The 144179-nt window shown below is 43.0% G+C and overlaps 2 protein-coding genes, 1 non-coding gene and 1 pseudogene across 3 annotated transcripts; 2 read left to right on the top strand and 2 right to left on the bottom strand.

Annotated features, from left to right (window-relative positions):
- Window positions 1-19319: 19319 nt before the first annotated feature.
- Window positions 19320-19372, bottom strand: LOC139540568 (U7 small nuclear RNA). The gene has a single exon (XR_011668229.1). It is a non-coding gene; the product is annotated as a U7 small nuclear RNA (small nuclear RNA).
- A 24484-nt stretch (window positions 19373-43856) lies between these two features.
- nmur1a (neuromedin U receptor 1a) lies at window positions 43857-98995 on the bottom strand. The gene is made up of 3 exons (XM_071342401.1): window positions 98809-98995; window positions 84032-84944; window positions 43857-47783 (listed from the first exon to the last, which is right to left on the bottom strand). The coding sequence occupies exons 2-3, from the start codon at window positions 84924-84926 to the stop codon at window positions 47422-47424; spliced, it is 1257 nt and encodes a 418-aa protein (XP_071198502.1). The 5' UTR covers window positions 84927-84944; window positions 98809-98995; the 3' UTR covers window positions 43857-47421.
- Window positions 98996-109728: 10733 nt separating this feature from the next.
- On the top strand, window positions 109729-109785 carry LOC139540567 (U7 small nuclear RNA; annotated as a pseudogene).
- Window positions 109786-134646: 24861 nt separating this feature from the next.
- On the top strand, window positions 134647-136728 carry LOC139540513 (uncharacterized). Its single transcript, XM_071344399.1, has 2 exons — window positions 134647-135079; window positions 135758-136728. Exon 2 carries the CDS (start codon window positions 135838-135840, stop codon window positions 136726-136728), a length of 891 nt encoding a protein of 296 aa, XP_071200500.1. The 5' UTR covers window positions 134647-135079; window positions 135758-135837.
- Window positions 136729-144179: the final 7451 nt, after the last annotated feature.

Below are 144179 nucleotides of genomic sequence, written 5' to 3'. Positions count from 1 at the left end.
GAACCATATTTAGGCAGCCATATTCATTAGGTAGTTCGTGGGTGATTGTCTATATGTAAGTTGCCTGTGTCTGCACTTATTGTAATTATAGCTTCACGTTCGTTTGTTGTTTTTGTATAGTTTGTTTAAGTGTTCTTCGTCTTCGTTATAATAAATAGAAGATGTATTGTTATCACGCTGCGCCTTGGTCCTCCTCTCTTCCACCATACGACGATCGTGACAGTAGTCAAGACGACTAGCTTGATTAAGCCTCTGCCATGTATATCTCACTAGGTCAGGGTATTTAAGTCTCCATATATCCACTAATTCCAATATATCCATGACATTCATGATTTCCTTAAGTGCCTGAGGGTGATAGTTTGTAGTGTGATTTCCTTTCCGGTCCATAGAGGTATTTAAGACCGTATTAAAATCTCCCACCATAATAATAGACTCTAGTGTTGCTTGTAGAGTTGATAAATTCTTATATGTATTGTCAAAGAAGCTTGGATCATCATTATTCGGACCATATAGGTTAATAAGCCATATCTATTTATTGTCCAATAACATATTTAAAATAATCCATCTACCTTGAGGATCTGTTTGGACAATTTGTACATTTGGATCAAAATGATTGTTAATTAAAACCATCACCCCTTTTGAATTTCTTTGCCCATGGGAGAAATATATTTCACCCCCCCAGTTCTTTTTCCACAAAACTTCATCTAAAACGGTTGAATGGGTTTCCTGTAAACAATAGATGTTATATTCCTTCTCTTTTAGCCAGGTAAATACTGATAGTCTTTTCTTATTATCTGCTAGGCCATTACAATTGTAACTGGCTATACTTATTTCACCACTTACCATAATGAGACACAACTTTCAATTATTTTTATCAAAATATGTTTGTAAACGTACCATTAAAACGTACCATGATGATTGAGTGTGTATATAGCTGTACCATGATATTTGCATTGCTACTAAGTAAACCTCCAATTGGTCCCTACTATTCCACCCGCTAAAAGCCCTCCTCATCCCGAGTTGGTTTGAGGGTTGTAATTAAGAGTTGTGAAAATTGCACCAATGGCCTGCGTTGTGTCATGTGGTCTGCGTTGCGTCTGCGTTGCGTCATGTGGTCTGCGTTGCGTCATGTGGCCTGCGTTGTGTCATGTGGCCTGCGTTGCGTCATGTGGCCTGCGTTGCGTCATGTGGCCTGCGTTGCGTCCTTTCAGTTTGTTTCTCAGCTAAAAACAAAAATCTTATGTCTAACTCTTAAATCTGAAAATATCTTTCTATATCCCTGTTGATTGATTTGTGTTGTCTCCATATACCACTGTCATTATTGGATTACTACTTGAATACTTGAGTTCTGATTTATTTTGTGTTGTCTCCATATACCTCTGTCATGATTGGAATACTGCTTGGATTACTGCTCGAATACTTGAGTTCTGCTTATCGTTGACTGTTTGAATTGATTGTTTCCTACACTCAATAGCTTTTGGCTCAATTTATTTTCAGTCTGCAGTGAACCTGCATCTAAAGGAGGACAATGTAAGAAACGCTCTTGCTATGTTCAAATGATTTAATATTTTGCACTCTAATATGGTAACAATGTTCAATCCTATAGTTAAAATATTTGCACATGAGCAAACACCATTAGCACCTATCTCTTTCTGATTACAAATAAAATGAAACCTAGTATGTTCTCAGCAAATGGATTACGCATCCTCTCATCCATATCATTTGTTTCTCAAATAGACAATGATTGCAGTGTTGTCTCAATCATGAGCGAGGTCATCCTCCAACTAGTTCTGTGCCTTTTTCATAATTGCTGACTGACAATAACACGTTTCACACTGCCGTTTATTTCCAGGTGTAATTGGAAAGTCGGACGACTCAGATAGAAAAGGTGTAACGGTGCACAGTAAGGAAGTTCCTTTTTAAAGAGCAGGATGTTTAAGACAATTAGACAATTTGTTGTTGGATGTACTGCAAATGCCAAGTGACTACTCAAAGCACTTTTATTTTGGTTGACAATTTTGGCACACAACTCAAGCTAGTCATAAATAGCATTTCAGAAAACAGATCATAGTCTCACTGAATAGCAATTACCCTAAGGGCAGATGGCAGCGGTTTTATTTTCAAATGTAAAAAAATAGAGCTATTTTGATGTTGATGCATGTGATATTGGGAATGGAACACTGCCTCTGTGTGGTTGTAGGCAATCATTTGAATGAGTGTGAATGTGTTTAGCAGCTAAATCTCTCTTACATCACACTTTTTTTTCTGAGGATTAAATTTCAGATGTGATCAAATATATAGGCATCCTTGATGATTCACTATTTATTCTAAAATAAGTTGAATTTGAAAACAACTTTTGGTGTTTACATGTGTATTGCCCAGCACTAAGAATATAAAAAAAATCTAAATGGCCTGGACTAAATTATCTAAAATTCAGATGAATTTGGTTGGAGGCAATGATTCTGGTTAACTGTGTAATTTATTTCACCTGTGCAAAGTTGCAGCAGGGTCTACAGGGGGAAAAAAACAATACATTCAAGTTTTAAATAGGAAAAACAGAGCATTCTGCTCCATTGCACAAGTGCAAGTGTATCAATACATTTGACCTAATCTGTATCTGTAACACAGAACACTGGGTTCAGTGATCTCATTCCCCTAGATTGAAGTGTGTTACCTATTGTGTTGCCCTCGTATGGCCATATGGATTGTGAGTTCTACTATGTGACCCTAAATGCATTCTATCCTGTAAGGACTCACCTTCTGAAGAACTTATGTGCTAAGGGATTTCTCCGTAACGCAGGGCCCTGGAAAATTCTATGAAACTGTCTCCTCGGTTCAGGTCTGTGATGGTTCACTAGGCAGTACGGACTAACCGATTATGGAAGCTTCAGAGAACAGAGCGAGCTCAATCACCCACTGCTCATTTAATATGCACATTTCTGCACACCTTAGGTGTCCTGAGCAATGTAGTGTAAATACAATGTGACAGTATAGTTTTATTTCTGGCATAGGTAATTGGATAGGTAATTGGCAAGTATTAGCAGGATACCTGGCACAATGTGAGACTGAACACTACAGCTGCTTTTTAAAAATTAGTTAGCTGTCCCAAAATCTTCCCCTCTTAAATCTTTAATGTTCAAATGGTAAAGGTTCAACCGACATGTTCCCAGCAATAGACCAATGCCTTTTCTTATTTTAAACCAACCATACTCCTGAAGAAACACTAGTACATAAACTGGCAATATTATTTTGTCATCTGAGAATTCAAGTGCATTGAAAATTGAAAATCACTCTCTTGCATAAATGCACAACTTTGATGAAAATCTAGATCGAATCAAAAAAAAATGGTCGGATACACATGTTTAGCAGATGTTATTGCGGGTGTAGCGAAATGCTTGTGTTTCTAGCTCTAACAGTGCTATAATATCTAACAATTCACAATAATACACCACAAATGTGGGCTGGGTGGTAGCCTAGTGGTTAAGAGGTTATTAACCAAAAGGTTGCTGGTTCAAATCCCCGAGCTGACTATGTGAAATCTGTCAGTGCCCTTGAGCAAGGTACTTAACCCTAATTGCTCCTGTAAGTCGCTCTGGATAAGAGATCTACTAAAATGTAAAAAGAAATGTATAAATATTAGGATGAGCAATGTCGAAGTCCGGATTGTGTATGTGAATAGAATATTTAGTAGATCTGTAGAATACATAGGATAGAATAGTATATGTACAGCAATAGTTGAATAGGATGGCATTAATGAGAATACATTATATACAGTGCATTCGGAAAGTATTCAGACCCCTTCACCTTTGACATTTTGTTACGGTACAGCCGTATTCTAAAATTAATCAAATTGTTTTTTCCCCCTCATCAATCTACACACAATACCCCATAATGACAAAGCAAATGTATTAAAAAAAAACTGAAATCACATTTACGTAAGTATTCAGCCCCTTTACTCAGTACTTTGTTGAAGCACCTTTGACAGCGATTAGTCTCGAGTCGTCTTGGATATGACGCTACAAGCTTGGCACACCTGTATTTGGGGAGTTTCTCACATTCTTCTATGCAGACCCTCTCAAGCTCTGTCAGGTTGGATGGGGAGCATCTCTGCTCTGCTATTTTCAGGTCTCTCTCGCTCTCTCGCTTCCATCTGGCCACTCTACCATAAAGGCCTGATTGGTGGAGTTCTCCACAGATGAAATCTGGAGCTCTGTCAGAGTGACCATCGGGACACCTACCTGACCAAGACTCTTCTCCCCCGATTGCTCAGTTTGGCTGGGCGGCTGTAGAAACATCTCCAAGATGATCAATGGAAACAGGATGCACCTGAGCTCAATTTTGAGTCTCAAAGCAAAGGGCCTGAATACTTTTGTAAATAAGGTTTTTCTGTTATTTCTAATACATTTGCAAAAATGTCAAAAGAACTGATTTCACTGTCATTGTGGTGTATTGTGTGTAGATTGAGGGGGATTTTTTTTTTTTAATCAATTTTAGAATAAGGCTGAAACGCAACAAAATGTTAAGTCAAGAGGTCTGAATACTTTCCGAATGTACTGTAGATATGAAATAAGTAACGCAGTATGTAAACATTATTAATGTGGATTACTGACACTGGGTTGAATTTCTCTCATAATCCACACCTGTTGTTTCCAGGAGCTTTAGAATAAATGTAAATAATATTATTTATTTTTATTTATTTTTTGTAGACGAGGGCATCGGTTTTTAACTGAGATGGTCAATATAATTCCCCTTTCCTTCAGAAAATATCTTTACATAACTTCCATGTCAAATCCATTTTCAAAACTCACAAGGCCTTAAATCTAGCTGAATGAAAATCAGAGATCATTCAATATTCAAAAGTCTGCCCTTAATGCCACTAGAGGGGAAAATCATTGAATATGAATCATGGCTTTTCCAATAAGACAAAACTCCGCTTATTCAGTTCACATTGCAAGTATTTTGACCAAGTTAATCATTCAAAGGCCACTCTTGCCAGGGAGGCAGTAAGGCAACTGGCAGTTTGCCATGACAACAGAAACTCAGCTTTGAATTTGCACACACCCACCCAGCAACGGAGGTTGTTTATCAGTCCCACTCCCACCCATCCATTCCCTGAGACTCCGTTAGACCCCCCCATACTGCCCCCCAGGTGGAAGGAAAGAAAGTAGCAAAAGTCTAAATTCACAGAGTATTCAAAACATTGTGTTTCTATAGGCTGACCGGGTGAATCCAGACACAAATTCAATTGTATTTGTCACATGCGCCAAATACAACAGGTGTAGTAGACCTTACAGTGAAATGCTTACTTACAAGCCCTTAACTAACAATGCGGTTTTAAGAAAAACAAAATAAAGTACAAAATAAAAGTAATGTACTGTATACTGACTATACAAAACATTGTGTTTTCATGACATAGACTGACCAGGTGATTCCAGCTCAAAGCGAAGATCCCTTATTGATATCACTTTGTTAAATCCACTTAAATCATTGTCGATGTGTACCATTTAGAGGGTGAATGGGCAAGAGAAAATATTAAAGTGCCTTTGAACCGGGTATGGTAGTAGTTGCCAGGCGCACCGATTAGTGTGTCAAGAACTGCAACGATGCTGGCTTTTTCACACTCAAAAGTTTCAAGTGTGTATCAAGAATGGCCAAACATCCAAAAGACATCCAGCCAATTTGACACAACTGTGGGAAGCATAGTCTCAGTCGGTATTCACGTAATAATAGGCAATTCCCCTCGACCACGCTCACAAATTGGGATAAACCAACATTGTTTTCTATTGATTTCATTGTAATAGAGGCAACTTCGTTGTCAATTTAAAAAAAAAAATGGTTATATAGAAAAACATGCCGAAAAGCTGCTGTGTTCAATGTACATGTAGCCAGGTCAAAAATCCCAACCTACGGTTCGCAATGCTCCCACGTAGGTATATGGAGCCTGCGAGAAGAGCCCTGTGGCGTCAGGCTATTCAGAGTGCGAAATGTGGGGACCCGGTGTCCAAGTAGACTATTTGCGTCAACATGAGCTTTCGACACCTTGTGGAGTCCATGGCCCCGACGAATTGGGGGTGTGTTCCAAATGTTTTATCCACTCAGTGTGTATATACAGTACCAGTCAAAATTTTGGACACGCCTAGTCATTCAAGGTTTTTTTTTTATTTTTAGTATTTTCTACATTGTAGAATAATGGTGAAGACCTCAAAACTATGAAATAACACATATGGAATCATGTAGTAACAAAAAAGGGTTAAACAAATCAAAATATATTTTATATACTTCAAAGTAGCCACCCTTTGCCTTGATGACAGCTTTGCACCCTCTTGGCGTTCTCTCAACCAGCTTCATGAGGTAGTCACCTGGAATGCATTTCAATTAACAGGTGTGCCTTGTTAAAAGTTAATTTGTGGAATTTCTTTCCTTCTTAATGCATTTGAGCCAATCAGTTATGTTGTGACAAGGTAGGGGTGGTATACAGAAGATAGCCCTATTTTGTAAAAGACCAAATCCATTTTATGGCAAAAACAGCTCAAAGAAGCAAAGAGAAACGACAGTCCATAATTACTTTAAGACATGAAGGTCAGTCAGTCCGGAAGATTTCAAGAAATTTGAAAGTTTCTTCAAGTGCAGTATCAAAACAATCAATCGCTGTGATGAAACTGGCTCTCATGAGGACCGCCACAGGAAAGGACGACCCTGAGTTACCTCTGCTGCAGAGAATAAGTTCATTAGAGTTAACAGCCTCAGAAATTGCAGCCCAAATAAATGCATCAGAGTTCAAATAACAGACACATCTCAACATCAACTGTTCAGAAAATACTTTGTGAAACAGGCCATCATGGTCAAGTTGCTGCAAAGAAACCACTACTAAAGGACACCAATCAGAAGAAGAGACTTGCTTGGACCAAGAAACCCGAGCAACGGATATTAGACTGGTGGAAATCTTTCCTTTGGTCTGATGAGTCCAAATTTTTGATTTTTGCTTCCAACCGCCGTGTCTTTGTGAGACGCAGAGTAGGTGAATGGATGATGAAGGATGAGATGTGATGGTGCGCGAGTGCTTTGCTGGTGACACTGTTGGTGATTTATTTAGAATTCAAGGCACATATAACCAGCATGGCTACCACATCATTTTGCAGCGATACGCCATCCTATCTGGTATGCGCTTAGTGGGACTATCATAAGGGCTATTTGACCAAGAAGGAGAGGGGTGAAGTGCTGCATCAGATGACCTGGCCTCCACAATCACCCGACCTCAACCCAATTGAGATAGTTTGGGATGAGTTGGCCCGCAGAGTGAAGGAAAAGCAGCCAACAGGTGCTCAGTATATGTGGGAACTCCTTCAAGACAGTTGGAAAGCATTCCTCATGAAGCTGGTTGAGAGAATGCCAAGAGTGTGCAAAGCTGTCATCAATAAAAAGGGTGGCTACTTTGAAGAATCTCAATATAAAATATGTTTGTTTAACACTTTTTTGGTTACAACATTATTCCATATGTGTTATTTCATAGTTTTGATGTTTTCACTGTTATTCTACAATGTAGAAAATAGTAAAAAGAAAAGAAAAACCATGGAATGAGTAGGTGTGTCCAAACTTTTGCCTGGTACTGTGTGTGTGGGGGGGCTTTAGCTGAGAATGTTCTTTACAGAGTCAAGTATATTTGTTCAGGCCTCAATTGTTCCTTGACTAGCACCATTCATTCTCACTGTCAATAGTTCTGATGTTAGAGCTTCTAACAGTAACTGTATCCACTGGTTAAATGGGAGAGAGGTGGTTGCCATCTTAGTCCCCCCAAAACATTTGCAGCAGTGCTGCCTGCCAGTGCTGCCTGCCAGTGCTGCCGTCCAGTGCTGCCGTCCAGTGCTGCCTGCCAGTGCTGCCTGCCAGTGCTGCCATCCAGTGCTGCCTGCCAGTGCTGCCTGCCAGTGCTGCCTGCCAGTGCTGCACGCACCGCTCCTGGAAATGCTAGAGCCTGGAAATACAATTTAAAGTTTGGTACGGTTAGGTTTTAAATCTCAGAGTAAAAACTTGACGGACACTATGAAATCTTGAACCAAGTTTATTCTTCCCAGAGGATCAATACAGCTGCATTAGACAAACACATTGTTCACACAAGCACTGATATTTAAAACACTTTCTCTTAGGCTGATCTGAACAAACATATATTTACTGCTAGGCAGGAAACTAAGTAATACGGCCATAAACTTTTCTTTCTCTCTTAATGTGACCTGACCCCTTCATCAGTAATCCATGTCTCTCTCCCTTTATCACTGCCTGCTACGTGATCACTTTCCCTGCACTCAGCACATTCCAAACTTAATTTCACCCACCATATACCTTCCTCCTACAGATAACCATTAACTTCTGGTGTAGACTCTCTAAACCTAAGCACTCAATATTTCAATAGCATACCTGATAATTAACCCTATCCCAAGTTTAGGAGTTAGTACCCAGAATCCATCAGTACGGATAGTCCTCCTATGTCTTTCCCTCTTTAGAAATGTATACATTTTATCTTTTACCTTGCGTACCTTGCGTATGCATTTTTAAAAACCGCACTATGAATTTTTCCCAACAGCCTGAAGGGGGAGTCATGGGAAGCATTGAAATACTGAAATTCAGCCTTGGCAATATATTAATTTTGACAATAAATATTGTGCCGGGTTAAAGCAACTGGATATTATTCCATCTACTGAGGTTGGATTGAAATGATTTGAGCGTTCTGTCAAAGTTTCTTGCAAAGGTTTTATCTAAAGAAGGAGATAATCTACTCCCACATATTTAAAATGGGAAACTATTAGGATTCCATAAGTAGAGATGGAGTCTTCCATCGGGGTCTTGAGAGGTAGTAGAGCTGATTTGGTTAGATTAATTTTATAACTTGAGATAAAGCTGTATTTATCTACGATCTTCAATGCGTTCGGGAGCGATTGATACATTGTCTAGATTCTCTGCTTCTAGTGATTCTGAAACAGAGTTGCCTGTTATAATTATGGCTGAGCGATTTGGCATATAGTATTTTAATCATATTAATTAAATTTGGAGACATTTCCCATATATTCCAAGACAGAGCAGAGATCCAGTGAGCTGAAAGTTTTGGGACGATGGCACATTGGTTGTTTTGATTCTCTACTCCAGCACTTTGGATTTGAAAAAAATATATTATAAATAAAAAGCTAACCTCCCCTGTTATTGTAATGGTGAGAGGTTAGCATGTCTTGGGGGTATGATATAAAATACTAACCTCCCCTGTTATTGTAATGGTGAGAGGTTAGCATGTCTTGGGGGTATGATATAAAATACTAACCTTCCCTGTTATTGTAATGGTGAGAGGTTAGCATGTCTTGTGGGTATGATATAAAATGCTAACCTCCCCTGTTATTGTAATGGTGAGAGGTTAGCATGTCTTGGGGGTATGATATAAAATACTAACCTTCCCTGTTATTGTAATGGTGAGAGGTTAACATGTCTTGGGGGTATGATATAAAATACTAACCTCCCCTGTTATTGTAATGGTGAGAGGTTAGCATGTCTTGTGGGTATGATATAAAATACTAACCTCCCCTGTTATTGTACTGGTGAGAGGTTAGCATGTCTTGGGGGTATGATATAAAATACTAACCTCCCCTGTTATTGTAATGGTGAGAGGTTAGCATGTCTTGGGGGTATGATATAAAATACTAACCTCCCCTGTTATTGTAATGGTGAGAGGTTAGCATGTCTTGGGGGTATGATATAAAATACTAACCTCCCCTGTTATTGTAATGGTGAGAGGTTAGCATGTCTTGTGGGTATGATATAAAATGCTAACCTCCCCTGTTATTGTAATGGTGAGAGGTTAGCATGTCTTGGGGGTATGATATAAAATACTAACCTTCCCTGTTATTGTAATGGTGAGAGGTTAACATGTCTTGGGGGTATGATATAAAATACTAACCTCCCCTGTTATTGTAATGGTGAGAGGTTAGCATGTCTTGGGGGTATGATATAAAATACTAACCTCCCCTGTTATTGTAATGGTGAGAGGTTAGCATGTCTTGGGGGTATGATATAAAATACTAACCCTCCCTGTTATTGTAATGGTGAGAGGTTAGCATGTCTTGGGGGTATGATATAAAATAATAACCTCCCCTTTTATTGTAATGGTGAGAGGTTAGCATGTCTTGGGGGTATGATATAAAATACTAACCTCCCCTGTTATTGTAATGGTGAGAGGTTAACATGTCTTGGGGGTATGATATAAAATAATAACCTCCCCTTTTATTGTAATGGTGAGAGGTTAGCATGTCTTGGGGGTATGATATAAAATAATAACCTCCCCTTTTATTGTAATGGTGAGAGGTTAGCATGTCTTGGGGGTATGATATAAAATAATAACCTCCCCTTTTATTGTAATGGTGAGAGGTTAGCATGTCTTGGGGGTATGATATAAAATACTAACCTCCCCTGTTATTGTAATGGTGAGAGGTTAACATGTCTTGGGGGTATGATTTAAAATACTAACCTCCCCTGTTATTGTACTGGTGAAAGGTTAGCATGTCTTGGGGGTATGATATAAAATACTAACCTCCCCTGTTATTGTAATGGTGAGAGGTTAACATGTCTTGGGGGTATGATATAAAATACTAACCTCCCCTGTTATTGTAATGGTGAGAGGTTAGCATGTCTTGGGGGTATGATATAAAATACTAACCTCCCCTGTTATTGTAATGGTGAGAGGTTAGCATGTCTTGGGGGTATGATATAAAATACTAACCTTCCCTGTTATTGTAATGGTGAGAGGTTAGCATGTCTTGGGGGTATGATATAAAATAATAACCTCCCCTTTTATTGTAATGGTGAGAGGTTAGCATGTCTTGGGGGTATGATATAAAATACTAACCTCCCCTGTTATTGTAATGGTGAGAGGTTAGCATGTCTTGGGGGTATGATATAAAATACTAACCTTCCCTGTTATTGTAATGGTGAGAGGTTAACATGTCTTGGGGGTATGATATAAAATACTAACCTCCCCTGTTATTGTAATGGTGAGAGGTTAGCATGTCTTGGGGGTATGATATAAAATACTAACCTCCCCTGTTATTGTAATGGTGAGAGGTTAGCATGTCTTGGGGGTATGATATAAAATACTAACCTTCCCTGTTATTGTAATGGTGAGAGGTTAGCATGTCTTGGGGGTATGATATAAAATAATAACCTCCCCTTTTATTGTAATGGTGAGAGGTTAGCATGTCTTGGGGGTATGATATAAAATACTAACCTCCCCTGTTATTGTAATGGTGAGAGGTTAACATGTCTTGGGGGTATGATATAAAATAATAACCTCCCCTTTTATTGTAATGGTGAGAGGTTAGCATGTCTTGGGGGTATGATATAAAATAATAACCTCCCCTTTTATTGTAATGGTGAGAGGTTAGCATGTCTTGGGGGTATGATATAAAATAATAACCTCCCCTTTTATTGTAATGGTGAGAGGTTAGCATGTCTTGGGGGTATGATATAAAATACTAACCTCCCCTGTTATTGTAATGGTGAGAGGTTAACATGTCTTGGGGGTATGATTTAAAATACTAACCTCCCCTGTTATTGTACTGGTGAAAGGTTAGCATGTCTTGGGGGTATGATATAAAATACTAACCTCCCCTGTTATTGTAATGGTGAGAGGTTAACATGTCTTGGGGGTATGATATAAAATACTAACCTTCCCTGTTATTGTAATGGTGAGAGGTTAGCATGTCTTGGGGGTATGATATAAAATACTAACCTTCCCTGTTATTGTAATGGTGAGAGGTTAGCATGTCTTGGGGGTATGATATAAAATGCTAACCTTCCCTGTTATTGTAATGGTGAGAGGTTAGCATGTCTTGGGGGTATGATATAAAATGCAAACCTCCCCTGTTATTGTAATGGTGAGAGGTTAGCATGTCTTGGGGGTATGATATAAAATGCTAACCTCCACTGTTATTGTAATGGTGAGAGGTTAGCATGTCTTGGGGGTATGATATAAAATACTAACCTCCCCTGTTATTGTAATGGTGAGAGGTTAACATGTCTTGGGGGTATGATATAAAATAATAACCTCCCCTTTTATTGTAATGGTGAGAGGTTAGCATGTCTTGGGGGTATGATATAAAATAATAACCTCCCCTTTTATTGTAATGGTGAGAGGTTAGCATGTCTTGGGGGTATGATATAAAATACTAACCTCCCCTGTTATTGTAATGGTGAGAGGTTAACATGTCTTGGGGGTATGATATAAAATAATAACCTCCCCTTTTATTGTAATGGTGAGAGGTTAGCATGTCTTGGGGGTATGATATAAAATAATAACCTCCCCTTTTATTGTAATGGTGAGAGGTTAGCATGTCTTGGGGGTATGATATAAAGTAATAACCTCCCCTTTTATTGTAATGGTGAGAGGTTAGCATGTCTTGGGGGTATGATATAAAATACTAACCTCCCCTGTTATTGTAATGGTGAGAGGTTAACATGTCTTGGGGGTATGATTTAAAATACTAACCTCCCCTGTTATTGTACTGGTGAAAGGTTAGCATGTCTTGGGGGTATGATATAAAATACTAACCTCCCCTGTTATTGTAATGGTGAGAGGTTAACATGTCTTGGGGGTATGATATAAAATACTAACCTCCCCTGTTATTGTAATGGTGAGAGGTTAACATGTCTTGGGGGTATGATATAAAATACTAACCTCCCCTGTTATTGTAATGGTGAGAGGTTAACATGTCTTGGGGGTATGATATAAAATACTAACCTCCCCTGTTATTGTAATGGTGAGAGGTTAACATGTCTTGGGGGTATGATATAAAATACTAACCTCCCCTGTTATTGTAATGGTGAGAGGTTAGCATGTCTTGGGGGTATGATATAAAATATTAACCTCCCCTGTTATTGTAATGGTGAGAGGTTAGCATGTCTTGTGGGTATGATATAAAATACTAACCTCCCCTGTTATTGTAATGGTGAGAGGTTAACATGTCTTGGGGGTATGATATAAAATACTAACCTCCCCTGTTATTGTAATGGTGAGAGGTTAACATGTCTTGGGGGTATGATATAAAATACTAACCTCCCCTGTTATTGTAATGGTGAGAGGTTAGCATGTCTTGGGGGTATGATATAAAATACTAACCTCCCCTGTTATTGTAATGGTGAGAGGTTAGCATGTCTTGGGGGTATGATATAAAATACTAACCTCCCCTGTTATTGTAATGGTGAGAGGTTAACATGTCTTGGGGGTATGATATAAAATACTAACCTCCCCTGTTATTGTAATGGTGAGAGGTTAACATGTCTTGGGGGTATGATATAAAATACTAACCTCCCCTGTTATTGTAATGGTGAGAGGTTAACATGTCTTGGGGGTATGATATAAAATACTAACCTCCCCTGTTATTGTAATGGTGAGAGGTTAGCATGTCTTGGGGGTATGATATAAAATATTAACCTCCCCTGTTATTGTAATGGTGAGAGGTTAGCATGTCTTGTGGGTATGATATAAAATACTAACCTCCCCTGTTATTGTAATGGTGAGAGGTTAGCATGTCTTGGGGGTATGATATAAAATACTAACCTCCCCTGTTATTGTAATGGTGAGAGGTTAGCATGTCTTGGGGGTATGATATAAAATACTAACCTCCACTGTTATTGTAATGGTGAGAGGTTAACATGTCTTGAGGGTATGATATAAAATACTAACCTCCCCTGTTATTGTAATGGTGAGAGGTTAGCATGTCTTGGGGGTATGATATAAAATACTAACCTCCCCTGTTATTGTAATGGTGAGAGGTTAGCATGTCTTGGGGGTATGATATAAAATACTAACCTCCCCTGTTATTGTAATGGTGAGAGGTTAGCATGTCTTGGGGGTATGATATAAAATGCTAACCTCCCCTGTTATTGTAATGGTGAGAGGTTAGCATGTCTTGGGGGTATGATATAAAATACTAACCTCCCCTGTTATTGTAATGGTGAGAGGTTAGCATGTCTTGGGGGTATGATATAAAATACTAACCTCCACTGTTATTGTAATGATGAGAGGTTAACATGTCTTGGGGGTATTTGTATGTCTGTATTATATTTGTGCGTCTACAGACAATTACATTGACAGAAGCCACGATCTATCTGCAACATTAAAGCTGATCTACCCTCTAAAATAAACAAATGAAAACACTTTTGACTACTTTAAATCACATGTGAATTCGTCCCAATATTTTTTGTCCCCTAAAATGGGGGGACCCCAAAGTGCTGTGATTTTCTAAATGGTTCACACGATATGGATGAAATACCCTCAAATTAAAGCTGACTGTACAATTTCAAAACAACAAAACATTTGTCACTGTCCCAATACTTTTGGCGCTCACTGTATGACCATTCTAGTCTATCAAAAGCTTTTTCTGCACGGAGAGAAAATACAGCCCAAGGAGATGTTGTTTCATCATTCTTGTTTGACAAAAAAGGATGGAGTCATTCTCTACACGGAATGCATTATAGGTCTGGACACAGATAGTTGTTGAGCTAGTGAGTAGAGCAGCGTTTCCCAGCTCCGGTCCTCCAGTACTCAGATGTCCTTTACCATTCGGCCATCAGATTTGCCACCAATGCTCCTTATAGGACACATCACTGCACTCTATCCTCCTCTGTAAACTTATCATCTCTGTATACCCGTCGCAAGACCCACTGGTTGATGCTTATTTACAAAAACCCTCTTAGGCCTCACTCCCTCCTCCTCCACATACAACACCTGTTCTGCCAGTCACATTCTGTTAAAGGTCCCCAAAGCACACACATCCCTGGGTCACTCGTCTTTTCAGTTCGCTGCAGCTAGCGACTGGAACGAGCTGCAACAAACACTCAAACTGGACAGTTTTATCTCAATCTCTTCATTCAAGACTCAATCATGGACACTCTTATTGACAGTTGTGGCTGCTTTGTGTGATGTATTGTTGTTTCTACCTTCTTGCCCTTTGTGCTGTTGTCCGTGCCCAATGTTTGTACCATGTTTTGTGCTGCTACCATGTTGTTGTAATGTTGTGTTGCTACCATGCTATGTTGTCATGTGTTGCTTCCTTGCTATGTTGTCTTAGGTCTCTCTTTATGTAGTGTTGTTGTCTCATTGTGATGTGTGTTTTGTCCTATGTTTATATATATATTTTTTTTTTAAATCCCAGGCCGCTGTCCCCGCAGGAGGCCTTTTGGTAGACCGTCATTGTAAATAAGAATTTGTTCCAAACTCACTTGCCTAGTTAAATAAAAAATGCATAAATACCCCCAACAGCACACATTATTGTTGTATCTCCAGACAAAAACACCTGATTCAACTTCTCATGGGCTTGATGATTAGTTGACAAGTAGAATCAGGTGTTCTTGTCCGGAGCCACGACAAAAATATGTATTGTTGGGGGGGTAGTCGAGGACTGGAGTTGGGAAACACTGGAGTAGAGAGTAGAAGTTTAATGCTGCATGCACATGCTAATGTGGGTAATTTCACTTGAATGACCCTCAAAGTTGTAATTACAAGTGGGGGAACTCAGAGAAAATGTTGTTGCTTTACCATTAACCTTTTTTTTTACCTTTTGTTGTAATTGTCAAAAATGTATTTGTCGTCATCTTGTCGTCAATAACATCACACTAAAGATGACGACAAATACATCTTTGACAATTACAACCTCATCATTATGGATGATGTAGCTAGGTCTGACCATATTGTCAATGTTAAGCAAGCTAGCTAACTTTATTATTAGCAATGTTAGCAAGCTTATCAAGCTAGCTAAAATCTTATTGGTTGAATAATTGTTCCGACTTCAAAAAGCACTTGAACACAATCATGTCAGACTTAACAGTTCCCAGTTTCTTATTTCCCACAAGCATGTGAAGACTTAGATAAAAAGGCAATCAGTAAGTTGGATTTCTGGTTGAAAAGTATTGCCCTGACACTATCTGGAGGAAAAGAACAATTGAAAAACAGGGACAAGCACACGGTTTAGTTCTAATGTATCTTGATGCCACAGAGAAAGTCTGGACTATGGGAGAGAACGGGCTGAGACGGAGTGCTGGCTTTATGAACAAATATTGAATATGATGAATGGAGAAACCATTACAAAATACACTCACTAGCTTGTGAGTTTCCATCCAATTGGTGACAGATTTTCATGAGAATATGAAAAAAAAATCTGCATAAAAACAATATGCACATTTGCCATAAAATGTACTTGTTGAGGATAACAAGATGTGTGTGATGACGTTATGCATAAAAAAACAACTTTTGCGGTTAAATTCCTATTAAATAAATAAATAAAAAACAAGCAAATGTGTTTCCATCGCATTTAACACTCTACTGATGGTTTTGTAACAAGTTTCTTTTAGTTATATAGTGAATGGTCTTTGCATATGCGTTCTAGCCCAGGGTTTTCCCAAACTTGGTCCTGCCCCTAGGAAACCCTGTTCTAGCCGACAGCTCGCAGACTGTGCAGGAAGGCTACGTATACGATGACATACCTATTATGGACCAAAGAGCTCGATTATTTGTCAAACGGCAGCATCAAGCATCGATCGTCATGTCACCAGAATAACACCCTATTTATGGGAAGGCGGCATCAAGCTCGTCACCGTACGCTTTCACCAACCTGTGAAGTTCATCAAAACATATTTCATCTGTAGCCTAATAAACTGCCGGTTTTGGAGCAGTGGCTTCTCCCTTGCTGAGCGGCCTTTCAGGTTATGTCGATATAGGACTCGTTTTACTGTGGCTATAGATACTTTTGTACCCGTTTCCTCCAGCATCTTCACAAGGTCCTTTGCTGTTGTTCTGGGATTGATTTGCGCTTTTCGCACCAAAGTACGTTCATCTCTAGGAGACAGAACGTGTCTCCTTCCTGAGCGGTATGACGGCTGCGTGGTCCCATGGTGTTTATATTTGCATATTATTGTTTGTATAGATGAACGTGGTACCTTCAGCCGTTTGGAAATTGCTCCCAAGGATGAACCAGACTTGTGGAGGTCTACAATCTTTTTTCTGAGGTCTTGGCTGATTTCTTTTGATTTTCCCATGATGTCAAGCAAAGAGACACTGAGTTTGAAGGTAGGCCTTGAAATACATTCACAGGTACACCTCCAATTGACTCAAATTATGTTAATTAGCCTATCAGAAGCTTCTAAAGACATGACATAATTTTCGTGAATTTTCCAAGCTGTTTAAAGGCACAGTCAACTTAGTGTATGTAAACTTCTGACCCACTGGAATTGTGATACAGTGAAATAATCTGTCTGTCAACAATTGTTGGAAAGATGACTTGTGTCATGCACAAAAGTAGATGTCCTAACCGACTTGCCAAAACTATAGTTCGTTAACAAGAAATTTGTGGAGTGGTTGAAAAACGAGTTTTAATGACTCCAACCTAAGTGAATGTAAACTTCCGACTTCAACTGTATATATAAAAGTATGTGGACACCCCTTCAAGTTAGTGGATTCAGCTATTTCAGCCGTTGCTGACAGGTGTATAAAATCGAGCCCACAGCCATGCAATCTCCATAGACAAACATTTGCAGAAAAATCGCCTTAAGAAGACAGTTTGTCAAATTTCCGCCCTGCTAGAGCTGCCCCGGTCAACTGCAAGTGTTGTTATTGTGAAATGGAAATGTCTAGAAGCAACAACGGTTCGGCCGCAAGGTGGGAGGCCACTCAAGCTTACAGAACGAGACCACCGAGTGCTGAAGCGAGTAGCACATAAAAATAATATGTCCTCTGTTGCAACAGTCACTACCCAGTTCCAAACTGCCTCTGGAAGCAACGTCAGCACAAGAACTGTTCGTCACCATGCGCAATGCCAAGCGTCGGCTGGAGTGGTATAAAGCTCGCCGCCAGTGGACTCTGGAGTGATAAATCACACTTCACCATCTGGCAGTCCGACGGACAAATCTGGGTTCGCGGGATACCAGAAGAACACTACATGCCCCAATGCATAGTGACAACTGTAAAGTTTGGTGGAGGAGGAATAATGGTTTGGGGCTGTTTTTCATTGTTTGGGGTAAGCCCCTTATTTCCAGTGAAAGGAAATCATAAGTCATACAATGACATTCTAGATAATTCTGTGCTTTCAACTTTGTGGCAACAGTTTTTTGTTGTTGAATTTTTTCCCTTTCCTGTTTAGCATGACAATGCACAAAGCGAGGCCAATACAGAAATGGTTTGTCGAGATTGGTGTGGAAGAACTTGACTGGCCTACACAGAGCCCTGACCTCAACCCCATCGAACACCTTTGAATTGGAATGCTGACTGCGAACCAGGCCTAATCCCCTGCAGCAATGTTCTAACATCTAGTGGAAAGCGTTCCCAGAAGAGTGGAGGCTTTTATACCAGCCAAGGGGCACCAACTCCATATTAATGCCTATGATTTTGGAATGAGATGTTCCACGAGCAGGTGTCCACATACTTTTGGTCATGTACTGTACTTTACTCGCATAAAACGGTTGGAAAAATGTAAATTAGCTTTCACTAACCAGGTTATCTAAATATTTGTTGGTTGATGAATGGGGACCTTACTTGGCATTATTTACTTAACGCACACGGTCCCCACTGAGATCGATGAAATTCCCCTCAAATAACTAAAATGGCAGACACCTCAAGATGATATGTAAACCAGCTTTTCAAAGTAAGATATTCTTCATGTGGCATTTAAACTGAAGAAGCCAAGTTGTCTGTTTACTTCATTCTGGCATTTTGTCAATTTTATGCCCTTATCACAAGTTGGCTCTGTAACTCCTCTTGATTTTGGGAGAACTCGATTCACAGTAGAAAAGCTTTCAAAGGCCAGAGGACATTTTTAGCAGTGTTGCAGAGACAGAACAACATCGCAGGGGTTAGGAGAAACAGTAGAACATCGCAATTTCATGAGGCTGCTGGGATGTGAAGATCAAAATTCGAACCCCCTTGCCATTGTCACTATTAGCATCATCAAACTAGCTGAACTCTCTCCCATGTCTGATGGAAATCGTGCTATAGGGGAAATGGTATGTGAAGAGAATACATTATCCTCCCCCACATGAAAGAAATGCTATAGTATAAATACTGTAGTATTCACTGTAGTGTTTTTGTAGACTGAAGTCAGCAAAACACTACAGTCAATACTGTAGTATTGACTGTAGTGTTGCGGATATGACTGTAGTATTTACAGGTTACTATAGTATAAATACTGTATAAAAAAAACTGTAGTGTATATACTACAGTAATTACTGGTGTTTTTGCGGACTGTAGTATACTGTTCGTGTTCAATGTAGTGTGTTATTATCTTTGACATAGCAGTAGGGGCTTTCTTCTTAAGAAAACCTACTGGAGAAATATTAAAATTGAAAATTGACCAGTAGGACTGAGGGCTGAACGGAGAGTTCAGAGCTTCTGCTCTTTTCTATAATCTGTATACAGTATATGGTCTGTCCTTGACTTATTCCACATTTTGTTGTGTTACAGCCTGAATTCAAAATGGAATATATATATATATATATATATTTCTTATTTTTCTCAACCATCTAGACACAATACCCCATAAGGACAAAGAGAAAACATGCGTTCAGAATTTTTTTGCAGATTTATTGAAAATTAAATACAGAATCTCATTTACATAAGTATTCACACCACAGGAGGTTGGTGTCTACTTAATTTGGGAGGACGTGCTCGTTGTCACGACTTCCACCAAAGGTGGCTCCTCTCCCTGTTCGGGCGGCGCTCGGCGGTCGTCGTCACCGGTCTACTAGCTGCCACTGATTCCTTTTTCTTTTCTGTTGGTTTTGTCTTGATTGTTTTCACCTGTACCTTATTTGTTGTTAATTCGGTTTAAACCTCCAGGGCCCGCCTGCTTTGTGCGGGCTTATTCCTCTCTGTCAGTGGTATATTTTTGTTTTGCTCATACTTATTTTTGCTGTTCGTTATTTTCCCTGGTTTTTGGGGGACTTAACTGTTTATTGGTCATTGTTGCCTGTATGTTGGCTAGACCCAGCTGAATAAATACGTCTACATTGGAAGCTTTGCTCTCTGCGCCTGACTCCACACCCACCACTCCTAGCTTTCGTGACACTCGTGGTAATAGCTAGAGCGGAATAAGTGGAATGGTATCAAATACCAAACACATGGGTTCAATGTGTTTGATGTCATTCCATTCGCTAATTTACAGCCATTATTATGAGCCGTCCTCCCCTCAAATAAAATGTTATTAGTCACATGCGCCAAATACAACAGTAGTTATCTAGTGATTATGTTAAGATTGATTGTTTTTTATAAGATAAGTTTAATGCTATCTAGCAACTTACCTTGGCTTCTTGCTGCCCTCGCGTAACAGGTAGTCAGCCTGCCATGCAGGCTCCTCGTGGAGTGCAATGTAAGGCAGGTGGTTAGAGCATTGGACTAGTAACCGGAACGTTGCAAAAACGAATCCCCGAGCTGAGCACGCACCCACGTACCTACCCTTACCACCTGGGGGGACCCGTCAGGAATTCCAGGATCCAGTTGCAGAGGGAGGTGTTTAGTCCCAGGGTCCTTAGCTTATTTGGGCAGCAGGTAGCGTTGGGCCAGTAATTGAAAGGTTGCTGGATCGAATCCCTGAGCTGACAAAGTAAAAATCTGTCGATCTGCCCCTGAACAAGGCAGCTAACCCACTGTTCCCCAGTAGGCTGTCATTGTAAATAAGAATTTGTTCTTAACTGACTTGCCTTGTTAATACAATAAAAAAATATTGATGAGCTTTGAGGGAACTATGGTGTTGAACGCTGAGCTGTAGTCAATGAATAGCTTTCTCACATAGGTGTGAAAGGGCAGTGTGGAGTGCAATAGAGATTGCATCATCTGTGGATCTGTTAGGGCGGTATACAAATTGGAGTGGGTCTATGGTTTCTGGGATAATGGTGTTGATGTGAGCCATGACCAGCCTTTTCAAAGCACTTCATGGCTACAGACGTGAGTGCTACGGGTCGGTTGTCATTTAGGCAGGTTACCTTTGTGTTCTTGGGCACTCAGCAGCCTCCACTGATTCACATCCTTTAGTTTACAGCTGTGAGTCTTTCTAGGTAAGTCTCTAAGAGCTTTCCACAATTGGATTGTGCAATACACATGGATTTATGTTTTTAGACATTTTTACAAATGAATAGAAAATGAAAAGCTGAAATGTCTTGAGTCAATAAGTATTCAACCCCTTTGTTATGGCAAGCCTCAATTAGTTCAGGAGTAAAAATGTGCCTAACAAGTTGCTTGGACTCTGTGTGCAATAATAGTGTTTAACATGATTTTTAAATGACTACCTCATCTCTGTAGCCCACACATACAATTACAGTGCCTTCCAAAAGTATTTACACCTTGACTGTTTCTACATTTTGTTGTGTTACAAATTGGGATAAAATGTATTTCATTGTCTTTTTGTTGTCAACGATCTACACAAAATACTCTGTAATGTAAGTATTCAACCCCCTGGGTTAATACATGTTCGAGTCACTACTTTGTTGAAGCACATTTGGCAGCGATTACAGCTGCGAGTCTTTCTGGGCAAGTCTCTAAAAGCTTTCCACAGCTGGATTCTGCAACATTTCCCATGATTATTTTCAATATTCTTCAACCTCTGTCAAATTGGTTGTTGATCATTGCTAGACAACCATTTTCAGGTCTTGCCATAGATTTTCAAGTAGATTTAAGTCAAAGCTGTAACTCGGCCACTCAGGAACATTCACTGTCCTCTTCTTGGTAAGCAACTCCAGTGTAGATTTGACCTTGTGTTTTAGGTTATTGTCCTGCTGAAAGGTGAATTCATCTCCCAGTGTCTGGTGGAAAGCAGACTGAACCAGGTTTTCCTCTGGGATTTTGCCTGTGCTTAGCATACCCATGACATAATGCAGCCACCACTATGCTGTAAAATATGGAGAGTGGTAATGTGTGTTGTATTGGTTTTGCCCCAGACATAACATTTTGTATTCAAGACCAAAGATTAATTGCTTTTCCACATTTTTTGCAGTATTACTTTAGTGCCTTGTTGCAAACAGGATGCATGTTATGGAATATTTGTATTCTGTACAAGTTCCTTCTTTTCACTCTTGTCAATTATTTTAGTATTGTTGAGTAACTACAATGTTGTTGATCCATTCTTAGTTTTCTCCTGTCACAGCCGTTAAACCCTGTAACTGTTTTAAAGTGACCTTGTCCTCATGGTGAAATCCCTGAGCGGTTTCCTTCCTCTCTGTCAGTTGAGTTCTGAAGGACACCTGTATACACCATCCAAAGTGTAATTAATGACTTCACCATGCTCAAAGGGATATTCAATATATGTTCCAAAGATTGCACATATTGGTACATGGATAAAAAAAAAATTAAGTAGGAGAGGCATTGGGAAACTTCCCTGGTCTTTGTGGTTGAACCTGTGTTTGAAATTCACTGCTCGACTGAGGGTCCTTACAGATAATTGTATGTGTTGGGGTACAGAGATGAGGTTGTCATTCAAAAATCATGTTAAACACTATTATTGCACAGAGTGAGTCCATGCAACTTATTATGTGACTTGTTAAGCAACATTTTTACTCCTGGACTTATTTAGGCTTGACATAACAAAGGGGTTGAATATCTATTGACTCAAGACATTTCAGCTTTTCATTTTGAATTATTATTATTATTTATTTTTTTAAATAAGCAAAACCCATATTTAAACTTTGACATCGTGTCATATTGTTTGTAGGCCATTGACGAAAAAAAGCTTAATTTAAACCATTTTAAATTCAGTCTCAAAATGTGGATAAAGTCAAGGGGTGTGAATACTTTCTGAAGGCACTGTAGGTTTTTCTGGCCCAATTTGGGATATGGTGGAGGGGAATGGGCAGGTTATATGCAAATTAAATACTGTTGTATATACTATTGTAATTACTGTAGTGTTTTCTGCAGACATTACCGTAGTATTTACTGTAGTGTTTTTGCTGTCTGTAGTATTTACTGTAGTGTTTTTGCTGTCTGTAGTATACTGTAGTATTTACTGTAGTGTTTTTGCTGTCTGTAGTATTTACTGTAGTGTTTTTGCTGTCTGTAGTATACTGTAGTATTTACTGTAGTGTTTTTGCTGTCTGTAGTATTTACTGTAGTGTTTTTGCTGTCTGTAGTACACTGTAGTATTTACTGTAGTGTTCTACACGCTACAGTGTGTAGTAGTGTATACTACAGTTTACTAGAGAACTCTATAGTAAGTACTGTAGTATTCTATAGTGAACTGTAGCATTTTTTCATGTGGGCCAAACGCTGTTATGAAGTTTGTCTAATAATCCATCAATTCTCCTGCTCCCCGTGCAGTCTGATAATCCTTGTGGATTAAAGAGATTCTTAATGACACCTCCGTCTGCCATTCCGTTCCAGCAGAGTGGGCGGAAGCATCACTTTGAGACTGAGGAGCACTGTAATGTGTTTTTTTTACATTTTATTCTGCCACTGGGAATAAGTGGGCTCTTGTTCTCTGACTACTGAGTGGCTGGGCACAGGTGTCCCTGCACAGTCATTCAATATACTCCCATCCATGCACCCACACCTCCTGGCTTTAGGTTTACACATCCACAGACAAGTCACAGCACAGCTGCTAATCTCCCTCCTCCAGTCAAAAACACATGTACGCACAACAAACCTGAATCCATATATATATGCACATACAAACATCCATTCTGTACACTTTTCACTTCTTTTGTTTAGCAGGTTTACTGTACACTCTTAAAAATAAAGGTGCAAGTTGGATCCAAATAAGTTTATTGGGAGCGATGCCTTAAGGGAATCATTTTATGGTCTCTGAAGAGACATAAATGGGATGGTTCTTTGAAGAAAGATACAAAAATCCAAAACCATAAATGTTTTGGTCCTCCAGGACTGGAATTGAAAAGCACTGCTGTAGGGTTTTAAACCTTATTTGCATATTTCCCAGGGTGCCTTTGAAGTGATATTTTTTGGAGTTGACTGTTTGCTAATGACAGAGACATGGTTAATTTTCAGTCCTGTGGCCTTAACCAAGTGAGAGCCAAAGCGAATATGTTGTCATTCAAATAAAATGATTAACATTACATTTTACAAGGCCTCATTTTGAGGGCCTAGTTTTAAGTGAATCGCCAACGATTCGTTCTTTTTTTTACTGACCCGAGTCATGATTTGTTTTTCAGAGTCACTTGTTCATTTTAGTCATTTGTTTGACCTGCTGGCCGCAATGAATTCTACAGTAGGTTTAATACGCACTCCTCCAGTGCCTGCGGAGACGTGCTGTCTGTCATACAGTATATGCGTGCAAAATAGATCATGCTGCAGGCAACGTAGAGAAGAAATAGACATGTTTGGAACTGATAATTGATCTCGTGGTGCAAGAATGATTTGATTATTGAATTCTGCCCTCAATATGTGAACCGTAAGTGTAAAGTTTGGTAGACTGTACAACTCCCAATAAAGACCACGGAGGCAGGAGTATCGTATTGAATCTTCAGTGAGATATAATTTTTTTGCAAAACTGTAAAATACCCAAAAGAGAATGTTGTCTTCCAAACTGTTCTGCATACATTCATTCACAAATGCATACGAATAAAGAATAGCATGACTCCATACATTTAGCTCCCATCACAAGCTAATAATAGTGGCCTAGCTAGCCAGTACAACAAATTACTTGCAGAATTGACTTCACAAGTGCCACAAAATGACTAAAATACCAATACACAAGTTATGTATACGTACAACATAATCACAACAGTATAATCTTGTAACACAAAGATACGTAGGCACTCACATTAGCCAGATACATTATAAAGTAAAGGAAGCTTAAATTGCATGTAGGAACGATAGCTAACATAATAACACCCAATGTATTCCCTATGGCGATTAGTTAGCACACATTAGCTTAGCATCATCGCGACTCTAAAGTCTAGAATAAACATGTAAAAATGTAACTAAATCTTCTAGAAGGCACAGCTTTAATTAACAAAATCATATACCAAACACTTGAAAACAAAGGTGATCTACTTACAGACTATCTTTCAAAGGGCCTAGGGAGTCAAAAAAGATTGAGCTCGTCTGTGATGCTGCCTCTCTTCAGATCTGATTGGATAGGAGTGATGAGCTCTTGAACAGAAAGTTAGCTGATTTAAAGCGACAATATTACATTTTGCCACTAGATAGAAGTGGAGAGCTATAGGGCAATACCGAAGTAAAGTATGAAGGTAGGAAGAACCGCGCATGTGCAGGCCATCAAATCAAAGCATTCCTTCAATATAAAGTTGTTGTTTTTTAACGAAAATTAAACATGTCGGTGTCATTTTCACGAAGTTGGAGTAATAACATGTTGAAATACTTAAGACATTGGCTCAAATCTAGGTTGTGCCTTTAGATTTGGAGAAAATTAACAACTAAGGAGGAATTTGTCACTTCTCTCATTGAAGTCTCTCATTGAACCCCAAACCCCGGCCTGGCTATCTACGTCTAATTCAGAGCAGATCGTAGAAAACTGATCAATTTAAGAATGCTCAACCCCTGTTGAATATGACAGGTGTCAGTTAGTGAAGGTCTGCAAAAGAATTGAATTACATTTTTGCTAGCAGTACAGTTAGTCATTAACGTACATGAACACAGTCTAAACAGCTCTGCTAGGGTGAGTAAAATGGTCAGAGTGAGGTGTTCTCAAAGTTCTGTCTGGAAGTAGCTAGCAAGCTTGCCAACTTTAGCCAGTTAGCTTGGGTGCTTGACAGCCATTGTGAGGTCCAGTGGCGACCCGTCATTCGGTTAATAATGCCGCATACAAACATGTATTTTTTTGCTTTCCTGAGTAAGGCAGCTCCAAAATGCAGATGTTTCAGCCTAGCTCAGTGCTTTCTGTGATGGTGGGGCAGAAAATACGAAGCATAGGGGTTGGTAATGTTCTCTAGTTGCGCTGTGATTGGCTCAGTGTTCTGTCAGTTGTGGGGACACTACGTCACCACCAAGTCTAAGGGTATAGCTCGAAAATTCATAGCGTTACATTAGAAGTGCTCATCCAAGAAGGTTCAAGATCATTGGCCACAGATAAAATGCCATCAAATCACGTTATATCTACAGTAGCTTTGATTGGACTGTAGAAAATGGGATAAAAAAATAATAATAATAATTAAAAAAAAAAAAGGATCTGCCAGTAGATTGTCGATTTGATCATGATGATGACTGCTAGCTAAGATTTTTATCCCATCTTAGCTAGCAGTCATCATCATGATAAAATCGACAATCTACAGGCAGATCCTTTTTAAATTGTATTTATTTATTTTAATTTTTTTATCCCATTTTCTCCCCAATCGCTAGTAATTACTATCTTGTCTCATCGCTACAACTCCCGTACGCGCTCGGGAGAGACGAAGGTCGAAAGCCATGCGTCCTCCGAAGCACAACCCAACCAAGCCGCACTGCTTCTTAACACAGCGCGCCTCCAACCCGGAAGCCAGCCGCACCAATGTGTCAGAGGAAACACGTGTACCTGGCCCCCTTGGTTAGCGCGCCCTGCGCCCGGCCCGCCACAGGAGTCGCTGGAGCGCGATGAGACAAGGATATCCCTACCGGCCAAGCCCTCCCTAACCCGGACGACGCTATGCCAATTGTGCGTCGCCCCACGGACCTCCCGGTGCGTCGCCCCACGGACCTCCCGGTCGCGGCCGGCTGCGACAGAGCCTGGGCGCGAACCCAGAGACTCTGGTGACGCAGCTAGCACTGCGATGCAGTGCCCTAGTCCACTGCGCCACCCAGGAGGCCCTGGCAGATCCTTTTTTATCCTTGTCATATGAAGATAAATAATGAAGGGAAATTATAGATAAAACGTAACTGTGCTCGTCGGCCATTGGACATAAACATTACTCAGCAAGTTGGAAATCGTAAATTCAACAATGAGTGGTTTGGAAGGAATCAGTGGCTAACTGCAACCGTTGCAAAGCAATCATTAGCCTGCTATTCAGTGGAGTGGCTGTGTGGCTGTGTGGTCTCGAAATCTGACTTCAGTGAGTTCAAGACAACTGGGAACTCAAGGGGGGGGGATATCCGACTGGGAAAATATGTTTTAAGCGGTCATCCAACTCGCAATTGTAAATTGGGACCTCAGGCCTCTTTCTAGAGCTGCGACCTAAAGATCACTGACAACATCATGATTCAACCTTGTATTTTTCACAACCAAATTTCGAACTCGCATCTTGTGTATTCTACTATTCTAACTCTCAACAGTAAGTTCCAACTGAGTTCCCTAGCGGCCGGGGGCCCTAAAAGACCGCTTATGTCGCCTATGCCTGGAGCCGGCCCTGTACAGATAGATATACAGCTTTGTAGAACCAAAACATACACAGCCACTGCTCAACAAACTCAAACTCCAGAAGGAATGATTTGGAGTGCTGCAGTTGGAATGATATTGTGCTTACCACCCTCACGGCAGTCAAGCAATGCATTCCTCCAAGAGTCGTTCACAATCTGGTCCAGTTGCGGCCACAACTAGACATCGTTTCAAATGTACAAGAAATAATATTATTGGTAAGCCTAGCAATTTAAACAATCAACATAGTTTAACTTTTACTTGGTACTCATCCCGGATCCGGGAGCACCCCCATCAGTAAAAAAGCTGACTAGCATAGCCTAGCATAGCGCCACAAGTAAATACTAGCATCTAAATATCATGAAATCACAAGTCCAAGACACCAGATGAAAGATACAGATCTTGTGAATCCAGCCATCATTTCTGATTTTTAAAATGTTTTACAGGGAAGACACAATATGTATTTCTATTAGCTAACCACGATAGCAAAAGACTCTTTTTTCTCTCCACCATTTTCTTACTGCATAGGTAGCGTTCACAAATTCGACCAAATAAAGATATAAATAGTCACTAACCAAGAAAAAACTTCATCAGATGACAGTCTGATAACATATTTATTGTATAGCATATGTTTTGTTCGAAAAATTTGCATATTTCAGGTATAAATCACAGTTCTACATTGCAGCTGCAATCTGAAATAGCGTCGATGCAGCCAGAATAATTACAGAGACCAACGTCAAATACCGCAATACGCATCATAAAACATTTCTGAAAAATACACAGCGTACAGTAAATGAAAGACCAACATCTTGTGAATCCAGCCAATGTTTCAGATTTTTTAAGTGTTTTACAGCGAAAACACAATATAGCATTATATTAGCTTACCACAATAACCAGAAACACAAGCAATTTACCAGCAGCAAAGGTTAGCGATCGTAACAATCCAGCAAAAGATATATAATTTTTGACTAACCTTGATAAACTTCGTCAGATGACAGTCCTGTAACATCATATTACACAATGCATATAGGTTTTGTTCGAAAATGTGCATATTTAGCAGCACAAATCGTGGTTATACAATGTGATCAGTAGCAACATTTCAGGCATTCTGGGCGGCGCCATCTTGGAGAGGCACCTAATCTAATCGATAACTAATCGTAAACTTGACCAAAAATACAGGTTGGACAGCAAATGAAAGATGCATTAGTTATTAATGCAACCGCTGCGTTAGATTTTTAAAATTAACGTTACAGCCAGACCATTTTACATTTTTCCACAGAAATACGGATTAACATCATAAATAGCTCTTACTTTTGGAAGAGCTTCCATCAGAATCTTGGGCAAGTTGTCCTTTGTCCAAAAGAATCGTTGCTCGGTTGTAAAACGTCCTCTTCAACTTTGGAAATAGCAGCAAACATTAGCTATGTGGCGCAGACATGCCCAAATCTTCAAAACGCAATACAAAGGAAATTCCGAAAATCGCAATATACTCACATAAACTGATATAACTCGGTTTAAAATAACTTCGTTATGATGTTTCTAACACCTATATCGAATAAAATCAGAGCCGGATATATCTAAGGCCTATAACTTGAGCTTTTGAGAATGCCATCCTGAGGTCCTTCTTTGCGTCATGACGAAGGTTGAAAAGAGTGCACCCCCCATGCCATGGGCTTTTATAAGGTCTCAGACCTGCCTAGAAACTCCATTCCAATTCTCATTGGTTACTGACATCCAGGGGAAGGCGCGTGCAGTTCATGTCGACCCATAGGATACATACAGAGTTTTAAACTGATCCTAGAACAGAGTCTACATTTTCAGATTTTGCAGTACCTGTCAGGAATTTCGCTGCCAAACGAGTTCTGTTTCACTCAGAGAAATAATTCAAACGGTTTTAGAAACTAGAGAGTGTTTTCTATCCAATAGTAATAATAATATGCATATTGTACGAGCAAGAATTGAGTACGAGGCAGTTTAATTTGGGAACGATAAATGGTAACGTTGAAACAGCACCCCCTATATTGAGAAAAGGTTATTAAAGAACGCTTTTATAAGTCGCAGTCATAAATTACTCCAATAAGCCCCTTATGGTGAACGACGTGAATGAGAGGCTTGTAGAATCCAGTGGCGTGTAGAATCCAGTGGCGTGTGTTCATGGATGACAAAGGAAGCCAGGCTCCCCTAAATATTTGACCAATATTTTTTTTTTTACAATTTATTAAATAATTTATCTTTTGTCCGTATGTGTTTTTACAATTTTCCGTAAATTCTCAGTGGTTGAATCTCACCTGAAAAATCATCCGAGCGAGGAAAACAGCACCCCTCTGTCTCATTTATAGGTAGACCATGTATCTGATACTGGAACAAAAGCTTATGACATGTTGCCGCCATAGCATTTGATAGATTGATGCCAGCAAGCTTTTGGCCTAACTTGATACAAAAACTATGAAATAATTAGCTAATCAGTGTTGAGCTGAGCTCATTTGTGGGTTGTCCTGGTGCAGCAGTAGCTAACTTGCTAAATCAATCCTTTCCTAAGCCATGGATGGAAATGGGGATTTGGACTTAATTCTCTGTACAGGCCAATGATTATGACGCCGATTTTGATCTAACCATCAATTCACATATTGTGCCACTGTCCTAAGCCGATTGAAGTTCAATATGTAGTCTGGATGTAGCCTAGTAGGCTCACGTTAACTAGCTAGCTAGCTTAGTTGGTTCATTGTTGCCCATGCGAAGAAGTTATGCTAGCAAGGGTTTTTGCCAGGTAACCTAGGACAACAAAAACTAAAAGTGTACTGTATGACAGAGCCACAGACCGTTTTGCCAACATGAAAGAGAGGAGAATGGCATTGACATTCAACTAGTCTGCAAGTCCCCAAAAAGTGTTTTACTTACGAGCACACAGAAAAAATTACTTTTAGCAACATTGATTGGATAAATAGTTTTTGGTATCTTTAAGTTTGTTTTCAGTGTATTAACCAAAGCATAAATTCAGCCCCAAAAAAAGAAACTTCCCTTTTTCAGGACCCTGTCTTTCAAAGATAATTTGTAACAATCCAAATAACTTCACAGATCTTCATTGTAAAGGGTTTAACTTCTTATGGCTGCGGGCAGTATTGAGTAGCTTGGATGAATAAGGTGCCCAGAGTAAACTGCCTGCTACTCAGTCCCAGAAGCTAAGATATGCATATTATTAGTAGATTTGGATAGAAAACACTCGGAAGTTTCTAAAACTGTTTGAATGATGTCTGTGAGTATTACAGAACTCATATGGCAGGCAAAAACCTGAGAAAAAATCCAACCAGGAAGTGGGAAATCTGAGGTTTGTAGGTTTGCCTATCCAATATACAGTGTCTATGGGGTCATATTGGACTTCCTAAGGCTTCCACTAGATGTCAACAGTTTTTAGAACCTTGTTTGATGCTTCTACTGTGAAGGAGGGGGGAATGAGAGCTCTGGCAGAGTGCAACGAGCTCACTCAGGCACGCCCCGTGAGAGTTAGCTGTGTTCCATCGCGTTTCTACAGACAAAGGAATTCTCCGGTTGAAACATTATTGAAGATTTATGTTAAAAACATCCTTAAGATTGATTCTATACATCGTTTGACATGTTTCTACGAACTGTAATGGAATTTTTTTACTTTTCGTCTGGCCTGCGCGTCATCAATTTGGATTTTGGAACTAAACGCGTGAACAAAAAGGAGGTATTTGGACATAAATTATGGACGTTATCGAACAAAACAAACATTTATTGTGGAACTGGGATTCCTGGGAGTGCATTCTGATGAAGATCAGCAAAGGTAAGTGAATATTTATAATGCTATTTCTGACTTCTGTTGACTCCACAACATGGCAGGTACCTGTATGGCTTGTTTTTGTGTCTGAGCGCCGTACTCAGATTATTGCATGGTGTGCTTTTTCCGTAAAGTTTTTTGAAATCTGACACAGCAGTTGCATTAAGGAGAAGTTTATCTAAAGTTCCATGTAAAACACTTGTATCTTTTATCAATGTTTATTATGAGTATTTCTGTAAATTGATGTGGCTCTCTGCAAAATCACCGCCAATGTAAACTAAGATATTTGGATATAAATATGAACTTTATCGAACAAAACATACATGTATTGTGTAACATGAAGTCCTATGAGTGTCATCTGATGAAGATCATCAAAGGTTAGTGATTAATTTGATCTCTATTTCTGCTTTTTGTGACTCCTCTATTTGGCTGGGAAAATGGCTGTGTTTTTCTGTGACTAGGTACGGACCTAACATAATCAGATGGTGTGCTTTCGTCGTAAAGCCTTTTTGAAGTCGGACACTGTGGTTGGATTAACAACAAGTTTATCTTTAAAATGGTGTAAAATACTTGTATGTTTGAGGAATTTTAATTATGAAATTTCTGTTGTTTGAATTTGGCATCCTGCACTTTCACTGGCTGTTGTCAAGTTGATCCCGTTAACGGGATCTCAGCCGTAAGAAGTTTTAAACACTGTTTCCCATGCTTGTTCAATGAACGATAAACAATTAATGATAATGCACCTGTGGAACGGTCGTTAAGACATTAACAGCTTACAGATGGTAGGCAATTAAGGTCACAGTTATGAAAACATAGGACACTAAAGAGGCCTTTCTACTGACTCTGAAAAACACCAAAAGAAAGATGCCCAGGGTCCCTGCTCATCTGTGTGAATGTACCTTAGGCATGCTGAAAGGAGGCATGAGGACTGCAGATGTGGCCAGGGCAATAAGTTGCAATGTCCGAACTGTGAGACACCTAAGACAGCGCTACAGGGAGAGAGGACGGACAGCTGATTGTCCTCGCAGTGGCAGACGACGTGTAACAACACCTGCACAGGATCGGTACATCCGAACATCACACCTGCAGGACAGGTACAGGATGACATCAACAACTGCCCGAGTTACACCAGGAACGCACAATCCCTCCATCAGTGTCAGCAATAGGCTGAGAGAGGCTGGACGGAGGGCTTGTAGGCCTGTTGTAAGGCAGGTCCTCACCAGACATCACTGGCAACAACATCGCCTATGGGCACAAACCCACCGTCGTTGGACCAGACAGGACTGACAAAAAGTGCTCTTCACTGACGACTTGCGAAGAGCCTGGATCTCAATCCCATTGAGCCCGTCTGTGACCTGTTGGATCGGAGGGTGAGGGCTAGGGCCATTCCCTATTAACATCTCACAGCAAGAACTGGCAAATCTGGTGCGGTTTATGAGGAGGAGATACACTGCAGTGCTTAATGCAGCTGGTGGCCACACCAGATACTGACAGATTTTTGGGATTTTGACCCCCCTTTTGTTCAGGTACACGTTATTCCATTTCTGTTAGTCACATGTCTGTGGAACTTGTTCAGTTGATGTCTGTTGTTGAATGTTATGTTCATACAAATATTTACACATGTTAAGTTTGCTGAAAATAAATGCAGTTGACAGTGAAAAGATTTTTCTTTTTTTGCTGAGTTGATATACAATTTACAAAACATTAGGAACACTTACCATATATTGAGTTGCACCCCGCCTCTTGCACTCAAAACAGCCTCAATTAGTCTAGGCAAGGTGTCTAAAATGTTCCACAGGGATAGTGGCCCATGTTGACTCTAATGCATCCCACAGTTGTGTCAAGTTGGCTGGATGTCATTTGGGTGTGTCGTGGAAATTCAGTACTGAGAGAGATTTGGTCATTTCTTCAGCCAATCATCTTTATTTAATATTGATTAATTGTTGCAATAATGAGGCTGGTCGAACCCCCCCCACACCTTTGAGTGTTGGACCGAGTAACCTAATATTTACACAAATGCAGAGTACTATATATAGCTGACACTAACAATGTGATGAAACAAACATATGTGTTGCTGAATTTATTCCGACATTGTGTGACTGTTGTCTTTTTGTTGTCACGGGCCTTATTGTATATCACGGTGTATGAACGTGGTGCAGCAGTCTAAGGCACTACATCTCAGTGCTAGAGGTGTCACTACAGTCCCTGGTTTGATTCCAGGCTGTATCACAACCGGCCATGATTGGGAGTCCCATAAGGCGGCGCCCAGTGTCGTCCGGGTTAGGGTTTGGCAGGGGTAGGACGTCATTTTAAATAAGAATTTGTTCTTAACTGACTTGCCTAGTAAAATAACAATAAATGAATGAATGAATGGATTTTAGAGCAAACAACACAACATAGGTTGTAATATTGCTTTATTATAACTGTCTTGGCTTCCTAAGGGATTTTACCCATACGCCGCTACTGGTAGAATCATTACTATTTTGAGTTTTCAGTTCATCGTTTGCCGATAGGCGGTCCTGCATGCTCTGGACATTACTGACTCAAATAAACTAAATTAGTTGAAAGATGAATTATTTTGACTGAACAAGTCTAAATAAATTCTCATCACTACTAGTTTTTCCCCTAATAGAGTGGCCTGAAAGTCATAGTTTACAGGCCACATCAGGCCTGCAAAGCACATTCTGCTGGTTTGTAAAGTGATATGTAATAATTCCAATTGGAATCCAGCCGGAGTGGGCATATTAAACATTTAAAATGTTTTATTCACCCGCAAGGTGCATTCATAATTACTGCCAGGATTGGGAAGATTACGATATAAGACTACCTTAAACATCTAAACTGGACCAACCATTTCAGTAGCGGATGCAATAAGTCCAAGTAACTGATTGGAATAGTTTAGAAAAATATGTTATTTATTTTTGAGTTGCATAAGATTCAATCAATGTACATGCAAAAACACAGATATTGAAACAAACAATTCAAAAAAAAATCTACCTGCAATAGAGCATGCTGGGAAATATGATGGGCATGGTTTTGGTTCAACTTTGGTTATTAACACCAACATTGGGGTTCTTTTACACCACTGGGTGTTAATTGAACTCTTTACAGTGTTAATTTAACTCTTGAATCAACACTAGAAATGTTACATTGAAAAATCAATGCTAGTTAACACTGGCCATTTTGCTGTGTGCTATGAAAGGGACACATCGGCAGACTTCCAGAACCTTTTAGAATTCTAAAGAACCATAGATGCCATGTCAAGAACTACACGCTTAGCTCAAAGGTTATTTATCAGGCAAGAGTTCTCCTAGGAACCTTAAGAGCTAACCTTTATTTATTTTCAGTCTAGCTTCTGGTACACACTTAAGTCATTCTGATCATTTGCAACTCTTATCCCCAAACATCACCACCCGCTATCCTCCAAGCCTCTGCATTGGGCTAGATTGCTGTCACTTTATCACAGTTGGCCCCACATGTAACCTCCATGGTGTGATGATGATGACAAATACACCCTGACAGGGGCGGACTGGGACCAGACACTTTTTTGTTTTGTTTCTTGAGGCCCCCACATCAACCATTTTTTTTCCCTTGAGGCCTCCATTATGAGCCAGAAAATGATCATTTGTTAGATAGGCCCACAGGGCTAAAAATGTACTAGCCCATCTGGCATTTTCCCAATATACCAGATGCCCAGTCCACCCTGCTGTCATCTTCCTATGGTTCCATAAGAGTTTGTCCAAGCAGGCACTGGCAGCGTTTGAGTTAAAACACTCAGAGACCTCTGTCCATCTATATTTGTCTGCCATGTCGTTGTTAAACAGGGTGTGTCATTGCCAAGCAGGGTGCATTTTAATTTATATATATATGTGAGTCAACCTTTCTAGGAGCAGAGACAAAGCATCGCTACACAGAACAATGTAGCCCAATGTACTATGAATAGACCTCTTGGGGCCACAGGGGACTGCGTTGTAGTGGCTCCTTAATAAATCACCTCAGTGCCGAAGTACACAGGGCACAAGGTTTAATCAACTTGTTTGTTTCTGAAGCATGCCCCCCTTTGATGATGGACATTTTGGTGTTTCTTGTTGTCAAGATGGCTGGTGTATGTGGCCAATTGTGTTGCCAGATTCTTGAAGAACAGAAATAGCAGAGGGGTGCTTCAGTCATTCCAAAACAACCACAGGTGCTCCTGGAGGGCAATCAGAATTGAAAAGCAGAAGGAAAAATTCAAACTACAAAAAGTGGCATAACAAATCCAAGTCCAGGTGCTCGTTTGGCTTTGAAAGTTAAAAAGCATCAGGCCTGCAAAGCCTAATCATTAAAATCCAGACGGAAAATATTTACTGTATGGGCTAAGACATTATTAAAATACACCAGGCTTATGCCTTCATCAGGGTGTCTCAATTGTGTTGGCAGATTGTTAGCAATTTTTTGGGCTGGCCCAAATCGGAACCCGCTCATGTGGTGACCTCACCTGTGTCACTTTTTATTTTGATCCTCTTTGGACCCAACCAGCCCTACTTAACTCCCAACTTCATACTGCAACAAGCTGCATCTCAATGTAAATAAAATGTATGAATTGTTGCCTATATCGAATACATTTTTCCCAGAGTAAGGTATTCTACAATATGTAAGTAGTCAGAGCTCAATGATAACAACGTATTGGTATTTATTTGGAAAGTCAGTGGCCAATGTGCAACAGACAGCTGTGTGTAATTCATTCATAAAACAGAATGTTTTTGGTACATTTTTAGACCACAGCTTTTTTCCAGCAGGTAACCAAACATGGTTTGTATACTTTTGTAGTTGCACTCCTGAGATCTCTGGAAGATGGCTGTCACTAGCGTCCCAAATCCGAAGATTGTTACATATTTATTTTACTGATGGATCCCATTCAGCGCTGTGTGTCTGCATTCAAGAGGGCATAGTTGCATACAGTTTTCTCCAGCTAGGGGGCAGAAACCTTTAATAGGCTCAGGGAGGTAAAGATAGATTCTGCAGTGACAGCAGAGCATGTTTGGTGAAGGTTGACCTGGCTGAAGCTCCTAAGTCTCTGTCAAAGGCTGTAGGTTGTCATCCCAGATGATGCTCTGAGCTGCTGATGATCGCCCTCGATATCAAATTGTATTTGTCACATGCGGCGAATACAACAGGTGTAGACCTTACAGTGAAATGCTTACTTACAAGCCCTTAACCAACAACGCAGTTTAAAAAAAATACCAACAACAAAAAAAGGTAAAAGATAAGAATCACAAATGATTAAAGAGCAGCAGTAAATAACAATAGCAGGGCTATATACAGGGGGTACCGGTACAGAGTCAATGTGCGGGGGCACCGGTTAGTCGAGGTAATTGAGGTAATATGTTCATGTAGGTAGAGTTATTAAAGTTATAGATAATAACAGAGAGTAGCAGCAGCGTTCCTGGGGGGGTGCAAAGCAAATAGTTTTGTAGCCATTTGATTAGCTGTTCAGGAGTCTTATGGCTTGGGGGTAGAAGCTATTTAGGAGCCTCTTGACCTAGACTTGGCGCTCCGGTACCGCTTTCCATGCGGTACCAGAGAGAACAGTCTATGACTAGGGGGGATGGAGTCTTTGACCATTTCTAGGGCCTTCCTCTGACACCACCTGGTATAGAGGTCCTGGATGGCACGAAGCTTGTCCCCGGTGATGTACTGGGTCGTACACAATACCCTCTGTAGTGCCTTGCGGTCGGAGGCCGAGCAGTTGCCGTAACAGGCAGTGATGCAACAAGTCAGGATGCTCACGATGGTGCAGCTGTAAAACCTTTTGAGGATCTGAGAACCCATGCCAAATCTTTTCAGTCTCCTGAGGGGGAATAGGTTTTGTTGTGCCCTCTTCACGACTGTCTTGTGTGCTTGGACCATGTTAGTTTGTTGGTGATGTGGACACCAAGGAACTTGAAGCTCTCAACCTGCTCCACTACAGCCTTGTCGATGAGAATGGGGGCGTGCTCGGTCCTCCTTTTCCTGTAGTGCACAATCATCTCCTTTGCCTTGATCACGTTGAGGGAGAGGTTGTTGTCCTTGCACCACACGGTCAGGTCTCTGACCTCCTCCCTATAGGCTGTCTCATCGTTGTCGGTGATCAGGCCTACCACTGTTGTGTCATCAGCAAGTTTAATGATGGCGTTGGAGTCGTGCCTGGCCGTGCAGTCATGAGTGAACGATATGCTGTCACGGGGCGAGAAAGGCCCCTTGGAGAAAGTGTAGATGCCAACTTTGTATCTAATCCCTCACTGAGGCACGAACAGTTGACATGGTTTTGAGGGGGTGAAGATTGGGGTGGCTAGATAAAGAGGTCAAGAGCCTTTGAAGTAATCCTCCAGATCAGAGCCTCAATTCTGCGCGGACAATCCTACCGATATCCTATCTTAATTAGAGCAGTTTCTCACAGCCCGAAAATAAATCTGCAGCAACAGGAAATGTGAATTATTATGTGGATCGTAATTGTTACGGATACAGGTATCCTGTGTGTGTGTATTTATTTTCTCTCCTTCTCCCCTAACAGGTGGCAATCATCATTCCCCAATCAGTCACCAATCAGTCGCTAATCAGAAGACACCTGCTCCTTTTCCCTTACCCAATCACATTCCCTTTCCCTTGGTTTAAAAACCCTGTCAGTTGTTTTCTCTAGAGCTCGATCTCTGTCATGCAATCTCTCTCTAGATCTCTTGTGTGTTGTGTGTTTGCAGAGGATAAGTTCATTAGAGTTAACTGCACCTCAGATTGCAGCCCAAATAAATGCTTCACAGAGTTCAAGTAACAGACACATCTCAACATCAACTGTTCAGAGGAGACTTTGTGAATCAAGCCTTCATGGTTGAATGGTTGAATTGCTGCAAAGAAACCACTAAGGACACCAATAATAAGAAGAGACTTGCTTGGGCAAAGAAACACGAGCAATGGACATTAGACCGGTGGAAATCTGTCCTTTGGTCTGATGACTCCAAACTGAGGGATTTTTTGTTCCAACCGCTGTGTCTTTTTTTTAATTTTAAATTTAATTTTATCCCTTTTTCTCCCCAATTTTCGTGGTATCCAATCGCTAGTAATTGCTATCTTGTCTCATCGCTACAACTCCCGTACGGGCTCGGGAGAGACGAAGGTCGAAAGCCATGCGTCCTCCGAAGCACAACCCAACCAAGCCGCACTGCTTCTTTAACACAGCGCGCCTCCAACCCGGAAGCCAGCCGCACCAATGTGTCGGAGGAAACACCGTGCACCCGCCCCCCTCGGTTAGCGCGCACTGCGCCCGGCCCGCCACAGGAGTCGCTGGAGCGCGATGAGACAAGGATATCCCTACCGGCCAAACCCTCCCTAACCCGGACGACGCTAAGCCAATTGTGCGTCGCCCCACGGACCTCCCGGTTGCGGCCGGCTGCGACAGAGCCTGGGCGCGAACCCAGAGACTCTGGTGGCGCAGCTAGCACTGCGATGCAGTGCTCTAGACCACTGCGCCACCCGGGAGGCCCTAACCGCCGTGTCTTTGTGAGACGCAGAGTAGGTGAAGGGATGATCTCTGCATGTGTAGTTCCCACCGTGAAGCATTGAGGAGGAGGTGTGATGTTGTGGGGGTGCATTGCTGGTGACACTGTTGGTGATTTATGTAGAATTCAAGGCACACTTAACCAGCATGGCTACCACAGCATTCTGCAGCAATACGCCATCCCATCGGGTTTGCGCTTAGTGAGACTATCATTTGTTTTTCTACAGGACAATGACCCAACACACCTCCAGGCTGTGTAAGGGCTATTTGACCAAGAAGGAGAGTGATGGTGCCGCATCAGATGACCTGGCCTCCACAATCACCCGACCTCAACTCAATTGAGATGGTTTCCTTCATCGCAGAGTGAAGGAAAAGCAGCCAACAAGTTCTCAGCATATGTGGGAACTCCTTCAAGACTGTTGGAAAAACATTCCTCATGAAGCTGGTTGAGAGAATGCTAAGAGTGTGCAAAGCTGTCATCAAGGCAAAGGGTGGCTACTTTGAAGAATCTAAAATCTAAAATATATTTTGATTTGTTGAACACTTTTTTTTGATTCCATATGTGTTATTTCATAGTTTCAATGTCTTCACTAATATTCTGCAATGTAGAAAATAGTAAAAATAAACAAAAACCCTTGAATGAGTAGGTGTGTCCAAACTTTTGACTGGTACATTATATACAGAAAAATATATCTCATAATTTAGAAGAAACTGTTCCAGTTCTTTTAGTTCAACCATTTTTATGTGAATGGCATCGGCCAGCTCTCTCACACGTGGTGGCAGTGGTGAGATAGGTTCACTATTACCCAACGGCAAGACCCAAGATTTAACATTTTTCGAAGAAAAGGTTTGTAAGGAACAGTGTGCTATTCAACGGTGTAAAGCAATATGGTGGGTGACAGGACTTCATTCAGGAGATTGCTGGACCTGAGGAGTGGTTTGTCTGGAGGATGGAGCGTGGCCAGTGCCCAAGGGGTGAGCCGTTCATGAGTCCACTGGTGCTAAAGCGAGCTAGGAGAGCTACTTCCACGGCTTCATCAGGTGACGCTCAGAGGTCCATGGGGGCAGTTTCCCGGGGCTCCAGAGGGAGGCAGCCTAATGGTCTAGTCTGGAGGCCCAGCTTGGGAAACCCCAGTTCATTCTGCAGAGGGCGAGCTGGTGGGGCTGACACTCGTCGTCTGGCGTGAGGAGCTGTCTTCCGCGGTCCAATGTAGTTGTCTTAGGCAACGTGCCTCGCGAGAGGTGCATGTCATCACCACCATACCATCAAATGGCAAGAGCTGTGTCTGTGTGGCCTGTTTGTTACAGGCTAAGAGTAGCTTCACATCACTTTTGTCTAGCTAGGAAGAAGGGAATGATGTGTGATGCCAACACAATCCTTTGAACGTTGCTACTTATTTATATTGTATTTGTGTTTGTATTGTATTCCAGGTTCCTGTTTAACGTACGTTATTCCTATCATGCCATAGTTGTGATCACATTTCACCTGAACCAGTTAAGTGTCTAGTAATTGAGTGTTTGTGTCTGAATTGGTATTGGCTAAAGAGGTAATTGTAGGCCCCTCTCCCTACTGTAAATGAGATAATGAGCTACACTTGTGTTTGTGGGAGAGTGCCAGTGGGAAGAGAGGAAAGCAGGGATAGACTGGCAAAAATGATTCTTGGTCTTGATTTTAATGTTTTGCCATTCCGAAGCCTGTTTTCATATTTCAATATTATTGAATATCTCCAAATTTGTAAGAAACTGGTCCAATTGTTTTAGTAAATCCCTTTATGTGAAGGGCATCGGCCAGCCCTCTCACACATTGCCATTACCGTTGATGTTACACAAAGGGGGAGAATTTTTTTTTTTGTTTGTTTGGTCTGGGAAGAATCGTTGCATGAAAAAGCAGATCAATTAATGGCATACTGTGTTCACTTCTCATATGGAATCAAGTATTATTTATCCCTGGACTATCAAGTCACTAAGGTCATTATGTACAATGTACCACTATAAAACGTTACTGAAAATGAGGAAACAACCAGTGGTCCTTAGCACACATCATTAATTCACTTCACACACTGCATGCAACCCATGTGTTTTGTTCTTGTTCACCACAAGAGGTTGTTTTTAATGGTGTAGCCAGGAGGGGGGCTATCAATGGTGGACTAATCTTCACTCACATGCCGCAAATATCACAGAAAATGTTGGCAAATCACTTGACTGGCCCCTTAATCTTTAACAGCTTACAATATTCAGTATCTATCACAGTGACAACGTGATGCATCCTCCATGAATGCTTTCTCAAATAGAAATCAGATGATCTAAATACTGTAGATGATTACTGTAATATATAATATATGCCATTTAGCAGACGCTTTTATCCAAAGTCACTTAGTCATGTGTGCATACGTTTTACATATGGGTGGGTCCCGGGAATCGAATTCACTATCCTGGCGTTACAAGTAGCCATGTTACAAGTGCCTCGCTCTACCAACTGACCTACAAAGGACTACTCTGAGACAAAATCTGTATCTGCATTGTTTATCAAATTAGAAGTGGAATTGTAATTAGACACAAGAGAAAAGGTTATTCGTAACTGCAAATATTAATGTCATTAGCTAGGTTTCCATCTAACTGATGACAGAAAATATGCACATTTTCTACCCAGTGGTGTGTTTTCGCCAAACTGAATTGTTGCGGATAAAATCTGTGCGTGATGAAGTAGTGTACACAAAATGTACTTTTTTAACTTCATTTTTCATAAACCGAATTAAAATCTAATGTTCAATGTTTTTCTATTGCATTTTCAACTCTACCAATCATTTTGTAACCAAAAACTGTTGCGTTAAATAGCAAATGTGCCTAGTCTGGTCTCGGGCACGTGCTCTCTAGCCAACAGATATGCAGATAGGCTACAGTGCAGGTACAGGCTAGTCTACAATACATGATGAGATTATTATGGAAAAGAGCGAGAATGTGTATTTGTCAAGCATCAATCATCATCACGTCACCAGAAAGAAGACCCTCAACATTTACTGGAAAGGAGCATCAAGCTCATATCGCCCCAACTCTCCCCTGTAACTATTCCCCAGGTCGTTGCTGAAAATCAGAATGTGTTCTCAGTCAATTTACCTGGTAGAATAAGGGTTAAATAAAGTAAAATATTGTGCACTTTCACCACCCTGTGAAGATAATGTTAACTTATTTAATCTGCAGCCTAAAACTATTATATCAATATTTGCTCATAAAGGTGTTTCCTTCGCCATTTCTCTAATACAATTTGTTCTGAAACTTCCTCTTTCCGTAACAGCGGTCTTTTCATATATATTTTTTTATACGGTAATAAACTCTGTGGATGGAAACGTGGTCAGTTGGTGTTTATATTCATTAGTGCTGATCGAGTTGAACGTCATTTGCATTCCACACACCACAGTTTGACTTCTTGGCAAACATCCCACATTGTGAAAAACAAACAAACAAGCCATCTGTTCTCTGTGCTGCCTTCACACGATATTCACCACGACATTCTGATATTCTAAGGAAGTTTGGGACATCCCCTATAGGACTGTCGGGGGAAAATGTGTGGAATATGAAAGGTTTTAAAAAGCACTGTCTATGGGTTCCCGAAGGTCGCATGATATGTTCTTCTGGAAAGTACTTAAATGTGAAAGCCCTCCATTGGCACAGTGTGACATGGTATTGGAACACCGTAAGATTGGCATAGTGTGAAATGGTATTGGAACACTAAGATTGGCACAGTGTGAAATGGTATTGGAACACTAAGATTGGCACAGTGTGAAATGGTATTGGAACACTAAGATTGGCACAGTGTGAAATGGTATTGGAACACTAAGATTGGCACAGTGTGAAATGGTATTGGAACACTAAGATTGGCACAGTGTGAAATGGTATTGGAACACCGTAAGATTGGCATCGTGTGAAATGGTATTGGAACACTAAGATTGGCACAGTGTGAAATGGTATTGGAACACTGTAAGATTGGCACAGTGTGAAATGGTATTGGAACAGTGTAAGATTGGCATAGTGTGAAATATAATAAGATGGATTTAGAAAATGGTGTAATGTAAAAGAAGCTTTAGGCAAAGCTTGAAAAGTAAATTACTCATTGAATTTCTGCTAGTGTGAACTGAAATTTGCACTCTGACTTTACAAGGGCAGTTATCAGTAGGATACAGTTCAGAGAGATGGTTCTCAGGGGGAACAAGAAGAGGACAGGCTGTAGGGCAAAAAGGGTAGCCTGGGCGATAAACTATGTTCCTTGATCTGACGTTGTGAGAATCGAGTAAAGGTTATTGTTGCCACTTGTGTATTCTGGCTAATATTCTGGCACTAGGCTTGTAGCAGTTGCCACTATCGAGAATGTTGTATATGTGCCGCGGTATATTGAATGGACATTTTGCACAAATGTTTTTTCACAGTTATCACCACTGAATGACTAACTGATTTGTTCCTGAAAGGAAACCCGGGGTGACAGGGATTTAGCAGTCTTTGTATATGAATAGAAAACAGGAAGAACCCCCAAGGACAGACCTTCATTTGGATAGGGTCTACGTGACTGCCAAGGTTCAGCATTCTAAAGTGGTTTGTTGAAATACTGTACCTTTTCAGAATATGGCCCACTGTGCGCAAATCCACCCCTATGAGTTCTTCTGACAGTGGCTCCACATAATGTAAAGGCTTATTTTTAAATCAAATGTATTAAACAGTAAGTACTTCTCAGTCTCTGAAGATTTTTTTTTAATAACGCGTTGCAAGAATCTGCGTTGGTTTCATTCCAGTGGGCCTGAGTCATCTTTGTCCAACGAGAGAGAAGAAGATGAGATGGTCAAACCCACTTTAGATAAAATGTTGTTAGTGAACTATTACATATAGTGCAGTATGAAGTCCCAGTGGTTAGTACACCATTGCCTTGACCTCATGGTGGAAGCTTGAGTCATTGCCCCCCCCGAAAAAGAAAAAAAAACACAATTTGTCTGAAGAAAAGAGACAACCGTTCTCTGTGCCCTTTACCATTGATTTACAAATTCCCCTTGGGTACAGTTTGGAGCTTGGGTCATAAAAAAAAATCTGAACTATCACTGCTGAGACAAAAAAATTTAACTGTCTGTAATTTAGAAATATGGAGAATATTTTGTCATCAGTAAAATAATTGTGTGTGGGTCAAAGTCCTCTTTTATAGTTTGTCAGGTACAATTAAAATGTCTTTCAAACAAAGGAATTAGAGGAACATTTAGGTATATTAATTTTATTTTCCAGACAGAAAAATACCATACCTTTAATACATAAAATAAAGTTTTGTTGCTTTATGGTTGGTAGTAGCCTCTGTCATTTGCATACTAAAATCCAGTTCAAATCAACCTACACAATATTTGTAGACTAGTTTCGACATTAAACAAAACAACTTTTTAACAAAACCGTGTCAATGCAGGTCCGGATTTTACTGACAGTTAATGTAATGATTATTGTTTAGGGGGAGGGGATGTGTTCTCAGAAGTTCCTGATGTTACCAATAGATCAACATCACTTTTATAATGCATTCAAACACAGAAGTCGTCTTACAAATGCGACATTACATTGTATGAGTTTAGATTATTTTTGGCATAAACTGTTTGGGTAAAGCTTTGCATTTTGGTAAAGCTTTTCCACGACATGTTCCAGTTTTCCATGACATATAGCAAAACAGAAGCACAACGCATATTTTAAGCAAAAACAAATAATTCATTTTGTCCTCGTTAAATACCCTGTTGAACACAATAACTCAGTACAGCGCTTGACTTGGACTGAAACAGATTCCCGTACTGATTTTTTGCAGCCGGTACTTTTTACATTTAGGTGCAGGAGCTATACAACACTTTTGAGCTAATATTTTATAAGAGGAACAGGTGCTCAAGCAGTAGACTATTTTAGGTGCCGGTAAAAAGTCAAGCATTTTTTTAAATATATATTTTTTAATTCACCCATTGTTTTCCAATGTACAATATTCCTCTCTTGCAGCTTTATACAGTAGTGGCACTACAGCACAAATCTCCGCTCCACTGGAGAGTCGTTTCCCCCCGGGAAACTCTTCTGCACTGAAACAATCACACAGGTATACATTTACAAGAAGAAGAAGCAAAGAGCTGGAATCATGCAGCTGCATTCAGTCAAAATCTCCACAGTGAGAGTCTGTACACGATTGTTGATCAGTCTGTACCCACTGTTGACCAGATGGTCACTGGTACATCTGTACATCTTAACTGTAAAAATGTATACATTCAGGGGCGGCAGGTAGCCTAGTGGTTAGAGCCTTGGACTAGTAACCGAAAGGTTGCAAGATCAAATCCCCTGCTGACAATGTGAAAATCTGTCGTTCTGAACAAGGCTGTTAACCAGGCTGTCATTGTAAATAAGATTTTGTTCTTAACTAACTTGCCTAGTTAAATAAAGGTAAATAAATACATGCCTTTAGTGGAGTAGTCTACTCCTTAATAGAAAGATTGATTGTTTAGTAACAAAAACAACACGTGTGCAACTATGGTGCAAAACAGACAGGGTTGGCTTAGATTGTTGACAACGTGTAAACTATATTTTGTCTCCAATATTTAAGTTGCACAATGAGCACTTGTTGTCTCTGAAATACACTGTTACAGTTGTTGGTAAGCTAGCTAGCAATTTTTTTTGCAACGTTAGCATAGAAGTGACATCAGTCAAAACAACTCAAAACAAGGCATGGTATCAAGAACAAGATAAAACTAGCTGAAACGACCTACCTACGAGTCCCCACTTTCTTGTCATCTGGCCGTCCAGAATCACAACAACACACTGACTTGACTGGAAAGAAGATTAATATTCATCTGAAGCTTAAACTCTTGAAGGGATACTTCAGGATTTTGGCAATGAAGCCCTTTATCTATTTCTCCAGAGTCTTGAACTTGTAGATACTTTTTTTTTTAAATCTCTGCATGCAGTTTGAAGGAAATTGCTTACTAGCATTAGCACAACTGCTAACTAGCGTTGGAGCAATGACTGGAAGTCTATGGTAACTGCTAGCTTGCTGTACCATAGACTTCCTGTCATTGTGCTAACGCTAGTTATCATTGGCTCGCAAAGCTGTCTCTAACTTCCTTCATACTGGATGCAGAGACATGAACATTGTATCCATGAGTTCGTCTGATTCTGGGAAAGTAGATAAAGGACTTCCTTAACAAAATACCTTTAAGAGTAATGACTTGGAATTAATAGTTTCAGATAAAGGCAAATCAAAGTCATAAGTCAATGCACTGACTAAGTCACTCTGAATAAGTGTCTACTTTAATGTCCAAAAATTTAAATGTAAAGGCCAAAATAATAAAATAAAATAATTATGATGGTACAAAAAGTTAAAACAATTCAGTTTGATTTTGGAATTAGCACGAGGTCCTTTATTTCATGAAGCCAAATACCCTCGGCTGTAAAGATTAACTTTCCCCATTCACATTATGTCAGTGCTCTTACCTCCTAATGATTGTCCATCATTTTGGCGGTTCCAGACAGTGTATCTTTTTCATCTGTCTAGACCAGTGGTATTTAGATCCGAGCCAGGTGTGTAGTACCGCTGGTTTTCTGTTCTACCTGATAATTATGAACCGTTCTGACTCTCACAACCCAAGGCTCGTGCAAGGCTATATACTCTTACTTACTAATAATTAATTGCACCCAGCTGGTGTCCCAGGTCTAAATCAGTCCTTGATTAGAGATTCAGATTAAAATATTCCTGGTGTTTTTACCTTTTTTTAATGAATACATAGAATTGTTAAATATGTGTTTGTCTACTGTGAATCTATACATTATTTTTGTACATAGTCGCGGTCATGATTGTACGTTTCACATTAGTGAAACAGATCATCAGAGATCATTCACCAGATTGTTGATGGAGACATACAGTGTCTGGGAATTTAAAAGCTACTTCTTCAAAATGCCAATCTGCAGCAGGATACCTCTGTTAATAATGTGACAAACTCTCTTGAAGGGAGGCGCCAAGTTCACTGGAAATATCCAACGGCTCGTGCAATGACATACATTTCTGAAAATATGCAGTTGACGGTGCAGCTACATCTATTTTGAAGCAATTGTTGTTGTTTTTTAACCTGTACTCCAGTACAGGTCAACTTTTTTAATACCAAGATATGTATTATTATGCTCAGAAAGCAGGTGTAGATGTTACATTTCACTAGACGCATGTGACAAATGAAATTTGATTTGAAGCTGCCATCTCAAGTTCTATTCAGCACGTACTGCAAATCCTTTGCACCATTGTAAACCACTCAGTGATTTGAGAACTATATACATTCGTCAAACAACCACGTCGGACATCATCTTTGAAGGAGCTTTTGACAGGGCATCTCTGCCTGGTTTTCAATCTGAGCTGTAAGGAAAATCAGCTTTTTAGCCATCTCTTGAGACTGGATGTTCAAAAGTTTGTGTGCTGTTGAACATGAACTGCTAAACAGGAGTGCAAAAGCAGTGATGCAGAATCTACCAATGTCTTCTAGATGAGAAATATCGATTTGTCTGTATCTCCTGAGATATTTTTTTCATAGAATTGCTCAAATAATATGTCAAAGCATCAGGTTTTAATTATTTTTTCTTCTTCTTGTGTTTAGGGAGTTTAGTGACAGGAGAATTCTACTGTGGTTTGGTGACCAAAGCGTGCAATAACATAGATTGGATAAGCACATCCTTAGATCCTTAAAATCCCTTATAACAATACATCTCGATCATCCCAGAATCATCGTCCATCGGATCAGTTTTGTGTATTAAGCTCCCTCCTCTCCTAGGAAGTCCTTTCAAGGAAAGGTGGTCTCATGCTCCTTGTCTTCATGTAGGCCCGCAATGCCATTAATGGGCGTGGCCTCACTGAGAATGCTGCGGAGTGTTACCCGGGTAACACTGAGTGACTGCTTCCTGGGCACGGGGTGCCGTGGCCGATGACACATCACTTCCTTGAACATCTCTCGGAAGCGGGTGGACATGAGGTTGTAGAGGATCGGGTTGACGGCCGAGCTGAGGTAGAAGAAGACGCCAGAGACCACGTGGACGTACTTGTACACCTCCAGCTGGATGCTGGTCCACTCGTCGATGAAGCTCCACATGAGTCTGTCGGTGTGGAACGGAGCCCAGCAGATTCCAAAAACCACCACCAGAACAACTAGAGAGAGAGAGAGATTCTTATTATTTTCATATTGTATTGATATCAACACTATGAAATTACACATATGGAATCATGTAGTAACCAAAAAAGTGTTAAACAAATCAAAATATATTTTATATTTGAGATTCTTCCAAATAGCCACCCTTTGTCTTGATGACAGCTTTGCACACACTTGGCATTATCTAAACCAGCTTCATGAGGTAGTCATCTGGAATGCATTTCAATTAGCAGGTGTGCCTTATTAGAAGTTAATTTGTGGAATTTCATTCCTTCTTAATGCGTTTGAGCCAATCAGTTGTGTTGTGACAAGGTAGGGTTGGTGTACAGAAGATATCCCTATTTGGTAAAAGACCAAGTCCATATTATGGCAAGAACAGCTCAAATAAGCAGAGAAAAATGACAGTACATCATTACTTCAAGACATGAAGGTCAGATAATCTGAACAATTTTAAGAACTTTGAAAGTTTCAAGTGCAGTCGAAAAAACCATCAAGTGCTATGATGAAACTGGCTCTCGTGAGGACCGCCACAGGAAAGGAAGACCCACAGTTACTTCTGCTGCAGAGGAGAAGTTCATTAGTTACCAGCCTCAGAAATTGCAGCCCAAATAAATGCTTCACAGAGTTCAAGTAACAGACACATCTCAACATCAACTGTTCAGAGACTGAGTGAATCAGGCCTTCATGGTCGAATTGTTGCAAAGAAACCACTACTAAAGGACACCAGTAAGAAGAAGAGACTTTCTTGGGCCAAGAAACACAAGTAATGGACATTAGACCGGTGGAAATCTGTCCTTTGGTCTGACGAGTCCAAATTTGAGATTTTTGTTTCCAACTGCCGTGTCTTTGTGAGACGCCGAGTAGGTGAACGGATGATCTCCGCATGTGTGGTTCCCACCGTGAAACATGGAGGTGGTGTGATGGTGTGAGGTGCTTTGATGGCATACTTAACCAGCATGGCTACCTCAGCATTCTGCAGCGATACGCCCTCCCATCAGGTTTGCGCTTAGTAGGACTATCGTTTGTTTTACAACAGAACAATTACCAAAAACACACCTCCAGGCTGTGTAAGAGCTATTTAACCAGGATGGAGAGTGATGGAGTGCTGCATCAGATTACCTGGCCTCCACAATCACCTGACCTGAGTTGGATCGCAAAGTGAAGGAAATGCAGCCAACAAGTGCTCAGCATATGTGGGAACTCCTTCAATACTGTTGGAAAAGCATTCCTCATGATGCTGGTTTGAGAGAATGCCAAGAGTGTGCAAAACTGTCATCAAGGCAAAGTGTGGCTACTTTGAAGAATCTAAAATATAACATTTATTTTGATTTGTTTAACACTTGTTTGGTTACTACATGATTCCATATGTGTTATTTCATAGTTTTGATGTCTTCAATATTATTCTACAATGTAGAAAACAGTAAAAATAAAGAAACCTTTGAATGAGTAGGTGTGTCTAAACCTTTGACTGTTACTCTAGATCACCCACTATTTTGCTCTGAAGACTGTGTAGCAATACGTAAAGTTGTTAGATGTTACTGGAGCTAGAAACAAGCACTTCGCTGCACCTGTAATAACATCGGCAAATCTGTGTGCTCGACCAATAAACTTTGATTCGATTTGAGCACTACGGTGCAACTAGTTTAATAACCCCTGTAGATTTAATCAGGAGTCTGTAATCCCGAGTGGCACAGCGGTCTAAGGCACTGCATCGCAGTTCTAGAGGTGTCACAACAGAGCCTGTTTCGATCCGGGGCTGTATCATAACTGGCCGTGATCGGGAGTCCCATAGGGCGGCACATAATTGGCCCAGCGTCGTCTGGGTTAGGGGTTGGTTTGGCCGGGGTAGGCCGTCATTGTAAAATAAGAATTTGTTCTTAACTGACTTGCCTAGTAAAATAAAATTCCATATGTGTTATTTCATAGTTTTGACGTCTTCACTATTATTCTACATTGTAGAAAATAGTAAAAATAAAGAAAACCCCTGGAATGAGTAGGTGTGTCCAAACTTTTGACTGGTACTGTATGTGAACAGATATGTATTTTTTTTAAACTCAGGTTAATCTATTATTGACTGTACCTCAGTGTAATTTATGGTCTTGGTAAACACAGCGTGTCTCAGGGATTATTTATGAGAAGATCCACTCTTAATGAATTTATGCATTAAATACCAAGTTGGGAGTCTGGGTGAAGCCTTGGAGTACACCACTAAATTATAACTATCCTATCTGCGGCAGACTTACACCCAAGTACCTCCCAGCTAAATAAGAGGGATAGACTATATCACGATGAAGGGAGATAGAGTGAGATAATAACAAACACTCTTAGAAATAATGGTTCACTCCTACAGACAATGGGTCACGTGACTGTGGCTTGCTATATAAAGCAGGCAGACAGGCATTAAGGCATTCAGTTACTGTTCTATTGAACGTTAGAATGGGCAAAACAAGTGACACTAAGCGACTTTGAGCGTGGTATGATCATTGTGCGACGGTTCCAGTGTTTCAGTATATCTGTTGTGGGGGGTTTAAGTGACTTGCTCAAAAGCACAACAGCAGGTAATGGCATCTAGGATTTGATAACAGCAACTCTTCGGTTTGCATGCTGACTTCGTGCCAGATTTTTCCCGTCAGACCCGGGATTCGAACTGGGGAAAGGGGATACCTAATCAGTTGCACAACTGAATGCATTCAACCGAAATGTGTTTTCCATATTTAACTCAACTCCTATGAATAAGGTGATGGTGACAATTGTTGTAGTTGGTTAACTGCTCAACGGTAGAACAGCTCAGGGATTTGAACCAGCAACATTTTGGTTACTTGCCCAATGCTCTTGGCTACTTACCCCATTCATCGACGAGATACTATTCCTGTGCTCTCTATGTGGCTGTAGTATTGTATGTGTAAGGCAGGGGTGTAAAACTCAATTCCTGGGGGACCAAGTGTCTGCTGGGTTTTTACTCCTCCCTTGTGATTGATTGGTCAATTAAGGTAATTGATTAGTTAGGAACACCTGGTTGTCTTCTAGGTCTTTAAAAAAAAATAGTTTTTTAAAATAAATTGTATTTGATCACAAGGCCATACAAAGGTCGCATAGGTATGCAGCAGAGCTGCTTCAAAATAGATATAGAAACAATGTACAATATCAACAGAAATAGTTAGATACTGACTGATTTGTTTTCCAAGATGACTTAGCATACATGAGAGGAAAAGAGTCGGCAGGTAGCCTAGTGGTCAGAGCGTTGGGCCAGTAACCGAAAGGACTTGCTAGCACAGAATATGTTCCTGGATTCCTCCGATGGCATTGAGGAGTACACCACATCAGTCACTGGCTTCATAAATAAGTGCATCGATGACGTCATCCCCACAGTGACTGTTTGTACAGGCCCCAACCAGAAACCATGGATTACAGGCAACATTCGCACTGAGCTAAAGGGTAGAGCTGCCGCCTTCAAGGAGCGGGACACTAACCTGGGCGCTTATAAGAAATCCCGCTACGCCCTCAGACGAACCATCAAACAGGCAAAGCGCCAATACAGGGCTAAGATTGAATCGTACTACACCGGCTTCTACGCTCACCGGATGTGGCAGGGCCTGCAAACTATTACAGACTACAAAAGGGAAGCACAGCCGCGAGCCTAACAGAAGAGCTGAATCACTTATATGCTCGCTTCGAGGCAAGCAACACTGAGGCATGCATGAGAGCATCAGCTGTTCCCGGACATCTGCCACACTGATCCTCAACACTGGAGCCCCTCAGGGGTGCGTGCTCAGTCCTGTTCTGTACTCCCTATTCACCCACGACTGCATGCTCAGGCACGACTCCAACACCATAATTAAGTTTGCAGACAACACAACAGTGGTAGGCCGGCTCACTGACAACGACGAGACAGCCTATAGGGAGGAGGTCAGAGACCTGGCCGGGTGGTACCAGAATAAGAACCTATTCCTCAACGCAATCAAGACAAAAGAGATGATTGTGGACTACAGGAAAAGGATGACCGAGCATGCCCCCATTCTCATCGACGGGGCTGTAGTGGAGCAGGTTGAGAGCTTCAAGTTCCTTGGTGTCCACATCACCAACAAACTAGAATGGTCCAAACACACCAAGACAGTCGTGAAGAGGGAATGACAAAGCCTCAGGAAACTAAAAAGATTTTGCATGGGTCCTCAGATCCTCAAAAGGTTCTAGAGCTGCAACATCGAGAGCATCCTGACTGTTTGCATCACTGCCTGGTACGGCAACTGCTCAGCCTCCGACCGCAAGGCACTACAGAGGGTAATTGTACATTATTGCGGCCGAGATCCCTACCTTCCAGGACCTCTATATCAGGCGGCGTGAATAGAAGGCCCAGAAAATCGTCAAAGACCTCAACCACCCAAACCATAGACTATTTTCTCTGCTGCCACACGGCAAGAGGTACCGGTGCATCAAGTCTGACACCAACAGGCTCTTGAACAGCTTCTATCCCCAAGTAATACGACTGATAAATAGCTAACAAAATAGCTACACAGACCGAGCTTACCCTGTATCTTTATTTACCTCTATGCACGCTCACAGGGCCCTACACACTCACACACACTGTCACTCCAACACACACACACACACACACACTTTCACTCCAACACACACACAAACACTCACTGCATAATCTGCTCACTTATACATAATATGCACATACATTTATACTGACTCTACACAGCCGCACACCCAATCACATACATTTATACTGACTCTACACACCCTGTACATATCTACCTCCATCACTCCAGTATCTCTGCACATGTAAATATGGTATTGGAGCTGACTTTTTAAATATTTCCTGTATATAGTATGCTTGCTTACTTGCTTACTTACTTATTTTATTGTGTATTTCATATTTCTTATTATTATTTCTCGTGTTTTTTTCTAGTAATACATTGTTATTGATTATTGCATTGTTGGGTTTGCAAGAATGGCATTTCACTGTACATGTGATATAAAAACTTGAAACATTTTCATTGAACAGAAACAACAGTTTTTTTAATCTGTTTTATTTAGCTGAAAGAAGTCTGTCCTTTGACTAATGAAGTACGTCACAGCTAGCACCAGCTCCAGTGTTAATTAACCTAAATCCCAAGTTCAGCTTGACGCCTGTGGCTGTGCAGATAATCTTCGGTTTTCTAGAATTATTATTCTCACTGTTTTATCCTTCACTGTGTGTGAATGCTAGAACTTTAATACAATATTTGTTTCCTGATGAAGTTGTCAATGTTTTTTTCACATTTTTGTCATGGTGTAGCATGTTTTGCACTTATTTTTGCGCTAGCTATGGAAGTACTGTTAGCTACATTTTTCCTGTCAGCTTAGCTAGCTAGCTAAGGTATAGCAGTTTGTATATTGTTTTTGAGTCACTGTATTGTTATAGCAGGTGATAAATGTTTTTTCTTGTTTGTTATCGCTAAATATATGCGCCCAAGTCCACCCCGTTTTCATGATTTCGGGTAGATCATTAAAATCAATCAATAACACTGTCACGTTCCTGACCTGTTTTCCTTGTTTTTGTATGTGTTTAGTTGGTCAGGGCGTGAGTTGGGGTGGGCATTCTATGTTATGTGTTTCTATGTTGGGTTAAATGTGTTGCCTGATATGGTTCTCAATTAGAGGCAGGTGTTTGACGTTTCCTCTGATTGAGAACCATATTAAGGTAGGCTGTTCTCACTGTTTGTTTGTGGGTGATTGTTCCTGTGTCTGTGTCTGTCGCACCACACGGGACTGTTTCGTGTTTGGTTAGTCTGTTCCTGTTCTTCGTGTTATATTGTAAGTTCTCAAGTTCAGGTCTGTCTACGTCAGTTTGTTGTTTTGTAATTTTTCAAAGTGTTTTTTCGTGTTCGTCTTTAAATAAATTCATTCATGTATTCATCTACCGCTAAGTTTTGGTCCGATCCCTACTCCTTCTCCTCATCCGAGGAGGAGGAATTAGACAGCCGTTACAGAATCACCCACCAACAAAGGACCAAGCGGCGTGGGAGAAAGCAACAGCGATCGCAGGATTCATGGACATGGGAGGAAATATTGGACGGTAAAGGTCCATGGGCACAACCTGGAGAATATCGCCTCCCTCGTGAAGAGCTGGAGGCAGCTAAAGCCGAGAGGCGGCGGTATGAGGAGGCAGCACGGAAGCAGGAGAAGGATCTGGGCTACACTACGTGGGAGGAGATCGACAGGTGGGCGATCGACCCAAGGAGAGTGCCGGAGCCCGCCTGGGATTCTCTGGCGCAGTGTGAGGAGGGATATCGGCGAATGGAGGCAGCACGACGACGCGGTAGGAAGCCTGTTAGTCAAGCCCAAAAATGTCTTGGGGGGGGGGGGGGGGGGGGCTAAAGGGTAGTGTGGCGAAGTCAGGTAGGAGACCTGCGCCCACTCCCCGATCTTACCGTGGAGAGCGAGAGTACGGGCAGACACCGTGTTATGCGGTAGAGCGCACGGTGTCTCCTGTACGTGTGCATAGCCCAGTGCGGGTTATTCCACCTCCCCGCACTGGCAGGGCTAGATTGAGTATTGAGCCGGATGTCATGAAGCCGGCCCAACGCATCTGGCCTTCAGTGCGTCTCCTCGGGCCGGCATACATGGCACCAGCCTTACGCATGGTGTCCCCGGTTCGCCTACATAGCCCAGTGCGGGTTATTCCACCTCCCCGCACTGGTCGGGCTACGGGGAGCATACAACCAGGTAAGGTTGGGCAGGCTCAGTGCTCAAGGGATCCAGTACGCCTGCATGGTCCGGTATATCCGGCGCCACCTCCCCGCCCCAGCCCAGTACCACCAGTGCTTACACCACGCACCAGGCTTCCTGTGCGTCTCCAGAGCCCTGTTCCTCCTCCACGCACTAGCCCTATGGTGCGTGTCTTCAGCCCGGTACCACCAGTTCCGGCACCACGCACCAAGCCTCCTGTGCGTCTCCAGAGCCCTGTTCCTCCTCCAAGCACTAGCCCTATGGTGCGTGTCTCCAGCCCATTACCACCAGTGCCTACACCACGCACCAAGCCTCCTGTGCGTCTCCAGAGTCCTGTGCGTCCTGTTGCTGCTCCCCGCACTAGCCTGAAGGTGCGTGTCCTTAGCCCGGTACCTCCAGTTCCGGCACCACGCACCAGGCCTACAGTGCGCCTCAGCCGGCCAGAGTCTGCCGTCTGCCCAGCGGCGCCTGAACTGCCCGTCTGCCCAACGGCGCCTGAACTGCCCGTCTGCCCAACGGCGCCTGAGCTGTCCGTCTGCCCAACGGCGCCTGAGCTGTCCGTCTGCCAAGCGCCGCCTGAACTGCCCGTCTGTCCTGAGCCTTCAAAGCCGCCCGTCTGTACTGAGCCTTCAAAGCCGCCCGTCTGTACTGAGCCTGCAAAGCCGCCCGTCTGTACTGAGCCTTCAAAGCCGCCCGTCTGTCCTGAGCCTTCAGAGCCGTCCGCCAGACAGGAGCCGCTAGAGCCGTCCGCCAGACAGGAGCCGCTAGAGCCGTCCACCAGACAGGAGCCGCTAGAGCCTTCCGCCAGACAGGAGCCGCTAGAGCCTTCCGCCAGACAGGAGCCGCTAGAGCCTTCCGCCAGACAGGAGCAGCCAGAGCCTTCCGCCAGACAGGAGCAGCCAGAGCCTTCCGCCAGACAGGAGCAGCCAGAGCCTTCCGCCAGACAGGAGCTGCCAGAGCCTTCCGCCAGCCAGCCATGAGCAGCCAGAGCCGCCAGCCAGCCATGAGCAGCCAGAGCCGCCAGCCAGCCATGAGCAGCCAGAGCCGCCAGCCAGCCATGAGCAGCCAGAGCCGCCCGCCAGCCATGAGCAGCCAGAGCCGCCAGCCATGAGCAGCCAGAGCCGCCTGCCAGCCATGAGCAGCCAGAGCCGCCAGCCAGCCATGAGCAGCCAGAGCCGCCAGCCAGCCATGAGCAGCCAGAGCCGTCAGCCAGCCATGAGCAGCCAGAGCCGTCAGCCAGCCATGAGCAGCCAGACCGTCAGCCAGCCTTGAGCAGCCAGAGCCGTCAGCCAGCCATGAGCAGCCAGAGCCGTCAGCCAGCCATGAGCAGCCCCTCAGTCCGGAGCTGCCCCTCATTCCGGTGTTGCCCCTTAGTCCGGTGCTGCCCGTTAATCCAGTGGGGTTAATTTGGAGGGTGGCCATTTGGAGGAGGCTACGGAAGCGGGGTTTGACTATGGTGGGGTGGGGACCACGTCCGGAGCCGGAGCCGCCACCGTGGACAGATGCCCACCCAGACCCTCCCCTAGACTTTAGGTGGTGCGCCCGGAGTTCGCACCTTGAGGGGGGGGGTTCTGTCACGTTCCTGACCTGTTTTCCTTGTTTTTGTATGTGTTTAGTTGGTCAGGGCGTGAGTTGGGGTGGGCATTCTATGTTATGTGTTTCTATGGTGGGTTAAATGTGTTGCCTGATATGGTTCTCAATTAGAGGCAGGTGTTTGACGTTTCCTCTGATTGAGAACCATATTAAGGTAGGCTGTTCTCACTGTTTGTTTGTGGGTGATTGTTCCTGTGTCTGTGTCTGTCGCACCACACGGGACTGTTTCGTGTTTGGTTAGTCTGTTCCTGTTCTTCGTGTTATATTGTAAGTTCTCAAGTTCAGGTCTGTCTACGTCGTTTTGTTGTTTTGTAATTTTTCAAAGTGTTTTTTCGTGTTCGTCTTGTCTTTAAATAAATTCATTCATGTATTCATCTACCGCTAAGTTTTGGTCCGATCCCTACTCCTTCTCCTCATCCGAGGAGGAGGAATTAGACAGCCGTTACAAACACCACCTTTTTGGACTCATTCAGCAGTTTTTACCTAAATAAGTAGAATACTATTTGGAATTTAATATTGGAAGTTCCATTTATATTGCTAAAACATAAGTTGAAAATGATGCTATCGCTGCTTTCCGTTGACAATAACTTTTGATAAATATCCCAATGTCAAAACACAGTTTCGAAGTGTCCAAATCAATAAGGCAGCGGTTGAAATGTACACAATTATTACCCAGAGGAAAGTGGGCGAAGGTCATGTTTTTTTCCATTTCAGTCAAGGGGAGCGTTTAGTATTTATTTATTTAGTCCAGGGGAGGGTTTAGTATTTATTTATGTAGTCCAGGGGAGCGTTTAGTATGTATTTATTTAGTCCAGGGGAGGGTTTAGTATGTATTTATTTAGTCCAGGGGAGGGTTTAGTATGTATTTATTTAGTCCAGGTGGAGGGTTTAGTATTTATTTATTTAGTCCAGGGGAGCGTTTAGTATTTATTTATTTAGTCCAGGTGGAGGGTTTAGTATTTATTTATTTAGTCCAAGGGAGGGTTTAGTATGTATTTATTTAGTCCAGGGGAGGGTTTAGTATGTATTTATTTAGTCCAGGGGAGGGTTTAGTATGTATTTATTTAGTCCAGGGGAGGGTTTAGTATGTATTTATTTAGTCCAGGGGAGGGTTTAGTATGTATTTATTTAGTCCAGGGGAGGGTTTAGCATGTATTTATTTAGTCCAGGGGAGGGTTTAGCATGTATTTATTTAGTCCAGGGGAGGGTTTAGTATTTATTTATTTAGTCCAGGGGAGGGTTTAGAATTTATTTATTTAGTCCAGGGGAAGGTTTAGTATTTATTTATTTAGTCCAGGGGAAGGTTTAGTATTTATTTATTTAGTCCAGGGGAGGGTTTAGTATTTATTTATTTAGTCCAGGGGAGGGTTTAGTATTTATTTATTTAGTCCAGGGGATCGTTTAGTATTTATTTATTTAGTCCAGGGGAGCGTTTAGTATTTATTTATTTAGTCCAGGGGAGGGTTTAGTATTTATTTATGTAGTCCAGGGGAGGGTTTAGCATTTATTTATTTAGTCCAGGGGAGGGTTTAGTATTTATTTATTTAGTCCAGGGGATCGTTTAGTATTTATTTATTTAGTCCAGGGGAGGGTTTAGTATTTATTTATTTAGTCCAGGGGAGGGTTTAGCATTTATTTATGTAGTCCAGGGTAGGGTTTAGCATTTATTTATTTAGTCCAGGGTAGGGTTTAGCATTTATTTATTTAGTCCAGGGGAGGGTTTAGTATTTATTTATTTAGTCCAGGGGAGGGTTTAGTATTTATTTATTTAGTCCAGGGGAGGGTTTACTATTTATTTATTTAGTCCAGGGGAGGGTTTACTATTTATTTATTTAGTCCAGGGGAGGGTTTACTATTTATTTATTTAGTCCAGGGGAGGGTTTACTATTTATTTATTTAGTCCAGGGGAGGGTTTACTATTTATTTATTTAGTCCAGGGGAGTGCCACGTAATTTATAATCGATTAGATGTCATATTGCTCATTGTTTGGGAATTAGTTGCTGATTATATCTTGATGTGTGCCCTACGCTGCTGTAACGGATGTGAAATGGCTAGCTAGTTAGCGGGTACGCGCTAATAGCATTTCAATCGGTTACGTCACTTGCTCTGAGACCTGAAGTAGGGTTTCCCCTTGATCTGCAAAGGCTGTGGCTTTTGTGGAGCGATGGGTAACGACGCTTCGTGGGTGTCAGTTGTTGATGTGGGCAGAGGGTCCCTGGTTCGCGCCCGTGTCGGGGCGAGGGGACGTTATACTGTTACATTGATGCTGTTGAACCGGATCACTGGTTGCTGCGGAAAAGGAGGAGGTCGAAAGGGGGGTGAGTGTAACGGATGTGAAATGGCTAGCTAGTTAGCGGGTACGCGCTAATAGCATTTCAATCGGTTACGTCACTTGCTCTGAGACCTGAAGTAGGGTTTCCCCTTGCTCTGCAAGGGCCGTGGCTTTTGTGGAGCGATGGGTAACGACGCTTCGTGGGTGTCAGTTGTTGATGTGTGCAGAGGGTCCCTGGTTCGCGCCCGAGGTCGGGGCGAGGGGACGGTTTAAAGTTATACTGTTACACTGCCACTCAGCCTTGATTCTCTGCTGGGGGGCACATCAAGTGCGCCTTTTGTGGTCTCAATCAAATGATCCGTAGACTATACTATAGGCTATAGACCTAGGCTATATGAAGCGCATGCTCGGAGAAGCACAAGGCAAAGTAATATATATATATATATATATACACAGTATATGAACACACCAAATTACCAAAAGTATGTGGACACCTGCTCGTCGAACATCCCATTCCAAAATCCTGGGCGTTAATATGGAATTGGTCCCCCATTTTTTTATGCTATAACAGCCTCCACTCTTCTGGGAAGGCTTTCCACTAGATGTTGGAACATTGCTGCGGGGACTTGCTTACATTCAGCCACGGGCATTAGTGAGGTCGGGCACTGATATTGGGCGATTAGGCCTGGCTCGCAGTCAGCGTTCCAATTCATCCCAAAGGTGGGGTTAAGGTCAATTGAAAAAATATTTTATAAATTTTAGAATAAGGATGTAATGTAACAAAATGTGGAAAAAGTCAAAGGGTCTGAATACTTTCCGAAGGCACTGTATGTTCTCTCCGTTTCTGCATGAAGCGCTCCTTATCTTGAAAGTCATCGAAACACACAACGAATGGTCGTGATTTGGAGATCTCTCTGCCTATTCCAGTGAATTCACGGCCTAGGCAGTGAGCCCGTTCCAAGGCCAAGGGAGTGTCAAAGAACTCTTTACCCAGGACCTCCTCGAAAAACCTGCCGATAAACTTAACTGGATCCTTCTGGTGTATTTGCAATAATCTTTCCCACTCTCTCTTACAATAGTTTTTTTTCTGTTTTTAGAGTTTCATAGCCTTTTTTCTAGCTCAACAATTCGTTCACTGCAACTAGACAAGCCATTCTCCAACTCTGTTACTTTCGTACCTTGCTCCTGTATTGTAGTTTGCATTCCGGCCAGGGTGGTAACGATGGGAGACAAAGCCGCATCCACGGCATCTTTTACCAGGGTTGTGACTGAAAGATCCGATATCAGTCATAAACAGAGGTTTTCTAGATCCGCTGGTCGAGTGATTACAATGCACTGTTTAAGATGAGGAGTCTGTAGCTGTTTTGTACTGTGCGTACGCAAACATGTAAATTGGCTGTGAGATTTCCTCCAAACTTGCGTTTAAGACATCATTCACTAACAGCATTTTGCATTAGATTTGTTTTTAATTTAAAAAAGCAGGATACACAGCCAGAGTAATCAAGGGTTCTCATTTGTGACAGCTTTTTATATTACCTTAATAAATGTTTCAGTGTTGACTACATTGGTAGCTTAGCTGAGTTCGTTCTTCGGTTGGAAAGTTCTTTCTGGAACGTTCCCAGAAGCACCATAACCCCCCACCTAATTTAATTGAATCCACATTACACACACAAATAAACAGCACCCCTGGTGCCACTGAAATCAAAAAAATTTTACCCCGGGACCTTTTTTATAGTAACGATAGTAAACACACGGGGCAGATAACGGTTAAAAAGATTCCCAGTGTTTGAGGTGTTTTCACATATAGTCCTCTTTAAAAGAAACGATCTCAGTCCTCTTTAACGTGAAAAAAAAGCATGAGAACTCAGTTGTCTTTCTATTCAAACTGCTTTTGAATGAGGACTCAACTCTCTTTTGCCAGTTCACTTGATCTAGTTTGTGGTCCGAGTCCTCTTTACATTCACATTGCTATATTTAGAAATGAACCAAGATCTTTTTCCTACATGCATTCTGTATTTTTTTACAAAGTGCAGGACAATCCAGTAGGGGGCTGAGGGCACACAGTGTGTTGTGAAATCTGTGAATGTATTGTAATGTTTTAAAATTGTATAAACTGCCTTAATTTTGCTGAACCCCAGGAATAGTAGCTTCTGCTTTGGCAGCAGCTAATGGGGATCCATAATAAATACAAATACAAATCAGAATGTGTTATCAGACAGCTACTGTAGATATACCTACATCCATTTTAGAAGCTAATAGATTGCGTTAAGTTAAAATATGAGGCATAATAAATGTAATCAGAAGATACTATTAACAATTAACTATTTGATGAACTTAATAAATAGCAATAGAATAACTGCAGATTAAATAATGCTGTAATTGAATATTGTCCACCCAATATAGGCTACTGTCCCTTTAAGAGCTAGAATAGATTTTGTACCCCATGTTGTGATATTGTCTTCTCACACTATTCAACCCCCACAATCAATACAGAGCTGATGAAGCTCTCTCTATAGTTCACATATTGCAAACAAATAATCTGAACAAAAAAAAAAACTCCACACATTTTGGAATTTCTGTGTGTCCTTGACAATCACTAATCAGTATCCAATGTGAAGGGTTATGTCAGGGGAAACGGTGTTAGAGTAGTCTAGTGTGAGGGGTTATGTCAGTAGTCTAGTGTGAGGGGTTATGTCAGTAGTCTAGTGTGAGGGGTTATGTCAGTAGTCTAGTGTGAGGGGTTATGTCAGTAGTCTAGTGTGAGGGGTTATGTCAGTAGTCTAGTGTGAGGGGTTATGTCAGTAGTCTAGTGTGAGGGGTTATGTCAGTAGTCTAGTGTGAGGGGTTATGACAGTAGTCTAGTGTGAGGGGTTATGACAGTAGTCTAGTGTGAGGGTGTAGCGGTATTAATTAGAGAAAGGTAAAGAAGATTTTGTTCAGGCGCCAGGCAGGTATTAACCCTGCCGAAAGGAAAATAGTAGAACAGCGAGAGTACCACTACCAGACCCACACACATCAACAGAAGAGACTGCCTAGAGTGTAGCCTGTTGACCAGATAGCCAGCGGAGAGAAAAAAGAATACACACCCTATAGATCCCACATCACATCAGTCCTTCCACAATTCTTGGTAACCCCACCAAACATACCTCATATAACAATAATGGCAGAGCAAATAAACAGCAACTTCATACAATAATGAATGAACCCAGTCATCACACAGAGGATTTGCAATAGTTTGTATTTTCTTCCTGGGAAGGAGTGCAGAGGGTATGAATGTGTGGTGTTCATATACACACTAGTCCAGCTCCAATGAAACTTCAATGTACTTAGGAAATAGAGTCGGTTGCAGTGTAAAGCACTGGAACATAGCGTGAAGAGAAAGAGAGAAAGAGAACAAGAGAGGGCTTAGCTGTGGTCTTGAGGGTGCAGGTATCCGGTCTGACTGTCCGATGGTATGTTGGGTTGTAGTTGAACGCTTCGCAACAAATGTTGTCCGGACTCTGCATAATGTAGCAGGCTCCAGCCTGAAATCAGTGCATTACCAGGTTGAAATGGATGAGGCTGGGAATAGTCAGAGTGCAGCCGATAGGAGGGTTCGGACATCGAGATGGTCAGTCCACTGAAGAACAGGAAGTCTAGACCAAGGACTACAGCAAATGCAAGGCTTGAATCTGCAAGAATAGCCACAGGAAGTTTAATAGTCTCATCATGCAGTTGTATTATTATACTAATCCAGCCCAAAGGGGTGGTAGGTTCTCCATTGGCCAAGTACAATGGTCCCTCCTCCCATGTTTGTAGCTCCTCATGAGGTAATGCCATGTTCTGCCACAGGGCCTCTTGCATCAGGGTGTAAGTTGCTCCTGTGTCAATTATGGCCTTCCCTCTCCAGTTCCTAACAGTCAGGGGCACCAATAGTTGTTGCGGAATAGTAATAAGACAGCTAGGGGTGATGTCTAAAGGCTTCATGGGCATTAAGGCTGACCCAATGGTATGCAAGCCACCACGTCTGTCTAGACTGTCGGTCTTCTGTCCTTTCTGACCTTTTCCGGAATCCTGACGCTGGACATAGAGCGGGCAAGAACCTGGAGGATGTTGGACTTTACACCTCCAACACATCACTGGACTTTTGTCTTGGCTCTTGGGTACAAATATCTGAGATGGTTTAGCCCCCAGAGAGCTATGGGTATACTGGGATGAGGGAACAGGGTTTTTAGTTTGAAGGTGGTGCTTCCAGTTCTTCTCAAACTGAGTCCCCAGACGAACCAGATCATCCACATTCTGCACACGTTCTCGAAGTTGACTAGCAAGGCGGGGAATCATGTTCTTGAGAATGAGTTTGACCATCTCCGGCTCAGTAATGTCAGCCTTCCATCTCCTACATAGAACTCGATAGGAGAAGGCAAAGTCCCGTATTGGCTCTGCTTCACCCTGGACTCTGTTACGAACACGTTCCGCCAGTTCATCCCCATAGTCCTCTGAGAGGAAGGCTGAGAGGAATATTTTTTGAAACTCCTCCCAGGTTTTCACATGTTCACAGGCTATCTCCCACCAGTCTCTTGCTGTACCATGGAGAACACTGCGGAGGGTGGCAAGAACCTCCCAGTCAGTAAGGGGCCGGATAGAAAGAAAATCATTACACTTAGATAAGAAAAACAGTGGATCAACATCATCTTCTGGGCTGCCAAAAGTGGGGAAAAGTAGTTTGATAGGGAGGGAGCGCTCTAGAGGAGGCATGACAGTTTCAGCGGGAGTTCTGTTTAACAGTATCTTCATAGGGGGTTTTGTAGTGCTACCTGTTCCTATTCCGTTACTGACCAAGCCATTGGCAGAGGTAAAACCTAAGGGAGGTACAGAAGATTTGTCCAGAAGGGAAAAGCCTTTCATTTCCTCCTGGTGCAGCTCTTCCATTTGAAGGTCTGTGGCCTTCTGTGCTTTTTCCATCTCATTAACGGTGTCCTTTTTAGTTTGTTCAATCAACAATCGTAGTTCTCCTGTGAGAGAGTTCTTCATGTCCTCCATAACTTCCTTCAGATAAGAACACACTCCCTTCACAACAGAGGCTGACTCCTCTGCTCTCTGTTTTTGTTCCTCCTCAAGATAGATTAGGACTTGCTGATGGTTAGATTCCATTTGTGTTTTGAACTGGTGCAGTTGTCCCTGAATATCCTGTTTCAGAGAATCGTGTAAATATTTTTGTCTCTGAACAATTTGTTGTTGGTTTTCCTCCATTTGACAGGGAAGGTAATCCAACCTCAGCTGCACATCTGTCTGATGAGCCTCCACACATTCACTGAGTTTGCGAATGGCATTCTCCTGCATTGTCAAACTATGATTGGTGTGTGTCCATTGATGTTCCAGTCGTCCAGTGATCACAGAGACACCTCTCCCAGTCTCTCTGGGCAGGGTAACAGGAAGAGGTTGAGGTGAGGGTAATGATGGAGAGGTTATAGGCGAGACAGAAACCTGGGGATTAGGGTCAGTGCTATCCAACTCCATTAGTTCATCGAATCCTTCCACAATGAAAGAATCTTGAACACGATTACCATTAGGTGTGTCCACATTGACACAGTATGGGGTTCCAACAAAAGACATGATTCAACCTTGTGCTGATGGTGTCAGGGGTGTTTCTCTTCAAGTCCCTGTTCGGGCGCCACTTCTGTAGCGGTCTTAATTAGAGAAAGGTAAAGAAGATTTTGTTCGGGCGCCAGGCAGGTATTAACCCTGCCGAAAGGAAAATAATAGAACAGCGAGAGTACCACTACCAGACCCACACACATCAACAGAAGAGACTGCCTAGAGTGTAGCCTGTTGACCAGATAGCCAGCGGAGAGGAAAAAGAATACACACCCTATAGATCCCACATCACATCAGTCCTTCCACAATTCTTGGTAACCCCACCAAACATACCTCATATAACAATAATGGCAGAGCAAATAAACAGCAACTTCATACAATAATGAATGAACCCAGTCATCACACAGAGGATTTGCAATAGTTTGTATTTTCTTCCTGGGAAGGAGTGCAGAGGGTATGAATGTGTGGTGTTCATATACACACTAGTCCAGCTCCAATGAAACTTCAATGTACTTAGGAAATAGAGTTGGTTTCAGTGTAAAGCACTGGAACATAGCGGGAAGAGAAAGAGAGAAAGGGAACAAGAGAGGTCTTAGCTGTGGTCTTGAGGGTGCAGGTATCCGGTCTGACTGTCCGATGGTATGTTGGGTTGTAGTTGAACGCTTCGCAACAAATGTTGCTACTAATCCATTTGATCCATAACCATCGCGGTCCCAAATGAGAACAACCACATCGTCGAGCGATCACACCGAGGATTGATCCAAAAAACTGTACAACCACATACGGGGAAGACAAACAAAAAAACCTCTGCAGCATAGCACACACAAACCAAACTGTCGCGCCAACAAGAGCTCTCCCCAATAGAGCTTAACGAGCTCTTTTATCTCCTCCTTCCTACTGCTCATGCGCTCTTAAAGTGGCAGCGCACTTAAGTGCAGGATTTCGCCACAAGGGGTTATGATAGTAGTCTAGTGTGAGGGGTTATGATAGTAGTCTAGTGTGAGGGGTTATGTCAGTAGTCTAGTGTGAGGGGTTATGATAGTAGTCTAGTGTGAGGGGTTATGATAGTAGTCTAGTGTGAGGGGTTATATCAGTAGTCTAGTGTGAGGGGTTATAACAGTAGTCTAGTGTGAGGGGTTATAACAGTAGTCTAGTGTGAGGGGTTATAACAGTAGTCTAGTGTGAGGGGTTATGTCAGTAGTCTAGTGTGAGGGGTTATGTCAGTAGTCTAGTGTGAGGGGTTATGTCAGTAGTCTAGTGTGAGGGGTTATGTCAGTAGTCTAGTGTGAGGGGTTATGATAGTAGTCTAGTGTGAGGGGTTATGTTAGTAGTCTAGTGTGAGGGGTTATGTCAGTAGTCTAGTGTGAGGGGTTATGTCAGTAGTCTAGTGTGAGGGGTTATGTCAGTAGTCTAGTGTGAGGGGTTATAGCAGTAGTCTAGTGTGAGGGGTTATGATTATAGTCTAGTGTGAGGGGTTATGTCAGTAGTCTAGTGTGAGGGGTTATGTCAGTAGTCTAGTGTGAGGGGTTATAACAGTAGTCTAGTGTGAGGGGTTATAACAGTAGTCTAGTGTGAGGGGTTATGACAGTAGTCTAGTGTGAGGGGTTATGTCAGTAATCTAGTGTGAGGGGTTATAACAGTAGTCTAGTGTGAGGGGTTATGTCAGTAGTCTAGTGTGAGGGGTTATGTCAATAGTCTAGTGTGAGGGGTTATGTCAGTAGTCTAGTGTGAGGGGTTATGTCAGTAGTCTAGTGTGAGGGGTTATGTTAGTAGTCTAGTGTGAGGGGTTTAGACAGTAGTCTAGTGTGAGGGGTTATGATTACAGTCTAGTGTGAGGGGTTATGTCAGTAGTCTAGTGTGAGGGGTTATGTCAGGGGAACCGGTGTTACAGTAGTCTAGTGTGAGGGGTTATGATAGTAGTCTAGTGTGAGGGGTTATAGTAGGGGAAACAGTGTTACAGTAGTCTAGTGTGAGGGGTTATAGCAGTAGTCTAGTGTGAGGGGTTATGTCAGTAGTCTAGTGTGAGGGGTTATGACAGTAGTCTAGTGTGAGGGGTTATGTCAGTAGTCTAGTGTGAGGGGTTATGTCAGTAGTCTAGTGTGAGGGGTTATGTCAGTAGTCTAGTGTGAGGGGTTATGTCAGTAGTCTAGTGTGAGGGGTTATGTCAGTAGTCTAGTGTGAGGGGTTATGTCAGTAGTCTAGTGTGAGGGGTTATGATAGTAGTCTAGTGTGAGGGGTTATGATAGTAGTCTAGTGTGAGGGGTTATGTCAGTAGTCTAGTGTGAGGGGTTATGATAGTAGTCTAGTGTGAGGGGTTATGTCAGTAGTCTAGTGTGAGGGGTTATAACAGTAGTCTAGTGTGAGGGGTTATGACAGTAGTCTAGTGTGAGGGGTTATGACAGTAGTCTAGTGTGAGGGGTTATGATTATAGTCTAGTGTGAGGGTTTATGTCAGTAGTCTAGTGTGAGGGGTTATGTCAGGGGAACCGGTGTTACAGTAGTCTAGTATGAGGGGTTATGATAGTAGTCTAGTGTGAGGGGTTATAGTAGGGGAAACAGTGTTACAGTAGTCTAGTGTGAGGGGTTATAGCAGTAGTCTAGTGTGAGGGGTTATGTCAGTAGTCTAGTGTGAGGGGTTATGTCAGTAGTCTAGTGTGAGGGGTTATGATAGTAGTCTAGTGTGAGGGGTTATATCAGTAGTCTAGTGTGAGGGGTTATGACAGTAGTCTAGTGTGAGGGGTTATGTCAGTAGTCTAGTGTGAGGGGTTATGTCAGTAGTCTAGTGTGAGGGGTTATGTCAGTAGTCTAGTGTGAGGGGTTATGATAGTAGTCTAGTGTGAGGGGTTATGTCAGGGGAAACGGTGTTACAGTAGTCTAGTATGAGGGGTTATGTCAGTAGTCTAGTGTGAGGGGTTATGTCAGTAGTCTAGTGTGAGGGGTTATGTCAGTAGTCTAGTGTGAGGGGTTATGATAGTAGTCTAGTGTGAGGGGTTATGTCAGGGGAAACGGTGTTACAGTAGTCTAGTGTGAGGGGTTATGTCAGTAGTCTAGTGTGAGGGGTTATGTCAGTAGTCTAGTGTGAGGGGTTATGATAGTAGTCTAGTGTGAGGGGTTATGTCAGGGGAAACGGTGTTACAGTAGTCTAGTATGAGGGGTTATGTCAGTAGTCTAGTGTGAGTGGTTATGATAGTAGACTAGTGTGAGGGTTTATGATAGTAGTCTAGTGTGAGGGGTTATAGCAGTAGTCTAGTGTGAGGGGTTATAGCAGTAGTCTAGTGTGAGGGGTTATGACAGTAGTCTAGTGTGAGGGGTTATGTCAGTAGTCTAGTGTGAGGGGTTATGTCAGTAGTCTAGTGTGAGGGGTTATGTCAGTAGTCTAGTGTGAGGGGTTATGTCAGTAGTCTAGTGTGAGGGGTTATATCAGTAGTCTAGTGTGAGGGGTTATGTCAGTAGTCTAGTGTGAGGGGTTATGTCAGTAGTCTAGTGTGAGGGGTTATGACAGTAGTCTAGTGTGAGGGGTTATGACAGTAGTCTAGTGTGAGGGGTTATGTCAGTAGTCTAGTGTGAGGGGTTATGACAGTAGTCTAGTGTGAGGGGTTATGATAGTAGTCTAGTGTGAGGGGTTATGATAGTAGTCTAGTGTGAGGGGTTATGATAGTAGTCTAGTGTGAGGGGTTATGTCAGTAGTCTAGTGTGAGGGGTTATGTCAGTAGTCTAGTGTGAGGGGTTATGTCAGTAGTCTAGTGTGAGGGGTTATGTCAGTAGTCTAGTGTGAGGGGTTATGTCAGTAGTCTAGTGTGAGGGGTCATGATAGTAGTCTAGTGTGAGGGGTTATGTTAGTAGTCTAGTGTGAGGGGTTATGTCAGTAGTCTAGTGTGAGGGGTTATGTCAGTAGTCTAGTGTGAGGGGTTATAGCAGTAGTCTAGTGTGAGGGGTTATAGCAGTAGTCTAGTGTGAGGGGTTATAGCAGTAGTCTAGTGTGAGGGGTTATGTCAGTAGTCTAGTGTGAGGGGTTATGATAGTAGTCTAGTGTGAGGGGTTATAACAGTAGTCTAGTGTGAGGGGTTATAACAGTAGTCTAGTGTGAGGGGTTATGACATTAGTCTAGTGTGAGGGGTTATGTCAGTAGTCTAGTGTGAGGGGTTATGTCATTAGTCTAGTGTGAGGGGTTTTAACAGTAGTCTAGTGTGAGGGGTTATGTCAGTAGTCTAGTGTGAGGGGTTATGACAGTAGTCTAGTGTGAGGGGTTATGATAGTAGTCTAGTGTGAGGGGTTATGTCAGTAGTCTAGTGTGAGGCGTTATGTCAGGGGAACCGGTGTTACAGTAGTCTAGTATGAGGGGTTATGTCAGTAGTCTAGTGTGAGGGGTTAGGATAGTAGTCTAGGGTGAGGGGTTATAGTAGGGGAAACAGTGTTACAGTAGTCTAGTGTGAGGGGTTATAGCAGTAGTCTAGTGTGAGGGGTTATGACAGTAGTCTAGTGTGAGGGGTTATATCAGTAGTCTAGTGTGAGGATTTATGTCAGTAGTCTAGTGTGAGGGGTTATGATTATAGTCTAGTGTGAGGGGTTATGTCAGTAGTCTAGTGTGAGGGGTTATGTCAGTAGTCTAGTGTGAGGGGTTATATCAGGGGAGACAGTGTTGTAGTCTAGTGTGAGGGGTTATGACAGTAGTCTAGTGTGAGGGGTTATGTCAGTAGTCTAGTGTGAGGGGTTATGTCAGTAGTCTAGTGTGAGGGGTTATGTCAGTAGTCTAGTGTGAGGGGTTATGTCAGTAGTCTAGTGTGAGGGGTTATATCAGTAGTCTAGTGTGAGGGGTTATGTCAGTAGTCTAGTGTGAGGGGTTATGTCAGTAGTCTAGTGTGAGGGGTTATGTCAGTAGTCTAGTGTGAGGGGTTATGACAGTAGTCTAGTGTGAGGGGTTATGACAGTAGTCTAGTGTGAGGGGTTATGTCAGTAGTCTAGTGTGAGGGGTTATGATAGTAGTCTAGTGTGAGGGGTTATGTCAGTAGTCTAGTGTGAGGGGTTATAACAGTAGTCTGGTGTGAGGGGTTATGTCAGTAGTCTAGTGTGAGGGGTTATAACAGTAGTCTAGTGTGAGGGGTTATAACAGTAGTCTAGTGTGAGGGGTTATGTCAGTAGTCTAGTGTGAGGGGTTATGATAGTAGTCTAGTGTGAGGGGTTATGTCAGGGGAAACGGTGTTACAGTAGTCTAGTATGAGGGGTTATGTCAGTAGTCTAGTGTGAGGGGTTATGATAGTAGTCTAGTGTGAGGGGTTATAGTAGGGGAAACAGTGTTACAGTAGTCTAGTGTGAGGGGTTATAGCAGTAGTCTAGTGTGAGGGGTTATGATAGTAGTCTAGTGTGAGGGGTTATGATAGTAGTCTAGTGTGAGGGGTTATGTCAGTAGTCTAGTGTGAGGGGTTATGTCAGTAGTCTAGTGTGAGGGGTTATAACAGTAGTCTAGTGTGAGGGGTTATAACAGTAGTCTAGTGTGAGGGGTTATGACAGTAGTCTAGTGTGAGGGGTTATGTCAGTAGTCTAGTGTGAGGGGCTATGTCAGTAGTCTAGTGTGAGGGGTTATGTCAGTAGTCTAGTGTGAGGGGTTATGTCAGTAGTCTAGTGTGAGGGGTTATGACAGTAGTCTAGTGTGAGGGGTTATGACAGTAGTCTAGTGTGAGGGGTTATGATAGTAGTCTAGTGTGAGGGGTTATGACAGTAGTCTAGTGTGAGGGGTTATGACAGTAGTCTAGTGTGAGGGGTTATGTCAGTAGTCTAGTGTGAGGGGTTATGATAGTAGTCTAGTGTGAGGGGTTATGTCAGTAGTCTAGTGTGAGGGGTTATGATAGTAGTCTAGTGTGAGGGGTTATGTCAGTAGTCTAGTGTGAGGGGTTATGTCAGTAGTCTAGTGTGAGGGGTTATAGCAGTAGTCTAGTGTGAGGGGTTATAGCAGTAGTCTAGTGTGAGGGGTTATGTCAGTAGTCTAGTGTGAGGGGTTATGATAGTAGTCTAGTGTGAGGGGTTATAACAGTAGTCTAGTGTGAGGGGTTATGACATTAGTCTAGTGTGAGGGGTTATGTCAGTAGTCTAGTGTGAGGGGTTATAACAGTAGTCTAGTGTGAGGGGTTATGTCAGTAGTCTAGTGTGAGGGGTTATGTCAGTAGTCTAGTGTGAGGGGTTATAACAGTAGTCTAGTGTGAGGGGTTATGACAGTAGTCTAGTGTGAGGGGTTATGATAGTAGTCTAGTGTGAGGGGTTATGTCAGTAGTCTAGTGTGAGGCGTTATGTCAGGGGAACCGGTGTTACAGTAGTCTAGTATGAGGGGTTATGTCAGTAGTCTAGTGTGAGGGGTTATGATAGTAGTCTCGGGTGAGGGGTTATAGTAGGGGAAACAGTGTTACAGTAGTCTAGTGTGAGGGGTTCTAGCAGTAGTCTAGTGTGAGGGGTTATGACAGTAGTCTAGTGTGAGGGGTTATATCAGTAGTCTAGTGTGAGGATTTATGTCAGTAGTCTAGTGTGAGGGGTTATGTCAGTAGTCTAGTGTGAGGGGTTATGACAGTAGTCTAGTGTGAGGGGTTATGTCAGTAGTCTAGTGTGAGGGGTTATGTCAGTAGTCTAGTGTGAGGGGTTATATCAGTAGTCTAGTGTGAGGGGTTATATCAGTAGTCTAGTGTGAGGGGTTATGTCAGTAGTCTAGTGTGAGGGGTTATGTCAGTAGTCTAGTGTGAGGGGTTATGACAGTAGTCTAGTGTGAGGGGTTATGACAGTAGTCTAGTGTGAGGGGTTATGACAGTAGTCTAGTGTGAGGGGTTATGTCAGTAGTCTAGTGTGAGGGGTTATGACAGTAGTCTAGTGTGAGGGGTTATGACAGTAGTCTAGTGTGAGGGGTTATAACAGTAGTCTGGTGTGAGGGGTTATGTCAGTAGTCTAGTGTGAGGGGTTATAACAGTAGTCTGGTGTGAGGGGTTATGTCAGTAGTCTAGTGTGAGGGGTTATAACAGTAGTCTAGTGTGAGGGGTTATGTCAGTAGTCTAGTGTGAGGGGTTATGTCAGTAGTCTAGTGTGAGGGGTTATGTCAGTAGTCTAGTGTGAGGGGTTATGTCAGTAGTCTAGTGTGAGGGGTTATGTCAGTAGTCTAGTGTGAGGGGTTATGTCAGTAGTCTAGTGTGAGGGGTTATGTCAGTAGTCTAGTGTGAGGGGTTATGTCAGTAGTCTAGTGTGAGGGGTTATGATAGTAGTCTAGTGTGAGGGGTTATGTCAGGGGAAACGGTGTTACAGTAGTCTAGTATGAGGGGTTATGTCAGTAGTCTAGTGTGAGGGGTTATGATAGTAGTCTAGTGTGAGGGGTTATAGCAGTAGTCTAGTGTGAGGGGTTATGACAGTAGTCTAGTGTGAGGATTTATGTCAGTAGTCTAGTGTGAGGGGTTATGTCAGTAGTCTAGTGTGAGGGGTTATGTCAGTAGTCTAGTGTGAGGGGTTATGTCAGTAGTCTAGTGTGAGGGGTTATGTCAGTAGTCTAGTGTGAGGGGTTATGACAGTAGTCTAGTGTGAGGGGTTATGACAGTAGTCTAGTGTGAGGGGTTATGACAGTAGTCTAGTGTGAGGGGTTATGACAGTAGTCTAGTGTGAGGGGTTATGTCAGTAGTCTAGTGTGAGGGGTTATGACAGTAGTCTAGTGTGAGGGGTTATGACAGTAGTCTAGTGTGAGGGGTTATGACAGTAGTCTAGTGTGAGGGGTTATGACAGTAGTCTAGTGTGAGGGGTTATGTCAGTAGTCTAGTGTGAGGGGTTATGTCAGTAGTCTAGTGTGAGGGGTTATGTCAGTAGTCTAGTGTGAGGGGTTATATCAGTAGTCTAGTGTGAGGGGTTATGTCAGTAGTCTAGTGTGAGGGGTTATATCAGTAGTCTAGTGTGAGGGGTTATGTCAGTAGTCTAGTGTGAGGGGTTATGACAGTAGTCTAGTGTGAGGGGTTATGTCAGTAGTCTAGTGTGAGGGGTTATGACAGTAGTCTAGTGTGAGGGGTTATGACAGTAGTCTAGTGTGAGGGGTTATGACAGTAGTCTAGTGTGAGGGGTTATGACAGTAGTCTAGTGTGAGGGGTTATGACAGTAGTCTAGTGTGAGGGGTTATGACAGTAGTCTAGTGTGAGGGGTTATGACAGTAGTCTAGTGTGAGGGGTTATGACAGTAGTCTAGTGTGAGGGGTTATGACAGTAGTCTAGTGTGAGGGGTTATGACAGTAGTCTAGTGTGAGGGGTTATGTCAGTAGTCTAGTGTGAGGGGTAATGACAGTAGTCTAGTGTGAGGGGTTATGTCAGTAGTCTAGTGTGAGGGGTTATGATAGTAGTCTAGTGTGAGGGGTTATGTCAGTAGTCTAGTGTGAGGGGTTATGTCAGTAGTCTAGTGTGAGGGGTTATGTCAGTAGTCTAGTGTGAGGGGTTATAACAGTAGTCTGGTGTGAGGGGTTATGTCAGTAGTCTAGTGTGAGGGGTTATAACAGTAGTCTAGTGTGAGGGGTTATGTCAGTAGTCTAGTGTGAGGGGTTATGTCAGTAGTCTAGTGTGAGGGGTTATGTCAGTAGTCTAGTGTGAGGGGTTATGTCAGTAGTCTAGTGTGAGGGGTTATGATCAGTAGTCTAGTGTGAGGGGTTATGTCAGGGGAAACGGTGTTACAGTAGTCTAGTGTGAGGGGTTATAGCAGTAGTCTAGTGTGAGGGGTTATGACAGTAGTCTAGTGTGAGGGGTTATGACAGTAGTCTAGTGTGAGGATTTATGTCAGTAGACTAGTGTGAGGGGTTATGTCAGTAGTCTAGTGTGAGGGGTTATGTCAGTAGTCTAGTGTGAGGGGTTATGACAGTAGTCTAGTGTGAGGGGTTATGTCAGTAGTCTAGTGTGAGGGGTTATGTCAGTAGTCTAGTGTGAGGGGTTATGTCAGTAGTCTAGTGTGAGGGGTTATGTCAGTAGTCTAGTGTGAGGGGTTATGTCAGTAGTCTAGTGTGAGGGGTTATGTCAGTAGTCTAGTGTGAGGGGTTATGTCAGTAGTCTAGTGTGAGGGGTTATGTCAGTAGTCTAGTGGGAGGGGTTATGTCAGTAGTCTAGTGTGAGGGGTTATGACAGTAGTCTAGTGTGAGGGGTTATGACAGTAGTCTAGTGGGAGGGGTTATGACAGTAGTCTAGTGGGAGGGGTTATGTCAGTAGTCTAGTATGAGGGGTTATGTCAGTAGTCTAGTATGAGGGGTTATGTCAGTAGTCTAGTGTGAGGGGTTATGATAGTAGTCTAGTGTGAGGGGTTATAGTAGGGGAAACAGTGTTACAGTAGTCTAGTGTGAGGGGTTATAGCAGTAGTCTAGTGTGAGGGGTTATGACAGTAGTCTAGTGTGAGGATTTATGTCAGTAGACTAGTGTGAGGGGTTATGTCAGTAGTCTAGTGTGAGGGGTTATGTCAGTAGTCTAGTGTGAGGGGTTATAACAGTAGTCTAGTGTGAGGGGTTATGACAGTAGTCTAGTGTGAGGGGTTATGACAGTAGTCTAGTGTGAGGGGTTATGTCAGTAGTCTAGTGTGAGGGGTTATATCAGTAGTCTAGTGTGAGGGGTTATGTCAGTAGTCTAGTGTGAGGGGTTATGTCAGTAGTCTAGTGTGAGGGGTTATGACAGTAGTCTAGTGGGAGGGGTTATGTCAGTAGTCTAGTGTGAGGGGTTATGACAGTAGTCTAGTGTGAGGGGTTATGACAGTAGTCTAGTGTGAGGGGTTATGATAGTAGTCTAGTGTGAGGGGTTATATCAGTAGTCTAGTGTGAGGGGTTATGACAGTAGTCTAGTGTGAGGGGTTATGACAGTAGTCTAGTGTGAGGGGTTATGTCAGTAGTCTAGTGTGAGGGGTTATGATAGTAGTCTAGTGTGAGGGGTTATGACATTAGTCTAGTGTGAGGGGTTATGTCAGTAGTCTAGTGTGAGGGGTTATGTCAGTAGTCTAGTGTGAGGGGTTATAACAGTAGTCTAGTGTGAGGGGTTATGACAGTAGTCTAGTGTGAGGGGTTATGATAGTAGTCTAGTGTGAGGGGTTATGTCAGTAGTCTAGTGTGAGGCGTTATGTCAGGGGAACCGGTGTTACAGTAGTCTAGTATGAGGGGTTATGTCAGTAGTCTAGTGTGAGGGGTTATGATAGTAGTCTAGGGTGAGGGGTTATAGTAGGGGAAACAGTGTTACAGTAGTCTAGTGTGAGGGGTTATAGCAGTAGTCTAGTGTGAGGGGTTATGACAGTAGTCTAGTGTGAGGGGTTATATCAGTAGTCTAGTGTGAGGATTTATGTCAGTAGTCTAGTGTGAGGGGTTATGTCAGTAGTCTAGTGTGAGGGGTTATGTCAGTAGTCTAGTGTGAGGGGTTATGACAGTAGTCTAGTGTGAGGGGTTATATCAGGGGAGACAGTGTTGTAGTCTAGTGTGAGGAGTTATGTCAGTAGTCTAGTGTGAGGGGTTATAACAGTAGTCTAGTGTGAGGGGTTATAACAGTAGTCTAGTGTGAGGGGTTATGTCAGTAGTCTAGTGTGAGGGGTTATGTCAGTAGTCTAGTGTGAGGGGTTATGTCAGTAGTCTAGTGTGAGGGGTTATGTCAGTAGTCTAGTGTGAGGGGTTATGATAGTAGTCTAGTGTGAGGGGTTATGTCAGGGGAAACGGTGTTACAGTAGTCTAGTATGAGGGGTTATGTCAGTAGTCTAGTGTGAGGGGTTATGATAGTAGTCTAGTGTGAGGGGTTATAGTAGGGGAAACAGTGTTACAGTAGTCTAGTGTGAGGGGTTATAGCAGTAGTCTAGTGTGAGGGGTTATGACAGTAGTCTAGTGTGAGGATTTATGTCAGTAGACTAGTGTGAGGGGTTATGTCAGTAGTCTAGTGTGAGGGGTTATAACAGTAGTCTAGTGTGAGGGGTTATGACAGTAGTCTAGTGTGAGGGGTTATGACAGTAGTCTAGTGTGAGGGGTTATGTCAGTAGTCTAGTGTGAGGGGTTATATCAGTAGTCTAGTGTGAGGGGTTATGACAGTAGTCTAGTGTGAGGGGTTATGTCAGTAGTCTAGTGTGAGGGGTTATGACAGTAGTCTAGTGGGAGGGGTTATGTCAGTAGTCTAGTATGAGGGGTTATGTCAGTAGTCTAGTGTGAGGGGTTATGATAGTAGTCTAGTGTGAGGGGTTATAGTAGGGGAAACAGTGTTACAGTAGTCTAGTGTGAGGGGTTATGACAGTAGTCTAGTGTGAGGATTTATGTCAGTAGACTAGTGTGAGGGGTTATGTCAGTAGTCTAGTGTGAGGGGTTATATCAGTAGTCTAGTGTGAGGGGTTATGTCAGTAGTCTAGTGTGAGGGGTTATGTCAGTAGTCTAGTGTGAGGGGTTATGTCAGTAGTCTAGTGTGAGGGGTTATGACAGTAGTCTAGTGTGAGGGGTTATGTCAGTAGTCTAGTGTGAGGGGTTATGTCAGTAGTCTAGTGTGAGGGGTTATGTCAGTAGTCTAGTGTGAGGGGTTATGATAGTAGTCTAGTGTGAGGGGTTATGTCAGGGGAAACGGTGTTACAGTAGTCTAGTATGAGGGGTTATGTCAGTAGTCTAGTGTGAGGGGTTATGATAGTAGTCTAGTGTGAGGGGTTATAGTAGGGGAAACAGTGTTACAGTAGTCTAGTGTGAGGGGTTATAGCAGTAGTCTAGTGTGAGGGGTTATGACAGTAGTCTAGTGTGAGGATTTATGTCAGTAGACTAGTGTGAGGGGTTATGTCAGTAGTCTAGTGTGAGGGGTTATGTCAGTAGTCTAGTGTGAGGGGTTATGTCAGTAGTCTAGTGTGAGGGGTTATGTCAGTAGTCTAGTGTGAGGGGTTATGTCAGTAGTCTAGTGTGAGGGGTTATGTCAGTAGTCTAGTGTGAGGGTTATGACAGTAGTCTAGTGTGAGGGGTTATGACAGTAGTCTAGTGTGAGGGGTTATATCAGTAGTCTAGTGTGAGGGGTTATGACAGTAGTCTAGTGTGAGGGGTTATGACAGTAGTCTAGTGCGAGGGGTTATGACAGTAGTCTAGTGCGAGGGGTTATGACAGTAGTCTAGTGCGAGGGGTTATGTCAGTAGTCTAGTGTGAGGGGTTATATCAGTAGTCTAGTGTGAGGGGTTATGTCAGTAGTCTAGTGTGAGGGGTTATGTCAGTAGTCTAGTGTGAGGGGTTATGACAGTAGTCTAGTGTGAGGGGTTATGTCAGTAGTCTAGTGTGAGGGGTTATGACAGTAGTCTAGTGTGAGGGGTTATGACAGTAGTCTAGTGTGAGGGGTTATGATAGTAGTCTAGTGTGAGGGGTTATATCAGTAGTCTAGTGTGAGGGGTTATGACAGTAGTCTAGTGTGAGGGGTTATGACAGTAGTCTAGTGTGAGGGGTTATGACAGTAGTCTAGTGTGAGGGGTTATGTCAGTAGTCTAGTGTGAGGGGTTATGTCAGTAGTCTAGTGTGAGGGGTTATGTCAGTAGTCTAGTGTGAGGGGTTATGTCAGTAGTCTAGTGTGAGGGGTTATGTCAGTAGTCTAGTGTGAGGGGTTATAGCAGTAGTCTAGTGTGAGGGGTTATAGCAGTAGTCTAGTGTGAGGATTTATGTCAGTAGACTAGTGTGAGGATTTATGTCAGTAGACTAGTGTGAGGGGTTATGTCAGTAGACTAGTGTGAGGGGTTATGTCAGTAGTCTAGTGTGAGGGGTTATGTCAGTAGTCTAGTGTGAGGGGTTATGTCAGTAGTCTAGTGTGAGGGGTTATGTCAGTAGTCTAGTCTGAGGGGTTATGTCAGTAGTCTAGTGTGAGGGTTATGACAGTAGTCTAGTGTGAGGGGTTATGACAGTAGTCTAGTGTGAGGGGTTATATCAGTAGTCTAGTGTGAGGGGTTATGACAGTAGTCTAGTGTGAGGGGTTATGACAGTAGTCTAGTGTGAGGGGTTATGACAGTAGTCTAGTGTGAGGGGTTATGACAGTAGTCTAGTGTGAGGGGTTATGTCAGTAGTCTAGTGTGAGGGGTTATGTCAGTAGTCTAGTGTGAGGGGTTATGTCAGTAGTCTAGTGTGAGGGGTTATATCAGTAGTCTAGTGTGAGGGGTTATGTCAGTAGTCTAGTGTGAGGGGTTATGTCAGTAGTCTAGTGTGAGGGGTTATGTTAGTAGTCTAGTGTGAGGGGTTATAACAGTAGTCTAGTTTGAGGGGTTATGTCAGTAGTCTAGTGTGAGGGGTTATAGCAGTAGTCTAGTGTGAGGGGTTATAGCAGTAGTCTAGTGTGAGGGGTTATGTCAGTAGTCTAGTGTGAGGGGTTATGTCAGTAGTCTAGTGTGAGGGGTTATGATAGTAGTCTAGTGTGAGGGGTTATGTCAGTAGTCTAGTGTGAGGGGTTATGTCAGTAGTCTAGTGTGAGGGGTTATGATAGTAGTCTAGTGTGAGGGGTTATAACAGTAGTCTAGTGTGAGGGGTTATGACATTAGTCTAGTGTGAGGGGTTATGTCAGTAGTCTAGTGTGAGGGGTTATGTCAGTAGTCTAGTGTGAGGGGTTATAACAGTAGTCTAGTGTGAGGGGTTATGTCAGTAGTCTAGTGTGAGGGGTTATGACAGTAGTCTAGTGTGAGGGGTTATGATAGTAGTCTAGTGTGAGGGGTTATGTCAGTAGTCTAGTGTGAGGGGTTATGTCAGTAGTCTAGTGTGAGGGGTTATATCAGTAGTCTAGTGTGAGGGGTTATGTCAGTAGTCTAGTGTGAGGGGTTATGTCAGTAGTCTAGTGTGAGGGGTTATGTTAGTAGTCTAGTGTGAGGGGTTATAACAGTAGTCTAGTTTGAGGGGTTATGTCAGTAGTCTAGTGTGAGGGGTTATAGCAGTAGTCTAGTGTGAGGGGTTATAGCAGTAGTCTAGTGTGAGGGGTTATGTCAGTAGTCTAGTGTGAGGGGTTATGTCAGTAGTCTAGTGTGAGGGGTTATGATAGTAGTCTAGTGTGAGGGGTTATGTCAGTAGTCTAGTGTGAGGGGTTATGTCAGTAGTCTAGTGTGAGGGGTTATGATAGTAGTCTAGTGTGAGGGGTTATAACAGTAGTCTAGTGTGAGGGGTTATGACATTAGTCTAGTGTGAGGGGTTATGTCAGTAGTCTAGTGTGAGGGGTTATGTCAGTAGTCTAGTGTGAGGGGTTATAACAGTAGTCTAGTGTGAGGGGTTATGTCAGTAGTCTAGTGTGAGGGGTTATGACAGTAGTCTAGTGTGAGGGGTTATGATAGTAGTCTAGTGTGAGGGGTTATGTCAGTAGTCTAGTGTGAGGCGTTATGTCAGGGGAACCGGTGTTGCAGTAGTCTAGTATGAGGGGTTATGTCAGTAGTCTAGTGTGAGGGGTTATGATAGTAGTCTAGGGTGAGGGGTTATAGTAGGGGAAACAGTGTTACAGTAGTCTAGTGTGAGGGGTTATAGCAGTAGTCTAGTGTGAGGATTTATGTCAGTAGTCTAGTGTGAGGGGTTATGATTATAGTCTAGTGTGAGGGGTTATGTCAGTAGTCTAGTGTGAGGGGTTATGTCAGTAGTCTAGTGTGAGGGGTTATGTCAGTAGTCTAGTGTGAGGGGTTATGACAGTAGTCTAGTGTGAGGGGTTATATCAGGGGAGACAGTGTTGTAGTCTAGTGTGAGGAGTTATGTCAGTAGTCTAGTGTGAGGGGTTATGACAGTAGTCTAGTGTGAGGGGTTATGTCAGTAGTCTAGTGTGAGGGGTTATGTCAGTAGTCTAGTGTGAGGGGTTATATCAGTAGTCTAGTGTTGAGGGGTTATATCAGTAGTCTAGTGTTGAGGGGTTATGTCAGTAGTCTAGTGTGAGGGGTTATATCAGTATAGTGTGAGGGGTTATGTCAGTAGTCTAGTGTGAGGGGTTATGTCAGTAGTCTAGTGTGAGGGGTTATGACAGTAGTCTTGTGTGAGGAGTTATGTCAGGGGAAATGGTGTTACAGTAGTCTAGTGTGAGGGGTTATGATAGTAGTCTAGTGTGAGGGGTTCTGTCAGTAGTCTAGTGTGAGGGGTTATGACAGTAGTCTTGTGTGAGGAGTTATGTCAGGGGAAATGGTGTTACAGTAGTCTAGTGTGAGGGGTTATGATAGTAGTCTAGTGTGAGGGGTTATGTCAGTAGTCTAGTGTGAGGGGTTATGTCAGTAGTCTTGTGTGAGGAGTTATGTCAGGGGAAATGGTGTTACAGTAGTCTAGTGTGAGGGGTTATGTCAGTAGTCTAGTGTGAGGGGTTATGATAGTAGTCTAGGGTGAGGGGTTATAGTAGGGGAAACAGTGTTACAGTAGTCTAGTGTGAGGGGTTATAGCAGTAGTCTAGTGTGAGGATTTATGTCAGTAGTCTAGTGTGAGGGGTTATGATTATAGTCTAGTGTGAGGGGTTATGTCAGTAGTCTAGTGTGAGGGGTTATGTCAGTAGTCTAGTGTGAGGGGTTATGTCAGTAGTCTAGTGTGAGGGGTTATGACAGTAGTCTAGTGTGAGGGGTTATATCAGGGGAGACAGTGTTGTAGTCTAGTGTGAGGAGTTATGTCAGTAGTCTAGTGTGAGGGGTTATGACAGTAGTCTAGTGTGAGGGGTTATGTCAGTAGTCTAGTGTGAGGGGTTATGTCAGTAGTCTAGTGTGAGGGGTTATATCAGTAGTCTAGTGTTGAGGGGTTATGTCAGTAGTCTAGTGTGAGGGGTTATATCAGTATAGTGTGAGGGGTTATGTCAGTAGTCTAGTGTGAGGGGTTATGTCAGTAGTCTAGTGTGAGGGGTTATGACAGTAGTCTTGTGTGAGGAGTTATGTCAGGGGAAATGGTGTTACAGTAGTCTAGTGTGAGGGGTTATGATAGTAGTCTAGTGTGAGGGGTTATGTCAGTAGTCTAGTGTGAGGGGTTATGACAGTAGTCTTGTGTGAGGAGTTATGTCAGGGGAAATGGTGTTACAGTAGTCTAGTGTGAGGGGTTATGATAGTAGTCTAGTGTGAGGGGTTATGTCAGTAGTCTAGTGTGAGGGGTTATGACAGTAGTCTTGTGTGAGGAGTTATGTCAGGGGAAATGGTGTTACAGTAGTCTAGTGTGAGGGGTTATGTCAGTAGTCTAGTGTGAGGGGTTATGTCAGTAGTCTAGTGTGAGGGGTTATAACAGTAGTCTAGTGTGAGGGGTTATGTCAGTAGTCTAGTATGAGGGGTTATGTCAGTAGTCTATTGTTGTTGGAACCTTCTTAACATTACTTTGAATGACAAACGGACTGTCATAATGATACTACCATGCTAAATTAATTCATTTATCTATCGGAGCAGTGGTTTCCCCCCATCTCATCTTCAATATATGAGTCTGTTTGAAGAGCATATATTGTGTATTGGTTCTTTACTTTAAATACTTCCCAAAGGAAATGATAAGGAATAGAACTGGATATGATGGGTATTTTCAACGAACAGCTATAAAGATGCTTAACAGACATCATCAAATAGATTACACAGGACATATTAGTCAGGTCTTTAGGCTTATCTATCTCTATCTATGTATCTTATCTATCTCCATCTGTAACGGTTGTCCTCCTCCTCTTCGGACGAAGAGTCACAAACACGGAAGACAATCACCCACAAACAAACAGTGTGAACAGCCTACCTTTATATGGTTCTCAATCAGAGGAAACGTCAAACACCTGTCCCTGATTGAGAACCATATAAGGCTAATTACCACTAACCTAAACATAGAAACATAAAACATAGAATGCCCACCCCAACTCACGCCCTGACCAACTAAACACATACAAAATTAACAGAAAACAGGTCAGGAACGTGACAGAACCCCCCCCTCAAGGTGCGAACTCCGGACGCACCACCAAAAGTCTAGGGGAGGGTCTGGGTGGGCATCTGTCCACGGTGGCGGCTCAGGCTCTGGGCGTGGTCCCCATCCCACCATAATAAATCCCCGCTTCTTTATCCCCCTCACAATGACCACCCTCCAAATAACCCCACCTAAATTAAGGGGCATCACCGGGATAAGGAGCATCACCGGGATAAGGAGCAGCACCGGGATAAGGGGCAGCTCCGGACTGAGGGACGGCAGCTCCGGACTGAGGGACGGCAGCACCGGACTGGATGGCGGATCCTGGCTGGCTGGCTCTGGCGGATCCTGGCTGGCTGGCTCTGGCGGATCCTGGCTGGCTGGCTCTGGCGGATCCTGGCTGGATGACGGCTCTGGCGGATCCTGGCTGGATGACGGCTCTGGCGGATCCTGGCTGGATGACGGCTCTGGCGGATCCTAGCTGGATGACGGCTCTGGCGGATCCTGGCTGGATGACGGCTCTGGCTGGTCATGGCTGGATGACGGCTCTGGCTGGTCATGGCTGGATGACGGCTCTGGCTGGTCATGGCTGGATGACGGCTCTGGCTGGATGACGGCTCTGGCTGGTCATGGCTGGATGACGGCTCTGGCTGGTCATGGCTGGATGACGGCTCTGGCTGGTCATGGCTCGCTGACGGCTCTGGCTGGTCATGGCTCGCTGACGGCTCTGGCTGGTCATGGCTCGCTGACGGCTCTGGCTGGTCATGGCTCGCTGACGGCTCTGGCTGGTCATGGCTCGCTGAAGGCTCTGGCTGATCCTGTCTGGCGGAAGGCTCTGGCTGATCCTGTCTGGCGGAAGGCTCTGGCTGATCCTGTCTGGCGGAAGGCTCTAGCTGATCCTGTCTGGCGGAAGACTCTGGCTGATCCTGTCTGGCGGAAGGCTTTGGCTGCTCCTGTCTGGCGGAAGGCTCTAGCGGCTCCTGTCTGGCGGAAGGCTCTAGCGGCTCCTGTCTGGCGGACGGCTCTGAAGGCTCATGGCAGACGGGCGGCTTTGCAGGCTCATGGCAGACGGGCGGCTTTGAAGGCTCAGTACCGACGGGCAGTTCATGCGGCGCTTGGCAGACGGACAGTTCAGACGGCGTTGGGCAGACGGGCAGTTCAGGCGCCGTTGGGCAGACGGGCAGTTCAGGCGCCGTTGGGCAGACGGGCAGTTCAGGCGCCGCTTGGCAGACGGCAGACTCTGGCCGGCTGAGACGCACTGTAGGCCTGGTGCGTGGTGCGTGGTACCGGAACTGGAGGTACCGGGCTATGGACACGCACCATCAGGCTAGTGCGGGGAACAACAACAGGGCACACTGGACTCTCAAGGCGTACTATAGGCCTGGTGCGTGGTACCGGAACTGGTGTTACCGGGCTGAGGGCACGCACATCAGTGCGAGTACGGGGAGAAGGAACAGTGCGTACAGGGCTCTGGAGACACACAGGAGGCTTGGTGCGTGGTGTAGGCACTGGTGGTACTGGGCTGGAGACACGCACCATAGGGCTAGTGCGTGGAGGAGGAACAGGGCTCTGGAGACCCACTGGAAGCCTGGTGCGTGGTGTAGGCACAGGTAGTACTGGGCTGGAGCGGGGAGGTGGCGCCGGAAATACCGGACCGTGCAGGCGTACTGGCTCCCTTGAGCACCGAGCCTGCCCAACCTTACCTGGTTTTATGCTCCCCGTCGCCCGACCAGTGCGGGGAGGTGGAATAACCCGCACCGGGCTATGTAGGCGAACCGGGGACACCATGCGTAAGGCTCGTGCCATGTAAGCCGGCCCGAGGAGACGCACTGGTGGCCAGATGTGTAGAGCCGGCTTCATGGCACTTGGCTCAATGCTCAATCTGGCCCGGCCGATACGAGGAGCTGGTATGTACCGCACCGGGCTGTGCACACGTACAGGAGACACCATGAGCTCTACTGCGTAACGTAACACGGTGTCTGCCCGTACTCTCGCTCTCCACGGTAAGTACAGGGAGTAGGCGCAGGTCTCCTACCTGACTTCGCCACTCTCCCTCTTAGCCTCCCCCCAATAAATTTTTGGGGTTTACTCACAGGCTTCCTTGCTAGTAGCTTACCCTCATAACTCCGGTTCCTCTCTCCGGTTGCCTCTGCTCTCCTAATCGCCTCCAGCTGTTCCCATGGGAGGCGATCTCTTCCAGCTCGGACGAAGAGGAGGAGTAGGGATTGGACCAAAGCGCAGCATGTGTTGAATCCATAATTACGTTTATTAAAGAAAAAGACGAAACACACTTGAAATGATTACAAAATAACAAAACGAACGTAGACAGACCTGAACTATGAGAACTTACATATAACACGAAGAACGCATGAACAGGTACAGACTACACAAACGAACGAACAAACGAAACAGTCCCGTGTGGTGCACAGACACAAACACGGAAGACAATCACCCACAAACAAACAGTGTGAACAGCCTACCTTTATATGGTTCTCAATCAGAGGAAACGTCAAACACCTGTCCCTGATTGAGAACCATATAAGGCTAATTACCACTAACCTAAACATAGAAACATAAAACATAGAATGCCCACCCCAACTCACGCCCTGACCAACTAAACACATACAAAATTAACAGAAAACAGGTCAGGAACGTGACACCATCTTGCTGGAGTCTTTATCTTTGATCATTTCACAACCATTGTTTTTTTTTTTTTTTGCTGTTCTTTAAAATGCCCGAGGGACACAATCACAAATATATCGGCGAAGGATATGGTCACTGTCTTTCGACAATTTATTTTTATCTTATAAAATGCTCTTGAGGTTTGCAGTTGCAAAAAAAAAAAGAAGTGCAACTGGAGTTTAACAAACAAGGTACAATAGGGAATGTTTGAACAGTTACTCTACTATTGTATCCACTAACATAGTTGTACGTTCCCTTCAGTCTCAATTCATTGCGTAAAAAAACGTGTTGCATATATACTTTACGTTCAAGTTCCCTCAAGCAACTTAACTCAGTCTTGAGCTAGGCCCAATTCATCCCTGCTTGTCGCTTTTTCACAGGTTTACAAATATATCACAAAAACACCTCATAAGTGTGTCATAAATAACATCCCAAGAAACCCAGCCCACACAGGAGTCGCCCTTTAAACTTAACAGTCTACTGGGATGGGAGAGGGTCAATGAATTCAAGATACATGCCTCTGCTATCGTGGATGATCATAAATTAATTATGTTTATGTGGATGTCAGGAGGGCCGGGGGGAGTTGGAGGAGGGAGTGGAAGAGGTAGCAGCAATACTCACACAGCATCTTGGTGACCTGGCGTCGCCGGGCTTTCTGCTGCTGACTGCGGACGTTGCAGTAGCTGTCGCGCCCTAGGCTTGTCTCAGCCTCCATCACCTGGAGCATCTTCTCACGTTTGAGCTGCAGGCCGATGAGTAGGTAGAGAGCGCTGATGGTCAGCATGGGAAGCATGAAGAAAAGCAGGGTGGTCACTTGGATGGTCAAGTTGTACATCCAGCGGGGCTTGACCAGCGTACAGATGGCTGACTCTGGGATTTCCTTCCTGGTGGTGCCCCCTGCTGCCGACTGCAGGGTAAAGATGCCGTGCAGGCTGGTGTTGGGCAAGGCACATAGCACTGAGATCCCCCACACTGTCATAATGACCCGTTTGGCATGTGTGTGCGTCACCACGTACTTGGCGCGCAGGGGGTGCACTACAGCGATGTAGCGTTCCACGCTGAGCGCCGTCACATTGAGGATGGAGGCGAAGCAGACCGTCTCGAACAGGAAAGTCTTAAAGTAGCAGCCGCCCTTGCCCAGGAGGAATGGGTAGTTCTGCCACATCTCATAGAGCTCCAGTGGCATGCCCAGCAGCAGCACCAGCAGGTCAGACACGGCGAGGCTGAACAGGTAGTAGTTGGTGGGCGTGCGCATAACCTTGTTGCGAGCGATGACGATGCAGGTTAGCAAGTTACCAAACGCTCCCACCAGGAAGATGAGCAGGTAGGTGAGGCAGACGGGGAGGAAGACAGAGGAGCGCAGAGGGCCCAGGTACTTCTCTAGGTACTCCTCCTGTGTCAGGCATGCATCTACCGGTCCTGCGCTGCCGTTCAGGTCAGAGGTCAGGTTGCCACACATCCCCTCCTGTGGGCAGTCCCAGCTGTCAGCGAAGGAGCAGTTGTACCTGGATGTCATCCTGTTGAGATACGAAGCCTGTAGAGGCAAGACATTTTTTTATTTTCTGTAACATGCTTTTGTAGTGATAATACACGTTAGAGTCCCTGCACTAAGCAAAAATTGATTTAGTAAAATATAAAGTGCAGGATCATAAAAGGATATAAAATCAAAATTAATATGTTGGTAGTATATGTGGACGTAAAGGGCTGCCCTCTGTTGATAGTGTCTGAATGTGTGATTATTAATGTTGAACAGAATAATGTTCCCAAGATTTTGCTATAAGGATTTTACGAAACAGACAGGGTGAAAACTGAGAGTGGCTAAACTCGAATTACCGGCTGTTTAAAGCTCAGTGGGAGCGATGTAAAGTTTCTGAGAAACTTTACCTTTGTCCTGTAATGCAGGGTTTCCCAAACTCAGTCCTGGGCCCCCTATGGGTGCACGTTTTGGTTTCCCCCCTAGCACTACACAGCTGACACAAATCAGCAAAACTTGATGGTGAATCAGCTGTGCAAAAAAATCTATGTGCACCCGTGGGGCCCCCAGGACCGAGTTTGGGAAACCATGCCCCAATGAACATGAATTACTCTGAATTATCATTTTTGTTGATCTTAAATTAAAAAAAGACCCAGCTAGCACATTTGGTTCCTTGGAAGTTGTGGGAACGTATGTTTTTGGTTTCACATTGGTTGTGGGAACGAAGCCATACACGTCCTGAACGTACGCTTTTGTAAATGTTTTGGGAACAGATGTGAACATTTTCCCTGTTCTGGGAACGTTTATTTTTAGGTTGCAGGGATGTTCTGAGAACATTTTACTCTGGTTACTTTAATTTTTCATTAATGCACTGAGAACAGAAATTCTAGGTTATTTGGAAGTTTCCTTAAAACTTAAAACAGAATGTTTTCAATAAGACTTTTAATAACACTGCTAGCTTAATGTCTTTAAAAAAAAAACTCTAAGCACATATGGAAATTAATTTACTCAAGCAGTAATCATGCAAACACATGTATTTTTTATATAGCGCTTGTATGATTATGTGTTTGCCATCAGGCCATTGTCCACACTCCAAAAAATGCTGGGTTAGAAATAACCCAATTTGGGAAAATATGTGACAGAACACACGTTGAGATATTAGAACTCAGCCATTTGGGTCACAAACAACCCACTGTTTTCTTTAAGTTGGGTTGTTGATGCTGGTTTATTGAGTTACGATCCACCGGGTGAGATCAGAACACTGGAGATGTGGCTTAGTAAGGAAGTGGCTTTCAGATAATAATTTTTGGCACCCCGTGAATGTAATTCCTATTAATCTGTTCTGTTGAATTGTCAAAACATGTTAAGGTTGAGCACTGACACTTTTGTAGCTTTAATAAGGCTTACATAAGAGTATGAGTTCCTTAAGTGCATATGCATATCGCAATGTTGGGATAGTAACCACTTTGTTATAATATTAAAAAAATTATACGTTTAGATTCAAATGTGGGGTTTGGCTTTCAGATAGGTATGTTTGTCCACCCGTGAGAGTAAATGTCTCTCCTGTTCATGTTATGTTTGTACACTGCACATACATATTGACAAGTCAGAGCAAGGAGCAAAACAAATATACAATCCCCCTGCAGTGACTCATTTCTGATCAAGGAAAGTCCATCATCAAGCCCCTTTGAAATGAAGTTACTCCGATGTGTTTGAGTGATGCCTAAAGAGGACGACATCAGACAGAGGGAGGAGACGAGTATAAACAGAGTAAGATTAAGGACATGGTGAATAGACGTCGAAGAGAGAGTCCACATGTCCACAATCTCATGAAATAATTAATTAACATCCGATTAGACATTAATGATTTGGTTTTAGGCGTTTGAGAAAAAAACATGAAACTCGGACAGAACTTATGTTAATATTAATGAGTTTCTGTTCTTTAATCTGCAAGAAAATTAAGAAAATAGAAAACTACTTCAAAAAACAGTCTCCTTTATGTACGCAACAGACAACATCTCACTAGTGCACTGTGTTCATCTTGACTGTAATAGGCTATACATATACATTAGCTAGTTTAATGAGTTTCTCCCTCTCTTGCAGGGAATCATATGCATTCTATCAGCAGCACATTGTGTGGAACCAGACTGGAGAAAGAAAGTTAGCTGGCTGCCAATTCAGCCAAATCATGGCCATGTCAATTGTCCATGGCATTTCAATTACATTACAGCATTTCCATCATGCCTCTAACAAGCCCTTATTGCTTGCTGCTGCTGTTGACAGACACAAGATTGCCTGGGCGCTACAGAGGAGACAACAGAGGAGACAACAGAGGAGACAACAGAGGAGACAACAGAGCAGTGTCCATCAGGCTACCAGATGTTTCACTTAGAGTTTCCGGAGAATCCAGCATCATAAAAGAGTGATGTCTTCATGTTTCATATTTGATCCTGTAAATCCGTTGACATTATTGTCTTAGTAGATGAAAAGCTAAGAAGAGAGGCAGGCTCCAACGGCTCGGGACAAACACAAAGCCGTGCGAAACTCCAGCGCAATTCTGAGCAATAACATGTTTTCATGAATATGTACATTATGTTCTGTGGGTTGTATCCTATAGGCTTTTGATGATAAGAGAAGACAAATCTGACCAACCCTGTCGCATGAATTATTCCATTCAAGTTTCTCGTGCCTTTCATTCACCTTAATATCTTGACATTTCCTTGCATATTGACAATTTTTACCTTAACATTTTTAAGTAACTGTCCAGTGAAAAGTTCATACTCTGTGAACTCATGCCCAAATAATGTTGTTGACTCGTCCGATAGTCATATTTGTGGCCAACTGTCACGTTCCTGACCTATTTTCTGTTGTTTGGTATGTGTTTATTGGTCAGGGCGTGAGTTTTGGGTGGGCAGTCTATGTTTTCTGTTTCTATGTTGGTTTTGGGTTGCCTGGTATGGCTCTCAATTAGAGGCAGGTGTTTGACGTTTCCTCTGATTGAGAGTCATATTAAGGTAGGTTGTTCTCACTGTTTGTTTGTGGGTGATTGTCGTCCGTGTCTGTGTCTGCGCACCACACGGGACTGTAGCGTTTGTTTGTAATAGTCTGTACCTGTTCCTACGTGCTTCGTGTTGTATGTAAGTTGTCATGGTTTAGGTCAGTCTACATTCGTTTTTGTTATTTTGTATCCTTCCAAGTGTTTGTTTTCGTGTTTCGTCGTTTGCTTTATTAAATCATTATGTATTCAAAACCCGCTGCACTTTGGTCGAATCACTACTCCTCCTCTTCGTATGAAGAGGAGGAGGAAGCCCGTTACAGAATCACCCACCAAACCCAGATCAAGCAGCGGGTTAACGGACAGCAACGACAGCAGCAGTGGATCAAGGAGGATTTGGACATGGGAAGAGATTCTGGACGGAGAAGGACCCTGGGCAGAGCCAGAGGAGTGTCGCCGTCCCAAGGCGGAGCTGGAGGCATCTAAAGCGGAGAGGCGACGATATGAGGAGGCAGCACGGAAGCAAGGCTGGAAGCCCGCAAGTACAACCCAAAAATTTCTTGGGGGGGGGGAATAAAGGGTAGTGTGGCGAAGTCAGGTAGGAGACCTGCGCCAACTTCCCGGGCTTACCGTGGAGAGCGAGAGTACGGGCAGACACCGTGTTACGCAGTAGAGCGCATGGTGTCTCCTGTACGTGTTCATAGCCCGGTGCGGGTTATTCCACCTCCCCGTACTAGCTGGGCTAGAGTGAGCATTGAGCCAAGTGCCATGAAGCCGGCTCAACATATCTGGCCTCCAGTACGTCTCCTCGGGCCGGTGTACATGGCACCAGCCTTACGCATGGTGTCCCCGGTTCGCCAACACAGCCCAGTGCGGGTTATTCCACCTCCCCGCACTGGACGGGCTACGGGGAGCATGCAACCAGGTAAGGTTGGGCAGGCTCAGTGCTCAAGGGAGCCAGTACGCCTACACGGTCCGGTATATCCGGCGCCACCTTCCCGCCCCAGCTCAGTACCACCAGTGCCTACACCACGCACCAGGCTTCCAGTGCGTCTCCAGAGCCCTGTTCCTCCTCCACGCACTCTCCCTGTGGTGCGTGTCTCAAGCTCAGTGCCTCCAGTTTCGGCACCACGCATCAGGCCTACTGTGCGCCTCAGCAGGGCAGAGCCATCTGTCGGCCCAGCACCGTCTGAGCCATCTGTCTGCCCAGCGCCGTCTGAGCCATCCGTCTGCCCAGCGCCGTCTGAGCCATCCGTCTGCCCAGCGCCGTCTGAGCCATCCGTCTGCCCAGCGCCGTCTGAGCCATCCGTCTGCCCAGCGCCGTCTGAGCCATCCGTCTGCCCAGCGCCGTCTGAGCCATCCGTCTGCCCAGCGCCGTCTGAGCCATCCGTCTGCCCAGCGCCTTCTGAGCCATCCGTCTGCCCAGCGCCTTCTGAGCCATCCGTCTGCCACGAGCCATTAGAGCCGCCCGTCTGTCCCGAGCCATTAGAGCCGTCCGTCAGTCAGGAGCCGCTAGAGCCGTCCGTCAGTCAGGAGCTGCCAGAGCCGCCAGCCAGTCAGGAGCTGTCAGAGCCGCCAGCCAGTCAGGAGCTGCCAGAGCCGCCAGCCAGTCAGGAGCTGCCAGAGCCGCCAGCCAGTCAGGAGCTGCCAGAGCCGCCAGACAGTCATGAGCTGCCCTACAGTCATGAGCTGCCCTACAGTCATGAGCTGCCCTACAGTCATGAGCTGCCCTACAGTCATGAGCTGCCCTACAGTCATGAGCTGCCCTACAGTCATGAGCTGCCCTACAGTCATGAGCTGCCCTTCAGTCATGAGCTGCCCTCCAGTCATGAGCTGCCCTCCAGTCATGAGCTGCCCACCAGTCATGAGCTGCCCTCCAGTCATGAGCTGCCCTCCAGTCATGAGCTGCCCTCCAGTCATGAGCTGCCCTCCAGTCATGAGCTGCCCTCCAGTCATGAGCTGCCCTCCAGTCATGAGCTGCCCTCCAGTCATGAGCTGCCACTCAGTCATGAGCTGCCACCCAGTCCGGAGCTGCCACCCAGTCCGGAGCTGCCACCCAGTCCGGAGCTGCCACTCAGTCCGGAGCTGCCATTAGTACAGAGTTGTCCCTCTGTCCTGAGCTACCTCTCTGTCCTGAGCTACCTCTCTGTCCTGAGCTACCTCTCTGTCCTGAGCTGTCTCCTCTATGTAGGAGGGGCCTTAGTGAAGGTTCCTGGACCATGGTCGGGGGCGAGGGTCGCCACTCAAAGGACGCTAAGGAGGGGGACAAAGACAGTGGTGGAGTGGTGTCCTCGTCCACCGCCGGAGCCGCCACCGCGGACAGATGCCCACCCAGACCCTCCCCTTGAGTTGTAGGGGTGCGCCCGGAGTTCGCACCTTGAGGGGGGGGTTCTGTCACGTTCCTGACCTATTTTCTGTTGTTTGGTATGTGTTTATTGGTCAGGGCGTGAGTTTTGGGTGGGCAGTCTATGTTTTCTGTTTCTATGTTGGTTTTGGGTTGCCTGGTATGGCTCTCAATTAGAGGCAGGTGTTTGACGTTTCCTCTGATTGAGAGTCATATTAAGGTAGGTTGTTCTCACTGTTTGTTTGTGGGTGATTGTCGTCCGTGTCTGTGTCTGCGCACCACACGGGACTGTAGCGTTTGTTTGTAATAGTCTGTACCTGTTCCTACGTGCTTCGTGTTGTATGTAAGTTGTCATGGTTTAGGTCAGTCTACATTCGTTTTTGTTATTTTGTATCCTTCCAAGTGTTTGTTTTCGTGTTTCGTCGTTTGCTTTATTAAATCATTATGTATTCAAAACCCGCTGCACTTTGGTCGAATCACTACTCCTCCTCTTAGTATGAAGAGGAGGAGGAAGCCCGTTACACCAACGTATACTTTGGAGAAAAAAGGGGGGAAAAAAACACTTGAAAAACCCCACCTCAAACTTGTATCTCAAACAGACCGTTTCAAAAAATGCTTGTTATTTCCTCATAGAACATGATGTCATGTTGGGTCATTGACAGGAGATGGCCAATCAGCGGTCTAATGGCATGAAATATTTTTAATGATTAGTATACGCCACACCATTCCAACCAGAGTATGTGAGTAGAGTTGAGCAGTTGGAAATCCCACTCATGGTTCATGGAACGCTCAACATCCTTTCCCATGCTCAGCTAAAAAAGGCACTCCATTCATGTTTTGTTTAAAAATATAATTTACCCACATCTACTTTTGTGACTATGTACTATTTGGTTTTGAAGTAGGCTATTGTAAGAAGCTTCAACATTTCAACAACATGTCGTAGGCTTTTGAACAAGAACCTACACATCATGACCAAAAGTATGTGGACACCTGGTCGTCGAACATCTCATTCCAAAATCATGGGCATTAATATGGAGTTGGTTCCTCCTTTGCCGCTATAACAGCCTCCACTCTTCTGGGAAGGCTTTCCACTAGATGTTGGAACATTGGTGCAGGGGACTTGCTTCCATTCAGCCACAAGAGCATTAGTGAGGTCGGGTACTGATGTTGGGTGATTAGGCCTGGCTTGCAGTCGGAGTTTCAATTCATCCCAAAGTTTTTTGATGGGGTTGAGGTCAGGGCTCTGTGCAGGCCAGTCAAGTTCTTCCACACCGATCTCGACAAACCCTTTTTATACGGACCTCGCTTTGTGCACGGGGGAGTTATCATGCTGAAGAAGGAAAGGGCCTTCCCCAAACTTCTGCCACAAAGTCGGAAGCAAAGAATCGTCTAGAATGTCATTGTCTGCTGTAGCGTTAAGGTTTCCCTTCACTGGAACTAAGTGGCCTAGCCCGAACCATGAAAAACAGCCTCAGACCATTATTCCTCCTCCACCAAACTTTACAGTTGGCACTATGCGTTGGGGCAGGTAGAATTCTCCTGGCATCCACCAAACCCAGATTCGTCCGTCGGCCTGCCAGATGGTCAAGTTTTATAAATCACTCCAGTTTCCACTGTTCCATAGTCCAATGGCGGCGAGCTTTACACCACTCCAGCCGACGCTTGGCATTGCGCATGGTGATCTTAGGCTTGTGTGCAGCTGCTCAGTCATGGAAATCCATTTCATGAAGCTCCCGACGAACAGTTCTTGTAGTGACTTTGCTTCCAGAGGCAGTTTGGAACTCGGTAGTGAGTGTTGCAACCGGGGACAGATGATTTGTACATGCTACGCGCTTCAGCACTCAGCGGTTCCATTCTGTGAGCTTCTGTGTCCTACCACTTCGCAGCTGAGCCATTGTTGCTCCTAGATGTTTCCACTTCAAAATAGCAGCACTTTTAGTTGACCGGGGCAGCTCTAGCAGGGCAGACATTTGACGAACTGACTCGTTGGAAAGGTGGCATCCTATGACGGTGCCACATTGAAAGTCACTGAGCACTTTAGTATGGGCCATCCTACTGCCAATGTTTGTCTATGGAGATTGCATGGCTCTGTGCTCGACTTTATACACCTGTCATAAATGGGTGTGGCTGAAATAGCACACCCTGAGAAAATTATTTTATATAGAGGTGCTGACTAATGGCGAATAAACTATATTTCATTTGTTGTCTTGCCATCGATTACACAGGCTTTGTGACCTATTACTTGGTCGACTCATACCAACATCTCTGCGCATTAGGGGTGGGATAATCTAAATACGGTGCATTCAGAAAGTATTCGGGAGCACGTGATGCCGCGGAGCTGAGCAGACGTTGACAAACCGAGCTCTTCAAAGTTATTCTATTATTACCTAAATAACAACGTTGAAACAATATTCTAACATCGGCTGATAAATTGTCAAGTACTTACCTTCCCAAAGAGCCATGGACCTCCGACCGAGAGGCAAGAAGGACGACCAAAACGTTGTTTTGCGAGCCTGCCGACATGCTGCGAGCCTGCCGACATCTTGCTGCGAGCCTGCGAGCCTGCCGACATCTTGCGAGCATGCCGACATGCTGGCTACTCTCCTCCGGGAAATTCAGGATGGTAACAAAGGTCTTTCTATGAAAATTGATAAGAAATCGTCTGAACTCCGTTCTTCCATTGACGACCTGAAATCCTCCATGAATGATCTCCTTTTGAGAACGACTGAGGCAGAGTTGCGCATTAGCACAGTTGAAGATACCATCGCTCGACATGACCAGGTCTTGATACAACTGCAAAAGGACAATGCCTACCTCAAAAACAAGGTAGATCAGATGGAGAACCAGAGTAGACATAGTAATATCCATGTGGTGGGATTGAAAGAGGACAGCAAGGGCCGTGACCCGGTCCATTTCTTCACTCAATGGATCCCGGATGTCCTAGGCATAATCAACTTCACCAAGCCACTGGAAATCGAACGCGCCCACAGAACATCAGCGCCGAAACCCCGGCCAGATGAGCCCCCACGGGCCGTCCTGATCAGGTTCCTCCGCTTCCAAGACAGAGAGAAGATACTGCAACTCGCAAGAGCCAAAGGGGACATCACCATCGATGGCAAGAGGGTCAGCCTTTTCCCGGATATGAGCACGGATCTCGCCAGACGTCGCAAGCAGTTCAGACCTGCCGCCAAAGCACTGAAGGAGAAGAACATCACCGGCTACCTCATCCACCCTGCGCGGATGAAAGTTCAGTACAAAGGCCGAAGCCATCTCTTCAACACACCGGGAGAAGTGTTCACTTTTCTCAAAGAACTGAACAACGTCTGAGCCAGGACGGTCTCTCTGGGGGATAAGATGCAGTTTGTTTGTTTTCTCTTATCCGGACTGAACTGCTGATATCTTCCGGTTGCTATAATTGATTTGTACATTTTCAACTAACCGAATCTTTCCGGGGTGAGTTCTATTACATTTACAGGAGAGTATATTTTGGTTTAGTCCATATCCACTGGGCGGAGCAAATAAGTGGGCTTAGGCCCACTGCTTTCCCCCTCATTTATGTTAATCTTTCGAAAAGAGACTCAAGCAGCCCTTACCGTGGGCAGTAAATATTCAGCCATAAATGTCTATTCACAACGTTTGTTTTCAACTTAGAGAGCTCGCAGGTTTTAGTTTACGCCAAGGTTTAGCTAGTAAGAGCAAGATGGAAAGCGAGCAGCAGCGTATCTCTACAAGTGTATTCATGTTTGATTGTTGGGATTGTTGTTTTAGTCTGACAATCGGGGTGGGTGGGATTTTATTTTCTTCCTTTTTTCTATGTTTATTGTTTCCTTCCTAAAGAGACACATAGGTCACTTCTGTGTTCAAACCAAAGTTGAAACATTTCCTATCTACATATGATATATTTCCATTCAGTTACATATTTGAAACCCAACCTATGCTTAATCCACTAAAATATGTCACATTCAACATAAAAGGTCTTAACAGCCCGATTTAAAAGGAAAAGAGTCTATACATACCTTAAGAAATTAAAGGCTGACATTGTGTTTTTACAAGAAACACATCTTACAGCCAGTGAACACAAGACATTGAAGAGGGAATGGGTAGGACACGTTTTTGTGTCCTCTTTTAACTCCAAAGCAAGAGGAACTGCAATTTTGATAAGTAGACACATCCCCTTCTGCGTCAACAACACCATCTCTGATCCCTCAGGCAGGTTTGTTTTGGTGCAGGGGCATATGTTTTCAGAGTCTTGGGCCCTATTGAATATTTATGCTCCTAACTTCGATGACCATATGTTTATTCAGAATGTCTTCCTTCAGGTCGCTCAAGCACCACCAGGATGGCTACTGGTTGGAGGAGATTTAAATTTTTATTTAGATACAGTTCTTGATAGGTCCTCTAATAAACCCTCACTTCTTACCAAAGCCGGCAAGCTCACCATGTCATTCATGAAAGATCTCAATTTACTAGACATCTGGAGACAGTTGCACCCACAGGATAGGGACTACTCTTTTTATTCACACCCACACAAGACACACACACGCATAGATAATTTTTACTATCGACACAACTGTTTCATAGAGTGTTAGATGTCGAGTATCTCCCCAGATTGATTAGTGACCATTCTCCTCTGGTATTATCAATCTCCATTCCTACCAAGGTAAATGGAGCATATAGATGGAGACTAAATTCTACACTCCTAAAGCAACCTGAATTTTGTGCATTCATCAAAGAGCAGATCAATATTTTTACTTTGACAAACAAACCGCCCGCTCCTGACAGTTTCATTCTTTGGGACACATTGAAGGCCTATCTGAGGGGACAGATCATTTCCTATACTAAAGGGCTGAAGAGAAAACACGGTGCGGAACTGAGTGCCCTTGAATCTGAAATCTCAGAGCTAGAGAAAACCTACCAGAGAGGCCCGACTAAAGATCTATACAGGCTTTTGGTAAATAAAAAACTGAAATATAATATTCTGAACACATATCAAGCTTAGAGGGCCATCACTAAATCAAAACAGCGTTATTACGAGCTTGGAGAGAAAGCCCACAAAGTTTTGGCATGGCAACTGAAAGCAGAGGAAAGTAAGAGGACAATTAATGCTATAGAAACTCTTACTAATGAGATATCTTTCGACCCTACTGAAATTAATAATACTTTTAAGAAATACTATGAAGACCTCTACACTTCCCAATCAAGCGATGATCTATCAGAGATCGACTCCTTTCTCTCCTCTCTCAACCTCCCATGCCTGTCAGGGGAAGACAGCGAGCGCCTGAGTGAACACTTCTCAGTTCCTGAATTGTTGGAGGCCATTAAATCCTTACCTTCTAATAAATCTCCTGGGGAGGATGGCTTCCCTCCAGAGTTCTATAAAGAATTTAGGGAGCTGTTGTTCCCCTACCTTATGGAGGTACTTAAAAAAGCCAGGGAAGACAACTGCTTTCCAGTCTTTCTCTCAAGCAGTGATTACTGTAATCCACAAGAAAGGGAAAAACCCGCTAAAGTGCGCCTCCTATAGACCAATCTCTCTCCTTAACACAGATTGTAAACTGGTCACCAAGATGCTATCTAAGAGACTGGAGTCATGTCTTCCCCTGTTAGTCAACCCAGATCAGACTGGCTTCATAATTAATAGATTGTCCTCCAATAATCTCAGAAGGTTCTTTGATATAATTCACCTTGCTAACAAAAACAAAATACCTAGTGTCGCAGTCTCCCTCGACGCTGAAAAGGCCTTTGATAGGGTTGAATGGCCATACCTCTTTCGCGTCTTGGAAAAGTTTGGTTTAGGTACCATGTTTGTAAATTTGATAAAATCACTCTACAAATCTCCTAAAGCTAGGATTGCTACCAATGGGATTACTTCCTCCTCTTTCCCTCTCTATAGGGGGAACAGACAAGGTTGCCCAATTAGCCCCCACCTCTTTGCCCTCGCCATCGAACCGTTAGCTGAGGCTATTAGAACGTGCCCTGACATACATGGCTTTGAGGTGGGCCCCCATACCCATAAATTATCACTCTTTGCGGACGACCTTATCTTATTTCTAACAAACCCAGAACACTCCCTCTCTCACTTGCAGATCCTACTACAGTGTTATAGTTCTTTCTCTGGATATAAGAACACAATTTGACACAAAGGTCTTCTTTATAAACTATTAGAAAGTGGTATTGGAGGGAAAACATATGATGTTATTAAATCAATGTACACTAAAAACAAATGTGCGGTTAAAACTGGCAACAAGCAAACAGACTTCTTCTCTCAGGGAGTTGGAGTGAAAGAGGGCTGCCCAATAAGTCCAACACCATTTAACATCTACATTAATGAATTGGCAAAAACATTAGAAGAATCGGCAGCACCTGGTATCACCCTACACAACACTGATATCAAGTGTCTGCTGTACGCAGATGACCTGATGCTCCTGTCTCCCACTAAGGAGGGGTTACAGCAGCATCTAGATCATCTGCATAGGTTCTGTCAGACCTGGGCTCTGACCGTTAACCTAAAAGAAACAAATATAATGATATTCCAAAAAAGATCAGGAAATCAGGATGACAAATATAAATTATATTTGGACACAGTTATATTAGAACACACCAAAAACGACATGTATCTAGGACTAAATATCAGCAACACAGGTAGCTTTCACATGGCTGTGAATGAGCTGAGAAACAAAGCAAGAAGAGCATTCTATGCCATCAAAAGGAACATTAAAATTCCAATTAGAATCTGGCACAAAATGTTCCAATCAGTTATAGAACCAGTTGCTCTATATGGTAGAGAAGTATGGGGTCCACTCTCTAACAGTGAATATACCAAATGGGACAAACATCCAATCGAAATACTGCATGCAGAGTTTTGCAAGACTGGATTGCAAGTGCAAAGAAAAACTCCAAATAACGCAAATAGAGCAGAATTGGGCCAATACCCACTACTCATTTAAATAGAAAAAAGAGCCATCAAATTTTACAACCACCTAAAAACAAGTGATCCCAAAACATTCCATCACACAGCTCTACAATGTCAAGAGATGAAACAAGAGAAGAGTCCCCTCAGCCAGCTGGTTCTGAGGCTCAGTTCACTAACCCAAACCAACCCCATAGAGCCCCAGGACAGCACTCAGAAAATCTGGCCCAACCAAATCATCACAAAGCAAAAAGAAAAATATTTCACCTTTTGGAAAGACACCACAAAAAATCTAAGTAAACTTCAATGCTATTTTTCTCTAAACAGACGGTGGCAGACTATCTGACCACTGTGACTCATAGAAAACTGAGGAAAACACTGACTAGGTACAGACTCAGTGAGCACAGTCTGGCTATAGAGACCGGTCGTCACAGACAAACCTGGCTGCCCAGGGAGGACAGGCTGTGCTCATTTGTGGACGTAACTATGTTCTCCTTTGTTCATCTGTCACTTCTATTTACTGGTCAATAGGAAAGGGATTCGAAGACAATCTTTCATATGACACTTCATGTGACAGTCCCGTCATCCAATCCCTGTAGTCTGAATTTTTTGTTCTGCTATTTAAACATAGGAATAGCTCTGCCATCTCTGTCAAAATCTAATCTAATCAAACGATCTAATCAAATCAAATGTTATTTGTCACATGCGCCGAATACAACAAGTGTAGACCTTACCATGTAATGCTTGCTTACAAGCCCTAAAAACCAACAATGCAGTTTAAAAACTAGTGCTATAGTCAACAAGTGATACAAAGTGCAGTGTTCAAAAGGGTTATAGGTACTTTTGGCTCCTAAATCAACAGAATAGTTTAGACATCACTGAAAGGTTTGATCATCAGAAGCATTGAACTAGGCTGAAATCGAGTTCAATCTAAGAGTAGTAAAACCCTGAATTCCGGGACTAAAATAACTGCTGAGAAATGTGACATGGTAAGATTAGTAGCTGTACAAATTCTGGATTGCATTTCAAGACTTTGTGTGAGTTGCCAAAGATCAAGTGAATATCACAGACTGCTGAGTTGGTTTGGAAAACATCATTTCACATTTACCAGTAATAGTACAGTAGTTGTCATAGTGAGCTTGACTTAACGTACCCTGGGGTGAACGGTTGACTAATTGAAGGCGATAGAGCACTCACAAACTGAAATCAGCAAAACATTTCAGCTTCGGAGTTCAAATCAAGGCAAGGCAATGTGTTTTTATTTTATTTTTTATCCTTGAAGAAACTGTTGTCAGTTTGTAAAGGGCATGAGATCTTGATATGGTGTCATCGTGTATTAATTGTAATGCCATGACTGGTTTTATTAAAGCTCTGATGAAATAACGTAATGAATGTGTAATGTAATGAATAATGTGGTATACAATTAAAGCTATGAATAATGTATGAAATAGATTGTTTGTATCACGGTAAACATTGATATATTTATACTGAATTAATGTACGATTTATACTGTATTAATATACCATTTATACTCTATTAATGTACCATACTTTTGACACGAAAAATCTCTACAAATGTCATCATGCTGACATCATACTGTAAAAACTCCTAAATACATTTGAAAAAAATCGAAGAAAATAGATCTATGTAAGTTTCTCAGCAAGAATAGTCTTACCCCCTTATTGTTCTGCTTTTCCCACCTTATATTCCTATGATGTCACACAAGTATCTTCTTGAGTAATGACTCTAAGGCTCTTATTCAGTCATTTCCTACAGAGTGAAATCCTGCTGGTCAGTTGCTTTTAAGTCCATGTTTGTGAGCGCTCTTTCAGTAACTGTCCTTTCAGCCTGCCACGCGGTGAATATACTCCCCCTGTGCGCTCTCACTCTCTCTCCTTCCTCTCTGTCCTTCCTCTCTCTCTCTCTCTCTCTCTCTCCTTCCGCTCTCTCTCTCTCCTTTCTCCTCTGTCTCCTTCCTCTCACCTTTCTTTCTCTCTCTCTCCTTTCCATCCTCCATCTCTCTCTCCTTCCTCTTTCCTTCCTCTCTTTCTCCTCTCCTTCCTCTCTTTCTCCTCTCTCCTTTCTCTCTCCTTCCTCTCTCTCTCCTTCCTCTCTCAATTCAATTTTTCAATTCAAGGGGCTTTATTGGCATGGGAAACATGTGTTAACATTGCCAAAGCAAGTGAGGTAGGTAATATACAAAAGTCAAATAAACAATAAAAATGAACAGTAAACATTACACATACAGAAGTTTCAAAACAATAAAGACATTACAAATGTCATATTATATATATGCAGTGTTGTAACAATGTACAAATGGTTAAAGCACACAAGTTAAAATAAATAAACATAAATATGGGTTGTATTTACAGTGGTGTTTGTTCTTCACTGGTTGCCCTTTTCTTGTGGCAACAGGTCACATCTTGCTGCTGTGATGGCACACTGTGGAATTTCTCCCAGTAGATATGGCAGTTTATCAAAATTGGATTTGTTTTCGAATTCTTTGTGGATCTGTGTAATCTGAGGGAAATATGTCTCTCTAATATGGTCATACATTGGGCAGGAGGTTAGGAAGTGCAGCTCAGTTTCCACCTCATTTTGTGGGCAGTGTGCACATAGCCTGTCTTCTCTTGAGAGCCATGTCTGCCTACGGCGGCCTTTCTCAATAGCAAGGCTATGCTCACTGAGTCTGTACATAGTCAAAGCTTTCAGCCGTTACAATATATATATATATATATGGTGGTACCAACAGCAATACTAATAGTAGTAGTGTACATGTGAATTTTTTTATTTTATTTTTTTTTTTATTTTTTCTATTTTGTTTTCGTTTAATTTTTTCTCATTTTTATTTTATATTTTATTTTTTTTATCAATTTTTATTATTTGTCCTTTTTTAATTTTTTTTATTTTTTTATTTATTTATTTTTTTTTCTTTTTTTATTTTACTTGCTGTGTTGTACTCACTTCGCCTCCATGGCCTTTTATATTTTTATTTATTTATACATATATTTGTTTGCCTTCACCTCCCTTATCTCACCTCACTTGCTCACATTGTATATAGACTTATATATTTTTTTTTTTCACTGTATTATTGACTATATGTTTGTTTTACTCCATGTGTAACTATGTGTTGTTGTATGTGTCGAACTGCTTTGCTTTATCTTGGCCAGGTCGCAATTGTAAATGAGAACGTGTTCTCAATTTGCCTACCTGGTTAAATAAAGGTTAAATAAAAAAATAAAAAAAAATTACCATTAACAGCAACTACAACAACAATATTAATGAGTATAACAATACATTGAAGCAATAGCAGTAGACCAGTCTCAACACGACTGAGAAGCCACATGACATGGTATGAAAGACAAAACAAAACTACATGGGAAATATTATCGACATTACATTGCACTTTTCACTGGCTGTCCCTCAGGTTGTGGCAGGAGGAGACATTTTGGCTTTTCACCCAATAAATATTAGATGTTTTCTTCATCTTTTATAGTTTCAAATTCGTTGTATTGAATTATAATTTTGGGAAATAAATATTCTCTTAGGTCTGAGTATTTGTCACAGTGTAATAGGAAATGCAGCTCTGTCTCTACCTCTCCCCTGGAGCACAGTGAGCACAGCCTGTCCTCTCTGGGCAGCACGGTTTGTCTGTGACGACCGGTCTCTATAGCCAGACTGTGATCACTGAGTCTGTACCTAGTCAGTGTTTTCCTCAGTTTTATATCAGTCACAGTGGTCAGATAGTCTGCCACCGTCTGTTTAGAGACAAATAGCATTGAAGTTTACTTAGATTTTTTGTGGTGTCTTTCCAAAAGGTGAAATATTTTTTATTTTTGCTTTGTGATGATTTGGTTGGGCCAGATTTTCTGAGTGCTGTCCTGAGGCTCTATGGGGTTGGTTTGGGTTAGTGAACTGAGCCTCAGAACCAGCTGGCTGAGGGGACTCTTCTCTTGTTTCATCTCTTGACATTGTAGAGCTGTGTGATGGAATGTTTTGGGGTCACTTGTTTTTAGATGGTTGTAAAATTGGATGGCTCTTTTTTCTATTTAAATGAGTAGTGGGTATTGGCCCAATTCTGCTCTATTTGCGTTATTTGGAGTTTTTCTTTGCACTTGCAATCCAGTCTTGCAAAACTCTGCATGCAGTATTTCGATTGGATGTTCGTCCCATTTGGTATATTCACTGTTAGAGACTGTTAGAGAGTGGACCCCATACTTCTCTACCATATAGAGCAACTGGTTCTATAACTGATTGGAACATTTTGTGCCAGATTCTAATTGGAATTTTAATGTTCCTTTTAATGGCATAGAATGCTCTTCTTACTTTGTTTCTCAGCTCGTTCACAGCCATGTGAAAGCTACCTGTGTTGCTGATATTTAGTCCTAGATACGTGTCGTTTTTGGTGTGTTCTAATAGAACTGTGTCCAAATATAATTTATATTTGTCATCCTGATTTCCTGACCTTTTTTGGAATATAATTATATTTGTTTCTTTTAGGTTAACGGTCAGAGCCCAGGTCTGACAGAACCTATGCAGATGATCTAGATGCTGCTGTAACCCCTCCTTAGTGGGAGACAGCAGCATCAGGTCATCTGCGTACAGCAGACACTTGATATCAGTGTTGTGTAGGGTGATACCAGGTGCTGCCGATTCTTCTAATGTTTTTGCCAATTCATTAATGTAGATGTTAAATGGCGTTGGCCTATTAGGGCAGCCCTCTTTCACTCCAACTCCCTGAGAGAAGAAGTCTGTTTGCTTGTTGCCAGTTTTAACCGCACATTTGTTTTTAGTGTACATTGATTTAATAACATCATATGTTTTCCCTCCAATACCACTTTCTATTAGTTTATAAAAAATACCTTTGTGTCAAATTGAATCAAACACTTTCTTGAAATGTACAAAACACGAGTAGATCCTGCCTTTGTTTTGGTTTACTTGTTTGTCAGTTAGAGTTTGGAGGGTGTAAATGTGGTCTGTTGTAAGATATGTTTTTTAGAAATCCAATCTGACTTCTGCTCAGGACGTTGTGTTCGTCAAGGAAATTATGTAGTCTGATATTTATAATACTGCAGAAAATTTTCCCCAAGTTGCTGTTAATGCATATTCCTCTGTAATTATTTGAGTGAAATTTGTCTCAATTTTTATAGATTGATGTGATCAATCCTTGGTTACAAATATCGGAAAAAATATCTGCAGTGAGGATAATGTTGAAGAATTTGAGTATAGGCAATTTGAATTTGTGGTCTGTATATTTGATCATTTTATTTAAAATACCATCAGCACCACAGGCCTTTTTGGGTTGGAGCGTGCATAGTTTTCCCAATAATTATTCTTCTGTAATTGGGGTATCCACAGGATTCTGATTCAAGGATTTGTAATTTTTCTTCTATATCTTTTTGTTCTGGGCTCTTTGTTATATTGCTGTAGAGGTTTGCAAAGTGATTTCTCCACATATTCCCATTTTGGAAAGCCAATTCCTCCTGATGAGGTTTGTTTAATTTATTCCAATTCTCCCAGAAGTGGTTTGGTTCTATGGATTCCTCAATTCCATCCAGCTGATTTCTAATGTGTTGTTCCTTTTTTGTTCTTAGGGTGTGTTTGTATTGATTCAGTGTTTCCCCATATTGAAGGCGTATATTTTTGTTGTCTGGTTCTCTGTGTTTTTGACTAGATATATTTCTCAATTACTTTCTTAGATTTCTCCAATCATTATCAAACCATTTTTCATTATCTAATGTTTTTGGTTTGCTCTTATGTTTCTTTAGATTAGCCAAGGAGGCTAATTTGTCAAATATAAAGTTTCTGTTCCAAACGGCCAAATTTACACCTTCATTGCTGTAGGAGAATAGGAGAAGGCTAAAAAGTTGTCCAGGAGAGATTGTATTTTTTGGCTACTAATTGCTTTTTGGTAGATGTCTGTACTGTTTGCACTCCATCTATAGGCCTGTTTAGTACCATGTAATTTATTGGGCCGTGATGCTTCGTGGTTGGGTTCCACTCTTCTCAGATACACTGTGATTTTACTGTGGTCTGAGAGAGGTGTTAGTGGGCTGACTGTGAAGGCTCTGAGAGACTCTGGGTTTAGGTTGGTGAGGAAGTAGTCTACAGTGCTGCTGCCAAGGGATGAGCTGTAGGTGTACCTACCAAAAGAGTCCCCTCTTAGCCTACCATTGACTATGTACAGACCCAGTGTTCGACAGAGATGCAGGAGCTGTGCTCCGTTTTCGTTTTTCACTTTGTCATAGTTGTTTCTGGGGGGGGGGGGGGTCTGTGGGGAGAGAAAGGTTGTTGCTTCCTGGTAGGTGTTTATCTCCATGACTTAATAGTGTCTGGTTCTTCTGCTGTTCTAGCATTCAGGTCTCCACAGACCAGTACATTGCCTTGGGCCTGAAAGTGACTAATCTCCCCCTCTAGAATGGAGAAACTCTCTTCATTGAATTAGGGTGACTCTGAGGGGGGAATGTATGTGGCACAGAGGAAGACGTTTTTATCTGTTTAGCCTCCTTGTTGATTTTAACCAGATAAAGAACTCTCCTGTTTTGATCAATTCGATCAAATTAATTAGTTCAGATTTATACCATATTAGCATTCCCCCTGAGTCTCTGTCCTGTGTGATTCCTTTTAATTTAGTGGATGGTAGGATTATCTCCCTATAACCTATCTGACAGCCAGTGGAAACATCACCTCTGCACCATGTTTCCTGTAGTACTACAATATCAACATCATCAATTTCTTTCAGGAAGTCTGGGTTTCTGCTCTTGACCTTCAAAATGAGACAAACACTCACAATCCAAGAACTATTCAAATAGGATTTTTCAATTAACGTAACGTCTTATTATGCAAATGTGATTTGTTTATCATTTAAGATAGAATTTGTGTCATGCCACTTGGGTGGATGTAGTGTGAGGATGGTGGAGTTCTTGTGCTCATCTTACCATGACCCTCGGCCTATCACATGTGAGCATAGTAGATTCAGCATTTGTTTAATGTCACTCATTTGGTTGGTGGGGGCTGGGCCAGTTGCTCCTCTCACAGACTGTGCGTAGCTCTGCCTGCTGGGCTGTGGCTCCTCCAGGTGTGGGTCTGCGGTGGGGAGGATGGGGTGGTAGGCCTCGTCTGGGTGGGTCTGAAGCTGGGCTGGGGTGGTCTGTGCTGTACTGGCTGTGGTGGGCATTGAGGTTGGTGGTGCTGTGGTCGTGGTTGGGGGGTCCAGGGTGCTGGTCCGGGATGTTGTCTCGGTGATCTCGGCGGGGTGGAGATTGCTCCGCTGTTCCTGGGTGGAGAGGTCGGGCTGCGGTTTAAAGCAACGTCCTTGAGAGTTTTGGCAAGGATGGGGACTGTCTCCCTGTACAGGTGAGCATAGTCATGGAGACAGTTCAGATCGAGGGTGGGATGGTGGGCCAGGTGTACATTGGGTCGCAGGGCACAATGCTGACGTTTATTCTTTGGAATGTGGCAGGGTGGAAGTCCTTCCTCTGTAGAAGGGTTGACACCACGATCCTTGAGTTGGGGAAGATTGCGGAGGCCTTCTCAATCACTCCCCATAGTGAAGTGGCCACCCTCTCCTGCTGAGCACGCAGGTCGTTGCTTCCAGTGTGTATGATTATGTGGTTTGGGGACACGAGCTGGGCCTTATCAAGCAGCTCCATGGCACTCTGCGTTGTTGGGCAACACACCTTTCTCCTTTTGTGTCTAGGGAAAAGTTTATTCTCCTGAACAAACTTCCATTTGAGTCCATCAACAGGATGATGTCAGCCAGTGTGTCTTCTGGACTGGAGGGGGTAGAGTGGGGGGCTGGTGGGTGTTGGAGCTGGGTTGTGGCTGGTCTGTGCTGGTGCCGCTGTCAGTGGGAGGTTGTTCTGTGGGCTGGGGGGGAGGTGAGCAGCAGGCAGGGCTGGGGAGGTCTGGCTGGTTGAGGTGGGCTTCTCTGCTGTGTGAGGCCAGGTCATAGAGTGGTGATCTACCTGCTTCTGCAGCCTGTCCTCTTCCCTTTCTCTCCTGCAGCCTGTCCTCTGTTCTCTTTCTCTCCTGCAGCAGGGCCTCTGTTCTCTTTCTCTCCTGCAGCCTGTCCTCTGTTCTCTTTCTCTCCTGCAGCCTGTCCTCTGTTCTCTATTCTCTCCTGCAGCCTGTCCTCTGTTCTCTATTCTCTCCTTCAGCCTGTCCTCTGTTCTCTTTCTCTCCTGCAGCCTGTCCTCTGTTCTCTTTCTCTCCTGCAGCCTGTCCTCTGTTCTCTTTCTCTCCTGCAGCCTGTCCTCTGTTCTCTTTCTCTCCTGCAGCCTGTCCTCTGTTCTCTATTCTCTCCTTCAGCCTGTCCTCTGTTCTCTTTCTCTCCTGCAGCCTGTCCTCTGTTCTCTTTCTCTCCTGCAGCCTGTCCTCTGTTCTCTATTCTCTCCTTCAGCCTGTCCTCTGTTCTCTTTCTCTCCTGCAGCCTGTCCTCTGTTCTCTTTCTCTCCTGCAGCCTGTCCTCTGTCCTCTTTCTCTCCTGCAGCCTGTCCTCTGTTCTCTATTCTCTCCTGCAGCCTGTCCTCTGTTCTCTATTCTCTCCTGCAGCCTGTCCTCTGTTCTCTATTCTCTCCTTCAGCCTGTCCTCTGTTCTCTTTCTCTCCTGCAGCCTGTCCTCTGTTCTCTTTCTCTCCTGCAGCCTGTCCTCTGTCCTCTTTCTCTCCTTCAGCCTGTCCTCTGTTCTCTATTCTCTCCTGCAGCCTGTCCTCTGTTCCTTCTTTCTCTGCTCTCTCTTAAATGGTCTGAAAGTCTGTTTCAAACAGCCTACGATTACCTTGCACCATGACGGTCCCAGTCTTGTAGAGGTTGATTGTTATCGTGGTGCTGTCAGGGTCGTCTGTCTCTTAGACTTTCAGCTTCCACCCATTACAGATTCCCTCTTTCTTTATGGATGGGTATTGAGAGCACACTGCTGAGTGCCATGTATTTGGCTAGTCATTGAGAAAGATAAGATTACTCACATCACCATTTTTGTAGAGGTCTGCGAAAAGGGTTTCTGGCCTCCCTTTTAGTAGTTTCTGTTTAAAAGCTTTCCTCGTAGTGTCATTTTGGGCCTCTGGAGGGTAAAGAATGGATTCAGAGCTGAGGGGGAGTGGGGACATGGTGCCTGTGGGCTCTGCTACTACTGTTGCTGCTGCTCTGTTCTACTGGCCTGTTGCCATAGCAACCGGTTTATTTGTCTGCTGCTGTTGCTAGCTAGCTCTAATTTAGTTCAAAAACCAGCAAAAAAACTGAGATATTTTTTAAGTTAGTCTGTGCTCCTTTTTGGTTTACTCAGTTTGGTCATTTGATGTAGTTGTATTAACTCCCCTTGCTAGGTTTGTTATAGATCATTTTTTTCTGTCTAGCTTGTTAGTCAGCTGGCTTTGTTTTTGTTGTGATGCTAGCTAGCTAGCTAGTGTCAAAACTTCTTTAAACTTGAGGCGCGAAGTTACTTTTTTTTCTATTCTAATTGAATAGAGTTGTTGTTCATCACTTCTTGTCTGGAATTCTTTTTCGATTCAAGTGTTTAACTCGTTCTAAAAACAAGAAAATATGAGATATATCAGGAGCTCATGTTGATCATCTCTTTCTCTCCTTTCAATTCAATTCAATTCAACCTTATTGACATGGCAAGTTCATTATTACTTACATTGTCGAAGTATACATATAGAAAAAAATATATATACATATTTATATACATATAAAATATATATATAATATATATATATATATTTCTCTCCTTTCTCTCTCGCTCTCTCCCTTCTCTCTCTCCTTTCTCTATCACTCTTTCTCCTTCCTCTCTCTCTCCTTCCTCTCTCCCTCTCGCTCTCCTTCCTCTCTTTCTCTCTCTCTGTCTCCATCCTTTCTCCCTCTTTCCTGTATCTCCCTCTCTCCTGTCTCCTCCTCTCTCTCTCCTGTCTCTCTCATCTCCTCCTCTCTCTCTTCTGTCTCTCTCTCTCAATTCAATTTGCTTTATTGGCATGATGTAACAATGTACATACTGCCAAAGCTTACTTTGGATATTTACAATATGAAAATAATAAGTCTCTCTCTCTCTCTCTCTCTTTCTTGCTTTCTTTATTTTAAATTATTTGGTGGTATTATACATTTTGTATTGTAGATATGTAGTGGTGTTTGGGCCCCAGGAAGAGTAGCTGCTTCCTTGGCATCAGATAATGGGGATCGCTAATAAATACAAATTCCAAAATACAATCTCTCCCCCCTCTCTCAATTCAATTTAATGGGAAACATATGTTAACATTGCCAAAGCAAGTGAAGTAGATGATAACTTAAATTGAAATAAACAATGAAAATTAACAGTAAACATTACACTCACAGAAGTTCCAAAAGAATAAAGACATTTCAAATGTCATATTACGTCTATATACAGTGTTGCAACAATGGGCAAATAGTTAAAGTACAAAAGGGAAATAAATAAACATAAATATGGGTTGTATTTACAATGGTGTTTGTTCTTCACTGGTTGCCTTTTTCTTGTGGCAACAGGTCACAAATCTTGCTGCTGTGATGGCGCACTGTGGTATTTCACCCTGTAGATATGGGAGTTTGGGTTTGTTTTTGAATTCTTTGTGAATCTGTGTAATCTGAGAGAAATATGTGTCTTTAATATGGTCATACATTGGGTAGGAGGTTAGGAAGTGCAGCTCAGTTTCTACCTCATTTTGTGGGCAGTTTGCACATAGCCTGTCTTCTCTTGAGAGCCAGGTCTGCTTACGGCGGCCTTTCTCAATAGCAAGGATATGCTCACTGAGTCTGTACGTAGTCAAATATTTCCTTAATTTTGGGTCAGTCACAGTGGTCAGGTATTCTGCCAGTGTGTACTCTCTGTTAAGCACCAAATAGCATCCTAGTTTGCTCTGATTTTTTGTTAATGCTGTCCTCAACCAAGGAGGGCCTACAGCAACACCTACATATTCTGCAAAGTTGCTAGATATTGGCAGGAAGTGGAGGTGAAGAGGCCGGAAATGGAGGTTCTGGGCTGGCGTGGTTACCTGTGGTCTGTGGGTTAGGCAGGTTGGACGTATTGCCAAATGATCTAAACTAACATTGGAGGCGGCTTATGGTAGAGAAATTAACGCTCCCTCAAAACTTGAGACATTTGTGGCATGCTGTGTTTGATAAAACTGCACATTTTAGAGTGGCCTTTTATTGTCCCCAGCACAAGGTACACCTGTGTAACAATCATGCTATTAAATCAGTTTCTTGATATGCCACACCTGTCAAGTGGATGGATTATCTTGGCAAAGGAGAAATGCTCACTATCAAGGATATTAACAAATTTGTGCATTTTAGAGAAATAAGCTTTTTGTGTGTAGATAATCTTTACATTCAGGGTATCCCCAAACTCGGTCCTCGGGACCCCAAGAGGTGCATGTTTTTGCCCTAACAATACACAGCTTGATGATTCATGTATTATTTGAATCAGCTGTGTAGTGTTAGGGGAAAAACCAAAAGGTGCACCCTTTGGGGTCCCGAGGACCGGGTTTGGGAAACGCTGCTGTAGGGGGTACAGATTTCAGTTGTATCAGTTTTACTGTTTTGAGTAATGCCACCGCTAAGCCACGCCTCCAATATAATATCCCAGCGTGTCTTGCCTTTGAGTGAATTGTAGAGTTACCACCCACGGCTGTATTTGTTAGAGACAGAATTGAATTCCTTCCTTTTCAATCTTTTGGCCATCGCCAAGTGAATTCCTGAGTAAATGTTATCATTTTAATTAAACTCGTTATGACAATACACTGGATATCTCATAAGGATTTATTTTGAGGCCTAGTTTTATTCATGGCTTTCAGGCCATGTCACAAAACTTTCTCTAAATCCTGAGTTTCAAAAAATCCTGGTTGAAAGTTTTCCAGCAATCTTCCAGACAGAATTTTTGGAAAACCTGGGAATTTTACAAGTCACGTTATGCTGTCTTGCAAAGTGATGTGTAATTCCTATTGGAATCCCACTAGAGTTAAATTACACTACAGTTTACATTTGTATTCACTCACAACCTGTATTCATAATAACTGCCAGGCTTGGGTAAAATATGAGGCGATTACTTAAACCATTTAAACCGGAAAAACCATTTCAGTAATGGGTGCAAAAAAATTGAACTAAATTATTGTATTAGTTTAGAAAAAAACGATGTTATTTATCTTTGTGTAAAATAAGATTAATCAATCAATCACTCAATGTACATGTAAATACACAGATTTTTTTTAAATCAACCTGCAGGAGAGCATCTTGGGAAAAAAATTGTATTTGTTATCATATCTTAAAACATTTTAGTTGGTGTGACTTCTAATTTAGTTTTGAGTCAGTACCACATAAACATTTAAGTAATAAAGACTTTTCATTGACTTCGAGTTCAACTTACTAGAAGTATTTGAGTTAAAAATGCCTTGGGGTTTACAGTGTAGTAATAGTACAGTATTTAGTTTGCATATACCCCACCCATTCCGCTCCCCCATATCCAAATGTGTGCCACCCATGAGTGAGAAACCTACATGCCAAGTCTGAACCTAGAGATTCTAACTTTTTTTTAAATCATTTTACACAATTTTTCAGACTGTTCAGCCTCCAGTCCATCTCACCTAGGTTATAGAAAATGTGCTCTTTCGGTATTTGTCCAGTAGGTTTCCTCAAGGAGAAAGCCTACCCTTTTATATAAAAAATAATAGAACAAAACACAATTTTACTACAGTAAACTGTAAATACTACAGCATGCAAACATACTACATGAAATACAGAAAAATCAGCAAGTACACTTCAGTGAATACTATAATACCTATACATACTATAATATATACCTATATAGTAGTATTACAACAGTATTCATACCATATTATAAACTGGATTGGTTCAAGCCCTGAATGCTGATTGGCTGACACGGGTATGACAAAACATTTATTTTTTACCAATTACATTGGTAACCAGTTTATAGTAACAATCTGTTGCTAATCATACCCTTTTGTATCGGTCTGAGTGTGTTCTGTGCTCCACAAAGAAGCCACCTAATTGTTGTATCATAAAATGACAATTGGGATGTTGAGTACCTGTTCAGTGATCTGCCAATTATATAACGTTTAAACACTGTGTATAATTTAAAAGGCAGCCGGTGTCTTTTATCCACTCAGTTTTCTCATTTGAGTAGCAATGGAGCCAGAGGAGAAGGTGCCATTTCGTGATACTTGGGTGCTGTCCTGTAGTCTAGATCCTCTTGATGAATAACAATATGGTCACGTCCAACAGGTGTTCTCAGCCCTCCTGGACTATTGAATGTTAATAAGTGTCATGATGACCTTTTATGCCTCCATTTGTCTCAACTAACATCGTATACTTGGAACCAAGTAAGGTGAACCTATGAAACAGTGTGTTGACATGTTCACGACATGGCCATTTGTAATGTATATGACAAAGTATTGTGTATTCATTAAGAGCCACCCCTCCGAGAGAGTTGCAGACTTTTTCTCCAGTCAAGGTTACTAGAAGCTTCACTGATCAATGTGCGCGTGGGAGTAGTGGGAGTAGTGGGATGTTTTGGGGTAGTGGGAGTAGTGGGATGTTTTGGGGTAGTGGGAGTAGTGGGATGTTTTGGGGTAGTGGGAGTAGTGGGATGTTTTGGGGTAGTGGGAGTAGTGGGATGTTTTGGGGTAGTGGGAGTAGTGGGAGTAGTGGGATGTTTTGGGGTAGTGGGAGTAGTGGGATGTTTTGGGGTAGTGGGAGTAGTGGGAGTAGTGGGAGTAGTGGGATGTTTTGGGGTAGTGGGAGTAGTGGGAGTAGTGGGATGTTTTGGGGTAGTGGGAGTAGTGGGAGTAGTGGGATGTTTTGGGGTAGTGGGAGTAGTGGGATGTTTTGGGGTAGTGGGAGTAGTGGGAGTAGTGGGATGTTTTGGGGTAGTGGGAGTAGTGGGAGTAGTGGGATGTTTTGGGGTAGTGGGAGTAGTGGGAGTAGTGGGATGTTTTGGGGTAGTGGGAGTAGTGGGATGTTTTGGGGTAGTGGACACCTTTTGGTAATATGATATCCGCGATGGTAAGTTGACCGTTAATTAACATAAACACATTTAGCATCTCCTGGCTTCCACAAGCCACTGATGCAAACTTTTGGAAACAACTACATTTTAAAAAGTCTAATAAATCCTTGTAATATAGCCTACACCTCCACGATAAATCCATTATTTATTTTAGACGGGTCTAAAGAAAGATGATGTAAAGAAAATGTAGTCTATTTCAGAAGAACAGAATAGCATACTCTGAGTTGTCGTTTTGTTAGGTACTGATCTGGCTATGCCATATGGCTGTGGGCTACACTAGTTAATTTAGCAGACAAGATTTGGTTAGAATTCCATGGAATTATTTTATATTATAGTATGAAGAATACTATATATATGTGTGGGCTCCCGAGTGGTGCAGCAGTCTAAGGCACTGCATCTCTGTGCAAGAGGCGTCACTACAGACCCTGGTTTAATTCCAGGCTGTATCACAACCGGCTGTGATTGGGAGTCCCATAGGGTGTCGTTTGGCAGGGGTAGGCCGTCATTGTAAATAAGAATTTGTTCTTAACTGACTTGCCTAGTTAAATAAAAAATATACAATTTCATAAAATATAAAGGATATTTTCTCCAAATTATTTGAGGGTGTGCACACATGCGGCTATTCTGTGTTGAGCGGTTAACAAAGAAACAAGTCCTCCTATATGCTTAAATTAGAGTTATTTATGTAACTTTAGTTGTTCTACAAACGTTGAGCTATATGTTTTAATTTTTAATACATTGCATGCGACTCTAATGATGATTTGAAAAAAGTTGCTTGTTTTTTGTGCTTGCACAGCCAGAAGAGGACTGACCACCCCTCAGAGCCTGGTTCCTCTCTAGGTTTCTTCCTAGGTTCCTGCCTTTCTAGGGAGTTTTTCCTAGCCACTGTGCTTCTACATCTACATTGCCTGCTGTTTGTGGTTTTTAGGCTGAGTTTCTGTACAGCACTTTGTGACATCAGCTGATGTAAGAAGGGCTTAATAAATACATTTGAATTTGATTGACTTCATCAGTTTCTCATTCACAATTTGAAAAACACTTGATAGTACCATGAATTTCCTGGCGGCATCCTCTTTGTGGCCGTAATGCACCCAAAATAATTCATGCCTTTTGCAGCGATTGGCCGTTGTTCCCTTCTCCATGAATGCAGTGTGCTCCAAAGCGCCTCTCATTCACATGGCTCTGTTTCACGTGATCAGGTCTTTTTCACAGGATATAAGTGAAGATAGACACTTCTGGGATGCAACAGCGTGTGTCCTTATCCAATTCCGAGGTGCATATTGAAGATATTGATTGAACTGGCTACATTTACTTTCGTCAGCCAACAAGATGAACAGCAAAAGCACTAGCCTATGTCAATCTACCACCCCCTATAGTACAAAAGTTGACATATTCTATTCTGCGCCAGAAATAAATATTGCAAACATAGTCTGGGACAGTAGATCCCAAATTAATACAACCACTAGCATCAAAAAAACGTTTTTACGCAATGAGGCTGACGCAACAGATCAGAACATTTATCTTAAAATGTTGATAAAGATTAGGCGATTTCTTCACATTATAAGCTCAGCAATGCGCACACTGCAGTAGGCTTTAAGCGCAAATGTTCCATTAGCGGAAAACACCATTCTTAAAAGTGACCACAACTGCAATTATGCAATTTAATGCTTTTATTATAAAAGTGCATTTTTATGGTGAAAATGATCTTCCCCAAACTTGAAACTCACGTGTTACGTATGTATGCCAGTTAGACTCTACACCCTTTGTAAAGCAGATTAATGTGCTTAATTGTAAGTTATTTGGCCACTTTAGTTGTGATACAAACCTTATCAAAACATATAGGCCTATGGGCTAAGCTACCTGAAGTGTGCGACTATGATTCGAAACAGACGTCAAAAGAAAAAGGCATTGTTTCTTGCCTTAAGCTGGGGATCATTAATAAGTGATAATATATTGTCACCCATCAGACTATTCTTGATTTAATCTGTTTTTTTACTGTACATACACTAAATGATATATGTTTGAAATTTGTTTTGATTAAGAATGGACCATTATCATCAACTTTCTCGAAACAGGGGCAGGGGGAAAAATACATGTCATCTATGCACTGACATAGTGAATGGAAGACGATTTTCCCGTGTTTCATTTTCATGCCAGCCAGGTAGACTATACTCCTTTTGTAAGCAATGTGCTTAATATTAGAAAAGTTGATAAATATATATAGTAGGCCTAGCCTATAGAAATCTGATCGGATACTCCTCTTTTTAATAGAGGCCATCACCCTGTTTTCTCACGCAATTGCATAGCCTATAGAAATGTTGCGCAACATGGGCTCATGAGCGCTTATGAAGTGTTTGATTAGATTTTCGATTACATTTGCATTGATGTCAGAGTGATTAGAGGGACAAAAGATTGCTGAGTACCAGGCAGTTAGCATGTTTGGTAGGCTACTAATGACCAGCAGCAGCATCAGAGCTTGGAGAAGCCTAATTACTGTGACTAAAAGGTCACATGGAATTTGACTGCCTTCATGACTCGTGGCCGCCGGTGTGGCGGTAATACAGTCACAGCAACAGCCTTAGTGCCCGACCTCACTAATGCTCGTGGCTGAATGGAAGTAAGTCCCGTTGCAATGTTCCAACATCTAGTGGAAAGACTTCCCTGAAGAGTGGAGGCTGTTATTTATTTTATTTTATTTTATTTAACCTTTATTTAACCAGGAAGGGCTCATTGAGATTTAAAATCTCTTTTTCAAGAGCGTCCTGGCCAAGATAGGCAGCACCAAGTCATTACAAAAATTACAGACAGACAACATGAAAAACTACAAGTAATCTAGTAAAAACCATTGAATTCACAAGAGTATAACAAAATCAAAAACAGCAAATTAAAAACATTGACAGGTCAGGGAATCAGCCTCAAAATCCTTCATCAGTGATTTAAAAACACCAATCGGGACAAGTTCTTCCAGTTTAAAATGATTTTGTAAGGTGTTCCAAGACGATGGCGCAGAGTACATAAAAGACCTTTTACCAAATTCAGTTCGGACATTTGGAACAGTTAGCAGGATAAAGTCTAGCGAACGAAGAGAGTACCCAACACATTTCTGAACAATAAAAATGCCCAAATAAAAAGGTAGTAAACCCAAAATGGCTTTGTAAATAAAAGTATACCAGTGACTGAGCCTACGAGTGACTAGAGAAGGCCAGCCAACCCTGGTATACAGTGCAGTGGTGCGGTAGGGTTTTGCAGTTTAAAATAAATCTCAAAGTGCCATGGTAAAGAGTGTCAATTGATCTCAAACACTGAGCGGAAGCATTCATATATAAAATAGCAGCAAAGGGTAACTCCATATTGATGCTCATGATTTTGGAATGAGATGTTCGACGAGCAGGTGTACACATACTTTTGGGTCATGTAGTGTGTGTTTATTTGACTTCTATTATATAGACTTAAGTCATAATCATATTGCAGGACATGTCTCTCCTTTCATAACATGACTGATTTATTCCCACTCTGCTACAAATATTAGGCTACCAATTATTCAATGCTTATTAAATAGCCAACCATGCTCAAGTAAATAGACTGGTAGCCTATTACAGTATAGGTTACAGTATCGCTGTGCAATAGTAGTGCGATATAGCCTAATAGCCTACTTACCAGAAACACAATCAAAATGCAACATCTTCTGCATAGATGTGTGGGTTGTAGGCAGCATTTACTTTTAAAAAGTTCAATAGACAATCAATCTTGCAGAATTCGAGGCCAGTGTTTGGCATTCGCTATAGGCCGCATTTTTGGTTTGAAAAAAAGCATTTGCGAAAGATTAAAACCTTCTGCCCACACATCTACAGAAATATGAGAATATTTGCTGTTCTGCTTTCTTGTAGAAAAAGGACGTGGCCCAGTTCCAGATCATACAGCAAATGAGGGCGTTTTTGTTACCGTAAACTGTTTAATTCAAACTTTTTTCGGCGGGGACCTCATTTTATCAGGCAGAATTTCTGGGGATCCACATTTTTTCTTAAGAACCCAAAATCTAATGAGAGCGTCTGCTAAATTAACTAAATTAAAAAGTATATGTAAAACCCCCTCCTGAGGAAATCCTCTTTAGACCACACATACCTCGGTGTCAGCTGAGGTGGCACAGGTTTGAGTACCAAGACTGAGCAAACCCACAGCATCAGCTGTGATTGCGAATAGTTATTGAATTCCTAACCATACCACGTGGAGCATTGGCTACACGGCTGGAAATGGTTAAACTCTGAGACTATCGATCCCTAGAGAATAAGAGCAAATCTTAGATACTAATTACTAGTCTGCAGCTAGAAATGATGTAAACCTGGGATGCGATTACCGACAACCGCCGAAACATCTATCTATGAGAACATTTCTGAATGTTACTCTGAAGTATCCATTCTAACCACGAAAGACTTTGATCTTCACGTAAAACAGAAAGAGAGAGATAGAGACTCGGATGAACTCTCCAGCAGACGGACCGGATTGAGCGTAAATATATGTTGACTGAAATTTTTCCCGAATGAGTGAGCGTTCATGTGCAAAGGATTAGCATTTGAATTAATATAATTATCAATTGTGTGTAGTGACCACTTTTGTCTTTCCCGCTCTTTCTCAGTCCACACCCACTTCCCTTTGTCCACCAAGCCGTCATATCGGCTTACATTTACATTTACATTTACATTTAAGTCATTTAGCAGACGCTCTTATCCAGAGCGACTTACAAATTGGTGCATTCACCTTATGATATCCAGTGGAACAACCACTTTACAATAGTGCATCTAACTCTTTTAAGGGGGGGGGGTTAGAAGGATTACTTTATCCTATCCTGGGTATTCCTTAAAGAGGTGGGGTTTCAGGTGTCTCCGGAAGGTGGTGATTGACTCCGCTGACCTGGCGTCGTGAGGGAGTTTGTTCCACCATTGGGGTGCCAGAGCAGCGAACAGTTTTGACTGGGCTGAGCGGGAACTGTACTTCCTCAGAGGTAGGGAGGCGAGCAGGCCAGAGGTGGATGAACGCAGTGCCCTTGTTTGGGTGTAGGGCCTGATCAGAGCCTGAAGGTACGGAGGTGCCGTTCCCCTCACAGCTCCGTAGGCAAGCACCATGGTCTTGTAGCGGATGCGAGCTTCAACTGGAAGCCAGTGGAGAGAGCGGAGGAGCGGGGTGACGTGAGAGAACTTGGGAAAGTTGAACACCAGACGGGCTGCGGCGTTCTGGATGAGTTGTAGGGGTTTAATGGCACAGGCAGGGAGCCCAGCCAACAGCGAGTTGCAGTAATCCAGACGGGAGATGACAAGTGCCTGGATTAGGACCTGCGCCGCTTCCTGCGTGAGGCAGGGTCGTACTCTGCGAATGTTGTAGAGCATGAACCTACAGGAACGGGTCACCGCCTTGATGTTAGTTGAGAACGACAGGGTGTTGTCCAGGATCACGCCAAGGTTCTTAGCACTCTGGGAGGAGGACACAATGGAGTTGTCAACCGTGATGGCGAGATCATGGAACGGGCAGTCCTTCCCCGGGAGGAAGAGCAGCTCCGTCTTGCCGAGGTTCAGCTTGAGGTGGTGATCCGTCATCCACACTGATATGTCTGCCAGACATGCAGAGATGCGATTCACCACCTGGTTATCAGAGGGGGGAAAGGAGAAGATTAATTGTGTGTCGTCTGCATAGCAATGATAGGAGAGACCATGTGAGGATATGACAGAGCCAAGTGACTTGGTGTATAGCGAGAATAGGAGAGGGCCTAGAACAGAGCCCTGGGGGACACCAGTGGTGAGAGCACGTGGTGCGGAGACAGATTCTCGCCACGCCACCTGGTAGGAGCGACCTGTCAGGTAGGACGCAATCCAAGCGTGGGCCGCGCCGGAGATGCCCAGCTCGGAGAGGGTGGAGAGGAGGATCTGATGGTTCACAGTATCAAAGGCAGCCGATAGGTCTAGAAGGATGAGAGCAGAGGAGAGAGAGTTAGCTTTAGCAGTGCGGAGCGCCTCCGTGACACAGAGAAGAGCAGTCTCAGTTGAATGACTAGTCTTGAAACCTGACTGATTTGGATCAAGAAGGTCATTCTGAGAGAGATAGCAGGAGAGCTGGCCAAGGACGGCACGTTCAAGAGTTTTGGAGAGAAAAGAAAGAAGGGATACTGGTCTGTAGTTGTTGACATCGGAGGGATCGAGTGTAGGTTTTTTCAGAAGGGGTGCAACTCTCGCTCTCTTGAAGACGGAAGGGACGTAGCCAGCGGTCAAGGATGAGTTGATGAGCGAGGTGAGGTAAGGGAGAAGGTCTCCGGAAATGGTCTGGAGAAGAGAGGAGGGGATAGGGTCAAGCGGGCAGGTTGTTGGGCGGCCGGCCGTCACAAGACGCGAGATTTCATCTGGAGAGAGAGGGGAGAAAGAGGTCAAAGCACAGGGTAGGGCAGTGTGAGCAGAACCAGCGGTGTCGTTTGACTTAGCAAACGAGGATCGGATGTCGTCGACCTTCTTTTCAAAATGGTTGACGAAGTCATCAGCAGAGAGGGAGGAGGGGGGAGGAGGGGGAGGAGGATTCAGGAGGGAGGAGAAGGTGGCAAAGAGCTTCCTAGGGTTAGAGGCAGATGCTTGGAATTTAGAGTGGTAGAAATTGGCTTTAGCAGCAGAGACAGAAGAGGAGAATGTAGAGAGGAGGGAGTGAAAGGATGCCAGGTCCGCAGGGAGGCGAGTTTTCCTCCATTTCCGCTCGGCTGCCCGGAGCCCTGTTCTGTGAGCTCGCAATGAGTCGTCGAGCCACGGAGCAGGAGGGGAGGACCGAGCCGGCCTGGAGGATAGGGGACATAGAGAGTCAAAGGATGCAGAAAGGGAGGAGAGGAGGGTTGAGGAGGCAGAATCAGGAGATAGGTTGGAGAAGGTTTGAGCAGAGGGAAGAGATGATAGGATGGAAGAGGAGAGAGTAGCGGGGGAGAGAGAGCGAAGGTTGGGACGGCGCGATACCATCCGAGTAGGGGCAGTGTGGGAAGTGTTGGATGAGAGCGAGAGGGAAAAGGATACAAGGTAGTGGTCGGAGACTTGGAGGGGAGTTGCAATGAGATTAGTGGAAGAACAGCATCTAGTAAAGATGAGGTCAAGCGTATTGCCTGCCTTGTGAGTAGGGGGGGAAGGTGAGAGGGTGAGGTCAAAAGAGGAGAGGAGTGGAAAGAAGGAGGCAGAGAGGAATGAGTCAAAGGTAGACGTGGGGAGGTTAAAGTCACCCAGAACTGTGAGAGGTGAGCCATCCTCAGGAAAGGAACTTATCAGGGCGTCAAGCTCATTGATGAACTCTCCAAGGGAACCTGGAGGGCGATAAATGATAAGGATGTTAAGCTTGAAAGGGCTGGTAACTGTGACAGCATGGAATTCAAAGGAGGCGATAGACAGATGGGTCAGGGGAGAAAGAGAGAATGTCCACTTGGGAGAGATGAGGATCCCAGTGCCACCACCCCGCTGACCAGAAGCTCTCGGGGTGTGCGAGAACACGTGGGCAGACGAGGAGAGAGCAGTAGGAGTAGCAGTGTTATCAGTGGTAATCCATGTTTCCGTCAGTGCCAAGAAGTCGAGGGACTGGAGGGAAGCATAGGCTGAGATGAACTCTGCCTTGTTGGCCGCAGATCGGCAGTTCCAGAGGCTGCCTGAGACCTGGAACTCCACGTGGGTCGTGCGCGCTGGGACCACCAGGTTAGAGTAGCAGCGGCCACGCGGTGTGAAGCGTTTGTATGGTCTGTGCAGAGAGGAGAGAACAGGGATAGACAGACACATAGTTGACAGGCTACAGAAGAGGCTACGCTAATGCAAAGGAGATTGGAATGACAAGTGGACTACACGTCTCGAATGTTCAGAAAGTTAAGCTTACGTTGCAAAAAATCTTATTGACTAAAATGATATAGTACTGCTGGCTGGTGAAATAGGCTAGCTAGCAGTGGCTGCGTTGTTGACTTTGTTTGAAAGTGTAGCTGGCTAGGTAACCTCTAACTGGCTAGGTAACCTCGACAATTACTCTAGACTACACAATTATCTTGGATACAAAGACGGCTATGTAGCCAGCTAAGATCAAACAAATCAAACTGTTGTACTGTAATGAAATGAAATGTAATACTACCTGTGGAGCAAAGCGGAATGCAACTACTCGCTCCAAACCAAACCGGAAGTGCGTATCGTAGAGGGAGAGGCAATAGAAGTGTTGTTTCTTGTATTATTGTCTTTTGTGTCTTTAGAGGACTGCTTCACCTTAATGTCCCCTTTCCCTTTTCTTCTGTCCTTATTTTGTCCCACTTTGTCCCTTCTTCTCTTCTGCCAACTAGACACTCCTTGTTAGCTAGCTAGCTTCTTTCAGGAATGTCCCTAGCAACTGCCTAGCAACAGGTAAACAACTTAGCTAGCTTAGCTTAGCTTGGCTTAGCCCACTAGGGAATCTTCCCTATCCTTGTTAGTAACAGATCTACTGTTCTTTGTTTATACATTTCTGTGATTATTTAGTTAGTAAATAAATGATTAAACCAGTTGGTGTATGGATGATTCATAGTAAAGGCTGGGTTTGTGCAGACAACCAACAATTTACAACTTTTGGAATGAGTGATGTGAGGTAAAGAATAATTAATTAATAAGAAGACTAATTGATCAGATATTAAAATATCAGAAGAGTTATATTAGGAAAATTATAACTTTGTAATCTGAAGATTTTCCTTGGTGCCCCGACTTCCTAGTTAATTACATTTAGATGATTAGTTTAATCACGTAATAATAATTACAGAGAATTGATTTGATAAAATAAGTCTTCACTTTTAATGATGCCAAAGACACGACAGAGCTCTGCCCTGAAACAAGGCCAATGATAACATCCACTGTGCTTCGCAGTTCATTTACATAAGTATTCAGACCCTTTGCTATGAGAATCGAAATTGAGCTCAGGTGTATCCTGTTTCCATTGATCATCTTGGAGATGTTTCTACAACTTGATTGGAGTCCACCTGTGGTAAATTCAATTGATTGGACATGATTTGGAAGGGCACACACATGAAGGTCCCACAGTTGACAGTGCATGTCAGAGCAAAAACCAAGCTATGAGGTCGAAGGAATTGTCCGGATAGCTCCAAGACAGGATTGTGTCGAGGCACAGATCTGGGGAAGGGTACCAAAACATTTCTGCAGCATTGAAGGTCCCCAAGAACAGTTACCTCCATCATTCTTAAATGGAAGAAGTTTGGAACCACCAAGACTCTTCCTTGGGGCTGGCCACCCAGCCAAACTGAGCAATCGGGGGAGAACGGCCTTAGTAAGGGAGGTGACCAAGAACCCGATGGTCACTCTGAGAGCTCTAGAGTTCCTCTGTGGAGATGAGAGAATCTTCCAGAAGGACAACCATCTCTGCAGCACTCCACCAGTCAGGCCTTTGTGGTAGAGTGGCCAGACAGAAGCCACTCCTCAGTAAAAGACACATGACAGCCCACCTGGAGTTTTCTAAAAGACACTTAAAGACTCTCACACCATGAGAAACAAGATTCTCTGGTCTGATGAAACCAAGATTGAACTCTTTGGCCTGAATGCCAAGTTTAACGTCTGGAGGACACCTGGCATCATCCCTATGGCATGGTGGTGACAGCATCATGCTGTGGGGATGTTTCTCAGCGGCAGGGACTGGGAGACTGGTCAGGATCGAGGCAAAGATGAACAGAGCAAAGTACAGACAGATCCTTGATGAAAACCTTCTCCAGAGCGCTCAGGACCTCAGACTGGGGCGAAGGTTCACCTTCCAACAGGACAACGACCCTAAGCACACAGCCAAGACAACGCAAGAGTGGCTTCTGGACAAGTCTCTGAATGTCCTTGAGTGGCCCAGCCAGAGCCCAGACTTGAACCCGAACGAATATCTCTGGAGAGACCTGAAAATAGCTGTGCAGCAACGCTCCCCATCCAACCTGACAGAGCTTGAAAGGATCTGCAGAGAAGAATCGAAGAAACTCCCCAAATACAGTTGTGCTAAGCTTGTAGCGTCCTACCCAAGAAGACTCAAGGTTATAGTTTCTGCCAAAGGTACTTCAACAAAGTCCTGAGTAGAAGGTCTGAATACTTACGTAAATGTGATTGCGAAAATGTCTAATAACCTGTTTTTGCTTTGTCATAATGGGGTATTGTGTGTAGATTGATGATGGGGGAAAAAACGATTAAATAAATTTTAGAACAAGGCTGTAACGTAACAAAATGTGGGAAAAATCAAGGGATCTGAATACTTTCCTAATGCACTGTACGTTCTGGTCATTTAGTGTACGTTCTAAGTCACTTACAGTGACTTACAGTCAGTGCATTCAACTAAGATAAGCATTTCACTACTCTAGCAATAACATCTGCTAACCATGTGTATGTGACCAATAAAATTTGATTTGAGATAGATAAACAACAACATATCCAACATATCACAGTCATAGCAAGTAAAACGTTTATGTAAACTGTTCGAGAATGTTGTTGCTGTTTGGTCGGCTACTTGCAAATGTATTTTAAAATAAAAAATATGTTTTTTTTTTAATTAAATACATTACAAAATACAAGTATTTGTAGTTTATTTTGATACATTGATCTTCATGGTATTTTGTCATTTTTGCCCATCTCTGGTTGTAGTGTTCGTTCTCTGATTTATCAATAAAAAACATGTGTATATGTTGAGTGCTACAGTTTGATAAATCCTAATAATTTGTGGCGCATGCAAATCCTTGAAAATCTATGTATGCCAGAATTTAGTATAACATTTACGCACAATTTATAAATGAGGCCCCTGGTACTTCTTAAAAAAGTATGCTACTGTTATATCTTTATACTGCCAGTTACAAGGTAAGTGAGATAATTTAATTATTAAAATAATGTAATGTAAAGACACAATATACTAGTTATGTGAATAAATGTAAACAAAAATACAAAATGTACTTATGTATCAAATAGTACAAAGAAGTGGGAAATGTATACCCCAAAAACAATGTATTGGAGATATATTTCAAATACATAAGGAAAAGTCTAATTTTGAAGTATTTCTTTTGAAATATTCTAAAACTGAACGTTTTGGTTTCATTTTGGTAAAGGCAGTGGGGCCGGTGGAAATTGTCCTTCCGCGTGTCCTTGTCTCTGCTCTGGCCTCACCACAGACATGACAGGATGGTGACTTCTGTCACCCTGCTGTGGTGGTGATGACATGAAATCCATTGTTTCTGACAGGATACTGCCCCTTCCGCAGGCTACACCCTCCTGAGTTGACGTTTTCCCCCAACGTTTCCACCTTCAAATGTAAATCTAAAATGGCAGGGGGTTCAAAGTAGAATGTTGATGACTGCATGTTTCATCCACACGTAGATCTAACCTGAAGTTAAATAACCCTGAAAGGTTGTTGCATAGTTGATGGTTTGAGCATCTTTAGATTATATGTTCAGCCTGTATCGTAAGCCCTAGTTCAAACACTGCTCTTTCGCCGCACCGAACAAGAAATACGGAGGAGAGAGGATATAGTGCCATCTGAAACCATTAAGTGCGCCTCGGCGGACTTTTGATGACAGTGATGAAGCACACCACTATTTCAAGTAGTGCCAGAACAGTTCTTCCACTGTCGAGGGGAAATGGAAATGCATATTAATATATGTTAATTACAAGCAAATAAAGGTTGTTTCGCTACCACACTCACAACGGAAGCACAGTCATGAGGAGAATCTCAATTGCCTGGTCTTCGCGTCCGCTCTCCTCGCCTCCTTCTCAAAACCCATTGGATGAGAAAGCCAGAGGTCCCGCGTCACTAACCTTCTCCTCAAATGGGTTTTGAGAGACGAGGGGAGAGGACGCGAGGAGATTCTCAGATTTGCCGGTGGAGGACTTCTGTGAGAGGTCACTGTTATGCCTGAACTCGATCCAAAATCAACAAGGAAGTCTGCTGCAGTGTTTGAAAGTGGTTGTATGAAACCTATCAGTGTGTCAAGCAAAGCCTGAGGGAACACACTTAATGTGTTGTGAAATCTGTTGTGAATGTATTGTAATGTTTTTAAAATTGTATAAGCGCCTCAATTTTGCTGGACCCTATGAAGAGTAGCTGCTGCCTTGTTGGAGAAAGAAACGAGTCATTTGTTTGCATAATGATTTTTGATTCACAGAAAAGCTTTTTATTTTTATATTTTTTAAATAATTCTTTCCATTTAAATGTATGTAGTTCTGTCCTTGAGCTGTTCTTATCTATTCTCACAATATTGTCAAATTTAGCCTGGGAGAATGTACACTGCCATTTCATATTTTTTTCTAGACTTTGACAGGTAAATATTCATAGGCTCTTATATTTAGCTAATAAATAATGAGTTCATATGCATATGTTTATAACTTTACCTACAAATCGATTAGTAGTTTATCTGTATTCAAGAAGAGAAGGTGCGTGACGGTGTGATCACATCCAACGTGGATCTAAAAATCCTACAGAGGTTAATCCATGTCAGATTTGTTATGTTTCTACATGATCATAAAGAGACATTTATAATGTTTCAATGGCAAAATAAATGAGGACATGGGCTCTTTTTCAAAATACCACTTTTTGGTTATATGACAGCGGTTCAACTTGTAGGTGAAAAATATTATTTGTATTTTATTCTGTTATGTTCTATTATATTAATTCTTACTATAAAATATAGGCCTCTTGTGTTGACTGTGATCAGGGTAGGGAAATGTAGGCTAATTGTGTCTTGTCTGTTTAATGAACAAAATAACAACTATTGATTTAAATTTGCATGTTGCAGCCAATTGGCTGCACAGACCAGTAACATTCAAAATATGCTATTCTATTCTTTAGAAAATACATGTTATTCATCTTTTGTTTCTTAGGACCTGCATAAAGAAATGAATTGTCTTTGTCTAGACACCTCATAATTACCAGAACATATCTGACAACGTTTTGAGGAAATTATTTACAAGTAGGCTATGGCAAGCTGTTGTGAATGTGAAGAAATTAAAGCAGTGGAAGGTCTGAATTTAAATTGAGGAATTACGAACACGCAGCTGTCAGGTTACCACGACAACAGTCTCAACAACAGGGTCAAAGTTTAATGTCTCTTGCTTCTTCCCAGCAAAAGCAATGTCCGATTTTTACCTCTTTCTTGTCAGCATTTGCCTTTTATATAGCCAACTGTTTGAAAGAAACTTTGCCCAATTGTTTTTACAGGCAACATACCATGAATCCTACGTGAAAGCAGTATTACAAACAAACTCAGTGGCCTTGTTAGAGTGTCCGCTGTGAGATTGGATGTTGGGTGTTCAATCCCCAGTTGAGTCATATCAAAGACTGTAAAAATGTGACCTGATGCCTCTCTCCTTGGCACTCCACGACACCTCCTAGACTCAACTGACACACTTGCGTGTCAAACAAATGATCATCAATAAAAATCCCCTTTAAAATCTGTCTAAAACTAGAGATCTGTTTTTTTGTTTACATGGGCTGCGTCTCAATCCACTACATCCACGTCTTCCTCATCTGATGTGGAAGGTGGCAGAGCTACCAGTAGTCAAACCCCCCCAAAAAATGGTCTTCTCACGAAAACATCTGTAGGTTTGGGCTAACTAACATCAAATCGAGTTATTTTATTTTATATAGCCCTTCGTACATCAGCTAATATCTCGAAGTGCTGTACAGAAACCCAGCCTAAAACCCCAAACAGCAAGCAATGCAGGTGTAGAAGCACGGTGGCTAGGAAAAACTACCTAGAAAGGCCAAAACCTAGGAAGAAACCTAGAGAGGAACCAGGCATGACCACTCTATGGAAAGATGAGACTTTCACGAACGCGATGGTAGTTAAAACATTTATAGGCTGTCTACTTATGGGGGTAACAGAGTTGACATGTTGTGCTCGGCCTGCTCTGTTTTCCTCCACAAAACAGCAGTTGGTGTTGTTGGCGGTGAATTATGTATTTACAAAATGATTAGTATTTTGAATTCAAATTGAACATCGCACCATCACACCATTAACACCTACATAGGCTGTTAGTGAGATCATATCTTGTTGGTCAACTATGAAAATCTTCACATTATCATTATCCAGGAAACCTGCTGCAATACAATTTCTAGTTTGCTCAACATTTGGCATTTTAGCTGAACCAACATACATTCTCAAGTTGAATTTTATGTTTACTCAACTTCAAATTTTAGGATGAATGGACATGTTATTCAACATGAGAATGTACTCTACCTTATATGCATATTTCCCGGTGTGCCTTTCAATTGAAGTTACCTCCTTATTTTATTTAACTAGGCAAGTCAGTTAAGAACAAATTCTTATTTTCAATGACGGCCTAGGAACAGTGGGTTAACTGTCATGTTCAGGGGCAGAACAACAGATGTTTACCCGGTCAGTTCAGGGATTCGATCTTGCAACCTTTCGGTTACTAGTCCAACGCTCCAACCACTAGGCTAAGCTGCCGCCACTTATGAACGTATTCGTTAGCGACAGAGACATTATTGTTGCATTCAATAGTTTTCGGTCCTGTATCCTTCAGCAAGTGAGTTTCTAAGTGAATATGTTATCTTTAAAATGTATCTCTTTATGACAATACATTGCATACACTGAGTGTACAAAACATTAGGAACACCTTTCTAATATTGAGTTGCACCCACTTTTTCCCTCAGAACAGCCTCAATTCATTGGGGCATGGACTCCAATGCTTCCAACAGTTGTGTCAAGTTGGCAGCATTTCAGTTCTTGACACACTCAAACTGGTGCGCCTGGCACCTACAACCATACCCCGATCAAAGCCACTTAAATATTTTGTCTTGCCCATTCACCCTCTGAATGGCACACATACCAATGGCTTAGAAATTGTTTCAAGGCTTAAAAATCATTCTTTAACCGGTCTCCTTCCCTTCATCTATACTGACTGAAGTGGATTTAACAAGTGACATCAATAAGGAATCATAGCTTTCACGTGGATTCACCTGGTCAGTCTGTCTATGTAATGTTTTGTACACTCAGTGTATATCATCGAAAACAAAAGAAAAGCGATGACTCACTGTTCAATAGGTTTTTGGGCTCAAATTGAATCGATTATTTGTAGATGTTTTTCAACAAGCTTTTTCGAAAGTGCAACTTTCAGTACAAAAGCTAGAATCTAGTGTTGAGAAAACTAGAAATCAGTTTTAAGTTGAATCAACTTAAAATCACAAAATTAAGCGTTTAGTTAAATTGTCTTTTTTTTCAGTGTACTGTTATGCTGATGTTCCTCCTACATTGTACAGCAGTGTGCAGCAGTATATCAAGGCATCAACAGGGGATGAAAGATGTTGAATGGTAAAAATGTGGGTAGCAAATTTTCTGATCTGTTAGGACATGCTCATTCCCATGATAGTTGTTGTATGACATGTGGTATTTATATTACCCTATGTGTCACCAATAGGTCATTTGTGTTGACCTCTAAAGGGTTGGGGTAACCTAATGTGAAATAGCTAGAAGGGAAAGTAATGCAATGACATTACACTGTGACACCAGGCTAGTTGTTTGAGGAAAACGGTTAAAAAAGGTAGAATTACAATTGTGTTTGTCAGTCCTGATCGATGATCATCACCCTGTGTTATTAGCCAGGGATGAGATTTGGATAAGGTGATTTCCCCACAGCTCTATGGACAATGGACAATAACGTTTTTGTATCCTAACAGTGTTTGACTTTTATACTGAACAAAATTATAAACGCAAAGTGTAAAGTGTTGGTCCCATGATTCATGAGGTGAAATAAAAGATCCCAGAAATATTCCATACGCACAAAAAGCTTATTTCTCGACAACAAAATACAGCACAACTTTGTTATTCCTTTTAGTAAGCATTTCTCCTTTGCCAAGATACTCCATCCACCTGACAGGTGTGGCATAACAAGAAGCTGTTTAAACAGTGTGATCATTAGACAGGTGCTGGGGACAATAAAAGGCCACTCTGATATGTGCAGTTTTGCAGTCAATCCTCAGTCAATCCTCAAGAGGCGGGTGGACAAAGAAAACCCCACAAATTCTGACAAACTCCAAGCATTGATTATGCAAGAATGGGCTGCCATCAGTCAGGATGTGGCCCAGAAGTTAATTGACAGCATGCCAGGGCGGATTGCAGAGGTCTTGAAAAAGAATGGTCAACACTGAAAATATTGACTCTTTGCATCAACTTCATGTAATTGTCAATAAAAGCCTGTGACACTTATGAAATGCTTGTAATTATACTTCAGTATTCGATAGTAACATCTGACAAAAATATCTAAAGACACTGAAGCAGCAAACTTTGTGGAAATTAATATTTGTGTCATTTTCAAAACTTTTGGCCACGACTGTAGTGTTTGCGTTTTGTTATGTTTGACATTGAGGAAATCTACTGGACAAATACTAAAAAAGCACATTTTCCATAACCTGTAGGTAGGTAGGTAGGACTGGAGCGTGATTGGAAAGTTCAGAGCTTCTGCTCTTTTCTATCATTGTCATCCCATGGGACGAGGGGAGTAGGCGAGGCAGGCAGGAGGCGAGGCAGGCAGGAGGCGAGGCAGGCAGGAGGCGAGGCAGGCAGGGGGCGAGGCAGGCAGGGGGCAAGGCAGGCAGGGGGCAAGGCAGACAGGGCTTGTTAATAAGGGTGCATTAGCGGCTGCTCGTGGGTCAAGGATCAAAACACAATAATGTAACTTATTTACCAACATGACTTTAATTTAAAAAAAACTTCAATAAGCTAAAACATAAAGGTTATAAGAAGTGTAGGTATTTTGAAACAATAAAAAAAAACATTTAAAAAAATAATAATATAAGATTTGTTTTTTTGTCAATAAAGTAGATAAGAAAGGGAACACAGTATATGGTCTATACTTGGCATGCAGGTTTGTCGGGGGAGGATAATAGTTGGGATATACGAAAATTAAATACAGTAGTATTACTATAGTTAAAAAACTGTAGTGTTTTTGCAGACAGTGTTCGTTTGTGTAGACATTGCCGTAGTATTTACTACAGTGTTTTTTTTCTTTTGCAGATAATACTGTAGTATTTACTGTAGTATTCTACAGTATACTACACAATTCTATAGTAATTACTACACATGATCGAGGGATACTACAGTGTGTAATGTATTCTACAGTATACTACAAAATTCTATAGTAATTACTACACATGATCGAGGGATACTACAGTGTGTAATGTATTCTACAGTACTTCAAAATTCTATAGTAATTAGTACACATGATCGAGGGATACTACAGTGTGTAATGTATTCTACAGTACTTCAAAATTCTATAGTAAGTACTAGTGTTGGTATACCGCTACCTCTGTGCTTTTTTATTTTTTAGATAGGGTGAATTCGGATAGAGTGGGATATCATATAAATTGGGACAGCTTATTTCTTAGTCTAACAAGAGAAAAATCGTACCTATCACTGGGAGTGATAGGTACGATTAGGTACGAAGCTAAATTGGAACAGTCTTATAGGCTTTTCCAATGGAGGAAAGAGATCCGGTTTACATTAGAGACCCCCTGTACTTAGGTTAGGCAGGGCTCTGCTTCTTGTCGTACTGTATCCTGTTCATGTTTCCTTCTAGTACTGTTTGAGTGAACTCTGAAAAAGTGGGACACTTTTAGCATTTTACGTCTTCTGTAACCTCTTCAGACGTCTGTCCAACATATTAACCCAACACACGATACATTTCTGAAATCCTCACGATGTTTCCTAGTCACACAACATGGAATTGTCATTGGGGTACAATTAGGACTATAACAATGGTGTCCCAGTTTATCTAACCTGCTGTCCCAGTCTACCAAATGTGAACTGAAAATGTGGTTTTGACTCAGTGTACACACATGGGTGTGTCATGCCTACTGTGAATATGATATACTGTATATAAAAACATTTGGGGATTTCAAGAAATGTATCACATGTTGGGTTAATACATTGGATAGATGTCTGAAGAGATTACTGAAGACATAAAGGCTAAAAGTGTCCTACTTATTCCAAATTCACCTTTCTAGAACATGAAAAACAGTTTGGTGCTAGAATTTTTGTTACTTTCTGTTCCTTCCGACAACTCTGTCTCACGTCATCTACTGATTGAGAGAGGATCAAGTCTGTTTATCAGCACAGCCGATGTCCCCTTATAGCTCGAGAGCACCGTGCTTGCTCCGTGCCTGCTCCACTTAGTCATTCCTGGCTCGAGCCTTACCCGAGGAACCCCTGCACTCACTTTGGAGTCTGGACTGCATCCAGTGGTGTAGTGGTGCTATTGTTTAGGTTGAGGGGGGCAATTATTATTATTATTTTAAGTGATGTCAGAATTTCTTCAATCAAAGTTTGTACCGACAGATGTAGCCAGTTGAATAGCCTATCATTATAGAATTTGCATCAAATCCATCCTCCAATTGCCACCTCTGCCTCGGCCCACACATATTGTCTCAAGAAAATGTTCTATTGTTAATACGCTCAAACACCAAGTTAGCCATAGGCTACCTCATTTCAAAATAGGTCATCACTATCAATTCTGAATGATAATTATTCACATTTTATCAGTGAAACTTTTAACTGCATATGCATGCCCATGCTGGTCTCAGAACATTTCGTATTATTCTGTACGGTAATCCGAAACATTCCATTTAGTATGATATATGTTATGTTTCGTATGGTATGTATTCATTTGTGGATGTCCATCACCCATTTTGTATGAGATGTTAAGAATAAAAATTTGAATTATATGTTACGAATTTGCAAAATGTACAATATGCTAATGTTAGGTAGCTAGGCTAGGGGCTAGAGTTAAGGTTAGGATTTAGGTTAAAGAGTTAAGATTAAAGTTAAGGTTAGGGGCAGGGGAAGGGTTAGCTAACATGCTAAGTAGTTGCATAGTAGCTAAAAAGTAGTAAGTAGTTGAAAAGTTGCCAATTAGCTAAAATTGTCCGAGGTGAGATTTGAACTCGTAACCTTTGGGTTGCTAGACGTTCACGTTATACTGGATTTACATTTACTATGTTACGTCTAGTCTATGAGACCATGCTGCCATGCCAATCATTTGATTGATCTCATATGCATTTAGATTTTATCAGTGATGTAGAGTCGTCTCGAGATCACATATTGAGTGTCTCAAATACATTTGTACTCGGTTTTTACTTGGTCTCGGACAGTGAGGACTCATAATTTATTCCCAAGAACAGCCGAGACCAGAGGAGTAAAAAACTCATAATTATCAGCTTCCATTCAGTCAGCGCATAAAACCGCTTCGCCAGGCCAAATATATACACTCCTTTCTTGATACATTAATATCTTAACAGCCTTATCTATTATAGACATGTTTGCACAGTGGCGAACCTATAGGCTTTCAGTGTGTGACAGGTTCGTGATTCTGAAAGGACTCGTGTAGGAGAGTGCACTTTTTGTAAAACACAAAGGGCCAGTGGTGTAGTGGATGGTATAAGCAGACATAAACCGTATACCCACTTTGTTTGTGTGGCCATTGTGTATACTCACTTCTTAATCCCTACTGATGCGTATCAAGGTAGTGTAGTGGAGGCATACGACTTATCAATTATGTAGTACAATAGAGAAATCATGCACAAAGTAGCCTATACAATCGCAAAGCACTTGAAATATGTTCACATGCGCACTGCCACACACAGCCTAGTTTCAACAGAATATCATCTGCAGGGGCAGCAAGAGTGTTCAGCTCTCAACTGGTTTTGGCATGGAGCAGCTCACAGAAGAAAGACATCGGTAGCCCGGGAAGGTAGGAAAGACCTTCCAACTGATGATATCTACCAGTAAATACTAACTAAGGCAACAATGCGTATGCAAACCAGGTATTGAAAAAGTTTACTCTGAAGTGTTGGTTAGTAGGCTATTTGTGATGCACGATTGTCATCATGTCCTGTTTGCTTCAGGGGTGTAGACATGGATGGGCCTGGGTGGACACAGACCCACTCACTGGGGAGCCAGTCCCGGACAGGCCCACCCAATGGGATGCCAGGCCCTGACAGGCCCACCCAATGGGGAGCCAGTCTCTGACAGGCCCACCCAATCACATTGATGTGGTTTAAGCATTTTTGTGGACTTAGACCATCAAATGTTTATATTTTTTATATTAAAAAAAGTGTGATTTTGAGAGTGAACATCTGAAAAATCTATAGGAAAACTAATAAAAAACATAGGAGTTTTTACACACTGTTCCTTTCCTTCTCTGGGTGGGCTGTTTGGGAACTTTTTGGCAAAATTAGAGTATACTTAAGAGTATACCCACTTATCCAGGCACCACTAGACCACTGCATAGGGCCAATGGAAAGACAGCAGTCACACACAGCATGATGTTAAAGGATAAGTAGTTTATAAACTCATACATAATAAGCCAGTAGGTCCCAGTCAGAAGAATACAAAAACACAACCATCTCGTTTGAGTGTGCCAGAGAGCAGAACTGATGAATTTACCAAAGCACAACACCCGCTGAGTATGACCGGTGTCAGTAAACATAAAGTAATAGTTCCTCTAGATAACATGTAACCAGCCGAACCATCTCTGCTACGGCGAGTAAAATGGTTAGAGCGAGGTGTTCTCTTATTTGTGTCTGGAAGTAGCTAGCTAGTAAGCTAGCTAACTTTAGCCAGTTATCTTGGGTGCTTGGTTGGGACAAGCATGCATTGGCAGGCAAGCTGCAGAAAGATGAGGAGGCTACAATTCTCCATCGCTTATCAGTGCAAATTTTGACGGCCAACGAGCTGAAAACATTTCAGAGGGTTGATCGAATGGTCCTTCGTAAGATTTTAGCTCATCTCTCTCTGGCTAGCATTAGTTGTTGATGTTGTTGTTGTTGATGTGCATAGCCACCTTGATGTGCAGAGAGCCTACCTTTCATGGTTGTTTGATCAATAGGACTGTAAAGTTGATGAATTTACGAAAAAGTGAAAATGACCATATCTAAGTGCTCGCTTGTCAGAAAATGTTTTAAAAAGTGTCATATTCTTCCTGGGGGTGTATATGAACAGATTTTTATGAGATTTCATGTTGCTAAAATGCTGTCAGTTCCACGTTAAATACAACGATGTTTTACACACAAGTTATTTTCAAAGAGATGGCTAACAACAGCAAGCGAGCTGCAATAAAATCAGATCCACTCACCAGATGATGATCATTTGAATCTTAACTTCTTGTTGAAAGTTATTCTTGAAAAGGGAGTAGCTAACAAATTAGCAAAGACATCCTATTTGACAACACCTGCTGCAGCCGCTGCAAACTAGCCGAAAACAAAAGCTAGCTAGCTAGACCGTGGGAAAACTACTGCTCTCTATTGTGCAGTGACCTGTTGACCTTCAAGAAGGCATAAGTTTCCATAAGTTTGTGAAAACGGTCCCACCCATTAAGTCAAAAAGTGATTGGTTGGTTCCAATGTCACTCCAAAATGTTTCCCTAATGCAGTTGAATGGCAGCCTTTATCTAGCTTCTGATGGACTAGCCTATGGCTGATTTAGCTAGCTATAGTGATCTCGCCAGAGACCAGCAAAGAAAAATCCTGATTGGATATTTTTTTCTCTTCAGCGTTAACCCTTTCCTTTCCAACAAAAACTGAAGAGATTAAATCAGAACATCATTGAAATAATAATAATTATTATAATAATATTGTTATAATTATTTTATAAATTCTTAGCCCTTCTCTGAAGGCGTATAAGGCCCATTGTTCCCCACTGTGTTTGGGTTAGTAATAACTTAGAGTGGCTCCATTTTCCCTGAATTGGTCTCGCCTTAGGTGGTCTATAACAGAACACTGGATCTTATTGAGTTACTGTGTCGTGGGTGAATTAGAGCAGATGGTGTTAACAAACTATTAGCCTTCCTTGTATTTTGTTCCAATCAAAACATATATCCTGGCTAGTGGCATACGCTGTTGAGTTTTGGCAAATGAGGAAAAAAAGTGACTATTCAGCACATTGACTTGGTACCGGTACCCCCTGTAAATAACCTCGTTTATATTATTCATGCTGCTGCTCTATGGGATTATAATGATGACAGAACTACGTGAGTTTGTATTTTGAATTTCGTGGTCGCACATTGAGATTCGGGGTTTCAAGTATGATTCGCAAATGTGAAATTTTATTTTGCAAGCTTGTATCATGATGTGTGAAAGATTTAACAATGGTTTCAAACTTGTAACTTGACATTTGAATACATTCAATAACTTGCATGTATAATTTATTTTCAGAATTATTACAAGTCCCTTTATAAGTATGAATATTCTGCTGTGAAACAAAAATACACTTCTGAGTTCTGAGTTCTGAGTTCTGCTGCTGAGTTCTGAGTTCTGAGTTCTGCGTGCTGAATTCTGAGTGCTGAGTTCTGAGTTCTGAGTGCTGAGTTCTGAGTTCTGCGTGCTGAGTTCTGAGTTCTGAGTTCTGCGTGCTGAGTTCTGCGTGCTGAGTTCTGAGTTCTGAGTGCTGAGTTCTGAGTTCTGAGTGCTGAGTTCTGAGTTCTGCGTGCTGAGTTCTGAGTTCTGAGTTCTGCGTGCTGAGTTCTGACACTGTTGTCACCTTACCAAAGAGATTTGCAAGAGAAAGTGTGATTTGCGCTCTGGAGGCAGGACTTTTTACTCAGTTCCATCTGCCAAAACCACAACCCCCTAACCATTGGCTGGATTGTTCCATCAATCAAATCTCAGAAAGTAGCTACCCCACATGAGCAAGAGATGATGAGGTAAATGAAACGGATATGATCTACTTGAAAGTAATCGCTCTTATCTGTGTGCATCTATTTCTTTCGTGAAAAGGCATGACAGTAGTTTGCTTATCATGTGAAATATAATGCTACATTTCAGATTAACTGCATTGACAGTTGCTATAGTGTTAGCTAGCTGGCCTCTGGCATTCATCCTAGCTTTACTATCAACTGGCTAGCTTTATCAGGCAGATTTAGATGCAATGGGAAAACAAATATATTTGCTGGTTAGTTAACCATCTGATTGATGAAGGTGATTATAAATGCCATTAGCTAGCTAGATCGCTATATTGAACAAAACTATCATATTTTTTTAAACTTTACAGACGCTCTTATCTAGAGCAATTAGTTACTGGCCCAATGCGCTTAACCACTAGGCTACCTGCCACCTACTGAATTATAGTTCCTATAAGGAAACCAGTCAATTGAAATAAATAAATTAGGCCCTAATCTATGGATTTCACATGACTGGGCAGGGGTGCAGCCATGGGTCAGCCTTGGAGGGCATAGGCCCACCCACTGGGGAGCCAGGCTCAGCAAATCAGAATGATTGGCCCACCCACTGGGGAGCCAGGCTCAGCAAATCAGAATGATTGGCCCACTCACTGGGGAGCCAGGCTCAGCAAATCAGAATGATTGGCCCACTCACTGGGGAGTCCCAGACAGATGGCACCAATGACGCAAGTGGACAGCGAACCCAGCGGAGAGGCAGGAGCGGCAGCAGGATGAAAAGAGGAGGGAGGGGCTCCTCAGCCCAGCAGAGAGGTGGGCCCAGCTCTAGAAAGGCACACACCACAGAGAGAGAGTGGAGTGAGTATACCTAATTATAAAGACATTAAAATGCATGGACAGAAAGGAGATCAGAATCAGAAAGAAAAGCTCAGCTTCAGCAGCCTAGAACATCAGATTGAAAAATTACTGAGAAAAATATACAGTGATTTAGAAATCATAGTAATCAGAGTTGTGAGCCCAAGGCTTAAGATGAGGAGCTATCTGGAGGGAAAAACAGACATGACACTCTACACACTCAGGCAAATCTTGAGGACACATTATGCAAAGAAGGACGCCACTGAACTGTATCACAAGTTGACTAAGGCAAAACAAGAGACGGGAGAGTCCGCCTTGGACTTCCTAATCCGAGTCTTCAACCTGAGACAGAAAGTGTTATCAGCCTCAGCTCGTGCCCAATCAGGACTGAAATACGGAACAGGGTAAGTCAAGAGACAATGTTTGCAAGGTCATTGTTATAGGATTAACAAACGATAACGTCAGGGCAGAGATGAGAATGCATCTCCAGAATATTAACACCAGTGATGAATTGTCACTTGAGAAAATGAAAGCGAACGCATGCAAAAAGGCCAGGATTTCACCTAAGTTCACACCCACAGGAGTGAATACAGTACAGAGTGAGGATAACTGGGATAGTGGAGAGGAATGTGCACATGCAGAGGGCCCCACAGTCCGAAAACAAAATCATTGAAATTGAGTAAAATTGATGTGAGCAATGAAGCAATCAAATAACTGACCTGTCAGGTAGCATCATTAGTACAGTCAGCGCAGGGCCAGTTCAGTTAGGAATCAACCAACAGAAAACCAAATACAACCAACAGAGAGAAAAGAAAATGCAAAAGTTATGAGACTGGTCAACAGACTGGTCGTCGACTTGCCAGCATTGCTACAAATGTGGCAGTGATAGCCATTGGGCAGTAGGATCAGGGGCAACGCACAGCCATCGGGAAACGCCTGGGGGTCACAACCCTGGAACGGGGAGTGACCTCAGATACATTTAGTTCCATCCAGGGTTGCAGCGGCTGCAACGCAAAGGGAGAGAGAACCTCAGAGTTTAAGTTGTGTTTATTGGGTCATAAAGCTGCCTATTGTTTCCAAAGTGTGCCAACAGGATCACTGGAAACAGCACCAACCTACATGTAAGACTGCCCGCAAGACTGACCACAACTCACCTTGTCCTATGACACAGAGAGAGTGGGGGCCAACTACTCCAGCTACCCCAGGACACAGAGAGAGTGGGGGCCAACTACTCCAGCTACCCCAGGACACAGAGAGAGTGGGGGCCAACTACTCCAGCTACCCCAGGACACAGAGAGAGTGGGGGCCAACTACTCCAGCTACCCAGGACACAGAGAGAGTGGGGGCCAACTACTCCAGCTACCCAGGACACAGAGAGAGTGGGGGCCAACTCATCCAGCTACCCCAGGACACAGAGAGAGTGGGGGCCAACTACTCCAGCTACCCCAGGACACAGAGAGAGTGGGGGCCAACTACTCCAGCTACCCCAGGACACAGAGAGAGTGGGGGCCAACTCATCCAGCTACCCCAGGACACAGAGAGAGTGGGGGCCAACTACTCCAGCTACCCCAGGACACAGAGAGAGTGGGGGCCAGCTACCCCAGGACACAGAGAGAGTGGGGGCCAACTACTCCAGCTACCCCAGGACACAGAGAGAGTGGGGGCCAACTCATCCAGCTACCCCAGGACACAGAGAGAGTGGGGGCCAACTACTCCAGCTACCCCAGGACACAGAGAGAGTGGGGGCCAGCTACCCCAGGACACAGAGAGAGTGGGGGCCAACTACTCCAGCTACCCCAGGACACAGAGAGAGTGGGGGCCAACTACTCCAGCTACCCCAGGACACAGAGAGAGTGGGGGCCAACTACTCCAGCTACCCCAGGACACAGAGAGAGTGGGGGCCAGCTACACCAGGACACAGAGAGAGTGGGGGCCAACTACTCCAGCTACCCCAGGACACAGAGAGAGTGGGGGCCAACTACTCCAGCTACCCCAGTACACAGAGAGAGTGGGGGCCAACTACTCCAGCTACCCCAGGACACAGAGAGAGTGAGGGCCAACTACTCCAGCTACCCCAGGACACAGAGAGAGTGGGGGCCAACTACTCCAGCTACCCCAGGACACAGAGAGAGTGGGGGCCAACTACTCCAGCTACCCCAGGACACAGAGAGAGTGGGGGCCAACTACTCCAGCTACCCAGGACACAGAGAGAGTGGGGACCAACTACTCCAGCTACCCAGGACACAGAGAGAGTGGGGGCCAACTCATCCAGCTACCCCAGGACACAGAGAGAGTGGGGGCCAACTCATCCAGCTACCCCAGGACACAGAGAGAGTGGGGGCCAACTCATCAACTCATATCAAGTGTGGTGTTATATGGAGGGCGTAAAGACGCAAGCACTATGGTACACAGGGTCTCAGGTATCCATCATAACTGAGGAATGGAGAAGACCAGCACTATGGTACACAGGGTCTCAGGTATCCATCATAACGGAGGAATGGAGAAGACAAGCACTATGGTACACAGGGTCTCAGGTATGCATCATAACGGAGGAATGGAGAAAGATGGCATTTGCCACATACACATAAACCTGATCTGAGGGCAGTCAATGGCACTGAAATGCCCTATCTGGGTTGGATGGACATTTGTATTAGTTGATTACTTGATCCCGAAGCTGATGTCATTGCAGAAACATAGTTAAGGGTTCCTATATTAGTCACAAATGAAAGACGGGAGAAACAGTTCATTGGGTTTAAATGTATTTGAAGAAATTGTAAAAACAAAAAGTAACAATGAGCCCTCAGAGCTGATGTATACAGTAAATGTGCTAAGAAATGCACTTAAGCTAGGACAGGGCAAGGTAGAGACTACTCATTCTGCTTCAGCACTCAGACTAGTACACGGAGGAATGCTTGCTTAGAGCAGGCAGATGTGACATTGTCATTCCAGGTGGACAAACAAAATGGATTCGTCCCTGTATCCCAAAGAGAGGCCCCCTTTAAAGATTAAATGGTGTTCTTTGAACTGGACCTGAGAATGATCTGGGGCCTGGACCTACTAAGTCAGGTAGTAAAAATATCAAAACACCCATCTCGAAAAGTTGACATTGCAGTAGTGAATACTACCAAACATGACATTACCTTACCAAGACAAACAGTGATAGAGACATTACAGAGAGTGATACGGTGTCACCCGGTTCCTGTGCCCAGTGAAGAAAAGGTTAGCCAACCTGTTAGCCAACCTGCCAGCTTAGTGGAGTCTGCCAATAGCACAGTCAGTGTAGTCAGCTCAGCCATACCCATTGAGACTGTGTCTGTGCCTCGACCTAGGTTGGGCAAAACTAAACATGGCGGTGTTCGCCTTAGCAATCTTATTAGGATAAAGACCTCCTCCATTCCTGCCATTATTGAAAGAGATCGTGATACCTCACATCTCAAAATAGGGTTACTTAATGTTAGATCCCTCACTTCAAAGGCAGTCATAGTCAATGAACTAATCACTGATCATAATCTTGATGTGATTGGCCTGACTGAAACATGGCTTAAGCCTGATGAATTTACTGTGTTAAATGAGGCCTCACCTCCTGGTTACACTAGTGACCATATCCCCCGTGCATCCCGCAAAGGCGGAGGTGTTGCTAACATTTACGATAGCAAATTTCAATTTACAAAAAAAAAAATGGCGTTTTCGTCTTTTGAGCTTCTAGTCATGAAATCTATGCAGCCTACTCAATCACTTTTTATAGCTACTGTTTACAGGCCTCCTGGGCCATATACAGCGTTCCTCTCTGAGTTTCCTGAATTCCTATCAGACCTTGTAGTCATAGCAGATCATATTCTAATTTTTGGTGATTTTAATATTCACATGGAGAAGTCCACAGACCCACTCCAAAAGTCTTTCGGAGCCATCATCGACTCAGTGGGTTTTGTCCAACATGTCTCTGGACCTACTCACTGCCACAGTCATACTCTGGACCTAGTTTTGTCCCATGGAATAAATGTTGTAGATCTTAATGTTTTTCCACATAATCCTGGACTATCGGACCACCATTTTATTACGTTTGCAATCGCAACAAATAATCTGCTCAGACCCCAACCAAGGAGCATCAAAAGTCGTGCTATAAATTCTCAGACAACACAAAAATTCCTTGATGCCCTTCCAGACTCCTTCTGCCTACCCAAGGACATCAGAGGACAAAAATCAGTTAACCACCTAACTGAGGAACTCAATTTAACCTTGCGCAATACCCTAGATGCAGTTGCACCCCTAAAAACGAAAAACATTTGTCATAAGAAACTAGCTCCCTGGTATACAGAAAATACCCGAGCTTTGAAGCAAGCTTCCAGGAAATTGGAACGGAAATGGCGCCACACCAAACTGGAAGTCTTCCGACTAGCTTGGAAAGACAGTACCGTGCAGTACCGAAGAGCCCTCACTGCTGCTCGATCATCCTACTTTTCCAACTTAATCGAGGAAAATAAGAACAATCCAAAATTTCTTTTTGATACTGTTGCGAAACTAACTAAAAAGCAGCATTCCCCAAGAGAGGATGGCTTTTACTTCAGCAGTAATAAATTCATGAACTTCTTTGAGGAAAAGATCATGACCATTAGAAAGCAAATTACGGACTCCTCTTTGAATCTGCGTATTCCTCCAGGGCTTAGCTGTCCTGGATCCGCACAGCTCTGCGAGGGCCTGGGATCGGGAGAGACACTTAAGTGTTTTAGTACTATATCTCTTGACACAATGATGAAAATAATCATGGCCTCTAAACCTTCAAGCTGCATACTGGATCCTATTCCTACTAAACTGCTGAAGGAGCTGCTTCCTGTGCTTGGCCCTCCTATGTTGAACATAATAAACAGCTCTCTATCCACCGGATGTGTACCAAACTCACTAAAAGTGGCAGTGATAAAGCCTCTCTTGAAAAAGCCAAACCTTGACCCGGAAAATATAAAAAACTATCGGCCTATATCGAATCTTCCATTCCTCTCAAAAATTTTAGAAAAAGCTGTTGCGCAGCAACTCACTGCCTTTCTGAAGACAAACAATGTATACGAAATGCTTCAGTCTGGTTTTAGACCCCATCATAGCACTGAGACTGCACTTGTGAAGGTGGTAAATGACCTTTTAATGGCGTCAGACCGAGGCTCTGCATCTGTCCTCGTGCTACTAGACGTTAGTGCTGCCTTTGACACCATCGATCACCATATTCTTTTGGAGAGACTGGAAACCCAAATTGGTCTACACGGACAAGTTCTGGCCTGGTTTAGATCTTACCTGTCGGAAAGATATCAGTTTGTCTCTGTGAATGGTCTGTCCTCTGACAAATCAACTGTACATTTCGGTGTTCCTCAAGGTTCCGTTTTAGGACCACTATTGTTTTCACTATATATTTTACCTCTTGGGGATGTTATTCGAAAACATAATGTTAACTTTCACTGCTATGCGGATGACACACAGCTGTACATTTCAATGAAACATGGTGAAGCCCCAAAATTGCCCTCGCTAGAAGCCTGTGTTTCAGACATAAGGAAGTGGATGGCTGACAACTTTCTACTTTTAAACTCGGACAAAACAGAGATGCTTGTTCTAGGTCCCAAGAAACAAAGAGATCTTCTGTTAAATCTGACAATTCATCTTGATGGTTGTAAAGTCGTCTCAAATAAAACTGTGAAGGACCTCGGCGTTACTCTTGACCCTGATCTCTCTTTTGACGAACACATCAAGACTGTTTCAAGGACAGCTTTTTTCCATCTACGTAACATTGCAAAAATCTGAAATTTTCTGTCCAAAAATGATGCAGAAAAATTAATCCATGCATTTGTTACTTCTAGGTTAGACTACTGCAATGCTCTACTTTCCGGCTACCCGGATAAAGCACTAAATAAACTTCAGTTAGTGCTAAATACGGCTGCTAGAATCCTGACTAGAACCAAGAAATTTGATCATATTACTCCAGTGCTAGCTTCCCTACACTGGCTTCCTGTTAAGGCAAGGGCTGATTTCAAGGTTTTACTGTTAACCTATAAAGCGTTACATGGGCTTGCTCCTACCTATCTTTCCGAGTTGGTCCTGCCGTACATACCAATACGTACGCTACGGTCACAAGACGCAGGCCTCCTAATTGTCCCTAGAATTTCTAAGCAAACAGCGGGAGGCAGGGCTTTCTCCTATAGATCTCCATTTTTATGGAACAGTCTGCCTACCCATGTGAGAGACGCAGACTCGGTCTCAACCTTTAAGTCTTTACTGAAGACTTATCTCTTCAGTAGGTCATATGATTGAGTGTAGTCTGGCCCAGGAGTGTGAAGGTGAACGGAAAGGCTCTGGAGCAACGAACCGCCCTTGCTGTCTCTGCCAGGCCGGTTCCCCTCTCTCCACTGGGATTCTCTGCCTCTAACCCTGTTACAGGGGCTGAGTCACTGGCTTGCTGGTGCTCTTTCATGCCGTCCCTAGGAGGGGTGCGTCACTTGAGTGGGTTGAGTTACTGACGTGATCTTCCTGTCTGGGTTGGCGCCCCCCCTTGGCTTGTGCTGTGGTGGAGACCTTTGTGGGTTATACTCGGCCTTGTCTCAGGATTGTAATGTTGGTGGTTGAGGATTTCCCTCTAGTGGTGCGGGGGCTGTGCTTTGGCAAAGTGGGTGGGGTTATATCCTTCCTGTTTGGCCCTGTCCGGGGGTTTCTTCGGATGGGGCCACAGTGTCTCCTGACCGCTCCTGTCTCAGCCTCCAGTATTTATGCTGCAGTAGTTTATGTGTCGGGGGGCTGGGGTCAGTTGGTTACCTGGAGTACTTCTCCTGTCTTATCCAGTGTCCTGTGTGAATTTAAGTATGCTCTCTCTAATTCTCTCGTTCTCTCTTTCTCTCTGAGAACCTGAGCCCTAGGACCATATGTCAGGACTACCGGGCATGATGACACCTTGCTGTCCCCAGTCCGCCTGGCCTTGCTGCTATTCCAGTTTCAACTGTTCTGTCTGCGGTTACGGAACCCCTACCTGTCCCAGACCTGCTGTTTTCAACTCTTAATGATCGGCTATGAAAAGCCAACTGAGATTTATTCCTGATTATTATTTGACCATGCTTGTCATTTATGAACATTTTGAAAATCTTGGCGCTCTCTAATTTTCTCCTTCTCTCTTTCTTTCTCTCGGAGGACCTGAGCCCTAGGACCATACGTCGGGACTACCGGCCGTGGTGACTCCTTGCTGTCCCCAGTCCGCCTGGCCTTGCTGCTATTCCAGTTTCAACTGTTCTGCCTGCGGTTATGGAACCCCTACCTGTCCCAGACCTGCTGTTTTCAACTCTTAATGATCGGCTATGAAAAGCCAACTGAGATTTATTCCTGATTATTATTTGACCATGCTTGTCATTTATGAACATTTTGAAAATCTTGGCTCTCTCTAATTTTCTCCTTCTCTCTTTCTTTCTCTCGGAGGACCTGGGCCCTAGGACCATGCGTCGGGACTGCCGCCCGTGGTGACTCCTTGCTGTCCCCAGTCCGCCTGGCCTTGCTGCTATTCCAGTTTCAGCTGTTCTGCCTGCGGTTATGGAACCGCCACCTGTCCCAGACCTGTTGTTTTTCAACTCTTGATGATCGGCTATGAAAAGCCAACTGAAAATTATTCATGATTATTATTTGACCATGCTTGTCACTTATGAACATTTTTGAACATCTTGGCATAGTTCTGTTATAATCTCCACCCGGCACAGCCAGAAGAGGACTGGCCACCCCTCATAGCCTGGTTCCTCTCTAGGTTTCTTCCTAGGTTTTGGCCTTTCTAGGGAGTTTTTCCTAGCCACCGTGCTTCTACACCTGCATTACTAGCTGTTTGGGGTTTTAGGCTGGGTGTCTGTACAGCACTTCGAGATATTAGCTGATGTACGAAGGGCTATATAAAATAAAATTGATTGATTGATTGATTGGTTACTGTAGCACAGGTTCATGACAGATCCCCACCGGAGCCTGGCTCTGACACCGGTCATATAGAGTGGTGGGACCCACCTGTAGATGTTCAGCACTTGAGCCAAGAACAACAAGAATTAGTGAAACAGACGCTCAGAGAGGAATCAGACGTTTTTGCCAAACGCTGACATGGACATAGGGTGAATTGAAAATCTCAGAATGCAGATAACATTGACTGATAAGAGATACAATGGTGTTCCACGCCACTTGTATGCGGAGGTGAACAGCCACCTTCAGTGACTCCTTAAAAAAAACTTCATCAGGAAGTCAACTTCATCATAGGCATCACTTCTGGTCTGTGTACAGAAAAAGGATGAGAGTTTAAACCTTTGTGTTGATTACAGAGGATTGAACAAGAAGACTGTGCTGGATTTTCCTAAGTCTCTTTTTGTGGCTCCTGACAACACGACTGAACAGTAGTCCAGATGTGACAAAACCAGGGCCTGTAGGACCTGCCTTGTTGACAGTGCTGTTAAGGTAGAAACTAGGGCCTGTAGGACCTGCCTTGTTGACAGTGCTGTTAAGAAGCTAGAAACTAGGGCCTGTAGGACCTGCCTTGTTGATAGTGCTGTTAAGAAGGTAGAAACTAGGGCCTGTAGGACCTGCCTTGTTGATAGTGTTGTTAAGAAGGTAGAAACTAGGGCCTGTAGGACCTGCCTTGTTGATAGTGCTTTTAAGAAGGCAGAAACTAGGGCCTGTAGGACCTGCCTTGTTGACAGTGCTGTTAAGAAGGTAGAAACTAGGGCCTGTAGGACCTGCCTTGTTGATAGTGCTGTTAAGAAGGTAGAAACTAGGGCCTGTAGGACCTGCCTTGTTGACAGTGCTGTTAAGAAGGTAGAAACTAGGGCCTGTAGGACCTGCCTTGTTGATAGTGCTGTTAAGAAGGTAGAAACTAGGGCCTGTAGGACCTGCCTTGTTGACAGTGCTGTTAAGAAGGTAGAAACTAGGGCCTGTAGGACCTGCCTTGTTGACAGTGCTGTTAAGGTAGAAACTAGGGCCTGTAGGACCTGCCTTGTTGACAGTGCTGTTAAGGTAGAAACTAGGGCCTGTAGGACCTGCCTTGTTGACAGTGCTGTTAAGGTAGAAACTAGGGCCTGTAGGACCTGCCTTGTTGACAGTGCTGTTAAGGTAGAAACTAGGGCCTGTAGGACCTGCCTTGTTGACAGTGCTGTTAAGGTAGAAACTAGGGCCTGTAGGACCTGCCTTGTTGACAGTGCTGTTAAGGTAGAAACTAGAGCATGTAGGACCTGCCTTGTTGACAGTGCTGTTAAGAAGGTAGAAACTAGGGCCTGTAGGACCTGCCTTGTTGACAGTGCTGTTAAGAAGGTAGAAACTAGGGCCTGTAGGACCTGCCTTGTTGACAGTGCTGTTAAGAAGGTAGAAACTAGGGCCTGTAGGACCTGCCTTGTTGACAGTGCTGTTAAGAAGGTAGAAACTAGGGCCTGTAGGACCTGCCTTGTGGTCAGTGCTGTTAAGAAGGTAGAAACTAGGGCCTGTAGGACCTGCCTTGTTGACAGTGCTGTTAAGAAGGTAGAAACT

Source organism: Salvelinus alpinus, chromosome 15 (genome assembly GCF_045679555.1).
Source record: "Salvelinus alpinus chromosome 15, SLU_Salpinus.1, whole genome shotgun sequence".
Classification (NCBI taxonomy): Eukaryota; Metazoa; Chordata; class Actinopteri; order Salmoniformes; family Salmonidae; genus Salvelinus; species Salvelinus alpinus.
The sequence above is the reverse complement of the archived record's forward strand: the minus strand, read 5'-3'. Positions and strand labels throughout refer to the sequence as shown.

What these genes read in the sequence shown, in the direction of transcription:
- nmur1a (XM_071342401.1), bottom strand. Translation starts at nt 84,926, where the DNA reads ATGACATCCAGGTACAACTGCTCCTTCGCTGACAGCTGGGACTGCCCA. An exon ending in CCAGGTCACCAAGATGCTGT is followed by an intron (nt 47,784 to 84,031) that starts GTGAGTATTGCT and finishes CTCTCTCTCTAG; the next exon opens with TTGTTCTGGTGGTGGTTTTT.
- LOC139540513 (XM_071344399.1), top strand. Translation starts at nt 135,838, where the DNA reads ATGACACAGAGAGAGTGGGGGCCAACTACTCCAGCTACCCCAGGACAC.